Source organism: Grus americana, chromosome 20, assembly GCF_028858705.1.
Source record: "Grus americana isolate bGruAme1 chromosome 20, bGruAme1.mat, whole genome shotgun sequence".
Lineage (NCBI taxonomy): Eukaryota > Metazoa > Chordata > Aves > Gruiformes > Gruidae > Grus > Grus americana.
This window is the reverse complement of record NC_072871.1, coordinates 4,334,988-4,479,166: the sequence shown is the minus strand read 5'-3', so window position 1 is coordinate 4,479,166 and position 144,179 is coordinate 4,334,988. Positions and strand designations below refer to the sequence as shown.

The window sequence follows — 144,179 nt, the reverse complement described above, 5'->3', positions numbered from 1 at the left end:
AAACTGTTAATTTGCTATTAAATCTCTTGTTGAAAGACTAATAGCTTAATGAATGCATTAAACATGTGCAAATTAGGGTTTTTTTTACAGCATTACTTAGTTGAAGATTGAAAGGGTATGATACATCATCGTTTGCTCAGTAGGATTTAATGAGGCATTAGACCATCTTCTGTCTTGGAGGCCAGACTTATGAATGATCCCCAGAATTGCACAGGCAACACTTGTCCCAGGTCCCTCTCCTGCTAGCAACATATATTTTCCCTGTGCCTGTTTCTTCTCCCGTCGCCGCTGATGTACGTGAAATAAAAATGTAGTTTCCAGATCAGTTTTATAATGAAAAGTAGCCCATTGCTGATGACAAATGTTGTTTACAGTCACTAGAAAAGAGGGTGGAATGGTGAGTGAATATATTAGAGGAGGAGAGGATAGCTTTTATATTCATTATACTGCCATTTTGGGCCTGCGAAGACACATAACCTTTCCCTTTCTCCCTCCATCATACAGTCACTTTCAGATGTCTACATTAAAATAAAAAGCTGCAGGCGGTGTGCTTTGCATTAGCTACTATCAATGAAGAAGACATTTTCCACCAGTCAAACAGAGCTCCTTGTGGGAATACCATCCCTCTAAACACTTACGGAGGTTTTCCTGGATGCTTTCCCTACTACGCCGCTCCCCAGGCTCCTTCCCGCTCCGCACAAAAGAAAACCTGCATAAGACAACTAATAAAAGCCAGTGCAAGGTTCTGATCCTTATCAGCTAGAAAGGAGAGCGGTGTTGCCCCATCAGGATGATGTAGGACAGCAGCAGCTATCCGTGACTACTTGAGGAGAGGGCGAGCTCTTCAGAGGGGGTTATTTAGGAAGATTTTAGACCTCTGGGTTCTGAAGTGAAAGTCACAAGCCCCATCTGCTGAGGATAGGAAGGAAGTACCCTGAACTCCACCAAAAATTGCATTTGAATTGGGGGAAGCAAGGTGGATGGCCTCAGGTGGACGTGGTTTGCAGAAGCTTGCAGGCTTCCAGCATGGGACCAAGAAGACAGTGTTCCCGGAGAGGAAAATTTTGGGTGTGGAGATTGCAGATATGAACAGATTTGGAGGAAAAAATCTCTCCTGTGAGGTCTGGTAGACTTTTGCTGCTCAGGGAGAAGTGGAGACAAAAGGAGGAGAATGGGGTTTGTGGAAGAAAGAGTTATATCTTGGCAACGACAAAAAAGAAACTGTTTATTTTGAGAAAAGTTAGATAAATTCCAGGAGTGGGATGCATGGGTTTAATACTTCTGGGGTTGTGTCTGTCAATTAACAGAGGAAGAGGTCTGTGGAGAGGCAGCTGCAGGACAGCCATGAGCTGAGATGTTCTGGAACGAACCCAGAGTCAGACAGGCTGGCACCTATCCCACCCTCATGTCTTTACTTATAACTACTCTATGCTGTGATCAAAAGGCTGTCAGATACTAATAAAGTCTTAATGCATCATGTCTCATTCACACTGACTCATGTGAGACATCTTGGGCATCCAAGTTTAGTGGGTCATATGCCTAGGCTCCTTCTGTAGCCAGCAAAGAAGGATTAGCTCTTCCAGATTTGGAACAGATAAATCAGGATCCTGGCATGAATTACCATTTTTTCAAGTCTTTCTCTGCTGATTTTACAAGGAGCTTTAGGGGTTCCAGCCAGTTATCTCTGACACCCAAGTCAGATGTCTGAACTTAGACAGTGAATAGCTTTACAGCACTATGATTTCATTCATCTCTGCAAACCTAAGTATGTGAAAAGCAGCAGGGCTCCACTGCTGCAATTAATGGCTTGTGGTTAGACATTATGTAAGGGCCAAGAAGAGCCACGGGCCGCAGAATTACCGCTATACCTGTATGTTTTCATCTGAGCTGGTACCCTCCACTGGCCTGAAAAGAATCTCAGGGCACGTAAAGGAAGAGCAGAATGAAAACGAAGTTTTGATTGCATGGAAATCTGCAATAATGTGGCCACGGTATCATCCCTGGTGCTTTCCAGTTGTGTTTATATTGGGCGGAACCTCCTCCGGTTTGCATTGAAGCCAAAGCAGATAGAGTGAACTTGTCAGTCAGCTCCTTCCTGAGGGATCCAGCTTTTAGGGGAATATGCAAGAACAAGAAGAACTGATGTCTGTTCAGGAAACATTCATGTTCTACTGAGTACTAAGGTCATGCCTCATTTAGCCCCAGTCCACTGACACATTCATTAATTTGTTAATTAATTGGAGTGTAGCTTCTGAGCTACATTTAGCCAAGTAAAATTTAGGGGTTTAGTCTCACCGTCCCCTGAAGGTGCATCCAGAGGGTGACTGGCATCTGTAGAAGACAGATTATTCATCCTATCATCTACCTGGATATCAGCGTTGGTCTCAGAATAATCATTCTGTGAGATGTATAATGCTGTGCACAGACTTTAGAAAGATCCTGAACAACCAGCCTAGACCAGATATCTAACTCTCAGGTGGTTAATGAAATGAGATGGATCCCATCCCACTGACATTGGAGAACAGTTCCATTAGCGCTCTCTATTAATACACTGACAGTGTAGAATAATACCATCATAAGTTCAGCTAATCTTTTTGCACCTCATAAGTTATGAAAATGTTTTACAGGTTATCAACAGAACTCACTTCACCCATAATTAGGAAACATTGGATTTAAAAGCCTGCATGAATGCCGATTGTTATGCTTTAGAAATACAACTATTTCCGGGGGAGAGGAGGCAGTCCGTGTACCTTACAATAGAGGAATTGATGAAAGCACATATGCCCATACACAAAGAGTAGTGGAAGCTTGTATTTTTAAATATTTTAAACTAAAAGATTAATGCGTGGGAAGTTACAAACAACTTTTTTTTCCAGGACAGTTAGAAATCAGAGGTATTCATTCAAACCTTCAAGAACTGTGTATAATTGTACCTTATACACAGGCGAATACTGGCACATGCGCTATGAAAGAGGATGTGTCCCTGCTATTCAAACTAAACATTTCTGTGTTCCTGTTGCCTATAGTCTGGGCTCACATTGTTACCTGCATACAGCACAGCAATGATGTCCAAGGTCAGTGGGAGACTGCACTCCTATTGTTAGTGTTTGAAGAGGGAACATTTTATCCTTCACAACAAATCTACATATAGGCTATTGAATGAAATACAATAGCTTCGCTAAATTACTTCATCCATTAGCTAGATGCCTGTAAGAAAAATAAACCAGTGTTATTTTTATATGGTCCATTATGGATTGTGAGGTAAACAACTTGTATTCAGGGGAAAAAAAGTGGTATCTGGTCCCCAAAGCAGCGAAATTTTGGCATTCAAAGGGAGGTGGGACATTTCTTTCAGCATTATTTAGTAATACTTTGGGAAGCCAAGATGATCTAAAGTATGAGTGCTTATATACACAACGAGGGAGAGAGTCTCTGTTCCAAGGGGTCTGTGAGTTGAACTGATTGATCTAACATGCACTCCTCACCTTGAAAGAAGGTCTCGGAGTGCCAAGAGAGCTGGGGGCTGGCTGGAGAGTCAGGAGGGGGTCCCCCTGGGAGCTGGCAGGACAGAGTGTCGGAGCCTGGGACCTATCCCACCACCGCAGCAGGGGAGCAGGATGGCCATGGGGGCAGCCAGGGCAGACCAGCATCCTACAGCATCTCTGGGGCAGGGACTGATGGCCCCTGCCTGGGCTGGAATGGGGCTCTGAGTCCATGGGGCAGGCTGTTGTGTGTGGGATGGAGTCCCTGCATTTGGGGATACCAGTCTCGTACCTTAAAGGTTTCCCAGACTTTCCGTGAGCAAGAGTGATGAGAAGAACGGTAGCAGGTGAGCATCACCTCAGCGTTAGTCCAAGCAGCAATCACTGCATTGCGGACAGCGTACTACCAGGTCCTGAGGGTTACGTTGCAGTTCCTCCACCCCATTTCATCCCAGAGCAGGCAGTGATAATGCTCCTTTTCATTCTGACCCGGGGGCTCACAAGCACTTCTCACAACACTAGCAAATGTGCTCCATTAGGTAATAAGGCGAGAGCCTCACTCTTGAAGGGAAGAGGTTGAGACAGATAATTTCCTTTATCTTTCTCTTTTTTCCCATCTCAGACTCTGCTGATGAAGCTTCTCATTTCTTCCCCAGTATTCCCAGTCTCCCTCCGAGCTCAGGACTCAGCTAGCATTCTCAAAAACCTGATGTGCAGGTGATGCTTCAAGGGTGTAATCAGAAAATATCGTGGGGGATGGAGGAGCAAGAGATGCTGACACAGAAAAAACATTTTATTTTAAGCAGGGCAAGTGCATGCCTACTCCCGGCCTTCAAATTAGCTGCCTGCTCTGCGTGCCATGAATCATCCCAATCTGGCTGGGGGAGTAGGACTTCTTTCCCCAGCCTTTGCAACAGCGTGCTGAAGAGGGTGCAACAGATCCCCCTTTGGGGGTTCCGGCAGCGGGGTGGGTTTGCTGGCTCTGGCTGGAGCAGCGAGTGGACCCTCAGCATCATCAGGAGCTGTGGCACAAGCGCACGGGGTGTATCTGGCAAGTTGCTGGTAACTCGTGAATCTCTTGAAGATGTCCCTGAAGTGACAGTAACTGGCTAAGAGCTCTCATCCCTGCAGCAGGGTGCGGGGGGGAGAGGGACCAGGGCAGGGATGACGGGAAACCTTTGAGGGGAGGAATGAGTGCTGCGCTCCTGGCATAGGCCTTTCCTTGCGGCTGAACTCACATCCTCCAATCCTTTCCTGTTAATAATTTGGGCATTCTCCAGTGAGGAACATCACTGAGTCTTTGACCTGTGAGAAAGCACCACAGTACGGGCCAAGGAGAGCTGGGACTGGGCTAGCATCGTGGCTACCCCATCCGTGATCCTGCCGTGACCGAACTGGAGCAGAGCGTCCCGTATTTTGGAGCAGAGAGCAAATGAGTAAAACTCTATCTATCTTGCATGAGAACAAAGACAGATATTTGCATTATAAACATAATCTAGAGGTGGACAAAGATTCCACTGTTTCATATGCCCAGAGATTACATTAAACTGGAGCTGAGACTGGAAGAGAAGTTTTCTGTGACCTGTCAGTGCACACTGTCTTTACCCTAGTCTTCAGAGCACATAATCCTACAGAGCCACCACTTTTTTTTCTCTCTTTTATTCAGGATTCAGAAGGCATAGCAATGAGAAGGTGGTTGACCTCCCAAACACCGCACTCAAGCAACTCCTCAGTGTGGAGTCAGATCCGTGCCCAGTTAGGAATGCTAAAACTCTGGTGCACCGTGAAGGGCAAATTATTTGCTTCATGGCACTCATGCATTGTGTCACCATCTAGTGTTTGTCCCTCGAGGTCTTTGGGAACCAGTTCTAATTCCTAGAAAGAAAAATAAGGGATGTTCTTGGAGGAAGTATGGGATAGGTAGCAACCTGGGTTACTTACTGGTATTGTAATTATTTGCATGCTCTGGGCAAGGAGTCTGAGGAGAGTAAACAAACATGAAGCGAAGAAAAACAGAATTATCACAACAGAGCTTGTTTTGAGCCCCCCAGAATTTATGATTGCTTTTCTTATGGGTAGGAGACCAATGTGAACCAAATGTCACCAAGTCTGAAGCAGAAAACATTTGAATGATGTGCCCCATACCGAGACAGAAATTCCTGTGAATCAGGCACATTACATATTGCTGAGAGAGCTCAGCCCTTCGGTGTGTTTTTGAGCCTGACTCAATTAAAACACAAAGCAGGTAAAACAGGGAGGAAAACTCATTGTTTGTTTATCAGACGTAAAGAACATGTATAGTCTTCGGATTATAGCTTGGCACTGCAAGGGCTTCTGCCACTCAGGCCCTGCTATAACAGCAACCTGCTCTAATAACAGGCTGTTAGAAAACAATGCCACAGAGCGGACGGGCAAAGACGCATCCAGGTCACGAGGCAGGAGGCAGGGATCCCACAGGCTGATCTTGGCTTTGAAGGTAATGAATGCAGTAAATAGAGAGTCACTAGAGCATGAAAAGCACGCCTTCCAACTGCCGCTGAATTAACTTTCCTTCTACTGCCTGTGAGTCAAGCAAAGCCCGTTTGATGGTACCTGGGTTGACTAAATTCTCACTGACCACGAAACTGGTGGCTACCTGCATCCCTTCCCTTAGTGCCAAGAGCCCAAGGAAAGATGAACCTCACTGTCAACAAAACTCTGGTCATTGCAGTTGTGTTGACTAGCCTTTTAACCAAAACTTACACATAAATCATCATTGGACAGCCATACCATCCTATTCATGTACCCAGTTTCTGATTCATTAAGAGTTGCCTTCCGCTTACCACCTTCCCTCCAGAATGCTTCCACCTATCTGCTAAGAAATTCACTGGAAACATCCCCTAACTAAAATTGTCTAGCGTCTCTGATTTAAGCCATTGTTCAAAACTCCTCTCTAAATTAACACAAAGTTTTCTGCACTACCTTAGAGTCATGTTCTGGTCTACAGCTTGTTTCACCGTCCTCAGCCTACCTCTAGGTTCCATGAATCAAAGCAGCTTTCATGGCATCGTATTCCCCAGAGGCAGCTTGCCTCCTGAAGCTTTTTCCACTGCTCCAGCATCATCTCCCCTTCTGTCTCTTCAGATCTATTTCTTCTGCTGCAAATTCAATTAAAACCTCTCTGGGAGCCTCATGATCAAGTCAATACAGTGACCAACGGTAGGATGGGTTAAACTGAGGTTTAAGGCGAGTAGATATGTGAGGAACTGATAGGAAGGCAGGCTTTGTTATTAAGAAACTGGAGAGGCAGGATTCACCACTCATCGCTTAGGTACGTACAGTGTAGGTGGCTACTCTGAAGGTAGGTGTCTGTGCTCCCACTACAGTCATTACAGAGCCAGCCACTACACTCTCATCCGCAAATCTGCTGACCGTACTAGTAGATCTCCATCAGCGATAGCAGGAATTGATCAAGGAGATCAGGGGGCAATATCTCATACCCCCTCCAATTGGGTATGTGATTCTGGACGCACGAAATAAGCTCGTCTGTACGGTCTGTACAGTTTTCTCTCAATTACCCTGCAGCTGTATCTGTTCCAAAAATAACAGCTAGCTCCTTTGCATTTTGTGATTGTGCCATCATAATTAAAACAAATTCCAATCTCCAAACAGCAGTGGTAGGAGCCCATCAGTTTTATGGGGGAGAATGGACAAATGTTTTTTCCAAATTATTTTTACTCCAGCCTACCTGGTTTCAAATCTGTCTTTGATTCAATTCGGTTGCTGTGGAAACAGCCATGACATCAGACTTGGGAGTCGTGACATCGTTGAGTGAATAATCATATGCTGGAGAAGGCAGCAGGAAAAATGAAGTAAACAAATGTGTTTATCCACAAATGCTGCTACCATGAGGAACTGGAATCTCCAATGGTAATTTACCACACGTTGCTAATGTGTTTGTTATAATATATTTCTTAATTCTTTTTTCTTTTATTTTGGCTGAATATGAAAGTTCATCAGGGCTGGAACAAACAGGGGAAGCATATTGAAATGAGCATTACAGATCTGTCGTGCTCTAGTTTATGGTCTTTTCTCAGTGATACGCAGTAAGTAAAACAAGCACTGATTGAGTCAGCTGCCTCCTGGGTGTTCATTTGCTGTAGTGTGAGGAATATTAATGCTAAGTACATCCGCGTGCATCAGGAAAGGCAGGAGGAGGCAAGCAGATTACCCCGGCTTAGGGGTATTATACACGCGTCTGCAACTTCCAAAGACACAGAGAGGAAACATTTCTGGGGGTTTTTGTCTCTTATCTTCTTACAGTCTTATAGATTTTGGAGATGCACTGCCCTGGAGTTTTAATACTCAGAGTTTTCAGGGGGGATTGTGATTATTTTTTTTTTAAATCCTCCTTTTTACTGGGGAGGAAAAAAAAAAGAAAAAAGCAAGCACTGAATTTCATCAGGATAAAGAAAAAGCAGATTCCAAGAGAAGAAAGAGCAGATGAAAAAGAAAAGTTTGATTAAAATCCCCTCTTGTTCCATGTGTTTGATGTAAATATCTTCACACCTTTCTCTTTTCCTCTGCAACCTCAGCAGAGGGTTCAGCCCATCACCAGGGGATTGAGTTCCAAGCTTAGGGCTTTGTAGTTGCTGCTGCTCTTGCTGCTGTTGTCTAAAGGGATTATAAGCCTTTGTAAAGCTTGTGTTAATACCCTGGAGGGGAAAAATGAGTTTCCAAATAACCTTTTTTGTGTATCTCCTGTCTAAGGTACCCTAGGAAAGGAAAAATTAGGAAGTGTTTTGGCTTCAAGAGCAGGTCATTTAAAGTTCACAAGCGAGGTCTCCAGCCTTTCTGACCCGGCCTCTCCCAGTGCAGAGACGTCCCTCGTCGTGGTGCTGCTGACACCAGGACCGGTTAGGAGTAGCAGTGCACTTCACCAGGGAACACGTTCAGTCTTAGACTGGATTTTTAAAAAGCGCCTGAAGAAACTGAATTAGGTGCTTAGCTCCCACTACATCCCGTGGTAATGTTTGGGCACTTTATATTCTATACCTTCTTTGGAAAATCCTAGCTCAGGATCCAACTCCACAGCTTCAGACTGACTCTCTGTATCTTTTCAAACCTTTTTTTTTTTTTCCCTGCAGGAGGATTGGTTTTGAGCCACGGCCGCAACGTTTCCCTTCAGCTGCAGTTGCCGTTGCAAAGGTGCAGAGCTGCTTGGTATTCAGGGAGCGTTGGTGGCTGTGGGTCATGCAATATTCCAGCGCGAGGAGTGAATTGCTCGGTATTCCAGGTGTGTGCCAACCGCTCGGAGTCAGTCGGTACCCAGGACTGTACAGCTGTGGATTGCTCAGTATTCCTAGGGTGTGCTTCAGGTGCTTACAGGCTGTCACGGAGCGCTTGGGAGCTCGCCAGGATGAGAGTCGTTCAGTATTCACATCTGTCTCTCTAGGAAGGGGGTGAGGCACGCGGCCATCCAGTCGATTCTCTGCCCTACCAGGTTTTGAGAATAGAAATGAAAGCGACGGTCAAAGAGAAAATTATAATGGAGAGGAGAGGAGAAGTGGGGAGAGAAGGGAGAGATATGAAAGGGCAGCTCTTTAGAAAATGAGACCTTTGAGCCCCTCGCATGGGTACTTTGCAGGAGCCATAGTTTAGGTTTAAATTAAAAGGTGAAGGCAATGCATTCCATCTTTGTAAGACTGACTTAAGAATCCACGGCAGAGCCGTCCAGATACATTCATTATCACGCTTTTTGGTACTGGTCAGCGTTAGGTTATGTGATAAGGGCTCATCCACGCAAACACAAAGGATCACCACAGGAGGTGGAGGAAACCAAATCCTACGTAGAGAAATGCAGCCCCCTGAGCCGGCTCCCCGCAGGGCTGCCGCAGCGATCAGCCCCATCCTTGGGGGTGAAACCATCGCGATGAGTCAATGGGAGAGGCTGTTCAGACCGAGAGCAGCGGCATGGGGCTCACTGGCGCAGAGAAGAGCTTTTTGGGATTGTACAAAGCTTTGTAAAAATCTGTTTCTAAAATTTTCTTAAAGAAATTTGTAGCAGTTTGTCTGAAATAATGACAATTTCATTATAATATTGAAACACGACAATAACGATTGCCATAAAACTTTTTGTTTCACTCAAATAATTTTTTCTTGCAAATTGTCCACTAACAACTTTGCCTTTTCAGAATAACATTCAGATTTGGGACAGAGAAAAAAGAATCTGAGTTTTTGGATAGCAGAAAATGTTTCCAACACAGTTCTTTTCGTAAGACCATCTGCTCCTTTGTTACCAGGTATGAGTTTGTAGAGATAGATGCCAGCTCCTACGGATGACAAGCCAGCACTGTGCGCAGGTACTTCTGAGGATGCCTAGCACAGATCTGAACAAATGGGCTGGCTATGGAAGTGGGAGAAAAAGTTGCATTTTGGAAAACTGAGAATGAGAATAGAAGCTAACATCTGCTTTAAGGGATGTTATACTGCAGTGAGAGTGGAAGTGGCCTGCAGCTAGAACGGGCACCGGTTAAAGCTCACCCTGCCTTCAAAAGGTATTGATCTTTCTGGAATGAGTAACAGTGGGTCAGGGTCAAAACCATATTTCTTCATTGCTAATATTCTGCATTTTTACACAATTGACATTAAGTCTAATGGTTCTCCAGATCTCTCTCCTGCAAACCCGTGCCTCACAGTCTCCTCCTTCCCTTTTCTCCTTCCTGGGTATGCCCACTCATCTGGAAGGCTTCGCATGTATCTTTTCTTTCTCCATCAACCCTTGGCCTTAAAGCATTAAATCAGAGTTCTCTGGATCTGCTGCACCATGAAAATATTTAGTGGATATAACGTTTATTCGTGATTCTTGATTCACTCAACCCACTCTCTGAAAGAATCTCTCTCAACATGCCCCCCAGTACTGAGCTATGAAAATTACATTCCCTTCCCCACGACTTTGTCAGTGCAGGGAACATCACAGCCTGCTTCAAAATGCTGCACTGCACTTCTCAATGGTATTTTATGACACATTTTTCAAATCAAATTTAAAAGCATAACTGAGTGGAATTAAATTAATGCCGTCTGGTAATGTCAGCAGCACCAGAGCCGTGCATGGCTGGCTTAGCTTCTAAACCTCTGGCAGCTTCCTGGGACTTATTTCTGACTTCAGGGAAATAGTGAATGTGGTGATGGGATTTTTTTTTTAAACTAAATCTATGGAAGGGAGTGTGTGGGAGTAAATAGATGGCAGCTGAGGTCTTGGCAGAGTTTCCTAGGGAAGAGATCTTTAGGTTTAGATGTAGGTATGTTCCTTTCAAGGGGAAGGAGGGTATATGAATATAGAATAAGTATCCATGTAGGCTTTAGTGTGATGGATGGATAGCCAAGAGTGCTGAGAATATCCCTAAATTACCCAGGCAGACCTTACTGGGTCTGGTTTTGGTTTGGTGTGTGCCCCCCCCCCCCGCACCTGCTCACACAGTGTGATGAAATATATCCCAGAAATGAGCATATCACAGTACTGATTCTGATAATTAAGATGATGATGATGTAGAATGGCAAAATGTTGCATCACTGAGCAGAACACAGTTTGTGCCTGTGTATATTTTTGTCTGTGCATAGACAGACTGCTAGTAGCTTTTGAGGGGGGAAAAAAATCTTAACACAACAGCATTCATATAGGATAAGAGAAGTGTGTGCACGTGCTGTTGTGTGCAGGGTCACAGACATATGCAGGCTAATGCATTTGGTGTCCCTAGATGCTTTAATGCTTGTTCTACTAACATAGAGTCCACGTATATCTGTCTGATAGGGTGTCTGCATAAACACAATCCCACTTGTGTACATCCAACTTTTTCCTTTTTTCACGTTCTATGTTTTAAATGCACTAATTCCAGCTTTTTTTTTTTTTGCATTGTGAAAACATCCCATAATAATTTTAGCCAAGATAGATCCCGATTGCTGCAAGACTATATAGCACAGGATGCACTTCATCAGTGCCCAACTATTTTTTTATTCCTCAATGACTTTACATTTACTCATCCCATTCGAAGAGGTGTACTTGACTGCATCGATTGTCTGTACCTCTTTACCTTTCCACACAGGCAATACTTGAAATGTTCCCTCCATAGAAGAGGGAGAAATTTTCTCCCAGCAGTGCTAGATTAGAATTGCAGAGACCCAAGGTGGGTCCAAACAAGCTCTGCAATCTAGCTGAAGCGTGCAAGTCTCCTCTCATCCCCAACGAACACCCAAGGTGCCACCGAACTTGGGGTCCCGTTGCGGAGGGAGGATGAACCGTGTTTCTTCTGGGTTAAATTAACGCAGGTGCCAACTGCCGCTCAGTCCGCAGGACGAGACCAGCGCTTGTCTGAAGTAACCCTTCATGAAATGTCAATAAACTGACTTTGGTGCTTAGCTTCCGTTTTGTTTGCTTGCTTGCTTTTTGCCTTTTTGGCAAGTACCTTTTCTTTAAGGCTACAAAATGTATAGACGTCCCTTTATGGAAAATGTCATAAGCAAACACAAAAGCCCTCTCCCATAAAACACAGCATGTTTATAGCTGTAACCTCATCGCTTAACACCATGGTGACTGGTCCCGAGTCCTACACTTGTACTATGGGTATCTTCTGGATGCTTTTGTGACAAGAACACTTTGAGGTCAGGTAATGCATTTGTACTGGTATATAGAGCACCAGAGATATTTATGCTGCACTATAAATAATAAAGCTGTCTTGGATTTACTTGGAGATGCAGGAATACAGGAAGAGGGGAGTATAATAAGGGAGAGGAGAAAAAAAACCGAGCCAAAAACATCAATGAAAACCCATACTAAGCCTACCTAAGCATGACAGATAACGATGAAGCCAGAGGAATTCTGTACGTGAATGAGAGATCTGAGATTCAAATGGGGGGGGGGGGGGAACCCAAACCACATTTGTAAAGCTGCATTGCTTATTCTCTGTGGCCTGTAAAATAGTATTTCAGAAAGATTTTTTTTTTTCTGGGTGCCTTGTCCGAGTCTAGTTTGAGCATGGAATTTTGCTAGGATTTCCAAAGGAACTTGTGGGAGCTGGGATTACCCCAGAATTTCAAAGTTTTTAAAATGTTGAAGTAAAACGGCTGCACAAATATTCTCTTCCCCCCCTTTTGTTTCTCAAAGCTTGGACTCGATCAGTGCAACACAGGGTTGAAGTAAAGTTTCATAACCCATTCTTAATGCACAGGGATTCGCATCAGCTAAACTGCTGAAATTTTGTATGCTAGGCAGAGTAAGACTCATTTCCTTAATTTAAGCATCTAGGTGTTCAACATCTAAGTCTGATCTAGTCACGCCAGGCTTCCTCTACAGACAGCAGGGAGAAACGGGCTCCCCTGGAAGATGTCTCATTTCATTCTCAAGAACAGGGTCTAACCCGGGTCAGATGAATTGCCTCTGGAGGTACCTCAGCCCCAGACTACAGAGAGAGATTGGGGTGATTATCTCAGACCTCTCACTGTTAGTCTTCTAAAGAGAAGGGAGATGAATCCCAGCCTGAGCAGCTATTACGTTCCTGTGAGTTAGGGTGTTTAAAAATGTCTTGTCTTCTTTGTGAGCTTGAAAGACTCCATCTCTCTCACCAAGAGACAATTTCATGCTCTTAAACAAAGTACTAAGGCATGAAAGTACAATCCGAGTCTGTTCTTTCTGTAGGGCTGGTTAAAGAAAAGGGCCATATGATATGCTTTGGATTGAACCGAGGAGCTGACATTGGTATCTGGGAAATGTTCCAGTAGACTGAGCAAGAAGGCTGCGCTCAGTGCCAGCATAAAAAGATACAGTTTTCATGGAGATGCATCCATTTACACCTGGTCTGCATTTGGCATGGGGAGAAGAGAAATTGCCCCTTGATCAGGGCATATTTGACATATTGAGTTATCTCTCTCATGAGTAATGGAGTAAAGATGAGTACACGTTTGATATGTTATAGTGGCTTCCTATAAATATTAAAGCAAAAGGAAACTTCACAGACTTACAGGACGGAAGCACCTGCAATTCATCTGCACAGACCATACTGAGTTTGAGGTGACTGCCAGCAGCAGGCTTCCCTGAGGGGTCATTAATAGCTCTCTCCGGGCTTTTCCTGCTTGCTTTTCTGCTCTTCCAGGGTCTTCCTGGCTGGAGGGAAAACATTTCCTTGCTCAGCCTCAATTTTCAAGGTAGCTGAGCTCTCCGAGCTCTTTCTACTGTGCTTAGGGAGAATGAAATCACCATCACTGGAGGTTTTTAAAAACAGACGAGGCAAACTTGTGTCTTGAAAAACATTGATCTTCCTGACCCTACTGGAAAGCAAAAGGGTTGACTAGAGGTCATTCAATAATTTGTCCACTTCTGTTTACCACACATGTTCTCAAATGGTATGATCTCTAAAGAATGATTTCTCAGTCTGTGGTCTGCAAAGCACCTGAACACGATGCACGAAATGTTTGCAAAAAGCAATCGAACTGAGAAGTGAAAATGCATTTCCACATGCTATAAATGAGCAAAATGGTCAGGGAAAAAAACGATGAATTTTGTTCAAACTCAAAGGTTTAGCCCCATTTCTGTGTGCCTGTACATGAAAATTGTGACAGAGTTTTCATATTTTTGTTTTGCATTCAAAGAAATTTAACAATTCTCCCTTTGAAATCAGAAACAGCGTTCTAAAGGCTAGTCAACTGGATCAGTGCCACAAAGTCTGAGAGGTGGCCAGCCCCACCAGAAGCTCAGTGAGTTTCTTGTTATTAATCACTAATTCACTGGTAGAGCACCACGAGAGCCTGGTACCCCCCAGCCTCTCCTTTCCATAGTTTTCTTGTGTCTTTCTGCTGCAGGTTGCAGGGTAACGTATCACATAACCGCACCAGAGGAAGACTGTTCTCAGCAGGGTTTGCTGGTGTCATCTAAAGTCATCTTCCTCCTCTTCCTAACCCACTCTTGCTGATTTCTTTCGAGATTGTTTACACTCCGAAGATTTCTGCTGCACCCCTTAAGAAAGGAGCTGTAATTGCTGATCCAGCTGTTAGATGTTCCCCTCAGTACAATCTGGAAGTCAGTAAACAACCATCTGATGTTTATCACCATGTTGCAGAGGAACTGGATGGTGCTGCCCGATTCCTCCCTGGAACGGAGCGCAGGGAGCCCTGCACACCTCTGCGCTCTGTTCTCTGCTGCCTCAGCGTTTGCTTCCAAGTGCATTTCAAAGTCAGAGTCTGGGATTTTTCAAAGGTACTTGCTGAAAGGAGTGACTTTCTGACAGCCACAGGGTTGTTCGCTGAAAAGGCTGTTGTTGTAAAACTGGGAAAATGTTTCCTCTTGCTAGGAACAATACTTGTCTCTTGATTTCCCTGGATGGTTTTGCACTGCTACCTGTCCTAAGGCAGGGAGTTAACCAAAGGATGCAAAGAGGTCACTAAAGAGCTGAACAAGAGAAATAAAATAAGAACTTCACCTCAGTGGAGTTCGCTTCAAAATAGTTGGATCAGCAATGCCTCTAATTGCATCTACTATTTTGGTTTCTTTTTTATTTATTTATCGCGTTGCTGTGAAGAGTAGCTTGAAGAAAGGAGAGTCGAGACAAGTCAGACAGGCAACTGCATGTGTCAGAGAAATGTGTCAGGTTAGAACATATCTGACAGAGACAGTTGTGAAAGCCATAAAAGGCTTCCCCCTGCGTGGAGATGGGTAATTCACCAGGCCTTTCAATCGGAATTTAGCAAAAGAAAAATATATCTGTGAGTCTCCCCTCCCATGATTTTCTTCCTCAGCCTATATGCATTTTGTCCACCCTGGATGCCAGCATAAAGGATTAGTGTCAGAAGCTAATTCAGGACCTGAGGATTCTTGAAAGAAAACACTTGTAGGGCTCAACACCTGGCTGCCCTGAGCACGGAGTAGGCGTACTGCAGAATTACACCACGAGGGCCAGAAGTTGTGGGGAAGAAGGGGCTGAAACCAAGCCAAGAGTAAGACCCCTGCGAAGAAGGGTAACCATGCTAACCTGGATTTAAATGGTGCACGGTGTGCAACTCCTGAACATTTCTACCTGCAGCTTCCTAGGACTCCACTGACAACGGACGAGATGCATTTCAAGGCTCTGGAATGGAGATACACGTCTCTAGTGTCCCTTCTTTCTGTCATTGATTTCTCAGTGCTGATGTCAGCCAGGAGCCAATACGATGGAAACAAACCGACTGGTCCTCTCCAGTTCTGACCAGCATGAAGCCAAGGGTACTGCTCTTCAACTAGGAAGAACACGAGGACGTAGCTTCCATAACTCACCTGACAGCAGCTTTCCAAGATCTATGCTACCTCTCAAAAGCGTTCGCACCTCACCACAAGTACATATTCCGTGGCTGAGCTGCAGCCAGGGATCATTCCGTTTCGGAGGGCAGCCAGGCAGCTCAGCGTGCTCACACCCAGCGCGCCCATGAACAGAAACCCAGTAGAGCTGCAGCTCCTGGGTGGGTGCAAAGCCACGCACAGAGTCACTGCGCTGCGCGTTCTTTGCAGCGTGAATCTTTCTCCCCCCTTCCCACAATGTGATATCAATCTTTAGGTCTTGTTCTCACCTCAATAAAATTATAAGTGTTCTTTTATTACTGCCATATGTATTGTGAGACACAAACCTCTATCGGCTGCCACGAAAATCTGAAATCATGACAATCTGAAAATGGCTGGTGCAGGCTTGGCAACAACCAGCCGAAAGCCCGTCTCTGTTTAGACCAGGTATGAAGCTTAAGAAATCCCATTTGTTTCCTTACTCTTTTCCCAGATTTTCACCAGTAAGAAAGAAACAAACTCAGTTTCTTCATCAGTAAGGTGATTTCAGGTTTTAGTGCAAGACCTGGATGCAGTGGGTGGATTCTTGGCTGCTGTAAGTCACTGTGTCAATTTACATCCAGCTCAGGCACCAGTGTTTTGTTAAATCAAACCTCTGCATTTCATAAAATAGTTCTTTATGAAATTAAAATTAGATTTTAACATCTGTAGCAAACAGAGGGCGTGCTCACATGTCACATCTGCACCTGTGCAAATGCCAATTAACCCAGTATAATTAGTCACAATTTTTACTCATTACCACTAAGATCAAAATCAAAACCAGGATTTACTCCCTCATTTTTTTCATTCTTCTTTCTCTTCCAGATCATGATCTTTTTATCACTGCTAGTGGATTGGATTTTTTTATGTAGATGGCCACGTAGGGCCAATTTTTAAAAAATAAACAAAACCAGACACCCCCCCACACCAAAACCCAACCCTCAGAACCAAATTCCCAAGAGCTCAGCACCTGAAATGTAGACATGCTTTTCAGACGAGTTTGGGTTTTATTTAACCACCCAAAAGAAGGGGTAAATCTGTGGCCATTCTCTGCCTCTAGCGGTTTTTACCATGGCGCATGTCATCAAAAGAAATCAATGCACAGAAAATGCAGCATTTTTGTGAGAGTTTGGCTCCTACTGTGAGCCTTGAACCTTTCTGAAAACAGTGACAAAATGTGGCTATTTCATCACTGCACGAGGCTTTCCTGCCCCGCTTCAGATTCTGTAAGAAATACATGTTATAAGACAAGCAACAATGCTCCTCCTCCTCCCCATTATTTATCATCATTCATTAATCACACCCCAGCAATCATCTATATTATTTATCATTACTATTCATTACTTTTTGAATGAATAATAACCATAGCAGGGACTACCATTGTGAATAGCATGGGGAAAGACAGGATATTTTTGTAGGTCTTTTCACATGCAGAGTACTGGACTCCCATGGACTTTATTTATGAAGAAGCATGCTGTGGATATGAAGAGTAGGAACAATATTGCAGCTACTATGATTTAAGTGAGGAAAGGCTTGTGAGAAGTATTTTTTTTTATTTTTTGGGATAGTAAAAGTCAGAAAAGCTTTCAGACACTGAACTCTTCTTTAAAATTGAACTAGGAGCAACAAAATTTGCTTTTGGATGCTATTATTTTATCATTAGATTGAAAAGAATGGATTAACACCCATTGTTAACATCCTTGTATGTAGTCACAACTCCTGAGCACTATTTTTTTTTTAAATCTATTTCAGTATCGTATGGAGTTGCATCGATTTTGATGGAGCTTTTGGCAGAGAAATTTATCTCCAGGATGGCTTTCTGATCGCTTCCAAAGATAGAGATTGCGAGCCCAATTGAAATGGAAGTCACCCCTGAGCTTAAAGAAAAGTAACATCCCTGATCTAGATGTCCATCAACAGAAAGCTTGTTAAGGTATTCCTAAAAACAACCAGTAAAGGATAGTCCATGGCCGTCCTTGCTAGTTGATTTAAGAGCTAAGATTTCTTCATCTAACACAGATCTTCCTTCTGCTGGAAATTAAACCTCATACTCATTGTCTTATGTCCTCAGAGAGCAACAGATCCTCTGCTAAAGTGTCCTTTAGCACATTAGAAGGCTGCACTGTGTCCTCTTTCAGTCTTTTCTTATTAAGGATTAACTCCTTCAACTTCTCTCATAGGTCCTGTTTTCTGAAACTTTTCTCCTCCTTGATGGTATCTCCTTGAATCTCTCCAATTTGTCCCCATTATAAAACATGATACCCCAAAGACCTCATACTCCATCAGAAGCCTCCTCAGTGCCCAGCTAAGCAGAATGTACGATCTGCCTGGTGTTACTTTCCAGAGCGAGATTTGCCTTCTCACTGTTAATTCATATTCACCTTGTGCAGTATTATAACCCCTTGATCCTTTTCCACTGTACTCCCACCAAGGCAGTTATTCTCCGTTTCATGGACATAGCCATGATTTCTCCTTCCTAAGGAGTCATTTGCACCATTGTCCTATTGAATTTCATCTTGTTGATTTCCTACCATTCCTCCAACCTAACAGGATGATTTTAAATTCTAATCCTGTCTCCCAAACTGCTTGCAGTCCCTTCCAGCAAAGTGTCATTTGTAAATTTTATAGATGTGCACCTTACTACATCATCCACATGGATAATGAAAATATTGAAGAAGCGTGGGACTCCAATTCTAATGTCCTTCCAGTTTAAAGGAGAACTATTCATGTGTGACTTTTCAGCCAATTGTGGACCCATCCTGATCTGGAGGACTTCCTCTAGATCATATTTTCCTAGTTTGCTTATAAGAAAATGAAGCAGGATCACATTAAAAGCAAGATACATCATAACTACTGCATCCTTCTAAACCACTCTGGCAGGTGGCTCAGTTAAAGAAGAAAATTAGATTGATATGACAGGATTTGTTCTTCGCAATCCCATGTTGACTGCACCCTTTATCATTTTATTATCCTCCAGGTGCTTATAAATTTATTGTTTAATAATTTATTCTATTATTTTTCTGGGTTAAGATGACTAGTCTATAAATCCCTGGGTCCACCTTTCCCTCTTTCTGAATGTAGGAACTATGTTTGTCCTTCTCTGGTCCTCTGGGCCCTCCCCAGTATCAGCGAGTAGTTTGAGATAATTACTAATCATGCAGAGACTGCAGTAACAGTTTCCTTGAGAGTTTTGTGTGGTTAGTCTGACTCATATACAAGTCACTTACACGCTCTTTAACCCATTTGTCTCCTATTGTGGAAAGTTCTTGTGCTTCACAAGATCTCCGTTATTTTTTATTGGTCACCTACACACTTGTAAGTCTGTATTTCTCCATCTGCATCCCTCCCAAAGGCTTTCATTTGGAGGTTGAACATCTCCAGTTCTCTCCCTGCTTGTTTGCACTATTCTTCTGTATTCATCTCAGTCATATATCAAGGCATTTGCATTTGATTAAGACTTTATTTTAATTTGTCAAGTCTTTAAAGGCATCTTTGTGTGTCTGTATTGGACTCTTGCTTTTCTTCCTGCACTGCTATAATTTACTACCGTGCCTTTAACATGGTTGCTTTTAGCAGCTGCCAACTATCCTGCATCTCTTCCCTGTTGTGAAGTTCATTTATCAGATTCCTGCATTTGCTCCACTCTGCTCTCCCTATTTTTCTGCTTTTCTGCCTTCTCTTTGAGTTCTGAATCCAATAGGTTTGTGGTCACTATTTTCACAGAGGTTTATTTCCATCAGCTAATTCTGACCAAGTACTTCAGGTTAGGACTACATTAAATAGTCATTTGTAACGTACACAAACAATCCTGAGTGAAGACACCAGCTCTGTAAGTCTTTCTCTTCCCACGTGAGTCCTACCAACCATTATTCCCTATCAGGCCTTCAGGAACTGATTTTAATTGGATATGCCATAAAAAATAGGACTTGTATAATTAGATCCTTCAAGTCTGGCAGGTGAATAATTCAGCTCTTCCATGTTTTCATCCATCTGTGATATTTTACTCCATCTATGTCTGCAGCAGGATGTACTATAGGTTGCCATTCCCTATGGGGAGCCATTACTTTATGTAAGTTTCTTAAGAATCACATAAAGGAAAAAACCCCAAACCTTTGCAAAAAAACCAACCCACAGTCATATGGCTAACCACTCCAGGGTTTCTGGAAACCTTTCCCCGCTACACCTCAATTAATATGCTCAGGAAAATAATAGCAATAATAAAAGAGAAAAAGAGGAGAATTATAAGTTCAATAGAAAGAACCTGCCGGAGCCAGGCCAGGGACCCGTGCACCAGACTTCGGGCACGTCTGGTTGGGGGAGTTTGTTTGCAGGTTTGGGAGCCCAGAGAGTGTCCTTTGATATTCTCATACAAAATCCAAGCCCACTTTGGGTCATCTCTCAGGGAGCTGGCAGGAAGACTTTTCCCCATCCTGTCAGCACATGTTTTGCCTAGAAGGTAAATTACACTCAAGGAAAACATTTTCAATCTTCCTTACCCCATGTTTGGTGCTAACAAGCCGATGAGTGAAGTTTGCATCCGAAGATCTCAGTTTGCCAAGAAACCCCAATTTCTATTGCTGTCTGTGAATTGGCCTCTTCCCCGAGCAACCAAGCTGTAAGACAGGAAGGGCATCCTCTCTTTAACCCATAAATCATCCCTTTAATTGGTGATCAGGTGCTGTGTGAGAGACCTGGCAGGTGTCAGTTCATGGCTGCGTAACTGAATGCAGCTTGTTCTGCTGCATCCCTGCCCCTCCCCTCTGCAGGAGGGCGTTGGAGAATCAACGCAAGACTTAAGTCTGACTTAACGATGGCAAAGGGGAAAGAGAAACAGGAGAATGCAGAAGCTTATCTTCCTCCAGAGCAGTGTCTGGGTGACAGCTGAGGCAGCCCGAGTTGAAAGGCATCTCAGACGTGCATCAAGATGGTTATCTGACATCAGAGAAACTCCCAGTCGCTGGCTGTCCTATCTCATCACTGTCAGTGGCTGGAAGGAAACGGGTGTACGTAGGATTTCCACTACATGGACTGGAAAAACCAATGAAAGAAACTTCTGTGCCATGCACTCTTATCTCCCTCTGTTGCTCTAATGTCTCCTTTAGTTCATATGCTTGATCTTTTCTTTTTCTGTTTTCTGTTTTTCCCCTCTCACTCACACAGGCTGTAGGTACACCATCATGCACGTTCAAAAAACCAGTTTGGTGTAATCACTCTGTAAAATTGCTGAGAATTAGAAGGAACGTGCTTTCCTTCAGGATAGATATTTAGGCCTTAGATATTTTGCTTTCCTCAAGATATCAGTCATCTAACTCCTATTTAGGTGACTAACTCCTATTTTAATCAGCAAAAGCTAGGTACTTAAATATCTTTGAAGAGCTGATCCCCAGTGCCTTTCAGCTACAGGATCCAATCACTGATTCATCAGTCTCTGGATCCAATCAGCAGTGATTGATTTAATGATGTCAATATTCCTTTCCACTCCTCCATAATTTCCTGTCCCTGCCCTTTATGACTTACTATAGGAAGCAACTCATTATGATAATTCAGTATTCCTACTGCAGAAAACTACGCTGAAAATGAAAAACAAAATTCTGCACAGACCCAGGAAGCATCCGTAGCAGCAGCATCAGTGTCCAGGCTGCTATTTATTGAATTGTTTATCTAGAATGCAATGCCACAGTTTAAAAAATTAAATTAGTCTAATTATCCTATTTAAGGAGATAACTCTCCTGTTGCTACCACTCCCATAATTTTCTGCATTTCCATCTTCTAAATTATCCACTCCTAGGCTTTTTTTTTAGCCTGTATATATCTGAAAAAAATATCCTTCGAGGTATAATTAACTTTTTCATTCAGAATCCTAATTTCCTCTCCCAGACATTTTCTGCAGTGTTTAAACTATTTATTATGCAAACTTAGAGGAGTCAAACTATGAATTATGTACAAATCTACGTATTGGAGTTCTCGGCTAATCACTGCATCTCTGTGTCTTGTGGTTCAAGGTAACCAAAGTGCACAGAGTGGAAAATATCAGAGTCCAGCATTCAGCGTACGAATTTTTTTCCTCATGTTAAAGACATGCTTTCCCCCAAATTAAATTACTTAATGTCATCTTTTTAAGGATTTTTTTTTTTTAAAGTCTGTTTTCAGGTAATTTCTTATCACCCCCCACTATGTTTGCCTTCCTTCACATCATACTTCCTTCATCTCTTCTAGAGTGCTCTCAATAAACTGCAATCGGACATGTGAAGACTTGCAATGACTTCTTACGACTGGTGAATGTCTTTACACTTGGTGTTAGATTTTTCTCTTTTTCCTGATCTTGGTTCATTCACTTATTCTTTCCCCTTGCATTTCTTGGGTTTTACGTTGTGATTTTACATTGTAATCCTGAGGGTGGGAACTGTCTTGTGTGCATCTTGTCTTGTACTTATCAAAAGCATTTGTCTTTACATGTAATTTAGGCTTTGGCATCATCATAAAGGGAACTGTTGTTATTGTTATGATTACAGCTACATGGGGCTCCAAGCCTAGACTAAGGCTTAAAGACATCAAAGAAAAAGATATTTGCGGTCCCAAGGATTTTTCAATCTATGATTACCCTTTCTGCAAATTAATAGCACATCAGTGGCTATCTATCTGTCCTGTCAGCAGGAAGATGTTCAAAACCCCCTCTAGCTTTTCAGTGGCATATTTTCTTGCATATCTATTTTAACCAAAATGGAATTATATTGCTTGGAGAAACCTTTTCTCCCCCAGTGCATGCAACTTGAAGAAAACGAAAAGAAAAAAATATGCTTTTATTTATTTTTGCATATGGGATTGTTATGATTCATTAGCACAGAAAGTGGACAAGCGCTGTGGGGTTACGTTCAATGAGACAAGTAAAATAAGTGAATTGTCAGAGCTGGATCTTCTGATTGTATAAGGCTGCAATGCTTCATCAAAATCTGTTCTGTTGGGTTGATAGCTGGAGCTGGATTTTCTGAAATACAAAGAGTTCTCAAAGGGCTTTGTCCAAGAAAATGGGACTTACTTCCCCTAAATTTAGCAGCCTGAAGGTCAGGCATTCAGTCTAACCTACCAGCCCAAATTCAGTCATCCCAGCCTAAATAGTTATCAAAATAAGTGGGATAAAATATCATCTTGGAATTATTTTTTCTGTAATCTGCATATATATATAAAATAGACTAGACTATGTATGAACATAGACTAGGCACCTTGGACAACCTTTATTGTCCAAGGGTAATAGTTGGAGAGGGAGAGAAATACAGTCCTGATTCAAGGGGGAAAAAAAATCCCTTCTCTAGGAAAGTTCTTTGGCTAGGCTTTAATTTATCAAGGCCTTAAAAGTCAGTGGTTTTTAAGCACAGTCAATGTGTTGCTGACACTGTTTTCACGTTCGAGCCCAAAGACAAAGATGTATATGCTTCTGGAATGAAGCTTGACTAATAGATAAATACTACTAAATGTGTGCAGCTGAAGAAGGAAAGCTCCAGGTTGTTTTTTGGGAAGACTCTTTTAACCAGGAGTTTGAACTCTGTGCTTTAGCTCACGTTTGCAACCGTGTTGAAAGTACATTTTATTCCGTGCCTTCAGCCACCAGCCCAATGGATATGAGAAATAAGCTGGTAGGTGCAACTCATTAGGAAACAGAAGGTAGAACTTGTGAACACGGAAACCAAAATACTAAGGTTCTGTCTGTGACGTCAAAGACAGTTTTTAGGGGCTTTGGGATTTTACTCTGTGTTGGGTCATAGACCTTTCTCCAGATAGATTCCTCTAGAAACTGGGAAAGAGACCAAGCCTGTCTTTATTGTGACTCTGCTTCAGCATGACTTTGTGAGGAAGATGAGTCTTGCAGCCTCCCAAGAGCAGAAGAAAATGTATTGTTAAAGACTTTTATAGCAGCCTCTCCATTTCTTCGTAATCGGCTTTGCCTCATTACCAAAGCACCCTGCGTGCTCTTTTCACTCATGCACGTGTGAGTGTGCATGAGATAGAGGAACTTGTTTGGATTTTTGTTTTCTTCTCCACCCTTTTGGAGGTCAACAGCTCCAGAAGAGAAGGATGTTTGCAGCAGCCTAGCTGTAACCCCACTGAGCTTAATTTAACTCCTAAGTCTGGCCAGCTGGGACTCAAACCTGCAGTTTCAGAAAACCTGGTGAGAATTACAGACCTTGTGATTTGGTCCCTTAAGCCATCCCTTTAGTCTTGAAAGTTCAAACAAGCATGTACCGGGGGGGGAATAATTGCAGGAGAAATCCCAAGCTGGGGCATCAGATGGAGAGAGAAATAAATAAGTTAAAAATATCTTCTGCAAAGACAACTACAGGCCAGCAGTTCTGAAAAGCTGAATTCCTCATCAGGGATTCTCACTATCATTTTTATTTATTGCTTTTGACACCTGGTCTATCATGTCAGGAATTCTTTTGGCTGTTCAGCCTCCTGACAGATGCAGTGTGCAGCAAATGCCTTCCCGATGCATTTGCCTCTGTCCTAGCAACAGGCTCAGGATGCAACCAAATCCCACTGTGACCAGGGATGGACAAGTTGATGGATGGATCAGATGGATGCAGTGATGGCTGCTGAGAGGACGGGGCTGAAACCTGTGTCTAGGAGACTTAAAAGACTGGCTCTAGCAAATAAAATATGCACAGCAAGCGGATCAGATAATGTCAGTTCAAATCTTATTTATCTCATCAGTAGCAGCTCTGTGAGTTCGTTGCTTTCACTTTTTTTACTATTTTTTTGTTCGGGAAGTCTCTCATTAACCTGCTTTTCTCTGGTTTTGTTTGTGCCTCACTTTGGCAGCTGGCCAGTAGAAAACAGGGCTTTAATTCCACAGACTGTAGATTGTGTCCCAGTTATTAAACCATATTTATTTCTCTGTTTCTAGAGTTTTGTTTTAGGCTTGCGGGTTTTTTTCTTTTTTTTTTTTTTTTTTTTCCCATTTCCATGTTATTTTGCTTCTCTCATTCCCATCAAGGAAAAAAAAGTGTAGAGATTTTAACTCTTGAGGTGCCATAAACCAAACTGACTTCCCATGTGGCATGCGGGCCAGCCTCAAGCCCCTAATTCAAGGGCCAGATGCTGCTCTGGAAAGGGTCCTGGACAACGCAGTCCCTGACAGTGCTCGGGGCTATATGCAGCTATGCACTGACACTGTGAGAGATGCTGCCTTCGGCTGAGCGTGCCATTGAACCACTGTGCTGGTGAGCACACTAGCTGCGGTTTGACGTGACGTACCGGTCCGTGGGGTGAGCGGTCCTTTGATAATGCACTGCCCTCTGGATACGTTCTCAGTCAATGGGTAAGATTTTAAGACACGGAAAGGACATTAATACTGCTAAACTTCAGCTCTCTGACTTGGAGCGGTTAAGTTAGTTGCTCTGGCTTTATGTGTTGTATGTTCAGTGAAGAAAAAACCTCTTCCAGGAGACAGTTTCAGAGGAGACCTGAAGGCCCCCTGCACAAGCCTCTCTTCTTCTGAACGCTCAAGGAATACCTCGAAGACAAGCTACCTAAACTCCAGTGTTGTAAATCTTCCCCTCTCCTAAGCAGAAACCATTTTTGCAAATACAGACTCACAGTTCTGCATCTCGGAGTTTGAAAGAGGGTTTAGGCATCTGTGTCCTTATTTTAAATAGCCCTTGTGCCTGCTGAAGCATGGACCCGCAGATAGGAGCAGCAGAGCTGAATAATCCACATTCAAAGTTGGGCTCGGTCCAAGTTACCACTGTGAAAATTCTGGTTGCACAACTCAGGCAGAACATTTAAGCAGTGTTTGGGAAAGGGGCTTTCATTTTGTAAGCTTCACCAGTACCCAGTGATGCCCTTCCTCACCTAGAGCTTGGTATGGGACAGGTCTGAAACTAAAAGCAACACATGATGAAGGCAAAGAGTTCTGTCTTGTTATGAGCAAGATCCTCATGGAAATATAAGGAGACATGTTTTATCAGAGAATATAATCAGAATAATTTTTTTTAAATTGCCCATTTTTTCACTGAATATCATCCAAATTCCGTAATTACACAATATCTGAAAATTCTGAAAACCATCTTTCTCCCGCTACTAGCAAAAAAAATACATCAATCCACTGTGTTTCACCCAGTGACGTCTCTTCTCTCCATGGAGGTGCTAAGATGGCTCATTCAGTCAAGAGATATTACTCAGAGGTTCACAATCCATCAACCTGGCATAGAGAAGATGGATGGCAGATTCTTTTTAAAGACATGTTAGTTTACACAAGTACTGGGAGAACTGTATTTCAGATCAACCCATTCAAAAAAAGACAAGAATTGTAAGAGACAAAAGTACCCCTCCAATTTTCTCTATCACAAAGTGTAGCTAACATTTCTAGCACAGCTGCTATCCTAATTAAAGCCTAGGGTGTTCTAAAGCACAAGCAGAAAAATAGCATTATATGCTATTTCTAGTCTCCACTGAACACTTCCCAATCCTACAAGAAAGAAGAGACACAGAGAGATTTGGGCCCAGACATTTGATATGTTTAGGCTCTTAAGTCCCCATTGAAATGGTTTCAGTAAGGATCCATGATGGAGGAAATCAGAAGCTCCAGAAATGTCATTCATGGGCCAAAGGTTTCAGTCTAAGGCCTGTGGAGACACCTTATGAATTCCTTCTGTATTTTATGAAATATTTGTGCTTCCCTGCCTTTCATTTCCCGTTCATTCTGAAGTTCACTCCCAAAGTGGCACAAGCCAAGCCAAGGAATTATTGGTGTCCCTTCAACACAGCGGATGTGGGAACCAGATGGTGCATAGCTCTTGGGCTGGCAGGGTATACAAAGTTGAATTTCAATGTCAATGAGCAGCTAAATGACTGAGGGCTCATCCACACACACGGTTTATTCACTGGTCTGAAGATGTCTAAACTGAACTGTCACAAACACTTAGTGCAGAACTACTCCTGTGGCTTCGAGATAGCTGCACATTTTCCACTCGTACCTTGAGCAAACCTAAATGTAGACTGTCTTGAGTCTGGTACCTGCATGTGTTTACTAGGTCACATTTCACATAGCAAGTTATCAGTTGTCCTCTGAATATCAGGCTAGCCTTTCTTCAGCTATGTTTTTTGTTTGTTTCAGGTTTGTTTGGGTTTTTTAAATCTTTTTCCCTTGCCAGTACTAATAGTATTTTTGAAGCATATAAAATGTTGTCATAGAGTTCCTAGTTACTTACTTTTCCCCCTTTAAATCCCTTTACCCAAATGATTGGGTTCATAATAGCTTTCATCTTTGTGAAATCAGTCCAGCGTGTGCAAGTATCTGTGGACGTTATTCCATTTGCATGTAGCAAGTGTAATCGAGTCTATGTCACTTGCATCTAAACAAGTTTCTGACTTTTAATTCTGTGAATGAATTCTCTTTATCTGTCAAGATCATGAAGTCTAGCACCATTTTCCCTCCTGCTGGATAAAACACTTTTAAAGTTAGGAAATTGTCATCTTCATTTAAAAAAAAAAAATCAAGGATATTGTAGTTCTAGCAGCGTGAGATCTCCTTTATATGCCATTCAGATTAAAGTCTTTTTTTTCCTACCTATAATATAGAGGTGTTTAAAGAGCCAAACAAGAAATCAAGTCACTCTGGTCTGCCATGGATAGCAGTCAGGACCTGATTTGGTCTTTATTTGTGAGAACATTAGTTTCTCATTTGCTTCTGAGGTCTCAGAGACTCAGAAACATGCCATGCCATTTTTGACATAAGAATATAGCCCTCCCACTTTTTTTTACCCGGTTTTGCTTCCTAAGCAGATTGTAACCAGTGCTTTTAACATTCTAGTCATGCAAATCTTCCCACTAGGTTTCAGTAACACCAAAGTAGGTCGAATTTATACTCATATGTGAGCAGTTCCTATTCCTCCTTTACTACCCAGAATCTTCACATTGGTGTAGAGGCAATTAAAGATTTTCTATTCCTTCAACTCTCTTGGTACCTCAATTAATCTGGTTCTCAACATCTTGATTTTGTGCTAAATTAGCGCTCCCTGTCCCTTCTCTTCATCCTCCCCTTTGCTATTAGCGTAACGCTCTTCTCACCCTGCCTGCTCCGCGCAGCCCCTCCTCTTCGACCGGCTTCTCTTCCACTGAAACAGATTCTTCTGTCTGAAACAATTCTACTAGAATTTCATTTCTAGAATTTTCTGCCTTCTCTCTTTCTTTAAAGGGAAGAAGGCTGCCTGAGAAGGTTCCTTGGGCTTGCCTGTTCTTCAGCTGCCTCTTCTGACCTGACTGTGTGTCCAGGCTTGTCTATAACAAGTAAGGTTTTATATAAAACTGAGTTACTAAGACATTGCTCTTACCAAAAACAAACTTACCTAACGGGTTCAGGAATCTCATGAGGTCTTGTCTATTTTTCAGAGAATCTGAGAAAGGATCTCTTCTCTATGGCTGTTGGCTTTTTCTTCTCCCCCTCCCCCCCATTTTTTTTTTAATAGACATATACAATTTTCTTTTAATCTATGCTATGAGTACATTCTCAGTCTCATGTAGATCCCTATTCCCTTCTACTAATTGGATCATCAGAGATAATTTCCTACATAACAACCTAAGAGACTAGAAACAACTGAACATTTCCAGTTAAGTGAAAATTATTCTGTTTTCCTTCTGTTTAGGGCTGTCATTCTCATGACACTAGTCATGTAGTAGGTCACCAAGTCCTTCTGATGCTGGTGGTTACTGAATGTCTGATAGGGCAATACTGGTCTGAGCTCTTCTGCTGAGCTCAAGGGAGTTTGTGCAATATTACTATGATTCGCATTAGCAGAGCATCTGCCGTCCCACAGCACCCCCAGCACCGTATACAAGCTGCAGAGAAGGGAAACCGTTCCTGATGTTTGGCAGACCCCGTGTCATCACGTTCTCAGGACGTTCATCTAACCACCACCAAATCGCTCCCTCACTGCAGAGAGGTCCCTGGTCGCTCTGTTCCCTTTGAGGATGAGCACGTTGCCTTCATCCACGCAGAGGCAAGACACCAATGCCAAGTCCCAGCAAAAGGCAAGGTCCAGTCCTTAGCAAGGTGCTGACTCACCCAAGGGTTTCCAGTGACAGATGCTTTCCTTAAAAACCAGTACTTTTAAAAGCAGATAAATGATGAACTTTCAGCCACATTTCTGCAGCTCAATGGTGACATCCAGTGACTGGCTCGGTTATTCCCAGGTGTGCGTTCTGCAGGGGCAGGCCGTCCCTGTTTCTGGGCTCCAAGAGTGGCTCACACGTCTCTTGCAATCACATCATGTTCATACTGGAAAATACTTTAAAACAAAATCCCTGTTTAGATTTGCATAATCACTTAATTGCAGTGCCTCACATCTCTTTTCTTCCCATTGAGCAGCGCTCTGTGCAGTGAGCAATGTGTCCACAAGCCCGGCTCACGGTCCTAATACACCTGAAAAGGGTTTAGCTCCACTGCTGAAGGAATTCCAGCCTTTTAGCCTGAATTTCACAAACAGCAGCTGTTTACCTTCCTCGTGACCTAAAGTGATCTGAAATCTTTTATAACCCAGGTCTGGAGATTATTCTTCTGCAGTCGCACCATGCCTGCCTGAGGGTACGGGGTTCAGCGGTGCTCTCCCGGGATGTGTGGGCAGAGACACAGCGGGAGTAAAGGCAGAGAAGAGGGGTGACATGTTGGGGGAAAAAAAAATAGAAAAAAAAAAAAAGACACAAAAGGAAAATGGAGAGAATGATAGGGAACAGAAAATATGGAGGGAAAAAAGGAAAGAAAAACTTATGGAGGGAAAGGTAGAAAAAGCAGCAAAAAGCAGCTGAAGGGAGAGGCGGAGATGAGGCGGAAGGAAGAGCTGTCCCGGTCTCAGTGAGAAATCATGCCATTAAGGGATCTCAGTACAGTGGAGATGGCGTGTATTGAATATGCTCTGTCAGTGCAGCAGCACCCGGCTTTCCACGGTGATAAATGTCATATGTCTTTGCTGACACTTGATAAAGGTTCTGTCTATCAGCAGTGCCAGCCAGCGGGGCCAGCTGGCTCGAGCTTAACCTTCATCACCGCTCTTTCAAAGAGAAGTCCCAGAATTTTCCTCTATTTCACCGCTCCCTCTTCGGAGAGGCTTCCCAGCCCATTCACCCTGCTCACCTCAGTGCTTTCTGGCACTCAGCTTAAAAAAGACCACGAGCAGCAGAAATAAAACTGTCTGACTTAGCCAGGCAAAGAGAGACAGTCTGGGGCTGGACTCATCCAAGCAAGGCTCTCAAGCAGGATGGAAGACGTGGAAAAATCACGGGGATGTTAAAATGATGGGAAAAAAAAATACAAAAAAAATAAAATCCCACCCTTGAAAGTAGTCTTGCAGCTAATGAGTCATTGTGCCAGACAGTTCCTCAGCCAGTGGTGATTTACACCAAAAGGATTTGGCCCTGGTCTCATATATCCATGGAGAGGCACATGGTGCCAAAGGCACTGAAAGGCCAGATCAATGAAGTGTCGTTATATATTTAAATATACTTTGCATTTGGCTTTGAGAGCACCGGGAAGTAACTAGAAGCATAACATTTCTCATGGGAAAGCCAAAACATCCTTTAAAAACGCAAAAGGATTATAAGGCTTGTGCAGGCTGGCCACGTTGTTAGCTTTATTTTAGAGGTTAAACCAAAAAGGGAAAGTTCTTTGTCTAAGGTGAAAAATCAGCAAAATGCCCAAGTGCAAAAATAGTAAGCAGCTGGTCAAGCTGGAATAAAAACAGGCAGAAAACGTCTCAGTTGCACAACAAAATGAATGAACATAAACCACCTGAATCGCAGCTACTCAGGAAGTGAATTATTCAGAAAGACTGAAGGATAAGAATAAATCACACATTAGCACATCAGGTTAATATGGCAGCAAATAACAGGAGAACAGGGTTATTTAGGATATATATAAATTCTTGTCAAGAGAGGTCATTTTTTTTCCTCCCTGTGGGCTCAATGAGACAAACATTCAGTCAGTTCTGAGTATCTCAGCATCAACAACATATCGACAACTTGGAGGGAACTCAAAGAACATCTTCAGAGATGATTCAGGGACTGGAAAGATTGATTTACAAGGAAAGATTTTATGATCTAAGTGGAATAGGTTCATTTCTACTATAATTCCATGGATGTCAAAGGGCCAAATTTTGCCCTCAATTACAACAGCGTAGATGTGGTGAAACTTTACTGGAGTAAAAATATAAGGTCTTATTAGGGAAAAAAAAATAATCAAAAAGGAATATCTATTAGACTCTGGACATATCTCTGTGGAGAAATGATAGAAACTTCAGTGCTTGTGACATTCAAAATTAACCGAGATAGTAGTATTATTATAGAGAGACCTGCAGTGACAAGGGAAATAAAAATACGTAAGTGCTATTTTCCTGTATTTTTATTATTACGATGATTACTGTTATATGAAAGGAGGAATCCACATCTGAAATTAACATCCTATTGGCCCTTTTAAACAGAATATGCTTTAATACAGGCAAAAACCATCAGGGGAAAATCCATCTTTGGCATAGCGAAAGAAAATAAAGAGTTTTAAAAGTATGTTAGGGATAAAGGAAAACCTAACAATAGTATCAGCCTATTACAACATGCTACAGCTGGTGATGATAAAGCAGAGATGACAAACTGTTAATAACGGTGGAAAAAAGGCAATTCTATTCAATAACAGTTTATATACTGCAGCGTAAAGAGATGGCTCTGAGGAAAGATTTTAGAGGATGCCTGAAGTTTCAGGTTGATTTGTAATTTGAAGTATGAAGATGATATAGTCCTCACTACTGGAATCACGGAATTTTACCACTAGGTTGTATGCTGTAGTAGGGAAGAACTATTACCCCTTCACTTTTATCTCTAAGACAGAAATAATGTCCGTAACGGGGGAAAAAAAGCTGGTGATTTTGGAAGAAGGGAGAGGACCTGAACAGGTTGCAGAGTTTTTTATGTCTAGGTTTAGCAATAAATCAAGGCAGCTAATGTGCCCAGAGCGTGCGGAGGAAGTCAGGCATGAGAGCAGCCATGTCCATTGCAACACAGATCTGGGAGATAAGAGAGATCAAAACTCAAGGGAAAAAAGCACACTGCTTTAAAGCAGCTCTGTGGCTGAGTATCACATCTGACTGCAAGGGCAGGACCTCTTCCAGAGAGAGAAACCAGAAGCGCTAAATGCACAGTCCTGTAGATACGTGCAGCTGTTGTTCCTCCCTGCCCCACCAAATTATCCAGGAACGTCAAATGTAAAATTCTCCAGGAATGTAAAACGGTGCAATGAACGGTTACGGGGATCCCTGGCCCTGGCCAGGCGCTGATCAGCAGGATCGATAAAAAGCAGTTCTAAGGAAAATGTGTAATAACTGAAGAAGAAAATCTTTTAAGGAAGAGTGGAATGAAAAAGGAGTGGAAGGATGAGAAGACCATGGTTACAAGGCATGGAGATGTGAACAGAGCGAGGATATATCAGTTACAAGCCTTGCATAAATGCCCAGCTGGGAAGTTAATTTTACTGTGACCCCAGCCCTTGAACTGAAGGCTACTGATGGCAAGGAAGGTGAGGAGGGCTTTAAGTTCACCAGTAGTTGAACAACAACTATTATGGACCAGTCTAGATACTCTAAATCAAGAGATGGTTTGGACGATATCAATCCCACAAATCCCAATAAAAGTCAAATAATAAGAGAGTTGCAGGTAACATGATGCTCTGATAACAATGTCACATTTAAAAAAAAAAAACCCTATATGAGATTACTAGTTACTCTGGATTGATAATTTATCCTGACATAAATGCAGTGAAAATAATGGAAGAGCTAATAGAGGAACAAATTGATAAAGAATTAAGGGATAGGAATGGAATTAATGGCTGTCAACATGATTTTATGGAAAATAGGTTTTATCAAATAAACCTGATTTAATTATTTGGGAAGATTCCAACTTGGACTGATAATCACATTGATGGACTTGGCTTTATTAAAGCCTTTGACTCAGGATCGTACAATGTTTTGATTTTAAAAGTTAGACCTACGCTAATACAAAATACACTAAACAGATTAAAAACTGACAAACTTAGTGAGTTCAGCAAGTACTAATTAATGGGGCTTTATCAAAAGCATTTTTTCCTTGGGGAATTCCCATAGATAAGCGTATCTACAGTTGGTACTATGCAATACTTCTAGCAAAGAATCCCAAATTAATATACAATATACAATCACTGTTGCTAAAACGTGTCAACGGAACAAAGTTTGCCAGAGCAGTAAATGAAAGTACTTCTAGGTACTTCCAGAGAGCGCTCAGATTTGTCTGATGGGTAGGTCCATTCAAGAAAATACCCAGCCACGTATGGGGGCCGTGCAGTCCACGATGCTGTTCTGCTGTCCGTGTGCAGAGCTGACCTTGGCTGCCCTGCAAGGAGATACGGAAGGGTCTGGGCCACATAATCCAGATACTCCGGATCCCCTTTTCTTCATTTTCATGGATCCCACTGCAGTGTCCAGTGCTCTGTTGGAGGTGACTGCCTGAATCAAAATCGTCCGACACCTCCTCTTTTTTTTTCCAGTGTCATCGTCTACTGCCTACCCTTAGATCCTAAGGCCCTGGCTTAAATCCACGCCATCTGCAGACAGCCGCTGCTTTGCGGCCATCCTGCCAGCAATTGGGTTTAACTCATAACCTTACAGCTTTCGATACGGTATTAAAACCTGAAGCTTTCTCCTTATGTTCCTCGGCTGCATAGAGTTTCGGATCACATCCCGAACATCTCTCCACACACGAACAACTGAAACAGGTTGTTATTTTCCTGAACTCAGACAATCAGAGACCTCTGTGAGGGTGTTTTTTTCCCCCTCCCTTTTGTCATCCTGATAGATCTCTGTCAGATCCCATAAAAAAACGAAATCCCAAAGAAAAACAAGCACTTACATTTCTCCCTCCCCTCTCCGCTTCCCCACCCACAAATAAGTGGTATGCTTTTAGTGCACTTACTGTTCTCAGATTATGTTAAAATATACCAAACATACACTGTTCTCCTCTTTCATGAAAACTTTAAATTGCTATTTCTGGGCTCAATTCAACCCTTGCCTCATTCTGTGATAAAAGGACTTAAAAGCGCTGTTCTAGAATAGAACAGGGTTTGGGTTTTATATAGCGTCTTTCATGTTCACGGTATCCCAAAGGGCTTTACAAAGCACTGATGTAGATCCTGGAAGTACGGTAAGCGTAGGCAAACACAGCATCCATTATGTGCTCAGGGCCCGCTCACGCACCTAGCACCCAGCCTTACGTAACGGCAGCGGGCTCGAGGAGGGAATGGAGCGTTACTTGGACATCAACATCCCGTTAATGGGCCACCGGGATGTCTAGGAGTCTGAAATAGGAGGTGGAGAGAAACGGGGGAGATGGGCAAGCGTGGCACGTGTGCGTGAGCGCAGGTGCATCGCCTGATGCCGTGCCAGCAGGCACCGGCGCTGATTTGCTCCAGGAGATCGCACCTCCCCATTGCACACGGGGGGAATCTGGAGACGGATGTTTTATCCGGGATGGTGGAGGCATATGTCACCTGTGTCTGTGGATACGCTCACCGGATGAAGAGCGAGCAGCCAAGAGCGCGCGTAGGATAACGTGGTGATGGGGCTGAGCAGCTTCGCCTCTGGTCAGGGCTGGGAGCAAAGCGTGGGAGAGGCTGTAACGGGACGGCAAGGCTGCACGTAGTGCATGACTGCGGAAGGAGCCAGCGTGTAAAATCAGCAGGAAGGAGGCGACGCACGTTCATGGCTGAATTGTGTGCATTATCTGTGTAAGGAGTAAGAAATTGCTTATGCTTTGCGTGGAAGATGAAGGATTAACATGCACAGATGTTTATTCTTTGGAGAAGAAAAAGCTTCTTAAAAAAAAAAAAAAGAAAAAATGGACTATATGAAGGATGGTGAAAGGGTAGAGGTGTGTTGGGAAAAGGCTGTAGAGCAGGAAAGAAGAGTTGAGACTGTCCAGGGTCACAAACATCACGGAGCATCGGGACACCGCAGGAAGGGCAGGTTCTCCTCTGCCTCGGAGCAAGAGAGATGAAACCACTTCCAAGAGAGTACGTGGTGCGAAAAGGAAAGGTTTTGTTTGAAATTGGCTATGGGATTTCTTCACGTTTGCATCAGAGTGATTTGAAAAGAACACATATCACCTTACTTCCACTCAGTTATATGTTCCTTTCAAAAGCTGGCTTTTTAGGGACTCAGCATTAAAAATAAATGAGAATTTCTTGCTAAAGAATGATTTTTTCAATGCATCATAACACACGGATTTAAATACAGAATATTTTTAAAGATGTAAACACCTAAAGGAAATTACTTACTCTGGTAAGTAACTCACTGACTTTTCTTTTAATGGCAGTTTTGTCACTAGAAAAGGAGTTTAAGACAAACAGGGGAAAAAAGACCAAACCAAAACCACTCTGTAACCTTTCCTTAAATGAAAGGAAAAAAAATAAAAAAATAAAAAATTAAACACTCCCTTTTCTCTCTCTGTGCTGAAGAAATATGGTCCAAGTGATGTTACGAGGTGATGAGGACTAAGAAGTCTCGAGTAAGAGACTATAAATGACGACTTACTGTAATGACATGGAGGTTAGCGTGTAAGTCAGGAAGAGACTTGTGCAGGAGGCAGAGAGACCATTATAGCTTTTCATGGGGGAATAAAAAAAAAACTTATTTCAGATGGAAAGTTAGAGGGGCTGTTATACTTTAGCCCACTATAACTCAGCTGAGATAACCAGTAAAACTGTCCTATGTAGATACAGATATTAGCAATACCCATTACACAAATGCTTTAGAGAATATTACGCCACCCTTCCATTACACGTGCTGGTGTTGCTCCCTCCCTGACTCCCCAACAGCGCTCGCTTTCGGGCAGAACTCGGTGATAGCAGTTTGGGTTTGTGAGGCTCACAAAGCCTGTGCTTGTTCTCGCACGTAAAAACCGTCCAGATGTTCAGTTTGCAGCTCCTCCATGGGGCTACGCGGCGTTTTCTTTACCCTCGGTTATCCCATGAATTGTAAAGGAGCGTTTGCTGCAGGCCAGAGAGGACGCGTGTCTGCAGTGCTGCTGGAGCCCTGGCCTACGATGCCTCCCACGGCTGCTGGGGAGAGAAGCGACGCTCAGTCCCTTGCGAGAGAGAAGATGACCGAAAAGGAGAAGACAATGAGCAAATTCAGCCAGACATCTTTTCAAAGCGAGAATATTCAAATACACCATTAAAGGAGATCTCATAAAGTAAACCCACTGCCACTTGATCGCTTTGCATCAGCCAAGGATCGGAGCAGCATTTTGAATGTCACAAGGTACCGTCCCGCAGCAAAGCGCGACTTGCACAGCCTGCCTTTCCCAGCATCGGTTCTCTTTGCTGCCAGGTGTGCGGCACCGTCTTTTCTCCAGTGACCAGCTCCAGAGCAGGTGGGGTGCTCGTGCTTTGCATGCGTACGGGATGACAGCAAAGGAAACCGCTAAGCAAGAGAAAAAAATTAAACTGTAGGGAAACAGCAACGTTCCTGTCTAAAAGAACTGGTGGACAGAAAGTAGATGAGCCATAAAAGCAAAGAAATGTCTCCAGACTAAAGTAAATAGAAAGCTCTAAAAATCTACCTATAAGAGATTATGTAGGTGGAACTTTACAAAAGAAATCTCTGGGGTTTACCCCGGTGTGAGCCGTTGCTTTGAATCATTTGCCAGGCACTTGAGAGTTTAATATCAGCTTTTGATACAGTATTTTTCTAAAGTGATTTTGGAGATTACATAGATGGAAAAGGTAAAAATAAACCTGAATGGGAGGGTTTTGCTGCGATACCAGTTTCAAACCCTAATGGAAAGAGCCATGAATGTCTTGTTTAAGGATGAAGCCCTGGCAGTATAGGATATCATTTCTTAGCTTGCAAAGTTTTTAGTGAACTGTCTAAAATACCAATATTCCGATATCGAGACAGGCAGATGGGAAGGAGCTGATAAGCCATAGACAAAGGAAATATCTTCAAATATCCTTTCGAAGTGATGCCATTTTAATGAACAAAGCATAGAGATGGGTTTGGATCAAAGTACCGAACCGAGTATCTATTGGAAAATGCAAAAGGGTCTGTTTCACGAACTACATGAAGATGTTGATATTTGTTCAGATTTCCTAAAAATATTACACATGACAGACTGGGCAGGGTATGGAAAGACAGAAAAACAAAAACATGACAAAATAAATTCCAAGAGCGTCAGTAGCTGATGGAGATCTAATAACCCAGCTTTCCTGAACAAGTGGTTAGAAAGAAAAGATCTCTTTTCCTCACTTCTAGAACCAAAAAGAACACATCCTAACTGAGAATTTTCTCCCCAAGTTTTTAATGAATCAGCCTCCCCATAAAAAGTGAACAAAATCTGAAAAAAACACATTCTTGAAAATTTATGGACCTTCTGTAAACAGAGATCTCATTATGGAGCTAGGGGGGTTTTTTGTGGTTAAAATCAGTTCCCCCTTACATTTGGGCAAACCCAAGCCCTGCAGATTATATGTGCAACGAGAAGGAACTGATACAACCCCACTCAAATGATTTTAATGTCACTGATTAATGCCGGCTAAGAATTTGGATTTATTTCTATACTGTCCTCAGTTTATAGATTTCCCTATGTGCTTTAGATTTTTTCTATAGTCACAACAGCTGTAAGATGAAACTTAAGCAGACTCAGATTGAGATCTGGATAAAACATAAAATTTGTGGTATTTGCAAAGCACATGAAAGCCCATTTCCCCTCCAGGTGATCCCTTTGAAATGGGCTGCAGTCTCAGAAAAGAGACACTTTTCCTGGAAATACTCTAGTTTGACTGCTCAAACTAAGAAATACTCTTAATTCTGTAGTAAACTATGGTGGAAGAAACTATGCCAGAACCTGCAACGTACATACAGAGGAGATCTTCATACCCAGGACCAGGCTCATTTCCCTCCTGTGCCCTCCCTGCCTGTTCTGTGCTCCACTAGCTGCCCCTCAAAATAAAGTAATAAAAATTCAAATGAGTTTTTGGAAAAATATACCTGTGAAGGGGAGACATCTCCTGTCACTTTAATAACATACCAGGTTTATAATATTAAATCACCAAGGGCCAAGGAAATGTCACTGGAAATATTTAAGGCTCCCCACTCGAGAGTGATGAGACTTTCAAGTAGCTGTGAGAGAATCAGAACGGGATAGCAAGGACTGGCGAGGCCAACCCTGGCCCATAAGGAAAAGTCATTTTGCAGGGGTTGGCTTCTCCTTTGAGGAGCATATAATAGATTCACAAAATAAAAGTTTATCTGATCCTGGAAGTGAAGTTTATGCTGGTGAGAAGGGGCAGGACAGCTCTGCAGGCAGCACTCCCCAGTTTATCCACCAAACCAAGGGAAGGTAGGCAAGAGCGGGGCCGGTTTCCAACCTTTTGCTCCACCAAGAGATTAGCTCCTCAGCTGATGTCAGAAGTGAGAATTTTACCGAAATGAACATAAACACGTCCATGTGAACTGGTCATTACTTTCGCTTGGGTTTTGACCATACCTTGATCCAACTGGGCGTTTTACTGAAGCAGCCAGCCTTAAAACAAACCTACCAACCAAAAATACAGAAACCTCTCCTAAAGCCAGATGGACAGCATGAGTTTAAGGCTGACTGGGACTGCTAGAGTGATACAAGGCTTTTTGACAGAGCTGTGGGATTTATGTCATTTAAAAAAAAAATCATATTTCTTTTTGTTGATATACAGATATAACTGGACTGTGTGAAAGTGGCCAGATCAAAAAAAAAAATCTTCTTTGGAGTTGTTCTGATTTACACCAGCTAAAAGTAAAATACTTCTCAACTGGGGGATAATCCACATTTGTTTGGTTCTTGAGTTTGCCGGACAAACGATTCAGGAAGAAGAGGCAGTGAAGTGGTCTGTGATTTGAAGGACCCTTACAGCTCCTGCTGCTCACAGCTCTGCTTCCCTTTCCAGCAGAAGGAAGACTCGAGCACAAATATTACTTGTTCAGACTCTCAGTTGTCAGATAAAACGTAGGGCAGGCAAAACCTTATCCTTAAAAAGCACACAATCTCAATTTGCTCGTATCTCTGTAAATACAACTTTTGCCTGGTGCAGTGACAAGCCCCCATACTGGGGATTGAAAAGGTAGTCACTGCTCTCCCCATAACCTAAAGATGAGGACGAAGGGAAAGTAGATTGTGACAAATGTGAGGTTTCAAGGCCTGAAACAGAGAGCTTCCAGTCCATCTTGATCCTTCCTCAGTAGGCAGTCATGCAGAATCACGCCAGCCACCTTCTGAACCCGTTGGAAAGCGGTCTCCGCACAAGAAGGAAAACTTGGAAATACAACTCCAGCCTTAAAAATCACTCTCTGGAGCTGATGCCACAGTCCCCATCAACAGGTCTGATTGCTGCACCAGGCAAATTAGCCAAATTATTAGAAACGAAACCAAACAGAATTAGTGAATACACGGACACATCGTTCTTCAGGAAGAGTCAATACGGCTGTTGTAGAGGGAAGTCATGCCTCACAAATCATTCTGGGGTCTTCTAAGTAATTAAGAAATATATCAATAAGGATGATGTAGTCAATGTAGTGCTTGGGAATTAAAAAAAAAAAACCCAAACAAACCTCTCAAACATCCAAAAGCTCTTAAAGAAGCTACAGCCTAATGGAATGAGAGGAGAACTTTTCTTGTTAACTGCTTAAAAGGACAGGAAGCAAACATGTTCAACATATTCATAAATGGGCTGGAAAAGGGGATTCATAACGAGTAGATGAAGTTAGTGGAAGACACAAAATAACTGAGCATAGTCAAATTTGAAGCTGACTATAGAGAATCACAGAAGACTCTTGAGATACAGAATGATTCAGTGATAAAATGACAGATGAAATGCAGTGCTGATAAGTGCTAAGTAATGTGCATGGGGAAAATAAGCCTAACACTGTATCTCCTGTCAGGAATAGGATCTTGGAATCATTGTGAATAGTTCTGAAAAATGTTAGTTTAGTACTCAGAAATGCTCAAAAAGGCAAATAGAGTAGCAGGAACTGCTGGAATATCAGAGAAGAAAACATAAAGCATGGTTGTGCCACTGTATGAATCTAAAGTTCACCTGAATATCCAATTGTGCATGTGATTTTACTCTCCCCATTTCAGGAAAAGAAAGAAAGAAAGAAGAGATAACTAAAAATGGAAAACGTGCAGAGAAAGGGAACAAGGATCAAAGTAATGGCGTGCAAGGAGAGCCTTACTAACCAAGGGCTCAGGAAAGAGAAAAATCGAGAGTTTGGAAGAGAGGTCTTTAAAGATCTGGGTGGAAAAAAGTGCAGAATGGGTCCCCAGGCTGTCTTATATCAGAATAACTATGGGGCGCTCTACGTAGTCATTGTGCAAGTGGTTTCAAGTAAATTAAACAAGCCCCTTTTCAAGCCACAGGCATTTCAGTCCTTACCTCAGGATGCTATGGGAGGTCATCTAGCTTCAAAAAGGGAGCAAGGAGACTCAGAGAGGGTGTGCACATCTGTGGGTTTGGTGGGGGTTTTAAACACCCAGGCCCTCAGGAAGCCCTCCAACCACCAGCTGCCAGAACCTGGCAAGGTACTCCATGGACTGGAATGACACCTGCAAATCATTTTTGCACGGAGCACTTGGTCCTCTCCTTGTGCAGAGTTTTGATCTGACCAAGCTTGATGGCGGATGGGGCCAGCACTCTCTCCCTCAAAGAAGTTAGAAGGGCAAAGAGCTACTTTCAAACATCTTCCTACAAGGCAAAGCCCTCTCTCTCACACCGATATGTATTTAGCCCTCTTGGGAGCCATGAAGCTACCGTACAGTAAAGGAGAGACAGAGCACGCGGGTGAGATGGACCCATCAAGGATGGTCCCAGCAGTGCTGAGGAGCGGTGGCTCCGCGTCCCCCCCCTCTGCCACATGGCACAGCACATGCAGGACCAGGCAAGCTCGTAGGAGAGAGGGACTACAGTCCATTTAGCTCTCCACCATACTCTGCCTTCCAGGAAATGTTGCACCTTGCCACGAACCAAGCAATAAAGCGACATTTGTTTACGCAACCTAAACACTTCAAACGGCTTTTGTACCAACCGGTCCTTTCTGTGCACTGTGTGTCTGTCGCAGAAGCAACCTGCTTTCATCCTCCACGAGGTGCCACCAGCACCAATGTCACTTGTCATAATAATGGACCAGATTCTCTATGGGTGTAAATCAATCTCATTCCCTCTGGATCGATAGCGATAGGCCAGGTTATACCAGATCAGAAGCTAGTTAAATAACAGCAATGCTGGAGATTTCTTGAAAAGAGTAGTTTTTCCATTGCATCTGAGGATTGAAGAGCAGGATCAGGTGGGTTTCGTGTTCATCAAAACAGGGCAAATAAAGTTTTGTTCAGTGCAATACAGATGTTTCTTGCTGTGAAAGAAAAGAAAAAACTGTACTTGCTTTTGTTTATTTGATGTTTCCCCTCCCTACATTGCCCCAGAAGAGAAAATAAGCTGATAAATTCTATATTAGCACTAACACATGTATCAACAATACTGACATGTTTTCAGTTGAATTTTCAGTTCGTTCCATTTTCCATCTCACAATGAAATTCAGTTCAATTGAAAGATTCAATAGTAATTGGAAATAGGCTCTGGAAATTGCATAATCTAGTTCTCAAAGACCCAGAAATTAACAAACAAACAAACAGAACACACACAAAACTAAAGTAACCACATTCTGTAAAGATGTAGTAAGTCAATTAAATTCATGCACAATGTGATTCTTGGCTGACAGGAGAATACAAAGACAGGGGTCAGATCCTGTTTTCAAAAAGGAGCCTCATGAAAAGGGAAGCAAATGGAAATGTCATTATTGAACATTATGATGAGAGATGAAAGGAGTCTCATCCAAAAAAGCTCCAAGGGGGTGAAATGTAAATTGTTCAGAAAGGAAGAAAATGAAAGGGGATGTGATAAAGTCAGTGATGAGTAAATATGGGGGAGAGCTGCAACTCAGGTTCAGATGATAACAGTAATAAATACTTCAGGGCCTGATCCGTAGCAGGTGGAGATCAGCACAGTTTCATCATCTTCAGTGGGGCTGCACAGATTCACACCCACCGAGTCTTGTCCTACAATAGCACTCAGTATTTAGGTAGCTCTTTCATCCATTGATGGTGCGCACAAACTATTATCTTCACCCACGTATGGGGAAAGGGAGGGGGGTACAAAGAACTTGGGGGTTTTCTTTTTTTTTTTTTTTTCTAAGTGCAGTTGTGCATTTTGGTTGTTAACGGGATTCGAGGACCTTGTCGAAAGCCAGAGCCAAGTCAGCTCCAAACAAAACTGCATGCTTGAAACTTCTGAAGTTAAGACTACATCATTCACCCCAAATCAGATGCTTCCAAAATGCCTAAGGGAGTCAAAGGACTTATCCATACAACATCAACTCAGGGCTACATAACATCAGTTAAGTTCCCTCACCGAGATGGCTTGAATATAGAAAAAAAAAAGTACAGCATTCTTTCGGTCATCCATTGGGACTGCTTCACAGGTTTCAGTGACTGGCACTGAAAGGACAGTCTTTTATACGAAAACACCCGGGTTTGGAAATGTTTTTGCCTAAGAAAGGGTTGGATTAGATCAAAAGGGTCAATTCTGAGTTATCGTTACCTAAATCTAAGTTGACATATATACCTACGCTGCCTGCAGGAATTCTATACGTGGGCAACGGTGAAAAGGGATCCCTACCCCGGATTTCATGCCCGCTCTGTTACAGGGTTACTGGTGGCAGCTACATGTGTGAAATGAAAGCCCTGCAGAGACATCATTTTCTTAGACAAGTTAATCATTCCATAAAGGTACTCCTTACTCCCCGCCGTGAACTGTTGCGTAGCTCTGCTGCCTGCTGTTAAACTGTTGAGCGATTCGACTCAAAACTAGTTGCCACTCATTGATGAGGAGGTAATCCCTGTGCTTGGCATATGCAGGTTTGTTTAATATGCGAAGCTCCACGAGATCCACTGGGATGGAAGGTTCTCAATGGATGCTCGTCATCATCAAATGCAGGATGATAGTTAATTAGCTCGCATGTCTCTCGGTACCCCGTGAGAATAGCCATTCAAGCTTGACAGAGATAACTTGCCTGAGAAGTGAGTAATCCTGATAAACGTAACTCCAGGAAAGGACAGTAGAAATTAGAGAGGCAGAAGCAGTATCTCTCCACATAGGATTATGAATTTTGATCCTGCTTCTACCATTGTGTCAGTTAACCCTGACACGCTGGCTGGACTGAAGGGTAGGCAAGTGATATGCGGTGCTTACATCATCACCAACTATATGAACACTGACTTTAGATATTCATAGCTAACCCTGGTGTAACAAGGGGACAGCAAGAAGTACTTTGGTCCACTATGTTCCAACACAAATATAAGAAATAAGACATTTGGAAAAACCTGGTTTTTTTTTTAATAAAAGTTAGCTATAATTTCTCAGCACCTGCCACAGCCTGATCCTTTCCTTAGAGGTCTCTGAGTTAATGTAAATGCCGGCACCTTCAATTAAAAATTATGCCATCTGGCTGCTATATGGCAAACCCAGCAACAACAGCCTTTTAATTGTGTTACTAACGCAACATATAGATTTCCTATATGCGTTTATCACTGATGAGGAAATGCCACCAAAAAAACCTCCTTAAAAAGTGACATGCGTATCCAAGTCCAGCCGTGCACAAAGATGCTTTCCAAATCTGGGCTACAGTTTGCGAAACCTGCTGAGCGGAAAGGTGTTCTGTAAGATATTATTATTAGGAATTTTATAAAACTTTGAAGATTATTATTGCTCCAGATTAGGTTGAAATGTTTAATTATGAACAGAGAGAAGGTTTCTGGCCTTTTCAAAGGACAGGAGCCTTTATTGATTTTATTAGTCAAAGGAGGTGATAATTTTTATATTAATAACCAGAGAGCAATTCCTCTGTTAAACAGTGATTATAAAATACTAACCGAAATACCATTGGAAAAGTCCGAGGAAGGTCACTCTTTTTTCTTATTTCTTGTAATCAATCTTACTCTGTCAAAAGCTGCAGAAATATAGCAATAATCTAAGTTGAATCGCGGACACTTCTGAACTTGCGGGCAGATGTGGCAATGCCTTCCCTGTTAATTGAGGCTGGATCAAACGAAAGCCTTTGATTGAATGAACCATAATTGCTTGCTCGATAGCTGCAAACATGACTGGCTACCCGATGCGTGTGCTAAATGGCTGCGTCCCCTACGCACACACCTCTGTGGAAGGCCCTGGATAAACAGAGACGGAGACTGGACAGGAATGACTGCAAATCAGCTGAGCGACCAGGCTTTGTGGCTTTTTGGTTTGTTTTTTTCTATTTTCTTTTTTCTCCTGGGATTACACACAGGGAGGATGGGACAGGTTTCAGCACACCCTGTCGAGGTGCCTGGGACGTCCTGCCTTCCTAGCCAGCGCCAGCGCCTTGCACCAGGCGCTCGTGGTGCCGCTGAGACCTCCCCGCACAGCTGGGAAGTCAGAAACATTTGGATGCAATACCAAGAATCCCAGTTTTACCCTGCTACGGGCTACCAGGCCACCATGGCTCAGCCACAGTTGGCTTGGCTGGACCTGTGGTTTTCATTTCAATTGTTACCTTCAGGTGGGAGTTGCCTTGCTGCAGCAACCATCACAGGATGTCCTGCCCACAGGGACACATTTCTTTCCTAGCCCTCATCAATTAGCAGCTGCTTTATACCCTGAAGCATGAACTTCTCCATCCCTCATACATTTTTTATTTTCTCTAATAGAATTTCTCATTATTCATATGAATGTCTAATCCTTTTGTGAATCCTCCAAAGCTCTTGGCTTCCATAATGTCTGTGGCATTGAGTGCCACATGTTAATTACGTGCTATGTAAGAAAAGTATTTCTTACTATCAGCTTTAAATCATTTTCTTTAAGAAAATATTTTAATGGTTAAATAAACCATAATACAATATAGCATTGCATAGATATGCCCTATCTTGCCTTAAAAATTAATTGTATTTTTTTTTTGAACACTGGGAAACTGAGGCACGAAAGAACACAACTTACAATTGGTCATTTGCTGCTAGATATAAAGCTAGAACTTTGGAGTTTTACTTCTAATATTCTTTCTATAAATAAAAAATAATGTTTTCCCATATTCTGAAAGCTGATTTAGACATCTCAAGTTTTCATGTTCATTTTAAGGAACAATCTCATTGCCTTGCACTCATAAGGAAAAAAACAAAATCCTGGCATTCCTATCTGATACAGAGACTGTGTTCGAAGAAGTGTCAGGGACCACATTCTGCCAAATCAAGTTTACTGTGACCCCTGGGAACCAAAGATAAACTTCTGAAAAACAGAAGACTAACATGTTGAAGCTACTGGGAATTCTCTGTACTGGACAGGATTAAAGTCATTCTGATTCTTCTATTGCCAATAATCTCTGAGAAGAAATTTGATTTTCCCTCACCAGAAATAACTTTATATATTTTACTTGCCTAATATTATTGGGGTGGTGCGATGAACAAAGTCATGCAAAATATACCCTGCTTACCAATATGTAGAGAAAGACCCTGTGATAAAATAACCACCCCAAATACAGACCTCATCCACATACAAAAAATAGCTGAGGACAGGGAATTACTTTCCCACTCCTTCTGGCTTATGTGTTGTACATAATGGTTTCTGGAAAGATTTTTATCATGCAGGGATAAAGGAGATGGAAAATAATCATCCTTACTTATCTACGTATGGTATTTAGATGACCCTCATTACCACTGTATTTGAGTGCTTCCACACATTTAGTGTATTTATACTCTGAAAATCTCATGAAGCAAGAAGGTGTTGACAGCCCCATGTTACAGGGAAGAACTGAGACAGAGAGAAGAGGTGACTTATTCAAGATTACAGTGAAGATCTGTAGCAGCGCAGAAACTTTAACCCAGGTCATCTAAGTTTTAACTTCGTGCTCTATCTGCTGCTGTAGCCTGCCTTACTGAGCCAGGCTTAACAACCTGGCTTGTCTATCTATAAAGCAGGGATTTATTAGTAAAGAGAAACGTCTCCAAAAATGCCACACTCTACCCAAGAAACCCTTCCTGCTGGAAGTGGTATAGGTAGTATTGTGAAAATGGTCAGCTGCATTTTTTTCAGCCAAAATGGACTAATTTTAATCCCAGCACGCATTGCATGGGATAGGAGTGCCATCACCTCCCAGGCTCAGATGGTCAAATGCCCTGGTGAGAGCCAGCCACAGTCAGGAGAGATGGCTGATGGAGAAGAGAGTTAACAGAGGTTTCTGAAGACTCAGGTGACCACTGAACTATCTTCTCTTGCTGAAGAGGAAAGACTCTGAGAAGAGCTAAAAACAGGGCCCAAAATGGTTTTGATTCTCCTCATTTTAAAAGATGCACGTCCCATACAAATATAGGGAAAACATTACTCCAGTCAGATGTTCTGCAGTGCCTTCTCAATCCTTACTCATACAACATCTTTCCCTTGTTTACAGTTTAATTTAAATTAATGTTTTAATTTTTCAAACAAACAGTGACATTGTTTATGAATGCATTACTATTGAATAATCTCTCTTGAATATCAATTAACTTAAGCAGTTCTAAACTGCAAAGCCCTCTTAGTCAGAAGCATGTGCTCACAGAAACAGATTTGTTTAGAACAACCAAATTTCATCAAGTTTTCATCTGTCAAGAGAAATCAGCATTTGCAAAGAGCACTAGCTATATTCTAGAAAGGAGGACTCTGATGATGATATAGGGTCTAGGAGCAGGACTTCAGCAGGAGCCAGCATCATGTCTTACACCCACTCCAAACATGGCCAAGATGACAATTAGATGCTGTGGAGGTCTGTGACAAGGTGGGACCGGCTGCGGGGCAGTTATAAGATGCTCTGCAGTATGTCGGAGGCTGAGATGCTGCAGATCAGGAAAGCAGTGAGAAGTAGGGTCTGCCTCCTGCTAAACACAGTATCTGTCTGGTGGAAACCGGGGGAGACTGAGCCTGCCATCTTCCATTTCCTTGTCCCTGTGCAAGGAGAAGCGATGGCTTGGGGGTGAGAGCTCAAAACTCATGACTCCCAGACTGGGGAGACAACTAAACCAGAGATGCAACTATGAACTTTAACTTACTCTGAGAAAAGCTATACATGAAGTTCAACAGAAAAAGTTCACGGCTGAGCTATGTTCTTGGGCCTGACCCAACCACATGGAAGAAGCATGAGCTCTGATGAAGCTCTCTGACAGGCAGCTTGTTTGGCAGGAAGGGTGGGTTGCTGCTGGTGGTGGTGGTTTGGCTTTTTTTTTTTTTTTTTAATATATATTATTTTCCACCAAGATGGAAAGAAGACTTGGTTTCCACTGAATTCCTATAGGCCTGGATCATTCTCTACACAGAGCTGAGCACAGACACAGCTGGGGCAGCTCTGAGGACACGTGTGCCACACAACCCCTGTCCTTGAGGCTCCTCGTTGCTCTCAGCTTCATCTGCAGCTCTGGCAGCAGGAGCTGAGCCTGTTGAACTGGGATGGTGATCAGTCCTTGGACAGAGTCTTCCATCTGCTGCTTCTAAGCGTGCAAACACATTAGCAGAATTTCGGCTGCCAGGTTGCTCCTCAGAACCCCAAAAACTCAGACCTCAACCACAAAAGAGCATGAGCCAAGGAGATTACAAGCTGCAATCTGTGGTCAACACCTCCATGATCCCAAATTAGCTCAGCTCATGGGGAAGACATGTGCTGTGAGCGGATGGCTCAGCCTGCCTCACAGGGGCTGAGCTAACAAACGGAGGCTGCAATATTTCAATCAATAGGGAGGGGAAAAAATAAGAAACAAAGCAGTCAGAGAAGACAGAGACATTATTGATGCTTCTATTACCGTCTGAAATTGGTCACTGTGGAGAAAAACAAGTAGCCACAGAACAGACCTGGCCTGACCTTTTGCTCTTCAGCAGGCAGCAGATTGGTCATTCTAGTCACTGCCAGTGAAAAATGAGGCTGAAATCTTCTTCTTTTAGTGGATGAGGGACCAGTGCTCAATCCCCATAGAAGGGGAGAATTCACAGGTCAGGGGGGAAGCTGTAGCCCTCACTGCGGGCTCCAGAGAGATTCCTATACGACACATCAGGACAGGGAACGTGGGATTGATTTGCTGCTTGAGTGGTGTGTGTTCAAACGCGAAAGGACAGACTCCTGAGAAAGGGAGAGGAGCGTAAGAGTGATGGACAAACCAGAGCAGCAAGAGATGTGTGCCCAGCACTGCAGCAAGGCAGGGAAATTTCAAGCCAGCCAGGAAAATGGTGAAGAACAGGGCGGAAAAAAGCACAGAAGGGAAATTTTGACTACATGGGACTGAGACGTGGCAAAGTGAACCGGGGCAACTCCTACCAAGCCAGGTAGTTGTACAAATTCAAAAGGAAGGACAGCTTTGGGACTAATCCACAGGGCAGAGAGCCTGGAGTACCAGTTCTGTACCAGTCTCTTCTACAAACTTTCATACAGCCTTGACTAAGGTCCCATAGACTTTCTCAGTGCCATAGTTCCACAATAACTATAAAAATGCTCTCCTTGCCTACTGGGACAACACAATCTCTGAGGCACGTATCTAGAAGGAGTACTTGGTACCTTAACATAAGTCATAAATAAGAGAGATACGATTTTCCAGCAACAGAGCAAAAGCTGTGTGCTTCAGGCCAGTTGGAATCATTCAGGCACCTGCAGGAAGCTCCACCTCGGCGTGAGGGAGAGCTGAGGACAGCTATGGGGAATACGCCAACCTGGCACACCGTAGGAGAAGCTTTGCCAAGTGGGTTGCTGTTGGCCTGGAGAAAGGGGCACCCTCTTCTGTGAGACCAGAGTGGTCCAAGGAGAAAGGATGATTTACGCATCCGAAGGGATGCGCTGGCACGTGGCAGACTGGCCAAGGGAAAAAGAATAATAAAAAAACATAAATCAATGATACTAACCTACAAGTGGGCAAAAATCTCATGAGGTAGCACGCTCAATTTCTTGTTAGAGGGACAGAAACTCAATATGGGAGAAATTCAAATATTTTTTTCCTCAAGTGCTTTGTCTTAATCATACCTGCACATTCTGCAACCTAAATAAACACAGAGACCCCTAATATCAGCCCATCTTAACAGGCTTGGCTCCCACGACAAGCCTCAAGAAACAGCACTTACCTTCCCATTATCGCTCTGAACTGACTTGGGTGGCGAACTCTAATGAAGAACCGACATCAGAGAAGTGCTTTAGAAGAACAGGTCGCAAACACTCATAATAAATCTGTTTGGATGCACTTTGGGGAATGTAAATCACTTAAATTATTGAAGTGTCGAGCTGTTGGGACTCAGGCAGGTTGAGAGCTGTTGCAGTGAAAGCCACAGCAGCCCAAAGTGAGCAGGGCAGGAAAGGAAACAAGCACATTTTAAATTCAAGCTGCTCCACTTGTGCTGTAGCTTGTAACCATCAACTGCAGCTGTATGTCTTTACTTAATGAATTGACAGGGCTGAAACGGTCTGGGCTACAAGGTGGAGGAAGAGGAGGAAATAAGGATTGGATGGTAACAGCAGAGAAGTGGGGGAAGGCAGTAGAAACACTTGACTGTAGAGCAAAGATTGGAATAGGAGATATATATATATATAATGCAATGGTGACGTGATAGCTAGCTCCTCAATTTAAAATCCAGCCGTGATATATGTAGAAAGGCACTTTGAAGAAAGGAAGTTATCCTCTACATTTTCTTGGAAATGGAGTAAACTGAAGGAAATACTAAAATCAATTGACTTGCCCAAGCAAGGGAAAGATATGGAGTTGGACTCAGGTCCACTCCTCTGCCCGTGCCACTTGGCTGCAGTGTGCGAGTGGCTCCATCTTCAACCCGGGTGGGCTACTTCACCTGCCTATGCCTATTCCTGTCTACAGGCTCTCTGTAATCCAGCTCTTACGATATTTAAACATATTCTTCAAATTAATAGCCCAAATTTATTAATGGTCTGTTTATACCCATTTGTTCTTCTTTCAGCATTGACTCTCTGATTTAATAGCTCTTTTCCTTCCCCACTGTTATGCCCCAATCTACTTATGTGCAAGAATCGCTGCCTCTTTTTCAGCCTTCAGTCTTGCTTGGCTAGCAAAGCTAAGCTCCTTAGTTGTCTCTTGTAAGAAAGGATCTTCATTCCCAGACCATAATTTAGTATTCTATTGTTTGAAAAACGCCTGTCAAAAGTTCATTATTTCCTCCTCCTTCTCCCTTGGCAAAAATTCAGAATTTTGAGCAAAAACAAATGTAGTACTTTTTCTGTCTACTGCTACCACCAGCAGCGGCACAAAGACTGACTCGAGTCACTATAAGGAACAGCACAGGCAAACTGCGCAAGCAATTCAGTCATCAAGGGAGTTTAATTCTACCAATCCACCTGAAACCTTTTTAGTTTGCTTTTCCAACAGATTTTTAAGAAGCAAATCCTGCCTGTGACAAAAACACACAGGTATTATTTGCAAGAAATAGTGTTTATTCATCAAAGTCATTAGGAATTTTTATGGTTTATATAGATCAGGTCCTATTCGTTTACAGATGGTGCAGTTCAGAGAATATCCAGCCACAGATCAACGCTGGACTTTGTTGATACGATATCTTGTGTCTCTCTGTACTTAAGGGCTTTAGAAATTGATTAACTGAAAACCCTTATCGGGAAGGTAACTATTATAATACTCATTTTACTGACGAGGAAAATGGAGCACGAAAAGCTTAGTGACAGACACAAGGTTACACAGTGAATTAAAGGCAGGAATACTGACTCCATCTCCCTGGTTTGACCATTAGATACACTCCCTTAATCAGAATCTTCCCCCAAGCCCTCTGCCTAATTTTACTTGCTTTTTAAAAAAAATACCTTTTCCCATGTCGTTCAACATTTTCTAGTCTGGCTGGAAGCTATGGGAAAAACACTGCCTATAGACAAAAAGTTGGCCTCAGCAATATTTTAAGTATAACAAGAAAAAAACCAACCCACAACCCCTCACAGAAAGAGCATATCCTCATAAGATTTTCAGCCTGAATTTGCAGCTTCAGAGAATTGAGCTAGGCCACCGAATGGCTGGGTGCTTTATATGAAGGAAACCTCTTAATGCTTTGCATTCATGCATTATTAGTAGCTTCATTCTATATCTAAGTTACTTATACGGCTCCTAATTACCACAGTATCTTAATGCCTCATCTTAATGTATTTATCCTTCCTGCAGCCCAGTGGCGCAAGACAGTATTGAGTCTCCTGCTCCATGGACAATTTTTATCTTGCAGAAGACTCCAAAAAATGCAGTTTTCGGAGTGATTATAAGCTGAGTCTTCCTTTTCTTCCCATGCTAAAGGCAGACTTCAGGTTACACCTGGTAATGCCACCACGAGCTTGGCCTTTAGCGATCTCTATGCTCTGGCCACATAGAGATCAGCCAGGCTGGTGTGGAGAGGTCCCTACAACTTGCAGATTAGATATATCCAGGTGTCTACGTACATTTTTGAGAGTTCAGGATTAAGTGACTTGCCCGAGGTCGCTCAAGAAGTGTGTGGCAGAGAGAATTTCAGCACGGTCCTGTGAACGCTTTCCTAGTTTAGTGACAGTGACAGATTCTGACTGAAATGAGAATTAAATATGCAGGAAGAGGTGAAAACACCAGGACTCCATTTCAGGCCTGTGATTCAGGAAAACTTAAACCAAAAATTGTAAGATAACAACCAATATCTGTTTTTTCATCAGCCAAAAAAATGTTTCTGTTTGCTCTCGTCTCCTAACCCCAGTGTAATGATGAAAATCGAGGTATGAGCAATTGGTGTTCTGGATTGATCACCTGTACAAGGAGGCCAATGCAGTGTAAGTCTGGAGATTGCGCCCCTGTGCCAAGCAGCATCCTCCAGGGCTTTTGGATACCTAAAATGTTGCTAAAATCTTGATCTAGCCCTTTTGCCCGTGGGCAAATTCTACCTGTAATTATTAGGACCAGGAATGCTCACCTAGTCCAGGAGTCTGACTACTTGAACATTTATCTCCATAAGCTTTACACTTTAATAAATAATTTACCCCCAAAATGCACTTAAATTAGATCTATAATTCCACCATGAGGCTCTGGTGGTGTGAAGAGACCTCCTGACTTTGCTCCGATCATTTATAATGCCACCATAAGCCATCAGTGGAATTGCAGCATTATTATTTATAGCACCGCTTATATTGTTCCTTATATCGTTTATTATACTCAATTGGAACGGCCCCAGCTAGTCAGTATGAAAAGATGCTGCACAGTTACCAGCTTAGGCTATTTCTTAGCACAGAAATGCTACCTGCTTAAGGAAGCAGAGATGCTATCGGTGTGAGGATGGATATAAATTGCCTGGACATCCTGTCCTCATTTCTGCTAGTCCTTCCATTCAATTTGGGTAGTATTAAGGTGGATGGCAGAGAGGCTGAATCTTTTGGTGGTTGCTTCTACTTTCCATCTTGAGGAGGGCAGACTGCACCCCTGACATGGCATGAATCTGTGCAGAAACCTGTACAGGAAAGGGGACAAGAAGTGGTCACATATAACCACGCACCTTTCCCCCATCTCCTCTCCTGCACTTACACGCTCTTCAGATCAGAGCCAGACCTCTGCAAATACAAATCACGTCCTCATTACTGTTAGAAGCAGGTTAAAATTACTAAATCAGGGATTAAAAAAAAAATAAAAGTGTCAGATTTAAGATCACCTAGGTATCCCCAATGGTTTTTCTTTCCAGATGCATTATGATAATTTTTAATGACATCACCTCATGCTATTTTTATCACAGATTTTTTTTTTTTTTTTAATGGATAGAACATGAAAATGATCACCAAGGTGGCGGTGGCTGCTTCACTTTATCTAAAACTGCTTTTGCAAAATCTAACTTGCAACAGATGTTCAGCATGACAAACCAGAGCCCCGATAATTACAAGCAGTTAAAAGCAGAGTATTTCAATGGGAGAAGCTGCAAGCATAAGCCATAACAAGCTGTTGCCTTGCCACTGTCCTGCCTTGCCCAGGGTAGTCCTAAATGGGTAAGATAAACTCTTAAATGCTTAGAAAAATTCTGCTTCTTTCCCCCCCCTCCTTAAGCTTGCCTGAATTTATTCCAGTGACCCATTCGTTTCCCTCCATCTCTATCTCAGTGCTGACAGGTTTCACGCTCCCCAATTTAGCCATTAGCTGTAGGGTTTGGCTTCGACAATTCGTTCCCATAAAATACAGCGCTGACAGTCGTGAGGGTACGGAGCTGCCTCTGCAGACACTCCTCGCCGGAGCTGGTGCCAACCGTGCGGCCCCGTGCCCGGCTCTCGTGGGCTGTTTTTTGGAGGCTGCTGCGTGTGCCGCAGCACCACCCGCCCCCCGGGACACGCTGCCGGAGGGAGCAGCCACATCGCCCCTGGGGTGCCCAAGGGACCCGTCCTACCTGTGATGTTTGCTGGCCCCGTGGGACAGGCACAAGCACCCGCTGCTCTCCCATCTTTGCAATCAAATCTACAAAAAAAATACAAAGCAGAAAGGAGGGAAGAGAGAAGCAAGTAAAGGATCAGGACAGCTAAAAGTGGGAATAAAGAAAATGAGGAGGAAGATTTCATATACCTGTAGTTTATACTCCTGCACAGCCAAGCAAGGCAGTGATAATGCAGCACATTAGTTGGCGAATTTGTTATGAACATCAGTATGGATTTTAGGACATAGCAGAATCCCACCAGGAAAGAGGGTTTAAATCTTGCAGCAGGAACAGAGGAATTAAGTCCTTTTGTAACTCCCTCCCTTAAGAAAACGTATCAACACGTTGGAATCAGAAAGGCCTTTCCAGGTTAACTTAATTTTTTTCTGGAGTTTTAGAACATCGGAGTTCAACTGAGCAGAGCAACCACCCACCCCCCTGAAAGCAGCAGGCAGGCAGACAGACTTTGGGGATTTCATTTTTCTTGTAGAAATGAAAAAAAGCCAAGGAAGGAGGGGGATATGACTGCGCTGCCACGTGGAATCATTCATTTTACACTGATCCCCGTCAGCCATCCGAAGCTTTGCTTAAATAAATGTAGAGATGGAGGCTTTCAGAGGCACTTCCCGCTTGTCTTCCCGTGCAGGCAGACCCCGGCAGCAGGACGCAGGGAGCACACGGAGGGCTTGGCACGGGGTGGTGGAGAATCAGCCCCTCTGTGTCTCTCAGGTTCACTCGTTAATTGGCTCTTTTGGTTTTCTTCTGTATATTTCTGGAGGATTAGAAGTCAAACCAGGGAAGTTAGGTAATGAGCCAGGCTCAGGGGAAAGATCGACTGTCAGAGCCCCCAAATTTCTTTCTGAGCCCTCGTAACAACCTGGCACAAATCTGCAACACTTCAAGGTGGCTGGGATGCGTGTGCTGCTCGGCAAAGCGGGATGGAGAAGCTTAAGAGGCAAAAATTTACTTTTCTTCATTATGAAAGAACTGCAAGAAAATAAATGGTAGTGCTGGTGTCTCCATTTTATAGCTGGAGGAACTAAAGCTTGGAAAGATGGTTGTACCCAAGGTCACAGAGAAAGGTTAGTGTCACAGTCAACCAAATGACCGAGGGGTCTCAACTCCGTCATGCTGGCTGCTGAGCTAGGGAGAAGGTTTTGCATTCTTCCTTTTTCCAGCCACCCCTGGGGAGGTCTGCACAGGCAGCTTAAAGCAGGACAGACCACAGACACCAGTGCCAGATAAATTGTGCCCTGCCTCCATCCCTGGCTCAGTTTCCTCTGACCAGCGCGATTATTTCCCAGCTGCTCAGTATACTCATGCTAACAGGGCCGTCTGCAGGTCCGACTTGCTTTTAACGGGGCAAAACCTTTCTGGGCAAATATTGCATTATCGGAAATGTCACAGCAGTCAGCTCGTGGCGTGACGTGGGTTGGCACAGCAGACCAAGCTCAGGACTGTTTTCTTGAGCAGGGGGGGCAGAGAGGGGCTCTGCTTTGCCCGGGGGACACACACCGGTGTCTGGAGAGCTGAGGCAATGAGGCCAGAGCGAGCTTCAGATGACGGGGGTTTGGGGTTGGGGAGGCTTTTTTTTCCCCTCTGTATTTGTCGTGCTGAATATTGTAAATTTAGCAGACTGAGCAAGTGACCAACTGGGATTTCTATGTAAAGATATATGTCATTAAAGAGTTATTCGATTCAGCCCTAAAGTTAGCTGTATGTCATACTTTTGATATTTTTTCTTCCATCTCTAAAAAGTAGTTATATTAAGAATAAAAGACCTTGAAAATGAAGAAAAAAAAAATAATGCTAAAATAGTAAAATATAATCCCCTTCAGTCTCCTGTATAACAAAGAGTTTGTTTTGGCCACTTACCTTGGCATTTTGTCATTTGGTGTGTCTTGTTTGGAGCATGGCAGACAGAGAGGGACGTGCAAGTTCTACTAGAAGCCATGAAAGTCTGTGAAACTGGCCAATTGGCTACGCAGACATCCCTTAGAAGTATTTCTAGCACTTTTGGTTCCTGGCTGGGGACTGAAAATGGGGATGGAAGAAAGAAAATCTCTCTATATATGTATCAGAGCTTTGAAAAAAAAGAAAAAAAAAAAGGCATTGAATGTGGGACATGGAAACATGAAACTTTCAATTTCTGACAGACTCTGTTAAGTCTTTGTCCTCTCTCTTCTTCTCACCATTCAGAAGCCCAAGTAATTTTCCAGGCACGGCTCATCCTACACCCCCCAGCACATGCACCGTATGAAACGGGGACATGAGGCACTTAATGGAAAGTCAGCCACCCGCATCTACAAACCTGAATTAATTCACCCTCGGTAGACTTGGATTTAGGTAGTCCTGCCTACTCCTACTTAACTAAGCTGCTAATGAAGTTTCACATGTTGTTGGCATCAGGCGTAAGGACATTTTTTACACGGAACTGTAAAAACAACGTTTCCATACATCCTTCTTTCCTCAAAACTGAGAAAGCTTATTCCGTTTTATGAATGATCCCTGTTTGAAAAGACAAAAAAAGGAAAAGTAGTTATTACTTTGCTCCTTTGCTGTCACTGAACCTTCCTTGAATTTCCGTCTTTTCCTCCTGTGATGTATTGCTCCTCTTCAGATTTCAGCCCAGCCCAGGAAGGGACTGTTTGTACAATCCGCATCCTCTCTATATAAAAGGAATGGACTAGATTCATCAGCACTTCAGTGCTTTTACTCCATAGCCCTGTTCACTTCAGTGTTTTTCGGATTATGCTGTAGCTGTTTAGACTCTGTCCTTGCTTCGCAGGTGAACTTTGCTGTCAGGTAGATAGAAATGATTGAAAAGTCCTGCTTTTTTTCTCAAGAATTGCAGGCTCTTTTTGTCTATTCATCTGTCGATAGGTACATTTTCTCTCTTGCTAACATGGTATATTTAGACAGGATGACATTTTTTTTCCCCTGAAACATTACCCAGCCAAATCCTGCAATAAATGGCTATATCTTCAGAAGATTTTGAGATACTGATTGTAGGACTCTTGAAAAATCTCTCTGGAAGGAGCAAAGGCTTTGAAATCAACACTGAGATTAAGCAACCGACATCCTGCTCTCTGGTTTGGGGTACAAAGGTGCATGAAAAAAAGTACCATACCTTCTAATAAGAGCTGTTCAGTGACCAGACTTCGGCAGGCTTTTTAAAATTACCTGAATTTAAATACAAATTCATTAAACTTCCCCCACGAGATCAGACAGTAAAGGGGTGCGTGCTGCACAAGGAGGCCATATGATGGGCATGGACGCAAATACAGCTGCATGATACGCCCGTCAGGCCAGCATGATGAATTTGGGGCAGAAGGCTACAGACCAGAGCACGTGGTTTCTGGTGGAATCACGACCAAGGCGCTTGAAAAGGCTTCCCTGCAAGTACCGAGCCATCTCGGAGATCCTTCCCAGCAACAGGAGCCTAGTGGCAAACTTTTCTGCCCATGGGACATGTACTTCCAGCCTCACTTTCTCATTCTGCAAACCCTTGAAATAGCATTTGCCATCCCTTCTCTCCCCAGGTGTTTGGGTTTTTCTGTCACACATCTCCCTTGGTTGAAGCGGGGTCTGATTTCACTCAAACCGTTGCCTATTCTGGAGTGAAATTTCAGGTGACAAGAGGGTACATTTTCCCTGGAATGTCTGTATTACCCTTCAGTCAGCAGGAATGAAATTGTGTGACTATGGCCTCCCCTTGGGGACCTTGCTGAAAATGAGATGTATCTCTCACGAGGACCTCCCAGCAAGCACAACTGAAATATCTTTGTGACTGCAGTAGCTCTGTAATGAATGAATTAATTGATTTCACCCTCAGCTGCTTCTTCATCGACCCCGCTGACCCCACAATGGGGAAGGAGCTTTGTTCCAGTTCCAGTTTCCTTCAAAGCCCTGTTCTATTTAAAGGCAGATGAAATGGCCTTGGGTGGGAATCCCAAAACCTCAGCTGGGGATGGCAGCTGGATGGGCCATCAAGCTCCACACTGAGTTTGGAGGGAAGGATGAGAACTTGCACCTTTCAGCCAAGCCCAGGGTCTCCATTAGAGATGGCAAGTGGGTCTGCAAAGTCTGATGTCCCAACAGTGCATCTACCTCGACCTGCATATTGTCTGCATGACTGCTTCAGGAGCTTGTGTGGACATCTCTGGGTCTCCAGGCAGCCCCAGTTCTCCCCTCACTTCTTAATCCAAACTATTTCCTGGGAAAATGGTCTAGGACTCATGTATCTACCAGATTCCTTTCCATCTTTAAAACCGTGATGTGTCCGGCTCTTCCAATCCCTGTGACCAGCAAGGCGACCATAGACACCACACGGACAGGGCAGACTTCTACACCTAACCTGTTTAAATGGCAGGACTGTATATAACGAGTCAGGAAAAAAGGTGAAATGATTCATCAGTGCCTGAAAAAAAGGTGGGTCCTGTTCTCATTTACAGGCAAACAGCTCCCCCTCCAGTCAATGCTGGAGGGTATCATCTCAGGGTACTTTGCACAGGCTGCTCAGCCTGGGATAACCAAGCAATTAAATAGCTACAGAAAAGCCTGTGGGACTCAGGTCACTGCGGAGCTGTTAAAAACCCGAGATTATTCTCATACCCTGGAAAGCAAGTCACGCAGTGCTGAAGGTCTTGCATAGGGCATCAGATACGACAGCTTCTGCTTGGTGTGTTCCAGTCAACAGAGAGCAGCTCTAGAAGTTATGTCCTCATGAATTTTAACCGTGGCTCTGAAGTGACTCTTCTATGTCTTTGAGCAACTCATGTGGCTTCTGCTGTGCCTCAGTTTCCCTGTTGTGCTGTCCAGTTCTAATCAGATTCTCTGCCCATTGCAAAATACATGGTTTCAAATATTGCCCCTCTTCTGGAAAATACTGCATCTCCATTTTAAATTTAAAAATGGAATATTTTTAAATAGTTTTTCAAGGGAATGTTTCAAACATTTGAATGTTCAAAATGCTGTTGTTCTACCTTTAATGAAAGGATTGAGTTCTTGATTTTGTCAAGTGGACATGGACATTTTGCAGAGTTTCATATTTTGTGGAAGTTAAAATATTTCTTCTCAATTTGGGGATGAAAACAGATAAGTCTGCCTTATGGCCATCTGAAATATTAATTTCTGAGCAGCCATAAATGTCACCAGCAGCAGCACGAAAGGGTTAAGTATGATTGCACAGGATCCTGAATCCCTCTTTAGCAATGCCCCTATTATGTAGGACTTCTGGGTGAGCCAGTAACAAAGGATCAAATCCATCTCTTATTAGTAGATGCCACCTGCCTCAGGACACAATGTTTAAAGCACACGGCTGTATTGTAATCGCTGTTATTGCGGTAACATCTGAGAACCGCAGGTGTGGATGAGATTTCACTGGTATCGCTCATTGTGAAAAGAAAAAGCAAAAAGTCAAAGCGCTTGTAGTGTAAATAGAGGGGGGATGAGAGGACACAAGGATGGATTTACATGGGTCAGGGAAGGACACAGCAAAGTATCCTTGGTCCAGCTCATGCGTTCACCCTCAGCCTCCTCCTTTGGCTTGGGGATCCAACGAGCAGCAGATGCTACGAGCAAGAGGCTGAACGGGGCACCTGGGAGCGAGGGGTTTAGGTGGAGGAAGACGTCCCATCTGCAAACGTGTTCTGGATGCAGAAGAGGAATCCAGCCCCAGACTCCATTGCCAGGGGAGGAATGGATGAATCTTAGGGAGAACGTCGTAAGGAAGCTTCAGCTGTCTTTGCACAGCTGCTCGCTACGTCTCAGGCCTGTCTTCACTCACAGTTTTCCCTTGTCCTGTTTCTACTCTAAGCCACCTGGATGGGCTGCATTGGAAGGCATGTCATGATAGCTGCTACAGAGGAAAAAGGCTTTGTCCCAGCGTTAGATATGAACTATGAAAACAGTGAATGGGATGTCCTCGTGAAGGAGGGGAGGGGATGCCAGAACCACCGCTACCCTGCCTGCGTCCCTTCTGAACCACCTTTCCTGATCCATTTCCAGCTGTGCCATCCTCAGGAATGGTTCGGATTCAGCATCCGGAACCGAGCGCCTGGCCGCCGGCAGACATCTACCTCCAAACAGGAACGAGTGCTCCTCAGCGCAACTGAAATACTGCCCGGTCTCCTCTCACTCTTTCTCCTCACTTCTTTTTCTGCTGTGTTTCACTTTGGTAGAAGAGAATTGGTTTGACTGTATCTTCCTTGTAGACGTTAAATACCTTTCAAAGCAAGGTCGTAGTCCCTGGAGCTATGACAGCACACATGAAGATAACAGTTCGGGCTGGGTTTGCTGCCCTTGTTGCAGGCAGGGAGCTGCTACTCTGTCGCGGAGGTTTCTCTCCAGACAGCATCACAACTCGGCATCCTGAGTTTCCACGGGGAGGACCAGATCTCCTGAGCCCTCTGTTCCTTCCATTGCCCGTGGTAAAAGACGTGTTAGACCTCCCAGGTAATCTAGGAGCTGGGCATCTGCACAATTCCTTGGGATTTTTAGTATGAATCATAGACTACCATAAATTATCATTTCCAAGGAGAAATAACACATCCGCGGCATTGAGATAGCACGGAGAGGTACAGCCTTGAAAGAGGAACGACTAATGATCTGTGGCAGACAAGCAGGGCCCGGACAAACCGCTGCACAGCATCGTACATGCCAAGCGGGCTCCTGGCAGCTGGTTCATCTTCCCATGTCACATCTGATGTTTGAATAGAGGAAAAACACACGAGTTTATTTCCAGCACCTCTCCCTGTTAGACGGGTGACCTTTTCATAGCTCTGGAGGGCAACGGAGAAGGCAGCCTACGAAGTGTTCAGATGAGGCTTGACAAATGAAGATATGTAAACGAGGTGAGGGACGGTGGTGCCGAGCTAGGGAGAGCCAGGCATCGTCAGGTGCTGGGAAGCCCGTCTCGTTAGCGGGGAGAAGTGTTTGCTTTGGATCCCATGTTGAGGAACGGCAGCAGGGTCGAATAGCGGGGATCGGACCGTGCACGGGTTTGGATGGAGCGCTGGGAATGGTTTATACCATCTGGGGAAAGGGAGCCAACCTGGCAGCTCTCCCTCTCACTGGAGCCCAGCTCTGCACACAAAGCACGCAGGAGAGTGCAGAGGGTCTTGCGTTGCTTTGCGCTGCCCCCACCAAGTGAGGAGCGATTTCCACAGACCCCCATCCAGTGCATGGCGCGTTCCCACCTCTTCTCACCCATGCGTGATACCCACCACAGACACACCTGAGAGCCAGGTCCCAGAGCTGATGTCATGCTGACATTCGGTGTTGTGGAGCTCTTACAGAGCCTGTGGTGGTCACAGTTGCCTGGGCGGGTATCTTCCAGCCCCTTCGGTCATCACTTTAGAAAAGGCCGTTAAACCTGGAAGGGCAGAATGGTTTCCCTTGATGTTAGTCAATGCCCATTTTGTGCTGGTGTACACAACCCATGTGATTACCTAAATCCCTGCTTCAGAGCATCTCAGTCTCCACCTCCCTTAGAGCCTCCTTTGTCCAGAGCAAGCAGAAGATCCCAGATGGCCCCTTTCAGACTTTCCCTGTTGGCTTCTCATAGGCACCAGACTCCTCAGCCAGCTTCGACACTGTTCCCACTGCGCCTCGTTGCTGCTGATACAGGAATCTGGGCTAGGAAAAGGCTTCCTGAAGCCAGCGAGAACTGTCTAACCCCTGCCTAACTCCAAGAGGGAACCGTTCCGTTCTGGAGCCCATCTCATCTGATCCATCAGAAAGCAGAAAGAGTTTGTAATCTGACTGATCCTGACTATACCCCCTCAGCAAGGCTTGAACGTGGTAGATGCAAACATGACTTTCCGCTGGGTGAGCTAAAAGAGCTGGAAGCAACGACTGCTTGGATTACAGCACACAACAGCTTTGTGATTTGTACACAATGAGAAAATTGGACTGGGTTTGGATTTGCAGCTATAGGTAGCTCAGATTCTTCTGCATCACTCACTTCTGGGAATGGTCAGACAAGATGAGTTTTGGTTGAGTAGCTTATGTTTTCTAAAGGCTTTCTTGATAGAAAATGTGAATCATCGGTTGTGGATTTTCTGACTAGATAAAAAGTTTGCAAACGGATCTGTTCTCCTAGAAATCTCTTCCTGGATTGCAGCAGTTCTAAAATAAAAATCAATACAATGTTCAACCCAAGCTGCAAGGCATTTTTTCATCAGAACTCCCCCCCCTGCCCCAAGTGCTCTTGATGAGACATGCAGGATTATTTTTTTTCTTGAAATTAAAAAAAAACCAAACACCCAAACAGCAGTTTCTATGTTGGTTTTCCACGGAAAATGGGAAACCAAAAAGTTTTTCTCACTGGCTCTAAATAAAATGCCTTTTCATTTCCACACGTGAACAAGGTGGGTAGATACCGTCCTTTACATGCACTCCCCATACTGGATTCAAACTTGAGGACCCACAGGTTCTTAACTCAACAGTGAAAACATTCAGTGGATTTCCTCCTCCTATCCCTTTCATTGTCTCTCTGCCTTTTGGGGTATAGCCAGCACCAGAAGGAGAATGAAATAGAGTGAAAAAAGCTATTTTGTCTCTTGCCAGCTCAGTTGGAAACAGGAAGTACTGGAAATCTCCCAACTAAGCCCAGCTTTGGAAGACCTCCAGCCCACTTAGTTGAGGCCTGAGGCTCCAGGGGTTCTGCAAAGTGGCTGAACTTCTGGGAAATGCCACATACAACCCAAAGACTTCAGCTGTGTGAGCAAAGCAGGGTTGATGGGAACCAGGGGAGAGGGTACATCTGCCTGGAAAAAAATTTCATCCAGAAGGTCTGCGTTTTATACGTTCTCCTAAGTTCATGCTCAAGTTCATTTACATGAATGCTGAAAAACTTGATTGCGGGTTTGCTCATGAATGGTTTTGGGGAAGTCATGGTTGTCTCTCTGCTCTGAATTTACTGGTGAGGATGAGGAGCAACAGAATGCAGGAGGATTGATAGACCGACCTATGCACCATCACAGAAATACAATGCATTGGACATTTATGCATCCTCAATCTAGAAAGCCACAAATCTTCAGACACAGAACTACAATTAGCTCAAGACGTTATTAGACCACGAAGGCTTTTATGGACACCAGGCTCCGAGCTCTAACCTACTGCCGTTCCAAATAACAAACCACTTTCTGACAGAAAGCTCTCGGCAGCCAGACTTTGCGCTGGTGCCAGGTGCACAGAGACACAGCACACACAGACCCTTGAGAGAAACTGAAAAGGCTGCAGCTAGTTTTATTCTCTGGCACTGCGAGCTAGATCAGGGAGTTAACAGAAGTTTGGTTTTTTTGGCATTTTTTGCTGCTGGCACCTCCTGCTGTCTTTTTAATCATGGTCCGAATCCTTGCCCAGCCCAGCCAGGAAGGCTCTGAAGCTGCCTCCAGTTTGCAGCCCGACAGGACTCGAGCACACGGCCGCTGCTGGGATTCAGAGCCTGGAGGTGACAAGGCACGGACGGCACCTGCACCTGATGGGAGTTTTCCATCCTGGTGCGGTGTCAGCAGGAAGCGAGGTCATACTCCCGTCTCAGCCTCTGCAGATGAACTGTCTTTTGATGCCAGGATAACTCATTATGGCGATGATTGCACGCGGCATTATCTCAGCGTGACAAATGCAGGCCATGTGTGCAATGCCTCTGAAGCCCTGGCCTGCAGTCCCTGATGCAGTTAACACTTTGATGCAATCAGGATAACCATTTGCCAAGGCTGGCTCAGCAGAGACGCGTGGCTCCAAGCTCCTGCCCTTCCCTCCCGTGGAAGACTTGCTCCCAGTCCGTACCTGTGGCCATGGTAACAAACAAAAGTCCTCCTCGCCAGGCACTCTCCATCGTATCGATTCCTTGGGAGATTTATGGCAGAGACCTGATCTCAGTGAAGGAGCTAAATCCAATTCACTAAGGAATTACAAGCCTGTCCGATCAATAATCTATTTATCTCCTTCACTTTGCCATCTTTAAACACTCCAGCCCTGTCAAAAGAAATTGAAAGCTTTTTAAAAATGAAATTATTGAACTCTGGAATGGCTCTGCTAAGGCTTCTGGAAAGGATCTTGAGACCAGGATGGATCCAGTTCAGACCCAGCACTTCGGAGAGGTCTGTCCCAGCTCCAGTAACTCGACAGCAATCCAGCACGCAGGCTGGGACGGCGGGGGATGCTGGCACTCGACACGCAAAAAGAATCCAGCCCAGGAGATCACAGGCGGTGCGGACACACGGTTTGCAGGAGATAGATACCGCTTTGACATTAGTGCCCAGAAGGAACATGCATGTGGGGGGAACGCAGCAGGGTGACTTCTGCTGCATTCCCTTTGGCCAAGCTGAAGCAGGAGGAAGGAACCGTGAGTCCTCTGCTGCCCTGGCAGAGCCTAGCAAAGGCTCAAGTACCTACATACAGGTGCTAGGAGCTAAGAGGAAACTGAGGTGTGAAGTGTTAACTCCACCTGAAAATGCATTACTGAGGTCCCTGGAAGCTGCAAGCTGCATTCGTTCATGACTTGAGCAGACCATGAAGTTCAATTTAACCGGCACATGACTTCAGAAGCAGTCATTATGTCTCCCAAGGGCAGAGGTGTGCTGCATCCCAGAAATAATGTTATTTTTCAGCTCTCATGCAGCACTGCTAATTAATAGATTGTAAAGTAGTTTGCATGGAAGAAAACCCAGGCACAGAGAGGAAGCGGGGCTAGCTGAAAGCCAGCCAGTGTCAGAACCAGGAGCAGAACTGTAGCTTCTCTGAGGAAGAACAGTTTCCATCCCTTTCCAAGCTTCAGAGCTATTTTTATCTAACAGATGCAGGCCTTTACAAACGCAGGGGGGACTGCAGGATCAGTTCACACAGGTGAACTGCCTTCATAGTAAAGGTCCTTGTCAAAGAAATATTTACACACGTGCTTAAGCCTATCTTTCTTCAGACCAACTCTTAAACAGAGTATTATTTGCAGTCCCAGTGGGACTGAACAATATATTCTGCTGGCCAAAAAAGCAGGGTATTTTCTTGGTTGTATAGAACTGGGGAATCACAACCACAATTGCTCTATGGGAACAACTGTGCTGGAGAGCAAGCGTGACGGTCGGTCCTGAAGTCATAGATGCTTGGGTAAGTCAAGTCAGACGTCCTGCTGACATTAATGATGTTGCACTGGGGCCCGTGTGAGGTTCCAGCCCTGTGTATGACCTTGCCTGTGGGATATTTGCACCCCAGATTGCCCCATTTTTAACAGGTTCCTGTACCTAGTTTTCCGCACCTGGAACTCCAGCACTGAAGCTGGAAGGGGCTAAATTTCTCTGGAGATGGAGAGGGGCCAGTTCCTCTCACTTCAGAGGTTAATGAAAGGAGTCATTAGGATAATTAATGTTTTACTGATGAATTAATCACCCTCTCAAGCAGTTTGTGCCTTTCGCTGTGCAGAGAGGCAGGGCCCTCTTGAGCTCTAACACATCCCTTGCTAAGGTAGCTACCTTGTCCTGACAGCCGCCTGGTTTTGGAACAGGTTACCGTGCATCTGCCTTTTCAGCAGGGGAGTTGCTTTCCTGCGGGAGGGAAAACCTCAAAGCCAAGAGCTGTGCTGGAGTTTGAGAGACCCCAGGCTGCCAGCTGCTAGCACTAAGCTTTTTTCCAAATTGTACTAACGCTTCCAGTTCTGACTTGGGGCCACCTTGGCTGTCCCCATCCTGAGCCCATTTCACTCGCCACCCATCCAGCCCACGCGGCTCTGCCAATAAGCCTCACTTTTCCTCTAAAGAACCATCTATCCTTGTCCTTCAATTCCTTCTCCTTGATGCTTTTCCTGCCTTCTCCATCCCCCAGTGTTACTCCAGCCCTGACCCCAGGTCTGCATATTGATCCCAAGCCTGACTTGAATCACACTCTTTTTTTCATGTCCTCTTCTAAAGAGCATTACTGAGGCACTTCACTAAAGAGCAAATGCCCTTCTTGTTTTCTTGTTATTGGAAGTGTGAGAAAGTGCGTGGTGACCATGCCAAAAAAATCACTAACCTTTCTGTGGCAGTTTATACAGCGCAAGGAAACACTGAAAAGAGCTGCCGTCACACAAGAACTTTCTCCCTTGGCTGCAGGCACATTTGAGCTGTGATTTCCAGGGGATAGAAAGCTGAGAGTGATTTCACAACACTGTTCCTGAAATAATCCCAGTGAAGTCAAGAGGGCTCCTTGAACAGAGCCCTCAGAGTCACAGCAACATCTCCAGGCAGGGTCCCACGGACAGGTTAAGGTAAAGAAAAGGCACCCCTCCTCTTTGGGGTGAATAGGGCACCCTTCACGATCACAGACTGCCATTCTGTTTTAACACAAGGTAAGGAACTCCATCACTGATCGTTTTTGGCAAAGAGTATTTTCAACAAAGGATTTTGTATAGGCACCTCAGGATGAAGATATCCTGTAGAAAGTATGTAAGGTCCTGGGTCTTCTGGTCAGTTCTTACCAGAAGGAGAAAGTAGAATAGAAAACTTGACCTTTTTAGTGAAAAATGAAAACTACAACATTTACGTTTTTCCCTTTGTGAGACAGCAAAAAGTAATTTAGAAATCTTGAAGTGTGGCAAAACAGAATTGCCATCCCATGGCCCGTACTTCTCAAAACCCAAGCCTTTCCAGGTCACCTTCTCCTCCGACTTAGCCTGCGAGCGTTCGGCTCTGCCCTCAGTGCTCAGACTTCAATCCTCAAATCCTATCTCCCCCTCCCGCTCCAGCTGCCTCGTCTCCTGACTTGTTTATGATTGCCCCTCGGACAGTCCCCTCATTGGACATCCATCCATCTCTATGTGGCCTTTCTTCTTGTCGGTTTAAATGCTGCCTGTGATTTATGGCCCAGCAGCTCCCCAAACACATCTCCGGCATGTTATATAGCACTGGCGTAATGCTAACTCTCTTAAACCACAGAGGAAGCAAACACTGCTAATTTATGCCTGGCTTTTTTTATTCCCCAGCATAATTCTGATTTTAATGTTCCATCTACACCGCATCAATATCCTTACACTGCTAGCAAGTAAAAACAAAAAGTAAATATTTCATTTCCCATTCTTTCCCTCTTAAAAGGTTTTGCCTAAACCATCTCACCCGGCATGCCCTGAGGTTAGACAAATAGGAAGCGACTGTGGTCTGCCACAGGGATGCTTTATGGGAAGGGCACTGCCCACAAGTGTCAGCTTTCTGGGATAGTTGCTATCTGCTGGTGCATGAATATAACAAATGCAAGCATCTCCGGCATCAGGTTAAATTACTAGCCTGAGCTAATACAAGGCTCTAATACATCGCTAATTTATCAGTCTGGTATTACCATTTACTTCATGTAGCTATATTCAGAAAGCACATCAAAGCGCTCCGGGAAAAGAAGAATAAAAAAAAAGGAGAGAGAAGGAGATAGGGAGGTAGAGAGGAAGAATGGTAACAAAACATTATGCAGAAAATATTAAATGGCTAAGATAAATCTTTGGCCAGGGGCACCAATAAAGGACTTGGCTGCTGGAGGGATTCGTTTCCTTGCTGGATCCAGGACATCTGCCACAAGGCTTTGCCTGACTGAGGAGCATCTCAATTCTCACTGGTGTTCCAGCAGCCCCACAGTGTTCTCCACCCTAAAATACCAGCCCTGTAGTCCTGGGTGCTCTTCACGTCTCCCTAAAATTGTGCATCAGGAAAAAACTTGTTTGCTCCAGCCTGTCTTCTAGATGGCCACCATACAGACTCCCAGTGGCAACGTGGCCCAGTCAGGGGGCACAGGAGGGAGAAGAGGTGCAGGGTCCTCCCTCCAGCATTGCCCGAATGCAGTCACACTTACCGTGTGCGTGGAAAACAGGCCTAACGCGGGTGTTCAGTACCCTGCAATACCTTCGCCTCACTTTGCTCTTCCTGGCGACGTCCAGTGTCACTGCACTGGGCTTGTATCAGGGCAAGAGAGTTCCCACATCCCAGTGTGTCACCACGGTGCTGAGCAAAGCTGAAGGGGTTCCCAGCCAGGAAAGGCCTTGAGATTCCTCCCTTCCCTGCTGAACACAGAGCAACTGCCAGAGTCCCCCTCAGAAATCAGGTTCCTACCCTGGAGCTACCTGAGTTTGTTTTCCTCCAAAAAGAACTGCTGCAAGACAAATACCTCTCTCAAGACGATTGAAGTAGGTCACATTCAGCAGTGCTCTGGAGAGTCTGTCTGACACTTTCCCATCAGCAGCAAGCACTGCCCTGCTCCTTTCTTTTCTTTTCCTCCCTCTCTCCCCCATCCCTCCTCTCCTTCCATGCTAAAAGTCCATGAAGAGGGAACTCTGTGAAGGGGAAACATCTCAAGCTAACTCTGTGTTCTGCTGTGGCAGCTGGAAGAATCAATGCTAACATGGCCCATGACTGCAGACAGCGGCTTACAGTGGCGAAGAAGCATCAGATGGGCAAAATCATGATGGGGTTGAACAGAGTGAGTCAGCGCTGTGCAGGGATAGACCCCTGTGGGCCCAGCAGAACCATAGGATAAGGACTATAGTACAGGACAAACATCACTTAGATGACAGGCATCAGGCACTGGGATGACCTGAGGGGTTTTATTTGCTGTTCTCCAGAGCTGCTGGACAGACGTGAAGGGTCCTCTGCTGCCCACGCCAAGGTGGGGGGCAGGAACATCCCGGCTGGGCAGCTGCCTTCCCTCATGCTTGAAGGGTGGTCCCATCTCCTCCCTGAGAGCACCCCGTAGACTCCCAGCCCCAGCATCACCTCCCCACTGTCTGCCCCTGCTCTCCCCCAGTGCGACTGCTGCCAGCTAACGAGATGCCTAACCCAGGACCCCCAGACTCCGCCGTTGTTTTCCAACTGGAAGCGATTAGGACAGTGGCATCTTCAGGCAGCTTAAGGCTGTAGCACTGCAGGGATATTGCACCCCACCAGCTAGCCCAGAGGGACAGAATGAGCGTTAGTTAAATTTAGTTACTCGTTTCAGTTTATAAATTAGCAGCAGGCACCCCTCAGCCCACGTTCTGGTCAGATAAAGCAAAGTTCATGTGATCAGATAATAAAATATAAGCATCAGATAGTAAATTGGCCCAGACATCAAGTTGTAATTGGCAAAAGCCGTTTGGCTGGAAAAAGGCAACAGGAGATTTTTTTTTTTTTCCCTCTTCATTGGGTACTCGCAGAGCTCATGCGATAAAGCCACTCTCTCCTCCCTGCCAAGGCGCTGTGGCACGATGGAGCCCTACTGCGTCCCTCCAATCCAGCTCCCCCAATAAACAGAGGGTCACCACAAACACATGTAAAGGGCTTAAACAGAGCAACAGGAGAAAGCGATCCCAGAGCCGGCAAATACCCTGCTACCAGCTCCCTCGCCTCTGCAGCCAGCCTCTGCGGTGGAAAAACGAGACGAGGACCTCAGGACCTTCTGCCTCTGCGAGAGGGACCGCGGCCATGGTGGCGTGGCGTGCTTGCAACGATCAGCTGAAATCCCGTTTGAGACTGTCTGGTCATGAACAGGGCTCTGCGGTTCAAACTCGCAAGGAAATGCAACTGGGATTATACTAACAAAGAACAAAATGAATGCACTGGTTTAATGCTGTGTGAATTTTGGAAGAATTTCATGCTGGATGTTTAGAAAGCTTCTGTCTCTCACAGATGAGCTGTATGGATTGCCAAATGTATGTCCTCTCAGAGGAAAAATGAGTTTTATTTCTGTTACAAACCTACAGGACTTGTTTCAGTTTTACAAATTTCCTTTCTAAATTGAAGCATTTTAGAGGAAAAGAAATTGCTTCGAAAAATCCTTACCCAAAAAAAAAAAAAAAATCCTTCTGAAAATGTTTTGATCTGATTGATCCATCAAGCAGTGGCTCAGGGTAAGGAAAAGATGACAGCTGCTCCTTTTGTTGTGTGCTGTTCTGATTAGCTTCAAATAAGACGCTCCCTGTCACCCGTGGCCCTCCACGTAGTGAATGCACAGAGCTCTGTGGGCTCTGCTGAAGACACCTGATGCCAGCGCAAACCTCCTTCTGCTAGAAGGAAAAGATCTTTTTTTTTTTTTTATCCCCCCAGGACTGTTTGAAAAACCATGATTGGACTTAAATTCCGAATAGGAATAATAAAACCATAGAGAAGCTTTAAGGAGTCTTTCCAAAAGGGGTCAAAGTTAGCTTTACTCTGGAGTTGTGATCAACACTGGCTTTTCTGGGAGCAGAGTCAGGAGCATCCACACAGGGAGGAACTGTGGAGTTTCTGGTTTCCCAGCATCCACATTCCCTCAACCCCGTATCTGCTGCGGGGTGACTGACTAACCTGCCATTGTTACTGAGGGTATTATTTATATTCCTTTCCCATAGAAAAAAATTTGTGCCACAGCAGAGAGCCACAACCACTGAAATCCAGCAGCATCCTCACTTGAATTAATGATACAGGGCAGACTCTCTGCGAAAGGGAAGAAAGTTTTTTCTAAGACTATAGCTAAGAATAAGTTTGCACACACATTTGATGTTCCTATATGACATGAACTGTAGATTCACCTGAATCTTTGGGATTCATATATTTGGAAGGATTTTTCTGTCACTGGGGGAACATAAAATCCTCTCCTAGCCGTTTCCAGGCAGTGCAAACTTCTTCTCTGAGCTCCCTTTTCTAGGCAGATGAGGCCACGGATGGGAATTATAGACGGCTTTCTGGTGCCAGGGGGTCTGAACAAAGGCCAGAATGGAAGAACTCAGCCACAGCCCCAAATGAGAAATAAGTTTGGCTCCAGCTCAAAACTCTGCTGCTCAGGTCTATCCATGTCACCGAGGATAATCAGACAAGTAGCTTGTTGGAATCCTAATCCAGAAAAAGCGAGAGCCTGAGCTAATGGCTAAATAATCCCCATATTAAAACCTTCCACAAAGCTGAACGAGAGAACTGAGTTTCCAAATGCTTCCAATTAAATGAAACATTAAGGTCAGCACGCGGGGTGAAGGCGGCGAGGAAAGCAGGCTGGGTGTCTCCGAGGGCAGCTGGGACGAGCAGCATTTCCAAGGCAGCATTTCTGACTCTCACCCTCATCCCTGGCAGTGTTAACCACTGCCACAGCATTAGTGAAACGTGGTCTTTATTGCTTCATTTTCATCTCTCTGCATCTGTTTTCATTAAGACAGGGGCAGCTATTTGACGACAACCCCGGATGGATGGAAAGGATTTTTCTTTGCTTCTTTTCCTTCTTTGTACACCTCCTCCATCCCCGCCCACCCCCCCGCCTTCTCCCACCTAAGACCGGGGGGTAATTTGTGCACTGGCTGAAATAAAACCCACTTAACAATGAAGTCCATGGCTAAAGCCTGTGGACATCAGTGCAGCCTTAATGAAATTTCTGTGCCTGAAACACATTAGTAGGCGAGAGCTGAGACTGGAAATAGATTAGGCTGCTGAATAGCTGGCAGAGCTGGGATGTCACAGTGAAAGTCAGCAGAGAGAGCAAGGGAGAAAAAGAAGACAGACACACGCGGGGCTGCTCTGGCTGAGCTAACCTCCTGCCTGAGCCACAAACCTTCCCCCAAGCCCACGCCTGGCCTCTCCCCAAATCCCTTCTGATCTCCAGCCCTCCCTGCAGGCCTGCAGAGCTCTTACATGCTCCCATAAACCTCCCCATCCTCGCTGGCCTGCACCCACAACAACCAGAAAGGATGAGCTCCCGCGATTATAAAGGCAATAACCTGCTGGTTACTTTGTCAGGCAGATGATCCAAGGGCTCTCCAAGCTCTGCAGAGATTTAGATTCACTTGAAGGGGAGGCTTGCATACTTTTGCTTGATTTCCATTCCAATTTTATTCTGGAATTTGGTCCATTTTACACTTCGGCAGCAGAGAGATGCCCAAAGGGCATGTTTATGTGCAGAGAGGAGAAAGGGGGGTCAGATGCAGGGAAGCCCTCAGGCTGTTTTAATTTCTCCCTGAAGACAGGCCGACTAAGTAGATGGCATCTCAGAGCTGAGAAATGTGCTCACATCAGCAGGTTTTATGACCATGCATCATTCAGTCGGTGACATCATTCAAGTCACCTCTCAAATTTACACAGGGCAACAAGGGGACAGGGGAAGAGCGCACGGCTGGGAAATCCCTGCGGCGGAATTACAACTTCGCTGTTTTGAGACCCCGTCGGCTTTTCCACTCATTTTCCCAAGATCTTCAAAGCTGAGGCTGTGCACACTGAAAAGAAAGAGCTAGCTGGGGCTAGAAATGGTATGCCTTCCTTCTTGGAGACCTCTGTCCAGGTGGCTCCAGAAACGCTTGGTACATTCAGGTGTGGATCTGGGGGGAGATTCGCTGGGGCTTTGGAGGAGCCCAGCTGCACCCAGCCCTGCCCGGTGCCACGCAAGGAGATGTATCCCCATCCCGGCCATGAAGCCCTGCTGGTGCAGCTGGCTTTGCCCGAATCGCAGAGGGACCCCGACACCCCTGGGATTTGACACAGCTGCACTCCAGTAGCAGTGTCCCCTGAGCCCTTACCCCAAGCATTTACACCTTTCTGTGCCTTGAAATGGTCGTGGCCATCAGACTCTTAACATACACCACCCCTCCACCCCCCCAAACCTTTAAGATCTATCACTTTTTTAAAAAAGCAATGAATAATTATCAATACTATTGCAGGACTGGCCCTTTGGTTGCTATATTTTTCTGTAATTCCAGCATAATTTTGCTCTGTCTCCCAGAAGACGAGCGTTTGACTTTTCTGCTGTGCCCTTTCAGATGCGTTACAGACTGTGATCTTGTCTGTGCTCTTAATGGCTTTGTCAAGAGATCATTTCTGTTCAAACCTTGTTAGTCTTAATAAAGATAAAATAAAGTCATAAATACTTTTGTGGTTTCCTTTTTGCTGTGTTGTAATTTGACTAACAAATTCAATTACTTTAATTTGGAAACTAATAATTATTTGGTTAGAAGTAGATTGAAGGAAGTTTAGTTGAAAATGGACTTCTCATGGAAAGAAAAGAGATACCAGTTCTTGGAAATACAAACTAAATGTGGGCAACTGGATGAGTGACATTTTGAAAGTCCTTTCTCATTAACCGGCTTTGGCTTTCAGTATATGTCATTTTTATTCCCATTTGTAAAGCTAATACTTCTTTCCGTCACATCTGTTGGGCAGACAAATCCACGAGGCTAGAAAACCTTGGTGATGGAGCTATAAAAGCAGAGAGATCTCATCATAAAGATAACAGCCCACTTTCAAAGTTTGAATCCCAGACTGTGTTACTTTCTCCCGTCATCTCCAAAGCCACATCCAGGAAAACAGCGCTCACGCCACGCTGCTAACAGGGTTTTGCTGATGTGTAGTGATCTAAACGGAGAGAGTGTTTTGGTACTCTGTTTTCATTTGTTAATTGACTCCTCTCTTAAGTAAGGGAGGAACTGGAGTAGTTTGTGATAAATGGATTACACCGTCCTCTTTGTTTCAGTGCAGCTTCTGTGCAATAATTGCAAATTCCTTCTGACACCAACAGTAGGGTTGCACCAGGTAAAGGGGGGCCGAGGGTGGAATGTGGGGCTCCTTTGCTCTCCATCAGTGGAAAGAGATGGTTTTTAACTCAATATTTATCTAACAAAATGAATAAGTAACAAACAGGGCACAGCCCAGACTCTACCACTCCCTTTTCCTGCATGATTTACAGTAATTCAGCCCTCCTTGCGAGGGCTCGCTCAAGTCCCCAGCTCCTGCATACTTTGCACAACAGGTCTGGTCTCAGCAGGAGGGATGGAGAACCTCCACCCACTTTCTGCACAGTGGGTAGGACCCTGCCTGGAAGGGAGAAGGTACTGGTGTGACACCGCTCCACCCTGATGAACAGGACTGAAGGTCTTCCTTTTCCTAGGGGAACATTTCCACCAGGGAGGTGGTCTCATGCACACTACAGCAATAGATTTTTCAAACAAAAAGAGGGAACCCTGTGCAGGTCTTCAGAAGAAAGAAGAGGTCTTTGGACTCTTAGCTTGATCAGAAAATCACATTCTTTAGTATTCCTCACATGTTTCCTGTTTTAGCACTGAGATTTTTAGATCCACCTTCTAAAACATGTAGTTCACTTCAGGTGCTTAAAAAGAAAGCAAAACTGTGCCTAACTATGTCCTTTATTGGATCTGGCCCTCAAAAAAAACCCAAAACCCAGAAGGTGTTGGCAAACTCTGCTGCAACTCCATATGGTTGCTTTGTGGCTCCCTCTGCTCTTTAAAGGGGAAAGAGAACGTGTTCTCACTCTCATCCAGACAGGCTCTGCTGCCAGGCTCTGATCTTCCAAATTATCACCTCTACAAAGAGGCAGAGACCTTTAACAAGGGCTGGCTTGTCCCCTCTGCTGCTTCTCCAGCCAGCATTTCTTCAACGTCAGAGCTGTAACTGCGTCCTTCTACCTCTTCATGTATGAGCTTTCTGCTTCTTCCTTGGTCCCACCATCCCTCTCCCATGTTTCAACTTACTCCATCGCCAACACATTTTCAACGAGGAGGATCTCTCCTGTGCTTCTTACTGCCAGCCCATGTTGTCCTGACACAAAAAGGTAATTAAGAAGGGAGACAACTATTTCCTCAGTGGGGGTTGAAGACTGCAGCCATGTTCTCAGCTTCATGGGGGATCAGAAATTGCCAGAAAAACAGAGGTTAGAAGAACTATAGCTGGCTTGCAGCAGACAGAGCCTACAGTTTCTGGCACAATGGGAATAAATTTTAACTTGGATTGTACTGAATGAGAACCCTTCTCACTGATCCCGACAGACGCTAATCACACTGGGTAGTGAGAACCGTTCTTGGAGGTGGACTGACAGACGTGGGTGGCAAGAAAAGGGCTGAGAACAGGCTCCACTTCCGCTTACAACCTATTTACTTCTCAGAGGGACGGATGTCTCTAGCTCATCCATGTATGGCAACACGATGAACGTACATGTATGCACACACAATCCATACATACTTACACACGTACACAGCCCCTTGCCGAGCCGGAGGGGCTGTTCTCCACTCACCTGGGTGGGGAGGGGGAAGCAGCAATGCACAGGCACAAAACTCCATCCGCTCTCAGAGCTGCGGCTCCGAGGCCCATGGCACAGACGTTTTGCTCCATTCCTCCCTCACCATTCAGGTCTTGACATATCCTAAATATTCAGACATTTTCTGCTTTTGATTTTACTACTCATTGTCTTAATTCCACCAAAGGCTGAGTGCTTGGGAAATGAAATTTCCCCCTTGCTGTGCATGTTTCCAACTCTAACTTTCTTCAATATGTCTTTTTAAAACAACAACAAATCCATCTCCAAAAAACTTTGCAGAACAAACAAACAAGGAAAATCCTTGTTGCTTCCAGCAACAACTGCATAGCACCGACGTGGAGAGATGAGACAGTACTTTAACTCCCCAAGGGATGTCTGATGTGAGGGCACAAGCAAGACAGAAGGAAGCATAAGCAGTGCTGAGAAAAGGACAGAGGTTTCTGCATGTAGGAGGGAGCCTCATGTCAATATTCAGACTTGCTTTTGCCAACAGAGGAGGAGATGTTAGAGCCCTGGAGCTCAGAGCATGCTCTGCTCTCAGCTCACACCAGCATAAACCTGCAGGCAGGGCTGTGAAATCACTGAGGAAAGAAGGAAGAGACACTTGCCTGTAAACACCTTCACTGCATCCCTTGAAGCCTGGATGAAGGTGGAAGAGCTTCAGAAGGTGCCATCTGGCTAGGAAGCGATCTGGCACCGGGCAGAGCCTTGGCTTCAGCTTGAGTCGGCATTTAAATTCAGAGGAAACTTGGCCAAAGTCTCAGGCACCACCTTCTCCCTCCTCCTCCGTGAGATGACACACTGCAGCTGAGCTTGGTGTAACGACCCCTGAGCTCTGCTAACTCCCCCAGCTCCTCCTGGCAGGTGGTCCTGGGCAAGCCAGCAAAGTGGTTTGGCCCTAAAATGGATTCTACCTCCAATCTCCAAAGCCATGAGAAGCTGTAACCTGTCATTCGCCACAGCCGCTTGCTGCAGACACACAGCCTGGCCCACAGGCTGCTCCTGGGCTGAGAGCCTTCTCCCCTTCTTGTGGGATCTCGCCATCCCTTTCCTCTCTCTAGTACTTGAAGAAAAAATGGTAGGAGCAAACACTGGGGAAAAATACCTCTAGTCAGATCAATGGATTTTATTTTTATGTCAGTCTTAAAAGTTCCCTTTCGCTTTTACACAATTTGTTTTGATTTTCTTTTGTTTTTCATCACAATAAAGTTACAACCTGAAACAAGGGGAAAAACCCCCAACTTTCAAGCAGGGCTTTTCTTGGTTTCTTTTTTCACTTAAAGCTGCCGCAATATTTAGAGTTGCTAAAATGAGGAAAAATTGCCCTTTTATTCTCGCAGAAAGCCTGTTTCAAAGAATCAGCATTTTCTGATGAAAAATGGTTTGTTGAAAATTTCCCGACCAGCGTTTTTACTAAGTGCACTAAGCACAGTCCTACTAATACTTCCCTTCCCTGTGGAGGGTGCAGATCCCCCCTCAGACTCCACGGGAGCTGTGCTGTTGTGGGTCTCACCTGAGCTCAATGCTGCATTTGGAGCTGGGTGATGAGAGCAGACACTCATCTGGGGCTTCCCATTTTACAGAGACTTCTGCAGATGTAGACCTATTACAACATTTTCAACTCTTCCCCCTGTCCCAACCATTATTTTTAATCTACGCATCATGAACAGCTCTACCGGTGGAGGTAGTCCTGTGTCCAAAGTCCCAGCAGCCACGCAGCGCTGTGCCTCCAGCAGTACGTTCTGCCTGTAGACAGGCGTAATTCTCTTGGTTGTAGGACAGAGCAAACGTCACCCTTTCCTCCAGTTCCAGAAGGAGTATGGGCATGATCAGGCTTCTCTGAAACCAAGTCCAGACCTGTCCTCAGGGTGATGAGGGCCACTCTACCACTTGGCAGCAAGGTACAGATATGCCACAGAAGCTTGTAGCCCAGGCTAAAATTCTCCTCTTTTGAGGTCTCGGCTAACCATGGGAGGTTAGAGAGGCTCAAAACACATGCTTTCTGCCGGAGAACCAGATGCCACTGTCCATTTTGAAGTGCTATCATGTTCAAAAGAACAGCGCTGAATCCTTGAAACAGCCTCGCTTCCCTGCCCAGGCCCCTGCCTTCTGCCTCCACGCGATGCGGCTGCTGGCAGAATATGGAGCCAATCTGCAAAATGAGCATCTCCATGGAGATAAGCTAAGAGTGCGAGAAGGTCAGAGCCAACGCGTCAGGAGCAGCAAAGGAGTTCTTCAAACTTCATTTCCTTCCACAGCAATCACTTGATGGAGATTTGTTGAACGTGACACCTGGCTGCCTCGCGTTGCCGACTCAAATGAGGAGACAAAAGAGGAAGCTAATTGTTTCCAATGCATTCAAGTTTAATACAGCGCATTTTTAATTAGGGCTCTAAAGGGGAAGGGAATCAATTACCTCTTGCAGAGGCAGACGCCACTGGCAGGTGATGCCGTGCGGAGAAAAGGAATTGCAGCAGGATGCTAAGGCTCCCTGATGAGGAGAGGGGCCAGTGTGCTCTTTGGGGAGCCCTATGCAGCCGATACTCTTGGTGGTTCCAAGGAAGCTTACCACGAAGTGGCACTGTGACGCCATCCAAGAGGACAAAATGAGGGGAAAATGCTGTTGAACCACCTGCTTTGAGGTGCCCTTGCGCCTGGGAGTCTTTATAACCCCCAGGGAGCATCTGCTGTCCAGGACCTGAGGAGGAGATAAAGACATCTGACAGAGCGCACTGTGAACATCTTTTACCACAACTGTGGTGAGATCTAGTTCCCTTTAAGACACCTTATTCCTTATTTGAGCAGGACTGGGAAAGCCCAAAAACTATTGCTCAATAGGTGCTTGGTGACCTGTGCTGGGGGAGAGGGAAACAAAGGCACTCTTATGGTTGGGATCCAGATCCCTGGAGAAATCTGTGCTGGAAAAGCCATCCCAGTGAGCGGGCGTTGAAGAGACTCCAGTGAACAAACACAGCAAGCCCAAGGACTCACTCTAAGAAGCAAATCCCTGTAGCATACTGTTGAGACACAACCACATAGAGCGAGAAGCTGGTATTGCTGAAAACTTATGTTCGGATTGTTCAGCAGACCGAAGCTTAGGTCTCCAAGGAGCTCAATTTCATGCCTTTAATGAGAATTATATTTCCTAAAGGAAGCAGCCAAAATCCTTCAATTCAGTGTAATATATCGCAACAGCAGACAGGTCTCAGGATCCTGCGTTCTCAGCACCCTCGTATTCAGTCTTTGCCGGGCAAAAATCACTGCCTCTTTCATGTCTTTCAACAGGACACTTTGGGATGTGTTGAATTTATTCTCTTTGGTTATGAGTAACTTCAGTGTCTAGTGCTGAAGTCTATACCACAGACATTTCTTTGCAATGCCTAAGGGGACCAATTCAGCTGGCTAAAAGCAAGATTAGTAGCATCACCTGAGGGACCCTACAGCAGCCTAAACACCCGCATTGGGCTGGCAGAAACAGCACAGGACCAAGAGCAGACTGGCATCCTGGCAGCTAGCTGGGATACTTGATGGTTTCTCAAAATGTACTAGACACCTCTTTTCAGCCAGTCTTTGGCCAATTTAGCAGGTGTTCGATGCAAGAACTAGTTCAGTTGTAACACAGGACAAGGCCTTCAAGCTGTGCAATGCTACTCTGGCAGCAAGGCTGAGGACAGAAATTAGCTCCTAAAAATAATTTGGGACATTTTGATTGTGAAGCTGGAGCTAACTTAGTATATTGCATTGTAAAGCCAGAAAGAGTAAAACAAGAACAGTATGCATTAAAATAAAATGGTGAGTACAGACTGAGCGCTAAAGAAATAAATCCAATGGTGAAATTCACCTTACACATGTAAGATTGAGATCAGGACTTCATTGCCAGGAAGAATGTGGGGTTTTTTTCACTTTGTGTCTTTTCTATTACTTCATATTTTCTCAATGAATCTCTGGAAGATGCTGTTTATGGACAAAATGGAGCATGCTTCATGAAAGATTTATTAATCAGAACTGCCAAATTCATAATTACTTTCTGGGCACTGAAATTGTTTGGCCTTATCAAATAAATGAGAATAACCACTGATTATTGTTTTTGGAGAAAGGAGTAGCTGGTAATAAGGAAAAAACATGCACATATGAGAAAGAGAAAGATAATATAAATGGACATAGATGTGTTCATATAGATGTCTGAGTGGTCAAACGACTCATCTGTTCTAAAAGAGAAACATAATTTTCATATTACGAGGCACTCAAGCAAGTCAGTAGTACTTTCGCTCCAACCCAATAGATGGCCTTCATTTGTTTCCCCGATCCTCTTCTGCCACTGCCGTTTTATGGTTTAGAGGCGGTTGGATTTTCCCTCTGTTGATTTGAGTTCAAATATAGGAATCTCTCTTCAATAGAAATTAGTGGCGTTTAATGCCAGCAAGAAACTCGTAAAGACCTCAAGCTTTTGCAGTTTTTCCACATCCAGCCATAGACTCCATGGCAGATCAGCCACGTGATATACAGGTGCAACCCTACAGCAATTTCTTCAGAAGTGTTCAGGAGCTTTTCACACAGGCCCTGAAGTTTCTAAACATTATAAAACATGTCAGCTTCCGATTAGAAAACCGTCCCCATACCCATATACTTTTGAAAATCCAGCCAGCTGCCCTAGGAAACCTTGTCGGTAGGTATGGGACACCCAGCCTGGAGCGCAAAAAACTTCAAAAAAAGAAGACGCTTGTGCCCACCTGCTTTTTAAGCGTGGAAAAAGACATCTGTCTTTATCGACATGACTTCAGGTGCTCTCGATGATTTTTCTTGGACTTGCCTGAAGTTGCACTGTGGGCAACAACCAAAGGCTCTCCCCAGCCGCTGGCCCCGAGGCTGTCCTGCCCGGCCCCTCGCGAGCCCTTGGCTCCTCGGGCTGATGCTGGAGCCCTGCAACGCTTGAGTGAGACAGCAGCAGCAGCGGTAAACTCTCTTTTGGGCTGCTAACTTGGGGATTCCTCTCTTGCCCTCTGCCCAGCTTTTGCAGATTTTTTTCCCCTCCTCTCCTTGCATAATGATTTATGGGGGAAAAAAGTATAATTCTAAAATGAATAATTGATATTCTTTCGAAGCTATCTCCTTTACTCTACTTGTTCTCTTAATTTACTTGGTTTATACCAACTGATGACAGAAGCCTATTGTTTTGCTGAAACATTAACTTCACAAAGTCATTCCGCTCCCATCTGCAGCACTAAAATTAATGATTCCCTCTGCAACATCTGTTTAATTAACTATCGGCACCATAGAAGAGGCATCCAAATACCCCAGCGACTAAATCAGCCTCAAATTAGGGAAATACGATGTTAAATTGTATCAGAGAGAAGCAGAGATTATCCTTTTGAGCACTGACATTCATTAGCTACCAGCCACCCCATGTATCTTCATAATGAAAAAGTGTCAGCAGCTCTTCGCCGTAAAGTTTTCATTTAAGGGCTGCTGCTCCTTTAGCCACGGCGATTGGAAAGAGGAGGGGGTGGAGGGACGTGAGCAAGCTTCAGCCAGCGCTCCGTCATCCTTCCTGATGGATCCTTTGCTGGGATGAAAGATAAAGGTAAAGCAGTGCCGCCGTTGAGCGCTGCCTACGGTGCTGTCATGCCTGTTGGAGGCTGGTGCCAGCCCAGCGAGTGCCTGGCCGTTCCCTGCAAAGACAGCAGGGCTCGTTGCTAAAGCCGCCTCTCAGACAGGGTACGTCTGGGGATGCTGCTGAAGGCACCCGCCTCTTGGGTACCCAGCAAGAGAGAGATGGGAGAAGGCAGCTCTGAGGGGGGAAGAGGGGAAGGCAAGCGGTTTGGACCCCTGTGAGGTCCCCAAAGCGCCTGGGGTATTAAAAAGGTTCCTTACAGACTCCGCTCCTGACGAACCTGTGTGTCCAACTTTGCACGGGCAATGCACAAAATAAGGGGCTGATTCAAGAGTTTTGGGGTTATTTTTTTTAACTTTTTTCCCCTACTTTGAACTCCCCCCCCTTATGTTGCCGTAGCAACAAATGCAGCGTGAAATTGCAAGTTTGCAAAAATGCACTAAGTCAGCAGCATCCTCAAAGCAGGGCTCGAGCAAAGGAAAGGGAGGCAGGGAGCAAGGCGGGCAGAGCGGCGGGGAAGCAGCCCGGCTCACCCCGCTGCCTGCAGAGAGGAGAGGGCCGGGCAGGCTGCGCTGCGGAGGAGCAAGGCAGGACATCAGTCAAAGGAAGGTGTTGCAGCTTGGGTTCCCACTACGTGGTTATGTATGTAGTTATACCCCTTCCAATACACATCTCCATCCAGACAGTCTGCTGTCTATCCAGACTTGCCACCTGATATGAACTTTCTCTGAAAAGGAAACTCTCTGGGGATTTTCGCCACTTCTTGGAGAACTAGGAGAGCGTTAGGTTGTTCACTTTAAAGAATGAGCCTGAACTCCTGGAAGTACTGAAATAACTCTAAGGTTCTTCTCTAATGCATGAGCTCAGGTCAGAAAAGTGCATCCACTGAGTCCTCTGGGGTGAGATTTTTCAAAAGCATACCGAGCCCGAGGCTCAGTGCCCACAAGGGCCAGACTTTCATCAGAGCTCAGTTCCCATTTAGGCAGCTAATTAATCTTTGCAAACACCTCAAAGTATCTAAATTGCATCTGCAGCTGTGCTGTTGCCCTGAAGAAGGGCTGTGGCTAAACAAAAACTTCTCAGTTTAAAAATCCATTTCCTCTCTCATTGGAATAGTAGCTGCTGGCTTTCTTGGCAAGCGATTTCTGATTGTTGTTTCTTGGCTTAAAGAACCAATGCACGTCTGCAAGACTGCTCTGAAATCTAGCCTTTACCTCGTCTTCAAATCAAATATATACTTAAGTACCAGGGAGGAGTTGAATTTGGCTCCTTTATACCTGTGCAACCAACGTAGAGGCAGCGTGTTGGCACATTGGGCACACTTATAAATGGTGACTGAGTTCCAAAGGGACTATAGGAAGACAGAATAAATGAGGCTGCTGTTAGACAACAGGCAGAAATACCGCCCTTTACTCAGGAGTGGCTGAAGGTCAATATACACCGTTACTCTCCTACCAGATCTGTGCTACCCTCACCTTCCGCTGAGAATAAGTGCTTTTTAGCACTTGCCTTCCCACCTTTTCCCAAAGATCCTAGCTGTTTTCTGTGTTCTGCCATTGGTCTCAGTGGTCGACTCCAACTCCATCATTAATTCAGGTTTTTCAACAGCTGGTTTCCACAGTCACACATTCTCTTGTTTCCTAGCAAAGATACGATAGTTAAGATTTGGCTTGGTTTAAGGACAGCCAGGGGTTTTGTGTCTCTGTGGAAAAAACTCCTGAACATTCCTCCGAATGAACTTTCAAAGTGGATTTGTCAAACCTTGTTCAAGTTCAAGATAATTTTATCAAATTCATCGTGAGAATGTTTAAGACCATTACAAGAAGCTTTGACTCATTTGCTTTAAAAATTAATTCAAACTAACATACTCAAGCATCCCTTTGTAGGCACGTCCTATCATTACTTGTGGCTCAAGACAGAACTGCAGATGAGTGGCCCAGTTAAAAAAAAAAAACAGCCTTGTTGAGAAGAGGCTCCTGTGTGGCTCCAGCAGCAGGAAGACAGCTCCTTCCCATGCAGAACATATCTACATTTGTGACATCCACACACTTCCGCACGCAAGGAAGCAGAATCAGTAGTTGCTTCCCTAGCGCTCGTGTGCTGAGGTTTATTGGCAGAACTCTACTGACAGAGCATGTAGAGAATGTACCAAACCACATTTAAAAGTGTGACATGAAATTCAAAAGCAGCCAGGGGAATTACAACACTCTGCAGCAGGATAAGATGCTAAAGGAGCATGAAACACATGCTATGCTTAATGTGATTTTTTTTTTTTTTTTATAAGACCGTCTCCTTTCCAAGCTTGCCAAGGAATACATTGCACTGTCAGAGAACAACCTCAGACATGAACAGCCGTGGCAATAGTGGTGAGATGGATACAGAGCCAGAGACAGCACGGTTTATGCTTCTGCCTAGATAAGGGAGTCAGATGAACACCGGCTATAGCGCAGCACGCAGAAACTTCTCAACACGCGGAAAGATGAAGAACGGAAGTGTTATTCTAGGTGCAGAGGATCTCAAACCCTGGATGTTACTGATAACGTAAGGAGAAGGAAGATAAGGAGGTTGAAGGCTTTAGGTGAGAGTGTCCCTTGAACAGCTAGCACTGGGAAATGAGGTATCAGTATTTACTTGGCAAAGTGGCACATGGCTCTGCAAACCAGTAGGTGGGGAATTAGAGATTGCTTGGACGGTGCACAGAGAAGCCAGCTGGGACTGGATTGCCAGTAAGATAGGGACCGCACACACACAAAGAGGATCGCAAAGCCACTGCCACATTGTGCTTATAATTTTCAACAGATATGATGAAAAAATAGTGGGAGAAGATACAAGGGGAAAAGATGGCCCAGGACTACGTAGCAGATCAGTGCCAGAGCTGGGAAATGATTCCTGAGACTCGCAGTCCTTAGCCCATCATAACAAAAAACACTGAACATGAGGAACAGCTACGAGTCTCTGTCTTTCCTATTATCCTCAAGGTTTGGGTTTATGTATTTATTTATTTACCAAACACAGAGGGATGACAAACAGAATGAGAAACACGGAGTGCATAAGAAGGCTCATAAAATCCTTTTCATATCTTTAATCAATCATGACTAGTGTATCTCCCATACATTTTTCCCATTTAAAATAGAATAAAGATGTCCCCTCACATCATAATCTTTCTCCAGGCAGCTGTGCTCCTTACATCAGCACAATGACCCAAACAGTATAGCTGTATTAACAGATATGATCTAGTCTTTAATGGAGCTCAGCAACTGGGATTAGCTACCTGTAATGTAGTTTGGGCTGTCAGGCACCGTACAAAACTGCTAACACATTACAAGTTATAGGCATCAATTCTTTCTAAGTGAAAAGGCATTTCAAATTCAAAACACTTCAGGCCTAATAACAGGAAATTATCTTGATGGATCCCCTTCAACACGTAAAAAAATAAAGAGATGAGGAGAGAGGGTCAGGCGTCCGATCAAAACAAAATTATATCAATGCTTTTTTTCTCTCTAGTTCAGAGCAAAGCAGAAACGTGGATTCGGATGTCGGGGAGGGAATGAATTGTAGAAATGTAAGGCAGAATGGGAAAGAAACTTTGCAAACTACATTATAGCAGGAGAAAGGGAAAGCTTGCCTGCCTGTTTGGGTCCATGTGTACACCAGAAGCATCGGTCTGACCCAGCAGGGACTTGTCCTCTAAGACAACTGTTTGAAAAGTCCCTTGCAAGCTCCTTAGGGTGGTTTTCCAAAGGAAGCTGAGGCAGGAGTTAGGGGGTTTTTTCTTAGCTTTCGTATTTTGAAGATGCCCAATATGGACAACCTTAATGAGACCTGATTTTTCAGATGAAGAGACACTCGGTGCTTCCTGAAAAGCAGGTCTTTTCTAAAAGCACCTTTGTTAAAGTTCACACTTGGAATGCACGCTCCAAAAGTGTGCACAGTGTCTGGAAATACTGTCCGTTTGCCCCTTTAATCCTTGGCAATGATCCAGGGCTAGAAGACCTCTGGCAGGCTTGGGAGGAGAGGAGGAAGGGTCGGAGTTCAAGTGATGAACGCTGACAAGCTGAGTCATTGACGAGTTGCACGCTATAATCTATCATTTTTAAACCTCGCTTGTCTGAAAGCTTTCTCTGTTGTCAAGCTGAGTCATTTCTGCCCATGAAAGAGAGGGCTAGGGAGGAGAACCTGATTTCATCTCGCAGCACTGCAGCCATGCACCAATCCTGCCGCTGTCCGATTTTCTCCACATCTGTCTGTCCTGGCATGTGAATTGGCCAAGCCGCCCTCTGACATCCCAGAAAGAACAAAGCTTCCCCGAGCTGGCGAAAAGAGTCCCCTAAGGAAAAGAAAAGGGGCTGAACACAAATTGAAAGCAAGACAGACAAACCAAAAGGCAGATTTTCCTTTTAGCACATTTTTGGGAGAGGAGGGGAGAGAAGTCCCTTATGGCCAGAAACCCGCGCTGCCGTTGGATTTCCAGCTCGAGTCAGAAGCCCAGGGGAAACACAGCTCCTCACCACCTGTCAGGAGGGATTGCAAACACAACGAAGTATCTTGTAGAAAAACAGCACGGGATAGTCATTTGAGACTGCCTCATTAGTCACACAGCATTTGCACATGCTGATGGCTGAAGGCAAAATATGACCTTAAGTTACATTATCACACCAAACACAACGTCTGTCTTTGCAAGGGGAGAACAAGAGAGAGCGAATGTACCGCATGAGATGCGGCTTTGATGGCGACAAGATGTTACAGCAGCCAGAAAGGTAGATGTCCTTGATTATCATCTCTGTTGGGGTGGTAGCTCAGACCTGGGACTGCACCAGGTGCTGGATGAAGGCACTCTGGAGTAAACGTGCTCTGCTCCAAAGAGCTTTCACCCTAAATATCTAAAGTCTCCCCGTGGGTGTATATTATCAACAGACAAGACAGTCCAAGGCAGCAGTGTGATGACATTAAGGTTGTTGGAAACCTAATTCTTCCTGAAAAAGTCAAAGCAGAAACTAGCCCTGACTATGGAGGGAGGGGAGTGTTTTACAAGGCGTGCCCACGGCTTTCCATGAGATGACCCAAAACCTTTTCTTTTTGGCTGAGGAAAACAAAGACACTTTTCATATTTGAAACCAGACCTAGACTAAGATTTTTCAATGTACTTTGCGACTAAGGTTGCTACATCAGATCAGCTTTTGGTCTGTTGACCAGATTAGCAGAGCTCTGTTTGAGTGCTTCCAGGGCTGCAGATGTGAAGTTCTCTAACACACGTTCAGTCCCTCCATCTTCTTACCGAAGACTACCTGCATTGGATACAATAAAGAGTGTAAAGGAAGCTATAAATACAGGTTTAACCTAACAAAGTGAATCCCAAAGTGCTAAGGAGGGATTTGTAAAGACTTCTTTAAAGTTTTCTCGTCAGTAACATTTGTGCGTCTCTTCTTCTGGGTCTTGACATATTTTACATCTATTTTGAGGGCTCGGAACATAGGAAGAATGGGTTTAATGGGAGCCACTGGCCCCCCGCTTCTGGCCAGATATTGTTAGGGTTGGCTCAAATGAAGAAGGATCATCAGCAAGTTCTCAGAGCTTCTTGCTTTGGCACTGAGGAAGATTTAGCACATTCCGATATCCATTTCCTCCACAGCTCTAATCTTAACACCCACCTACTGCATGCTAAATGAACATCCCAGCACTTCATAATGGAGACAGGAAATTAATTCCTCATAAAGGTGTTTTTTTTTTCTAGCCCTCTTATTAAGACTCCTCAGCCCTGTCAACAGCCAACTGAGCTTTCACAAGTCATAAAGGTGCATTTCTGCAGTCTCATTTCCTCAAGTCTCTTACTTGATGGATCATGCCCATTAATAACGTTCACAGTGGAGAAGAACAGCTGCTGGGGATTCAAGGTACCTTGTGGGGTGGTGTAACCCTGGCCCTTTAAGCAAGGCACTCCGGGAAATGGAGACATGAAACAGGGGGTCTGCCGATACGTGTCTACTTGGCTCAGTCTCTCCTAGAGGCAGCAGCTATAGAAAGACGACCCTCCCTGGTCTTGCTGACCGAGGATTCCCATGGGAACCAGCAGAACTGGACCACTGCCCTGAGGAGGACATCATCTGAAACAACGCCCTCGGTCGTCGTGGCTGAGGCAACTTTGAGCATTTCGACATCTTCAGCCCCCACTAAGTGCATGATCCATCTTGTCAGGATACAGCATGTCCAGAACAAGATTTTAAAAGGACAAAGCCCGTGGAGGTGTCTAATAATAATCTCCTTCCTTGACAGATAAATTAGCCAGGAAGTGTAAAATCTCTAAATTTTGTATTAAATTTTTCTCTCCAACTCATAGTCTGTTGGGAAATTTCTTTTCTTTGGTAGATGTGACTAATCTTTAATTCTAAAAAAACCAAACAGTTTAATGTGAGCATTAAAATGGACCAAGTTGCATCAAAATGACAGATCGGGTTTAAAATTGTGCCATTTCACCCGGTCTTGAGCTCAGCAGCATGATACAAGCAGAGATGATGTTTAGAGAGATGGATCCTAAAACAGCAGGCAAAATTCTTGTGAAATGAAAATGGATCATATCCATATGATATGGATTTGGAAGCAGCAGAGTGAGAATTTGAAGCTGGTATCAAAAGCTGGAGGGCAGTGTAAAATAAACACACAGATTGCATCCCTAATTTTGGTAGAAACCTTTTAAAAAAATTTTCATGCAGCGATCAAAAATAAAAGCACGAGACCAGTTCAATGATCTCAAAACTGGAGAAAATATCCCGGGAACATGACGTTTGGATCTTTCCTTGGTTCCCTTTTCAAAACGTTATGTAACATTTAATTTTGATTTTCACATACCTACGCCATGTAAACTATGGAACAGCAGCATGATGCGACTCTTCACAGGATTTTAAAGTTTTTCAACCAGGCCTAGCACAAATGTTCTGTAGAAAAGGACAGTTATGCTGTTGTTGCCTAGCAAACATCCATGAGAAAGTGATTCTGTTTGAGCAGAGAAACAAATTAAGTATAAACCTTCTGCAAGGGCATGCTCCCCCGGGACAGTAGATTTCTGTAAGACTCAGAGGGCAAAACTGTCAGAATCTCTTGTTAAAATATGGGCAGCACATCACAGCCACAGAGACCAGAGATATTAAAACGAAAAACCCTGGTAGTTCTGGCTCAAAGTCAGAAATAGATGAGTACACTTGTAGATCTCTTGACCCCCAGGAGTTATTAGTAACAGTTTTTTAAGTCATCTTTAACATTTTGTGTCTTTTGTTTTTAATATATTAAGAAATTACATCCCAAAGGGGAATGGACTCCTGAGTTTTGTGTCAGTCCCTGAAACAGTAAGTTGACGTCTCTAACTCCGCGGCCAAGTCTGTGTGTCCGTGCCGGGAAATACACCCTGTGTCTACCTCCCAACGGGTGTTAAACTGTCTTTGGGAAGGGATTAATGGGCTGGTTTGGCTTTTCAAGCTCTTTCTTCTTTTGCTGAGATGTTTCTTTAAAATCCTTCCAACTGTCCCCTGCCCCTCCAAAATCTTTTCCCACGTAATACTAAAACCGATCAGTCGGCAAAGCGGGGGCTCTGTGATGATGTGGCTTCTGCCTCCGACTCAGGGGCGGCCAGATTAGAGCCATAAAAGTCTACTAGGGATTGTATTTTAGGACAGGAACACAGAATTACTTGTAGATGGATGTTCAAAACCATGACTCTCGGTGCCATGGAGCGGGAGCTGGAGAAAAACACAGGACTTGTGTTAGTTTAGCTTCCTCCAGCTCCTCTGTGCTCAACACAGGGCACACCTGAATGCACCTGAGTGCGGAGTCCCCAGTTAAGATAGGGTTAAACCTGATTGCCCACCCAATAGCAATATATCCCTTAAACAATTTTGCCAGAAGTCCAAAGACAGACATTTCCTGAGTACTCGGTGAGAGGCTTTGACCTGTTAACTACCTGCAAGCCCCGTCCAGTACAGATTAAATCCAAGGACTATTTATCATTTAGCAGGGAACTCATTTATCTACCTGGGAACTCAGTTCCGAGCTCAAATCGTGAAGATGCTGTCTGTCGAGGGCTATGGCACACATTTCATCCGTTCCTTCAGATGCAGGGGATAATTTTTTGACCTGGGTTTCTGAGAGGTTGGGACAAGAGTGAGAATAAATATTCTCATTCCTGATTGTTCCAGGAGAATTTTAATTTATACACTCTACAGCTGGGAGTCTTTCCAATCCATATGAAGTTTGTTGAAAGGAAAGAGTATCATTTAAGCCAAGGGAGCCAGGCTAAAGCTCTAAGAAGGACACTCCACATATCTTCCCCTATGAGCTGTGAACTGCATTATAACAAAAGTTCTGCAATACCTCTTGGGAGAAAAATCCTGAAGATGTGAAAGAAAGAAAGTGGTATGGACATCCCACAGGGACGCATATGATCAAGCCGGTTTCATAGATGCTCGCAGGACAGATACGAACACAACAAAGTAAAAGGTTACTTAGAGCAGGAGACTCCTGCTCCTCCATCTGTGCTGACCCCTCACACCTACAACGGCCGGCAAGTCCCTGCTCTGCTGCGGCTTCTGGGTCTCGCGATGGGCTGGAGGAGGCACCAAGCCAGGAGGAAGGAGACACCAAGGAACGGGGGGCAGCCCCCTCAAACGCACACTTGGTTGGGCTGCATATCCCTCTTCAAATCCATCTCCCTCACGCTTCCCCTGGCATCCAGTATGTCCTGCAGGCAAGACTCGTGGTGGAGACCTGGTTTGACAGCTGTGCCTGTGAAAAGGGCTCTCCAGACAGATTTCTGGATAAAGACAGGACCAAGTTGTCTCCGGCCCCATGGCTGAGGCAGGTGGCACTAGCAGGCCTTTCTGAAACCCAGAGGCGGCAATTATCAAACGGATCATTACTGCACAATGGCCTCACTGGTTGGGTGGACATGCTGGATGCTCCTTGCATAAAGAATACAGTAGCAAGAAAAATAATTATCTTATTGTAAATACCTATTTCCAACCTGGAAAATTGTTCATCAGTCTTGTCTGAAGTTTCTGATCTCAATTCTCAAGCTCTCCTGGCTTCCAGTGGTGGCAAGACGGAGCGTGCAGCACGTAGTAAAAGCGACTACATGTTTGTCTCCTTCTCAGCTATTTGCAGAAATGTTTAGATGTAGGGTGAGTTCGATTTATGTGCCTTATCTTCCTCAAACCAGATAGAACACTTCCCTTCCGTTGCAAACACCGCTTAATGGATCTCTAACAGCCTTGCTTTCACAACATCAAATATACAAGAAAATAAGGGGGAGAGGGATGAACCAAACAAACAACTCTTTATTGTTTCCAGGTGTCCCTGATGACGGTAGGAGGAAGAAGTGAAGAAGAAAGAAGGGGGAGAGATAAAAAAATCGTAATTGGGTCCTTGGCATAAGCTCGTCATATATAAACATAGCAGACAAAAAAAAATTAATGTTAAAAGAAGAAGTTCTTAACTTCTCAAGTTCCCAAGCATTCAAAGAATCTCTGAAAACAGACTTGCAGTTTCTTGACAGGCCTGTTTGCCTTCTCAAAGCTCCGCAGCTGAGTAGCGAATATCCCAGGTGGTGTCACCCCCCACCACGGAAGGCTGCTCCCCACCATTCAGCAAACCAGTTCGGAGAGGGGACACACTGGAGGAGTGTATACCAGCCGGTGAAATTCCCTCCCCTTCACCCGCAGTACCCAGACTATACAAAGAGTAAAAGTCCTCTAATATTCTCTCTTTTGGGGTAATGCACTTGTTCTGCTAGCTCAGGTGATGGAGGTTCCTCATTACACACATTTTTATTGATCTTGTGCTCATTTCTGCACAAAGTTATGCTGAAAACAGGTATAAAGAGTATAATTTCGTTCACTCTAGCAGCGTGTTATCTATCTCCTATGAACTGGACTGGTACAAAAATCAAAGCAATCCCAACCTCCACACACCCACGCATATAGGAAATGGGCTGGCCCAAATGAGTTGAAAACATTCATTATATTATAACAAAATCTTCTGCTATATTTTTTTCTGTCTCTTGCCTCCTATACAGTCCCATGTTTTACTTCTGCTTTTCTTATTTTATAATGGTCTCCATTCTTATTTTCCTTTATGATCTTTCTCTTCACTGACAGACTGTAAAAACCACTCAATTTGACAGCATTCAGTTTTGAAAATCAAGGAGTCCATAAATAAGGCTCAAGACAGACCCAGGATAGTCTCTAACAAAATGGATAACTTTTACAGGGCTGGACAGCAACTTTTCAATAACACTTTTTTTATAGGCAAATACCACTATATGGGATGGGATTACAGAGAATGATATTTTTAAAAATGAAAAGTTCAGGTGGTTTTGCTCAAAAGCATCACATTTCTCTTGAAATGTAGGGGAAAAGTAGGGAAAGAAAATAGAACAAAACGTGAAAAGGTGCAAAGAGACCATTTGATCTGATCCAGATCCTTCTGTCCATTTCCCTTGCACTCCAATTTATTTTTAACTTTACCTGTTATCCTGATTCTGGATAGCAAAAGATATTGACAACTCTAGCGCTGCAGAGGGGAGAAGATGGAGAGAAGATGGGAAGACTTTAAAGCAGCTGGTGCAGCCCAGGGCCCAGTTCCCTTAGAACATAAATGACAATTAAACGCTTAATTCCTGCTGGTGGTGCTTGAAGTCCATCGTGGCTTCTTGCTGGGATGCAGAGGAGGAAAGATTGCGATGGGCCTGTGCTGCGGCCGTTTCTCTTGAGTACAGAAGTGGAGATTATCCGAATGTTTCCTTAATGGGCATCCTTAGCTCTGAGCGCTTCAGGGACACCTATGTCATCCGAGTAGTCCCACAGCAGTGGAAGTGATGACAACTGGGTTTTGGGGTTTGTTTTTTTTTCCTCTCTTTTCTATGGCTTCTCTGGATCTGAGCTCTGTCTCAGCCTCTCCATCAATAGATTCCCTCATTTACTTAGATCTCTCTGCTACTCAGTTGTTTCTTTTTAGAAAATGTGTACAAAATCAATAGCTTTTAGGACTCCATCTTCCTATCTTTTTTTTTTTTTAAATGGGGCACTTTCAAATGATAATCAGAACACCACGGCCACACGATGCTCTCAAGTAAACTTGATTTTCTTAGAGAAAACAAGCTTTTAAAAGTCCTGTTTTATTATGTTTTTTCTACAATGTAGGAATTAAAATCGTTATGTTTTGCTCATCCAGCTCTGTTTTCAATGAGGAGGTCAGTCTCAGTCCCTTCTCACTGATTCCCAGGATGAATTTACAGTCAGAAACGTTGAGCCGTGACTGTTTCCTAACTGTAGTCTGCAATGCCACCCTCACCCTTCCTCTTTGGTCTACTGTGCACCTACAATTCACCACTACCTTTGCTCCTTGTCCCATGACTTTGGTCCCACCACAGACAACAAGGGATGAGCAGCGCCCGCTTCACAGCAGCGACCCTCTCTGAAACACTCCTGAATGGGCGCAGAAGAGAGACATCATAACCAAAAGCAATCAGAAAATCCCTTCTAATGAGTGTTTGAAGATATTGTCAACTCGTACAGGAAAGCAGCATCTGGCAAAGAATTTTCGACTTGGCAGCCCGATGCCAGCTTCAGGCAATGTGAGGAGTCACCTGTGCGCACGTCTGGGTCTGCTGCTGCTTGGAAGGGTTCACTTTCTAACTATCAGAAATTACACAATATTATACTGTGTGAGATATATTATACTGTATAATATACCGTATACAGTATTGGGCTGGTATCATGTCCCCTGTGAGATACTGAGCATTGCCTGGGGTTTGTCCTTCCCTCTGTCAGCAAGTCCTTCAGATGACATGAAAATGTCGTCCCAGATGTGTGGAGACTGTGGTACTGACAGAGCAGAGGGCAGTTCTCTGACGTACCCAGGACCGGCCATTGCTCATGGCAGGTTAGTGTTCCAGCAATATCCAAGGAGTAGCAGGTTGGTACTTTTCCTGCAAAGTGCACCTGCATGGTTCTCAATTCATGCGGAAGAGATCCACATATCCATTCATTTGTCCTTGATGGTTTAATTAATACCTGAACCATTCAACACTCATCTCTTCGCTTGTCCTTTTCATCTAAATGTCACCTCCCAAGCCAGTATCTCCTAAGGAGTTAGAGAAAGGGGGAGAAATATCAAATGAAGAAAACCTCCCTTGTCTTCTGGATTAACCACCCCTTTTAAATAATGTTTGCTTACCAGATACTGGAAGGGGAAGGAACAACCCTATTATGAGACGTAAAAAGGCTGAGAGAGAGATGGGACGTAGCAAAGGAAGAAAGCGCTTGAATGATGTGCAGCACAGAGACAGGGAATCTAGTGCAATGCGAGACCTCGGGATCCTGGGAGATTTTTACTAATGGCCTCTGCAAATCTTATTATTTCATACATATTCTCATATCTCTGACAAAGATGCTGCATAAATCACTTCCCCTTGTCTCAGGCTGACCCCTTAACCTCTGAGAGATAATGAGGCACTGTACCTAGCATCTTCTAATGCTGCCAAGATCTATATCAAAGAACATTAATTCTCCACGATAACATCTCTATTTATTAATGCAAATGCCTTTAATCCTTCCCCAGCCTCTGCTCAGCAAGCCACCTTTACTTTTATTACTGAAATTTCATTGGAATTAGGTAAATTGGCTTAGTGTCCCCAGAAGGTGGATGTCACGAGGAACTGAAGTCGAATGTGTCCCTCTTGGCATTGACACTCACCTCCTGGACAGATTAGCTCCCAGACTCATTACGGTTGGCAGGGACTACGTGTTGGGGCTTTCTGGAGGTGCTGGAATGTTTGGGTTTTTTCTATAGAGGACAGGAAATAATTCATAATGAATAATTTTGCAACTTTTGCCTGGTTTTTTGGTAATATTTACCAGCTGACCGTGAGCAGATTGTGATTTCCTCCTTCCCCACCTCTCTCCTCCCAATATCATGTGCTGCTCAAAGTTATTTTCCAGGTTGTTTCTGGGGAAAAACCTTGTGGTGCAGGTCAGCTCTTCCTGCTAGCTATCAGATGTACCGGGCCATTTACTTTTCTTAGGGCTGAATCAGGGAACTATGCTGATGTATGCTAAATAATAATCTTTTCCAATCACAGGTTCCCAGGGAACTAGGAAAAAAGCCTTAAGCTCTCACAGACAGGCCAACAGAGAAAGGCAACTCCTACTATTTAAGAAAATACAGTAGGAGATAAAAATCATGGACATATATTTCTGCCTTTGGAGGATTGTGATCTGATAGCTGAGCTACAGAGGATCAGGAGAGAGAAGCTATCACCTTCTGGACTACTACTAATCACTGGCCCTTGCCTAAATTACATTAAATGACCAGTCTTTAATTAGCACGTCTGTACGTACAGCCTCTCCCTAGCCCACCTCTGCCATACCAGCAACCACCCCCAGCAAAGTTTCCTTCGGGCACCCCAGAGAGGGACCTGTTCCGTTCCCCGGAGCAGCAGACACGACATGGTACTTCAGCACGGGATTTCTGCACCACAACCTCACACACACACACGCTTTGGGAGATGGGACCTATAACGAAAGACGATGGGGCTCTTGAAACCCCATCCTACCATATTCAAGTGTGAAACTATTCCAGCGGTAGCACCTTGTGGTGGGAAGTTGAGAAAAAGCATTTACAGTAAGGGAAGGGAACTCAGCAGAGCAGCAGTCTGGGGTGGATGCTCAAGAGCTTCACAGGAGGCCAAAGAGACAGGCAAGAGACCAGGAACCTCCAAAGCACAAAGTGTTTGCACGCTGCTGCACCAAAGCATAACTCTTTGCTCCAAGTAGTGAGGGAAACGGCCCTGGAGAACACGGTGGCGTGGAACTGCTCGATCAACGCTATGCCTTTTCCTCCAGCGGTTCTGGCTGTACCCTGAGGCACAGGGGGACGGGGGTTTAGGCTCTATTACTGCCACATGACCCGCGCATAGCGTGAAAAAACACTTTGCCTTTCTTCCTCAGTTCCCTATCCATAAGGGAATTTTATAAAACTGCCCTTCCTGCATTCTTTGGCTGGTACGTTTGCCAGGGCAGGCACCTCTACTATTATGTTTCTGTACAGAGGGCAGCGCTGCAAGGTTTGGATCCCAAATTTACGCTCTGTATGCAACATCGCTATTACTTACTAATAAGTATTAGACATCAGCCTATAAGCAGAGAAGAACAAATGCTTCCTTCTTATGAACTGGTATTATTGTCCCATAAAGCAACGACAGACGAAAGTGGAAAATCGATGTAAGAAACTGAATATCTAGACTGAACTCCAATTTGTCCTATGGTCCGATCTGGCACCTATTCTCCTCTTGCTATTCAAGCTCAAGTCCTGTCGACATCAGTGGAAGTTCTTTGCAATTATGGAAGGAGGAAAAAAAAATAACACACTCTGTAAGGCTGCAGTTCTATCACCTTTTCCTTTCTTGGCCATCAAATACTGAAAGTATGACCTTGTTTTCATTAAGAGGAACACCTTGTGAATGAATACAGGATGTCAGATGGAAACAGAGGCAGACAAGGCAAAGAATTCATTAGACAAAGTTTCAATACTGCAGAGTGAGACATTCATTATTTTACAACTAGTCCCTCTGAGTTTTAATTGAAGAGACCAAGCGGTTTGTATATGATATAAACTGCCTAATATTGTGCCTTAAAATCACACTAAATATGGAGCCAAAGTTTTCCTAGTTTAAACAACTATTTTTTTTTTTTTTCGCTGCACTCCACCGCATGGCCAAGTCCACCTTGGAAGCTGGGAGACCGAGCAGTTTGGAGGGTGCACGACCACGAGAAGACCTGTTCTTGGGAGAATCCTGGCCCAGTTTTGCAGCCTCTGGAGATTTACATAACTGGGAACAACCACCAGAGTTTCACAGTGTGTGGATGTACAGAATTGAATCTGCAAACACTTCAGGCTCTCTGACATCGTGAGTTGAGAAAACCACGATGAATAAAGCAGCTCTCTGGAGCACTGAATTGGATTGCGACACAGATGGCAATTTCTGAAGCGTTTGGATTGATCCTCCTCCCAGACCCACCAGGAAACTCCATCTCCTGCAGGGAGAAGTCCATTGACCAGGAACGAGCTCCTCTGAAGCTAGGACGCTTGCATTTGGGAAGCGCCGGGGATATTTTAAACACCTAGGACCATAAATGATGTTATATAAAGTTCTTATTATGGGATCCAAGAACAGGATTTGTCCCCGTGGAAGGCAAACTTGCAGCAAAACATCTGCAGAGTGGGCTCACCTGCGCTGAGCACTGCAACCCACGCACTCGTCACACTGTTGACGGGAAAAGCTTGGACCGGTGATGGGGCTCCATATTCAGGCAGCATCGCCTTCCCCGAGGCCTTGGCGTACCAGCACCTTTGCAGAGGCGTTGGGATTTGCACGGCAAGGGATCAGGGAGTCTGGTCCGTTAAAACAGGCTCAGGCTCACACTTAACCCACACAATTAACTTCAACAGTCACAAGTCCCTGCTGCACGTGGAAAAGGCGGAAAACTCCCCGAGCGCACAAGCCATTTTCAAAAAGTAAATTCAAAACTTCTGGATTAAATAATATGAGTTTCCTCAACCTGAATTAACTGAAGAAGCATTCCATTAATTTTACACATACGTGACCTAACCACTAGTCAGAGCTGTTTGCGGTTAGCAAGGATTTTTTTTTTTTTTTTTTTTTTTGTCCTGGTGACAAATTATGGCAGGCACCCCGCAGCCTAGGAAGTGGTATTTACTCATGGGTAGCTGCTCGGTGAGGGAGGGACACACAGGCAGGGAATCCAGGAACATTTTGTCAAAGAAACGCATAAAGGAAGGATCATTTTAGGCTGACTCACCTCCGTGTATGTGTGTGTGGGGAGTATCTAAATCTGTGTATGCATATGTGTGTGTCTGTGTGTTTGACTTGACTGAATGAATCACCCTACCTGTTATAGTGTAAAACAGCAAACATTAGTAAAACTGATAATAAGCCTAGTGGTGGTGATTCAACCAAAGCTAGCACATCTGTCACTGAGCAACAGACTGCCAGGTTTTTCATCAAGGGAAATACAATTGAATAATAATGTAGTAAAGGTAAAGCAGCTTCAACGGAGCTTTCTGCCAAATTAAATACAAGGTACGCTAAAGAAAAAAAAAAGCAATACAAATACATAACCTAACCTCTCTGGAATACAAATCCCTTAGTAATGGGTACTCGATAGCTAAAGACACATCACATCTGTAGTCTGAGCAGCTTGTTCAGGGGCTGGGGGGGTGGATGTGGGTGGATGGGTGAGCGGCGAGGATGCTGACAAGCGTCCAGCTCCGGGAACATGAAATCTTCTCTGTGCCAACAGCCAAATAAGGAATTGAAGGGGAGGAGGAGATGGGCTTTTTGACTAATATTTTGAGGCCTGATTCTCTAGTGCCATCTGGTCACTTGGCAACGCTCTTGGCAACGCAGAGGAGCCGTAACCCCATCCAAAGTGGTCTCAGAGGGATTTCCCTATGGTGGAAAATCCTTTGATGGCAAAGGGCTTCTGCAGTGCTCGTAGCAGACTCTAACCTAGAGAGAAAAGACAACATTGCTTGGGGTTGCTCCACTCACCACAGGCCCTGGCTACCAGGCTACCCTCCTGTGGCCACCGGCAGCCGGTCAAGACTCAGCGGCCCCGATCACAGCCCAACCCGGTCAGCGCCTGCTGCTGCCGTGACCAAATATCCACGTGCAAAAACTGCCCTGAGATATTCGATGGCACTCCTCCTTCCCTCAGCTCACACCCAGCACAGCTCAGATGCGCGAGCAATTTGCCCCACAGCGTTTTGCAATAGCCCTGCGGCAGAAATTACGTTCATAGAGAGCATCGGAGAGGCCATTTGTAGCCTGCACGGTGATGGGAAATAGGTGCCTCAAGGGTACGATAGCTCCATACGGAGCTTCTCAACTCCGGAGGTGGAATCTAGGGGAATTTTTCTGTTAATTTGTGTGGACAGGTCGTGGGTCCATTCCTGGTCCTGCGCATAACAACTGCCTGAAGGGACGCCAGGAAACCCGGCCAAGTCTGCCTACGAGGTAACGCCAGCACATAGCACTGCGAACCGAGCGCCTTGTCTCAGCACAGAAACCAAAGGACGGGGTGAGACGTCTGGTGATGTTATTCCCTTTGGGCTTGCTTGGCCAGGTGGGAAGAACCCCACAGACCCCCGGGACAGGGACGATGAAGCCAGGACCTGTGGAGCCAGAGGTGGGCGACCCTTCTCCCGCTCACAGCGGAGGGCTTCGGGACCCAAAGCACACTCGAATCGATAAATCTCAAAGGCTGCAACGGCTATTGGAAGCAGCAGCGTTAACTTGCAGGAGCGAGCCATCGAAGAGGCCTGCCAGACATTTTAGGAGAGTGTTCCGGTGGTGATGCTGCTTCTCATAGATAGGGGCTGCGAACCAGCCTGCTTTCTGGACCACCACATCCTTTCAATGCTGCTCCGGCCGCATAACGAGCCTTTAATGGGGGTTTCGTTGTAAGTGACCCTGACTCGCTTCTGCCAGAGTGTAAATAAGTATAATGGACCATCAATCTGTCGGCTACAAACTAAGCATCTTCATAAAGAAAAGAAAAAAGAGAAAGAGAAGAAGAGAGGCTTATGGTGGAGGCACTTTTCTGTCTGCAGAGGAGCTGTTTTGGGGCATTTCATTTTCAACATCCTATTTCTTTACATTTTCTCTTTCCCTTGTACACGGAGCAGTTTTCTTCTATTCTGTTTTTGCTCCCATTTACCTTTTTCTTTTTTAACCAGAGGGGCTTTACAAAAACCCAACATCTTTCAAGCATTTATGTTTAGCATTTGCTCGGCTTTTGAAACCGCTGCAGGGCTGGAGATAAAAACACGCGCGCGCACGCACAAATATTCAGACCCCTTCTGGCTGGAGCAGGAGGTGAAATAAACCTTTCGGACTATTTCGAGACGAGACAGATTTGCAAAAGCTACAACACAAAACCCACGACAATCAACACAGCGACAGTTCTGCCAGGCTGAAAGGAAGCCCTCCTGCAAATTTCATTTTAAAACATGCTTTGCAATTGCCTCTCCCGAGCACGTAAAGAGCCCTGCCAAGCAGTTCCAGCTGAGTCACCGTTGCAGGCCAGTCGATGCCTCTTCCCTCCCCGGCTTCTCCCCCCTTCCCACTGCCTCCTAGCAGAAAGCAAAAAGATCAATGCGTTCTGCCCAGGCTACCAAACCCGCTGCAAATATTCAGGCTAATGAATAGCATTAGATGGAAGTGGGAGCCAATAAAGCTCACAACGTTAGTGCAGCGCAGGGGTGGGTTGGTTTTTCTCGTTCCCTTCCAAAATTGGATGATAAATAGCAAGGAGTCACACAGAGGCAATGGGGCAGCGAAAGGTGCAATGGCATTTTGCTCGGGGTGGGCAGGATGGCGAAGGACCCCTAGACCAGCCCTATCCAAAGGGCAAACTCACTGAAAGGCGAGGAAAAGGATAACAAAAACCAGCACCAACACTTTTCAGCAGCATCACAGCACCAGGTACACCTGTGAGGGGCTCGCCAGTCGTATTTACACATTACCATGCGCTAACATTTCATACACACAGAAATTACCCTTTAGTGCCGGTGCTGAGCCCGCCTGCAGCAAACCACTCGGCTGGGCTGGACGGGAAGGGGCTGCGCCCTCCTCCTGCCAGACCCCTGCCCACTCCTTCCCTTCCCCGGCTGCAGCCCCTCCATTTATTGCCCCGGAGTGCCCGGTCCTAACACACCTACCTTGTGTTCATCTAAACCCAATAATAATAAAGGAGAAGGTTTGCAGCAATTCAATACGACTCCTGAGCCAGAAAACAGCAGCGCGTCCGGCTCGCAGGGTTTTCAGCGCTGGGTAAGGTCATCGGTACACGGCATCTGGTTTTCTGCCTCGGGCAATAGCCTACATCTGACACTTCAGAGGAAAGTGAAAATAAACCCATAATGCACTTAAGTCAGCTGTGTGATGCTGTACTCGGGTTGGGAAGATTTGTCTCTGGTAATATCCCTGCAAGAACCACAGCCATGGGAAAGCAAACCTGAGGCAAAAGCAGCCAGTATCTCTTTGCTGAGACCGTGCTCCAAAATGCATCATCCACCTGCACGAGTCACTGAGAAGCCCATCGGCAGAAGTTTGCACAGAATGACTTCCCCCCCACACCACCACGGAGATTAAAAATTGTTTAAGCAATGTTTTCTTAAAATCTTTCTGATGTTCGTCGGTGTGTCTGTATATAAAAAGACTTTACAGAAGAAAATGTCATTGCTACTGCTTTTTCTCCTTCCAATCCTCTTAGCTGAATAATTTTCCAAAGGAAATATTTCAAAATAAGATGGATTATTGAAGAGAAATAAAAAAGCCTACAGGTGTTTTCAGAAGCAGCAGCTGAAACAATACTTTTATTATAAAAAATTTTGAAAAAAGACCACATTGGAAGAAGGAGAAAAGGAAGGAAAATCAGTGACAATATTTGTGGCTCCCCTCCCCATCCTAAATTGAATTGTTCTCAGGAAATTCCTAGTTTGAAAATATTGGACCGTTTTCATCCCACGCCATCCAACCGCATGGCTGTTCCTACAGCAATCGGGCCTGCCGCCCTGTGCGTCGCAGATCTCCGACGTGCCTTCGAGCATCAGCTCTGAGACCATACCTACCCATTGAGAGGCTGTTTGGGATTCAAAACCCCACGGTTTTTGCTCTTCTCTACCATCAGTGACTTTCCATTGACTTTCCATCGAGCAAGTGAACTGGTACAGACTGGCTCCTGCTACCAAGACTAAAAAAAAAAAAAAAAAAAAAATCACTTTCCCAAACCAGCTGAGTAGAGCCACCAAGCCCTAGGCTGGGTTTGAAGCAGGTTTCTGGGAGAGAAAGGTAAGAAAAGTAGAAGACAGATGCAGTTAGAGAAAAATGGCAGCATCTCGTCTGTTTTAGAGCAAGATGATTTGCCATGAAATATTACTGCTTTAAGACACATCATTGCATCATTCAGCAGTGCTTTCAGACTACTGGCCTCACCCATTTATTTTCAGAGACCAGATTGTAAACCTGTTGGGGGAATAAAAAAATTTTTAAAAAGTCTGTTTTCCTATCAATTTTTGCAGATAGATTTTACCTTTTTTTTTTCCTCAAAAAAAATCCACTTGAGCAAACCCCTTACTTGTACAGACAGACTTGGGTACATCTAGGTGCAAATGTGAGCAAAAGACAACCCTGAAAGATGTTATTGTGCCACACATTTTGTAATAACCTGGTATTTTTAAGTCAAAGTTTTAAAGGATTTTTCTGACTATCTCTTTTGCAAAAATAATTAAGAGCAAAATTCTAACCCTCCTTGCTTCAATAAGAGGAGGGGGAAAGGCTTAAAAATGCAGCTCCTTAATTTTCAAAAGCGAGTGTGCCAAATAAAAGAAATCTTCCATATGCTGTTATTTTCTTTGGTACATTTCATGATTTTGATGTTTTACACCACAATTTTCGTATGCTTCGGACTGGCAGTGTGCAGCAGGGATGCGTCATTGCCAGCCCAGACAAGCAGCCCTGCTTTGGGCCATATTCTGGCCCTTTCCTGACTCCAGTGGGATCCAAAACTTCACCATCCATCCCACCCAGACAGCTCCTAGGCTACTGCTGAGCTGGTACTAGAACTCGGGGATCTGACCCCTTCTGCAAATTGAGCTGCTGGGGTTCTTCCAGAGCGTCACGGCAACAGGATTTGAGCAGCACACGGGCTCTGCTACTGCGCCTTACATGCCCTTAGTGCATTTTAAATATTAAGTAATAAAAATATGTATAAGTAAAGAGTACATCTATAAATAAAGCAAATGTATAACTCAGTGAATTAATTATTATTTCATTACTAGCAGCCACATTCTCTAACAAAATAACTAAGAGCAGAATTTTCTCCTGACTTTGCTTCTTGTTATTAAAATACTACCAACAATTACTTGCAGGACATGCATTCTTGAGCTAATCATTTGAGGATTCATTTTATGTATGCATAAATAACTCATGTTTTGACTCAGGGTCTTTCAAGCAATGTACTTGACAAAACACACTTGTGTTTGAACAACATGGGCTCAGCCAGCATATACACACACAGAGCCTGTGCTTGTACAAAGGCACAGGAGTACCAACGTCCTTTTTCTTTCCGAGGAAACCTTTGTACTCCGCTGTGTGCTGGGGTTATTCTTTGAAAAGGGCTTGCAACTTTCTTTTTATGGCAGGATGGTGACAAAAATCAGAACATTTTAAAAACGTGCAGTCTTCAGAAGGTTTTGAAATCAACCCAGAGGTCCCGTTTCATTTTAAAGAGCAGCAGCCTCCCACCGCGTGTGCACGGGGGTGGCGTGGCAGAGATACACACCGAGGATGCGGGTGATGCGAGGACAATTTCTGCTCTGCTGCAAAGCTGATGAGACTGCAGGCCACCACAGTGCTCTACACATCGCTATTACCCGTTCAAAGGGAAAAGCAAACGCATCCCTAGCGCCTCCAAGAAATTCTTTTTTTTTTTTCCAATGCCAGTACATTGGCCAAACCCAAAGCTTTCATATCTTTACTGCTGCTGTCTGATCGCCAGCCCATGCTAGCAAAGGTGGCTTAAAACATGTCCCACCCCCAACTGCATTCCGCTGTGCAGCTATATCTTTCCTTTGCCTCATCTACTGAGATTATAAGTTGCAGGAATGTGCAATATTTAGCACAGAATGGGTCTGATCCCAATGCCAAATACTGTAAGTGATACTATACACATTCATTCCCATATTCACATGCACATATGTGGCCTTACCCTATCACTTAATTTTGCAGAAGAACAAGTTCCATCAGTTTCTAATCTGTTGAATAAGTTATTTCAGAATTGTCAAGTAGGTTATTTCTCACCTCTTTCTCTGAATCAAAATTACTTGGGTGGGAGAATGAATTATATAGAAAATTGTCTGTCGTCTTATCTGACTTGGGGAAAAAAGTTGAGATTTTTATATTTCTCATTGAATTAAAATTTGAGAGATGATTTGTTACTTAATGTTTTATTTCAATTGTGTTGCAACACTACATTTTAATAGGAAAATGGTCCATTTTGGTTACATCAAAGTAGTATAATATATTACAAAACACTGGCCATAGACATTTGTATTTATTATAGTGTGAACTGTCATAATAAATGCAGTTGGCACTTTTTATTTTATCAAAATACTGAAGTGGTATCAAAACAAAATCTAAATGATTTGTTTCAACTGTTCCCAGCTGGAACTATCATTGAAACAGAATCCTTTCAGCAAAATATTTTGTTTTTGACAAAATCACAATTTTTGGAACACATACTATTTTCTCAAGATGTTTTTGGTGTCTATCACTATCTCTAATATTGGCCACTGTCTGAGCTCTGATTAAAAGACAATGGGGATAAATCCATAGTTTTATCCACTGCAATTACAGTGAGACTGCTATAATTGCAGGCTGGCAGTATCAACACCTCCATGAGCTTCTGCTCCATGGGATGGTGACCCTTGAGGAACTCCCCCATGACTTAATTCTTGCAGACCTTATTGGTTTTCCCCATTGGAAACCTTTCCGGTTCATGAAATTAAGGGTGGGACTTCTAGAGTCAGAAACAGCCTGGTAGACTAATCGGTCATCTGAAACATGTGAGGTGCAACCAGCATCAGTAATGCTAATCCACACGGCTGCAGGCATGGTTCACCACTGGGCAGTAAACAGGCAACGTTCACATCCCTCCACAAAGCAATTCATCATCCCACTGCATCAGAAGGAGAACAGAGCTCCAAACCTTGATATTTTGGCTGTGGGGAGGGGCAACAGAAAGCCTTTTTCTTTTTCCACCAGCCTTATTGCAAACCAAAGCCCTCCTTGTTCTGCACGGGTGCCTGCAGTGTCTCACGTAGAGATGTCTTATCACCATGCTCCAGGGAATCAACCACCAAGAAGAAGATTAAGTTCTCAGAGGACGTTTCACAAGTCACCTCTCGCCACCACAGCCATGTAGCGCCTGTAAGGCCACTGGACTCTGCAGCCCTGCTTGATGTGCAGACATCTAGACTGAATCTTAGGTATGAGTCAAGACAGGTATATATGCTTGACTCCCAACAGACACATTCACGGTGTTTCTTTCGTATGCCCGAACAGTCCCACTTGCACAGAAGCGGGCTACAAAGGTGTAAGATCAGGATGCAAGAGATGGTGCCTAGAGAAGCTTCTCTCAGACAAGCACCCCTGGCTTGCCTGGAGCAGCCACGTGCCACACTAAGTGCAACCGCTGGGTCACACTGCAGTTACACGACATTAGCAGGTTGCTGCAGCCTGGCACTGCAGGACCAGGTCTGCGCCAGTCCCGTTTTACACCCGATCAATTAATGCTTATGTAGCATCCAGAGGAGCCAAGCACGATACCTCTGCTAAGCAGAGAAGGAACCACTAAAATTCACACCTTCTCTAAGTAATTCACTGTGACTTGCTGTCCTACCGATGTCTGCTGTTTGGTTTGGTTACACATGACAAAAACAGAGGGACTGTTCACTTCCCATCCCCTCCTCAGCGTCTGCATTAAACACAGGGACACCAGCAGAATCCAGAATGCAGAAAACCAAGTAGTAGCCACACACCTTAAAGGCTACAGGCTGCTGCTGCTGGCCTTCCAAGCAGTCTGTCTCCACGCCCCTCGTACTGTTTGTTTGGAGCAAGGGCGAGCTATCAGGAGAAAATAGCCTTTGTAGTAAAACCTTCTCAGTAGCTGCTATTAAAGCCTCATCTGCAGACCTGAAGCGAGGGAGCTGTGGATAAAGGGAGCGAGCGCACACCTCCATTTTGCCCATACCTGCTAAAGGGTCAGCAGCGTGAAGGCCGTTAAAGCTGCTTTTCACCTCTGTTACAGACCTGCTGCTGCCGGGTACTGCCCTGCGCGCAGAGCGAGCCCCATCTGGGTGCAGCCCACGCTGCAGAGACAGTAACCCCGGGGCTTTCGGCTCCAGCTGCTGCATCCAACACAGGACCCCTCATCCCGGTGCCTGCCTCCGCACCTCACCTCCCGTTGTCCTCAGGAGCACTTTCTTCCCGCCCTTCTCCTCCCTCCCGGTCTCTGCCGTGCCCCACGGGATGCACGGCGTGCAGGACCGACCACGGGCGATGCAGCAGGGCAGAGCCCCCCACATCTCCCCCAGGCTGCTCCGAGGGGAGAGCCAACGCCGCCCTCCCTGCCGAAGGGAGGGGGCCACCGAGTGTTTTATGGCTCTCCTGCAACCTCCATCTCGCAGAAGTGGCCTTTTACCTCAGGCTGTAGCAGCTCTTGGATTTAGACCGAGAGGTCTGCGAGTTCAGTCCCCAGCGCTGATGACTCACACAGCACCATCACGTTATAAATCCTGGTGAACTTTTGAACACAGAGCTGTTTGTAAACTGCAAAGCAGCTCAGCCAGCCTGGGGCTCTCACCAGCAAACGCAGGCAGCTCGCTAGGAGCCGGGACTGGAGAAGTCCTCAGAAACTGGACATCTCTCCCATATTTCTGCTGCAGCAACACCAGCCGATGCTTTCCCTGCACATGAAACAGCCAATTCCTTTGCTTGCCTACTGCTAACCTGCACCATCGCCCCTGAGATGGTGCCTACGACAAAACCACAGCAAATAGAAACATTACATGTGAATTCAGGGCAGCCAAGACACCACGGAAGAGTATCAGAGAGTGAGGCAGAGTCAAAAAAAGGAGGAGAAAGAGAGAAGACTGGAAATGAATGCTTCTCTTGTCTCAGTGTCCCCATGGTGATGTGAAAAGTCATTAAACACCTCAACAGACTTGCACGGTAGAGTAAACAGGACCAGCTAATAGGACAAAGGCACTGGCACTTTATCTCTTGCCTCTTTGGATTCAGAGCAATGAAGGTTACACATTCTCATGGCATCCTCCTGTGTTTTTAATATTCTATCAGCAAGATAAAATGCTCCTCACTCCTTTCCTCAAAAATTTCTTATTGGAAGAAAAATTAAAAAAAAAAAGCCTTGCTCTCAGTGCATGGGGAATTTCAAAGCCAGAGTTGATGGGTTTTCTTCTCCCTGCCTCCCCATGGCTTGAGAAGACCAGCTGCAAACTGTTTCACTACGTGTCCTTGGCCTGGACTCCCTGCAAAAAAGCCAACAGAAGAGGAGCAAGGCTGAACAGGAGAAAAACTCTGAAAACCTGCAAAGTGATTCTCTCCAGGACCTTCTGTGAGCAACAGCAGGGGACAGGACCAGAGGAACAGGGAGTGGAATTAGAAAAGGCTTCACCATAGAATGTTTTTGTTGTAAATAATGACAATAATGATTATTTTTTTTTTATTAGAAGTCACTAAGAGCAATCACATGTGAACCTCCACTGTGCTGCATCCTGTGCAAAATCCACTCAGCATCTAAACGGAACAAAAGCCCACTTAGAAAAATAAACAAGTAAATACCCGCTGAGAGGGAAAGGCCTCCCGTTGGGAGCTCGGCAGAAGGGACTGGAGGACCCGAGTCCAGCAGCACAGACCTCTAACGCCAGGGTATACGCACTTCTTTCTGAGACAGAATGGATATAAACCTTCCCCCAAATCCTTCAGAAAGGGAATATAATGTCACTTCCCCTGCAATACTCCAGAGAAGACATACACCCAGTTCCATATGCCCTTACTTTTTGTTTACAAATCTCTTATTTAAGCTACTATTCTATTTTAATGTAGATTTTTGGACAGTTCCTTCTTACTGTCTCCCTTCATAACAGTAGAAAGCCACCTCTAACACCCCTCCTGGTGAGTGGACCTTTGAATTACAGGGGAAATGTTTTGATTGCTGTACTACATGAACCAGGACAGATTAGAGCAAGTTGTGAAAGGCTTGTTCAGATGATTAAGTTGGCACACACAACTTCTTTTCGCCTTGAAAGCGGGGCTCATCCTAAGTATAGAACCATGAATATCCTACCCCAAAGTTCAAGCGCTGGTGGAAACACTTCATCATTCATTTCTCTCCATGTCCTTGCGTATGGAAATGATTGCCCAGCTGGGATGGCTGGCACCAGTGTGCAAGGTCCAAGGACAGCCCTGCTCGAGCGCTGCACCCGCTCATCTGCCTATTCCGCAACACCCCTGCCTTCGGGGAATAGCAGACACCCACCAAGTGGATATTTCAAACTTCACTCTTTCTCACTTCTTGTTATAATGCTGCTTTTTAAGCCAATTTTGTCAGCAGAGAAATAATTTTATCTCCAAGGATGTATATCGGCTCTGTCTTCAACACAACTGTCCCTCAGCTGCCCAGAAAGCTGACTCCGAGTGAGTTCTGCTTCCATTCCCTACCAAGGACAACGGAGGTTTAGAAGACGCTGATGGTCCTTGACCAGCAGTATTAAGACACTAAATTACGCTGACATGGCCCATAAATCGCTAAATGAGGGACTCCCAGACAGCGATGTGGCGTGAGCCGAATGACTACAAGGGCTGCCCGTTTGCTGGGACACGGGCTGGAAAACTCAGCAGACGACGGATGCACCGAGCCATCCTTGTGCCAGGAAAAGAAAACACTTTACCACAGGGCTTTGTCACTGGAAGTGTCCCAGATGTGCAGGACTTAAGAGGCTTCATTCTATTTTTGCAGTAATGCCGGCTGTTATTTACATATGTTGGGTAAAGGACAACTCTCTGGGTAGATAAAGACAGTCTCCACCTCTAAAAATAGAATGAAATGACTATTCCTAAAGAGGGGGGAAAAGCCTTTAATCTCCTTAAGGTTGTGGCACCTGCCTGCTAGTAGGCAGGAAAACATTATTTGGATATTTCTATTTTATTTGGATTTATACATAAGTTGATAAAAGACCTGCGGCAGCATGGGTAACATTTCCCAGTGGGAAAGGGAACATGGTCTTAATTTCCAGGAGGATGTCATCTAGGTCTTGCACATGAAAATGAGACAGAACCCACCTTAGTAAAATCCCAGGGACTGAACTAAAAGCAATCGAGTTCAAAGCCCAAACAGCTATGATGTGAGCTAAGCAGCAAGCTGCTCTAGCTGGGAGTTACCCATCATTTCATAACTTCTGGGGCTGCGCAAATAACAGGCCACTAACTGATCTTTATGAATTTCCTCCTTAATTGATATCAGCAAAGTAACAGCTAAAAGCTACGGTGACATGGACAACCGGGCTCTGCTTGCTATAAAGGCACGCTGTGCTCCGAGAATGGCGTGCTCGAGAACCCTTTCTCTACAAGGAAAGCAAATTTTTCTAAAGTTACTTTCAAATAAAGCGTAGCGTCTTTTCTCCTTTCAGTAAAATATCAGGGTCTTATCTTTTGCTGCTGGAATGAGGCAATACCGAGGGTTTCTGCTGCCCCTGGGGTTTAAGGCATCTAGAGCTGATCAGATGGCTAGGAGTTTCAGTGACGGTACTAGGTGAACATAAATCCCTATTTACACCCAATAGTTCAGTAATACTTCACCCTCTACTTCTGTCTGCTAAGAAATCAAGTGAGTTAAACTTTATTTTTTAGGATCTCTTATTTGCTCTGTCATGGCTAGAGAATACCCTGGAGAGATAAAAGACAAATTTTGCTTTCTATGACCTGTCCAATTGGCTTCTCATTACTACTTATAGTAGTCACACCTCCCAGGCCCCGCTCAGGATTGAGTCGAGACTTTTTTTTTTTTAATAAAACCGGCCACTATAAACAGTCCCATTGTCAGGATCTCACAGAGACATAAAGAAGGGGGACTGGGGAAGACCCTAAGACATGAGCAAAGCAATCATGCCTGCTTCTTCCCTGCCAGGCTTTCCAATGAAGTTCCTATGCTTTACCTGCATTTTGGGCTGGTAAATGATCTTTTGACAATAAACATAGCATGAAGGGAGAACAAGCAATCTCAAGGACAGCAAAGTTATGCTTCCTCCACCCAAGGTATATAAAATTCAGATGATCTCTACTGCCTTCTTGTAGGGAATGGTTTTGTTTCATAGTGTTTAAACTGAAACAGATAACTTCTCCTTCCTCTTCCCCCCCAGCCAAGATTGAAAATGGTATGGGAAAGATGTCCAGATAGCTGATAGAGTCTGGCATCATTTACTCTGGATACAGAGTGTGAGGAGGAATAAAAATGCAGACTCAACAGTTTCAGAAAAGTACCAGCACAGCAAGAAAGGCAGGCGGACAGATTGCTTGGATAGACTCCTTTTTAGTAACAAGATCTATAGCAGCACAGGTTTTCTGTTTGTTAAGAAGGATGTATTTTTGCTACGGGATTAAATAAAAAGGAATATTTTGCTTTCCCTAATTCTCCATTCCCCTCTATCCGCAGAGGTTTGTGTTCAGCTTGAGTAGAAGGAGAAAGATTATTTTTATGCTCCAATTTCAGAAAGCAGCTTTCAGCTTGGAAACAGCTGCTAATAACTTCGAGACCTGTGTGGGAAGAAGATTTTTTGCTGTGGGAGGAAGGAGCTGATCTGAGTCTCAAACTGCTGGCTCCGTTGCACCCTGCCATGCATGCACTATGCAACCTCAAATAAGTCTGAATTTGAGCATTTACATTCCTCCACCCAGATAATCAGGTTACCTATTTTCTCTGCTGTTTGGTCATAAGGACACAAATTGCCAAGCTGGATCGCAGACACCGTCTAACCTGGCTTCACACTTCTCGGCAGCGAGAACCCCAAACTTCTGAAACGCCAAGATTCTCATCCAGAGCACGCGGCAAAAAGTCCTGCTCGAGGTGGATGTGTCCTGGACCAGGCTGTATCACCTACAGAAAATTTACATCTCATTTTTCAGCCTATGAAATGCACTGCTGAGCCTTTCCTTTATTCACAGGAATATCTAGCCTTGCTACAGATCCAAACATCCAGACACCATGGTGATCTTTCTTTCCTACCCTTTTGTTGACGTATTCCAGGATTTCACCTGGAAGCATGGAGGCTAGAACCATCTCATAAATCCTCAGCTTTAAAGGCCACTTGACACAGCAGTACCCAGCTCCACTTCCACTATAAACCCCACAAAATTCTCTTCTATTCCCCTATTTCAGTTGCACCCCACAACCTAGTGTGGCAAGCAATTCAGCACTGCTTGTTGATGGGGTAGGAAGAGGGAAAGAAAAAGGCAACAGCATAATCAGTTACATGTTAGTGTGTGTGTGACTGGGTACAAAAGTAGAACAAACTTTTCCCGAGTTGCTAGCGAGAACGCCTGCAGTCATGGCATTGTCTGTCCTTCAAGTACTACACACCAGAGCAAAATATTTCATCTTTCAAGACCATGGACAACACACAGGATCTCAAATAGGAACTGTCCTTCCTTTTACACATCCCTCAATCTGATTTATCCCAGACAGCTTCTTCCATAGGAGGTATCTCGTGCTGACTCTCACATTCTCTTTTGAAGGCAAAAAATCATATTGCACCTGTTACGAAATATTCCTTTGATCTAAGGGAAATCATGAGCAATTTGTGTGTGACATTTACTAACTAATGTGCTGAGAGACTATTACTCCTAGAAAAACACTATTTTCTGGTAGTTTCAATATACTGAATAATGCTATGCCAGTGATGATTCATCTGGAAAAGGTAACTATTTCAGCATGATGAGCAATATTAATAAAAACACATTATACATAGTGCTTCTCAAGCAGACCGATCCTAAAGCCCACTGCAAACCTTTTATATGAGGACCACTTCAGTCATTCAGCAAATTGCAGGCACCTGTGAGTAAAACAGGAACCCCATTTCTGTACCAACCGCAATACAGAGCACAAACAGGAAAAGGGAAGTGTGATTTGAGTTGAAACTCTAGTAGAAGTGGGAGAAATGAATAAAACGAATGGCCCAAGCTGAAATCTGACATTGAGTATGATGCTCCCACAGCCTTAAAAAAGCGTATTGGATCATTAATCGTCCAAAGTGGTCAGCATAGGGTCTGTCAAGGCAAAAGAAACAGGGCTGAGCAGTGATTAATGCAAAAAGCATTTTCTGTTGAAGTTGGACATGGACAGTCCTTGCTCTCCTGGCTCCCAGGATGGTACCACAACCTGCTGTGCATGAGTCACGAGATGTTCCCCAAGCCCTGGCTTGGATCCCGCAGCCATAGAACAGGCTCAAACCCACCTTACACCAGTCAGCATCTCACCTGCAAGATGTCAACTCCTACCATGCAGTCACACAGTCAATAAGTACCACCCCAACAGGAGAAAAAAAACCCCCAAAATATCTATTTTCCTCTCCTCTGCCCACAGTCCCCCTTGGGGTCCTCTCCTAAACAATGACCTGGCTCACCCTTGCTCTGACAGCTGACAACAGAACGGTCTGTGGGCTCTGCAGGCAATAGCAATGTAGTGTAATTTTTAATTATCACTTGCTTAAATTTTAAGTTGTATATATATTCCATAATGACATCATTACTGGCATACAAAACATTTCAAGACGCCTAGCAACTACACTATAATACCAAAACAGCCAATAAAATTCTATTGAAATTTGAGAGAACACGTGAATATATTCATCTATTGTGTAGAGATAAAAATATGGACACAATCCTTGCCTACAGTAATGATTTAAGCTTTGATTCAGCAAAATGCTTAATTATACACTTAACATTCAGACAAGCACTGATGCACTTCCTTTGGGGTTGGCTACAGAACAGAAATTCTTCAACCTTTTCCTTTCCCCTTGGACTTCGCAAAGCCAAACATCCTGTGTTGCCATGCTTGTAATCCTTCTGAATTCAGCAGCTTTTTCACTAATTGGATGAACCACCCCAGAGGTGGATTGTTTGGTTTGGAATAAGGTGGTGCAGACAGCCAAATTCACACCAAGATGACACCAATACCACAGACATCCCACGTTTAGGCATCATCCAAAGTCCTCTCCTTTCCCGAGAGCCCTCTATAGCCCCGGGGCTATGTCAAGTAGATGCAACCTCTGCACTTTATAGGCATGGTCATAGCCAACGCCACCATGTCTTCTGATGGAATACACCCAGAACCAGAGATCTTTCTTGCTTTGATAGGGTTGCAGAAGAACGCAATATTCCTGCTTTGTGGTAAGACATCCGTTTAGATGAGTGACAGCTAATTCAGGACTGGGGAGAGGTGAGCTGAAGCCTGTGCTCTGGGCAAGTCACTTCATTTGCCTTACTCTGCACAACAGGGCAACGGTAACATCTCCTTTTTCACGCTGGCTTTTAGAAAATATATAAAAATTCAAGTCCATTAGTCGCTCAGTACAAGAGTAGTATCTTTGAAGAGGTACAACACCTAGCATAATGGGATCCACACTCAGCTATGATCTTCAGCTGCTAACATGGTCCCAGTAACAACCCCAGACATCCGATACCGCGTCCTGCTTATCCAACCCAAAGCAATCCAAAGGAGAGCTCTTTTTCAGGCACAGGATAGTTTCAAAAGCCTATTAGGCTGGTTTTGCCCCTCACCTACAAAGTTCACTCTAAAATCTTGTTTGCTTTTGGTTCTCTAATAGGAACCCTGAGTTTATTTTCCCATTCCTTACCCCCCCGAGGAGCCGTTCACTTTGCATGCTTAGTGTTGTTTCCCTTCTATGAGCTGCTGTACCCTCTGAGGAGTTGTTAAGCTGAACATGTGTTGTAGTTCTACTTTTGTATGTTAATTGATACACTTTTTAATTTTACTTTTGCATATTATTTGAATTTGTTTCATTGTAAATTAGGTTCTAAAGAGCCCCTCTAAACAATTGCTGCTTGCCAGCAGATCTCTCAAACAAGCAAAACCTCCTTCGGAGGAAATGCTGATGAAATTCAGTCTTGCTTCTGAATCACTGATGCAATGCAAAAACCCTACCTTTAAGAATGAAGAGGGGAGGGGGGAGCCTCCATTAATATAAATGCCTAATTTCCACTGACATTTACAGGGGTTACGATAGCTTCATGGAAGCAAAATACAACTCAAAGGATTATACTTAAAATATCTGCACAACCCCACCTGATGTTTTCTAGTGCTTAAACATTTATAAAAGGCAGTTTTCTTAATACTAAAAATGAACTCAGGGGAAAGTGGGAAACGATTCAAAAAATTTGATTTCAAACTTATTTCAAACACACTGGCTCATAAAAGGAATGCTAAAATACACAGGATTAATTGTTCTATGCCAACTAGTCTCTTACATTATCACCTGCCAGCCTCCAATTTTTTTTCCCAAATATTTTAAACTTGGAATTTGTTAAAATTAATACAGGATTGGTTGAAATGAAAATTCCACATTCTGTTAATTGTAACCTCAACAAAAAAAGGTAAAATTAACTGTTTCAAGAGCTATCATTCCTATAAAATAGTCTCAGACCGAAGCCCATGCTGCCAGGCCTACGGTACAGCATAGGCTGTGTGCCAGGCTGGAATACAAAGCCAGGCTTTTGAGGTAGGCTAAAGCTGGTGCCTAGCCACAATTCACCTCTGCTAAAACTCTGAAAAACATAAAGCATGCACACTCGAGATGTGCCAAAGCCACAGCTGGTAGTGGGCCACGGTCTGGGTGACAGACCCAGCTGAATAAAGGAACAGGAGAGAAGATTGTTCAAAGAGGAACACAAGCAGCAAGATTTCCAATTCAGCTTTCCTATCAGACCCGCAACAACATTAAACACATAGAAGGATGAAGCTTCCCTCAAAACATGTCCTTCGCTTCCTTAATGGATGCTGTGCGCTCTGCAGGGAGCAGCAGTAGAGGCAAGCTCTAGCCAAGAGGGCTGCCTTCCAGCAGACCTAGCAAAGGCACTGATTGACCCTGACAAGTACTAAAATAAAAACAGGGAAAGAACAAACTTTGCGATTAACGGTTATTTTCCTTCCCTTCTCCGCTGTACCTTCCTCTCCCATTGTGTATTCAAGCTCTCAGACAACGGAGATGGGGAAATTGTCCTCAGTGATAGTCCTCACCCTTAGTTTTCTGCTGTAATTTTATTTTAAAGTTCAGTGGAAATCGAAGTCAGTGGAGCTTGAAGGAGATGAGGTTAAACTAGAAAACATTTTGAAATCTAAGAAAGAAAACACTTTGGTACCCAGAGAAGTTCTTATCAGCCTCACATACCAAGTCCTCCATGAAGCCAGCTGAACTGTGTCCCTCGCTTTATTCTAGCTTAAGATCTACCATACAGTCCAATGCTTTGGCTCCCACTAAGACAGAAGCTAGAGAGAAGCTCTTAAAATATTCTCTATGTGTACTAGATGCAGTAAATTCAAGAAAAGGACAATTGGTTGAGCAATTATTGAACTCAATTTGTGTCTGAAAGCAGATTTTCCAATAAGCCAGAAGGTTTGGCTTGCTGCTCTGCAGTGAGCCACAGTAAATCTGAACCTGGGAGCACTCTGTGGTGGCAGGTCAGGCTCAGCTTCGGTCTGGGAGTGAAGAACTTGGGACCTCTCAGTGCTCATTGATGGGCTACGTTGTTTGCAGATGCAATTAGACTTTACTCCATGGCAGTCTGTTGGCAGCCAGCGTAGCCCTATAAATTTGACTTAAGTCTTTAGCTCCCTGTACTATTTTCAGGTCTTGTTCTCTCTCAGATGGAAGAGTAACTTGAACTATTTCCAGCACCCATATCATTAAGAGATAACTGGCTTTTCATCAGCCATTTTTCCTTGATCTCATTTTTCCTTTACTCCATTTGTAAAAATAGTATGGCTGGACAGACTCGGATTTACAACATCTAAAACTAGCTGCAAAGGACAAAGTGAGTGAAGATCTCATACTGCGGGACCATGTTTTCTGTGTATAAATATTGGATTATCACAGTAAAAAGGCTCCCTGGGATACTGACTACAGCTGAGGACAGAAAAAGGGATGACAAAGCAGACAGGAGTGGAAATTCTTCCAGAGGCATGCTTACTAACCAAACCTCCTTCCTCTCACAGGCAGCTGATGCAATAGATTTCTTTTGCTTTTCACCTCCAAGATTGATAGCCAAGCTTAACTAGGTCGCAAATGAGATACCTGGAAAAGAAAACTGCTTTCTAAGGAATATTTTCTCCTCAGCAAATAATTGGCAATTTCTTTGCAAGAGAACCTAAAAAGGACGAGAAACAGCATCACAGGTTGATCAGTCATTTTGAATGGGTATGGAATGGAAAACTTAAGGTTCTTCCTTTTAATTACACTTTTCCCTAAATCCATTTTTAGGTGACCATTGGAGACAGATCCCAAATAATTCTTTTCATCCAGCTGAACTTCAAATCAGACACTACTTCCTCTTCAAGAGACTTACACGGCAGCAACAAAAGCGGTCCTCTGAGGTGTCTAGGCAAAGATTTTTGCCAGCATCATTAGGTCATCCAGAGCACACGATCATTTCCACACTCCTTCTCTGTTCTTCTAATTACCAATTGAGGAAGACAGACTACTGAGTTTCTCCAGGTGTTCATACATAAATAGAAAAAGAACCTTCTATCAGGCAGAGCGCTAGCTGCAATTGTGGAGAGATACAAGAGTTTCTCTCTCCCCAGGTAACATTTTCAGTGCTGGTTTTCCCTCCATTTGTCCATGTAAAAGATAACCTGCCACAATTTCTGCTATTTGATAAACACTTTCTCTAATATGTTTCATGTCTATGCTTTTTTTATATGATCAATACATCACAAATCAATTCTTCCCCATGGATGCCACAAATACCCTAATTATGCCATTATTGCCTAGCCCTTCATTAAATTCTCAACTGTCTCCAGACAAAACTACTGAAACTGCAGACACAGCTTCCACTGCAAACTTCTCAGTTATATGAAGTGATGAATACAAAATGACCTAAGGAAAAAAAAAAAAGCCTTTTTGCTTTCACTCTACCACATACGATACAGCCCAACATGGTGACGCCACATCAGTTCCAAACACCAGAGGCTGACCCTGAAGCACACTCATCTTGTGATGGATCTGAACATGCTGCTCCTTGCTGAATCCCACCTCTCTCTTCCAACCATGCTGGGTTGCGGGATACTTCCATCTGGATGAGGCAGTAAGTAGAAGCCCCTTCCATTAATTTTGAATGATGCATTTCTATCTTCAGCTATGAATAAAACAGATCAATGACACCAGCATGTTTTATTGGGCCTCCTGTGCAATGAATTGGTAGCGAGACAGCCAGGGAGATGGAGTCGACATGCAGATGAGATTTGTAAGTGAGGACATATTGATTATTTCCATCTCGGTTCAGGCAGTAATTCCACACAACGCCTCTTCCCCTGTTTCAGCTCATTATTTATGCCATAAAAACACTATCTCAATGATAATAACAAGCTTCATTTACAAGCCAGAGCATAAAGCATCGATGCTTAAGATTTCGGGAAGTGGGTTAAAGGAAGTGAGATAGATTTAACAAGTCCTGGAGATGCACAAAACTGCTGAGGCTGATCTTGTGGCTTTTTATGCCCTCAGAAAGGAAGATTCAGAGCAGGTATTGGATTACCAGGCTTTTTATTAATAACTCAAGGCGTGTATGAGGGTTGATTGATAGCACAGTCAGCGCTCTCCCAGTGAATAAAGCTCTCCTCACTTTGTGCCATCGGTAGACCGTCTCTTCTCAAAAAGAGAGCATCAGGCATGCTCCTGATCTCCCAAGGCAGATTCAGTGCCAAGAGCAGACTCCCCAGGAAAAAATCCCATGTGATCTCCGCAACACAGCTAGGGTTTATGGCTGTGTTTTATCCTCAGAGGGTTTCTTCATTCATTAGAACCATCACCACGAGCTACTAACCGGAATGACTTATCCAGCAACAGCCTCATCCTCCAGACCATCCTAGGAAATTCCTCCACCACATCCATGGTAACACCTATGCTTCAGCCTACATAGAACATCACTCCATACTTCCACACATGGACTAAACACACTTTTGGAGATACAAGTATTGATTGTAATTGTTTTAGCATGTCTGTTCTTTGCAGCTGTGTTAAAATAGCCAAGGCATCAACCTCAGCCTGCTTCCCAAATAGCCAAAGGGCAGCTGTGGCTAACAGCTATAGGAAAAGGCTCATTCCCTCAGTTCTTCTCCCTTACTTGCTACGAAATGGTCCTTGAGCATTAAAACATGTCTGATACTTCTATGTTTAAACCTCCATAGAGCTATCATGTGCAGAAAAAGAATAGAGCTTGGTACCCAGATAGCCCAAAAGCCTTTGTTAAGCTGTAGCTAAGGTTGCGCATGTCAGATAAGTCAAGAGAAAAGGAACAGCAGAAAATCCTCTTAAGGCAGCAGAAATTGTTCACTAAAGCAAGATCTATTAAAACACAGAAATAGAGTTAAGATGTTCTAAACACTCCTCAACCACTGCCATCTCCACACCCAGGCAAAACATTTTATAAATGCTGTAGTGCAGCACAGAAGTTCAGTGCTCTGTAGAGCATGGGGGTCTGCTTCCATCTCTGCTGCTTCAGTTATGAGCCTTTAAGTGCTTAATGAACCTAGGTAAAAAGTAACAGGGCTAAAATATTTATAGATACAGGACTGAGTAAGCTGAACGCACATGAGCGATTAGAACAATACTAGAAGACATTATTTGCAGAAAGTCACTGCCCAAGTTCTCCCACATTCCAAGACAAAGCATAATATCTAGCAGCATCAGCATATTACTGGAGAGTATGTGTATGTATTTCAATTCTTAATGGATTTCTGTTTCTGATGGGACTTTATGAAGTCTTCTTCCACAATACATCAACCTTTTAACCTGGTGGTTTCTGCTTAGGAGAGCCAAGGGAGTCCCTGGATGCTCTAGGACCTCTAACTTGTCCTTGTTAGAACTAAGATTCAGCTCAGATGTTCTTGAAACTTTAGTAGTTTCCTCAGTAGTCCCAGCACAACCTAGGACACTGCAGCAGGGGAGGAAGGCTTTATTTAAAAAAATTTGGAGCAACATGGGAGAAAAGCATCCCCTAACATAAGCTGGTGATTTACCCAGGGCAAACTCTGACTGCAGAGGCCAGGCATAGCAAAAGGGATGGCTTTGTCACTCTCCGGGCATGAATGACAACCCTTGTAACAAAGGAAGGATAAAAGTTGTCCCAGAACTTGTTTAGGAACCAGAAATGAGTCCAATCTCAAATATTCAAGAGGCAAATCTCACATTTCCCCTAAGTCAGGAAAATAGGTAGAAATATATTATTGATGAAGCCATGCAGAAACTGCAGCAGGTTATAAATGCAAGTGGTCTTATTTAAAACCTTTGTGAAGATAAGGGATATGAGGACGGAAACTGAGAAAAGCTAGGGTTTATTGTACCTGTGCTAGTCACCTGGGGACACAACCTTGCCTCTTCTGAGTCCACAAAGTTAATAGGAAACAAAGGCTCACAGCATCTTTGCCCTTCCCTGGTCTCTAAAACATCTCGGGTCAGCAAGGCTCTTCAGGACACATCACCAAACATACTGCTAGGCAGGATGCTATAATTATTCAGCTTCTGCGAATTTTTAAATATGAAACCTGTGCGCATGTTATTACAGCGCATCAGCTGGAAATCTGCCATCCACAAAGGCCAAGCACAGCTATGAGCTGAATTATGAGAATAAGAGCAGCAGAAAGGAACACCTCCCTGTCAGCTTCTTCACTTACTGCAGGCTTATGCAAATTGACCAAATAAAAGCCAGCAGTACTGACCCCAGTCACAGAATAAATCCATCTCCTATAAGGAAGGAGGGGGAGGTGAGGGAAGGATCTGGACTAGGAAGGTGTGCAGTTCATAAAGAAGCATATATAAATAGTGTAGCATGCCCTGAGAATCCTTCCTCTGTCCACACCAAGCTTTTCTGATTCATTACACCTCCCAATCTGCATCATGTTTAACTTTTGCAAACTTCACCACAATCAGTGGCGAGAGGGAAAACATCTCTGGGGAAAGGCAGAGTCAGCAGAAAGGATAAAGCTTTTACAGCTCTACCAACCGATACTCCCTTCTCCAAGGGAAGGGCCAGGAGAGATTGACTCACAGAAGGGAAATGAGAGGAAAAAGGAGAAGAGGGAAATGGAGGCATAACAACGACTATTTACCCTTCTGAGCCACCACCATCCCCTAGACCACACTGCTCTGCCCTGCTGTCCCCACTCCCTGCTCGTCCACAGAGGCAGCACCACAACCTTCCCTGATCCTCCCTTTCTCCTCGTCTGTGCACAGACCTGGGGAATGAAGGATGATGTTCAAAAAGGCTCCAGGGGAGAAAAGTGGCAATTGTGATTTTGATGTGGTTTATAACATCTTTGCTACCTTTCAGCAGCTGCCAAGGTGCAAATTCTTCAGTAATTACTGGAGTCTGCTTTTTTGATTAGGCTATATTTAACAGTTTGTCAAGGACACGCAGGCCTTGGGATGGGTGGCTTTGTGTGCTGCAGTATACAGTTGATTATGATTAATACACACCTACTAAATACAGGAGCAATACAAGGACAAGCAAGGGGTCTTTGGCTTCTTCTGTTCCATACCGTAAGAGTTGCCACCTCCTTTAAGGAACAAAGTTGTACTGTTCTTTTCACCTTTTCAAACGCTTGCGTAGCAGCTCCTTCCCCTTCCTCTTACCTCTGTCTTCCCTTTTGAAAATAAAACTGAACCAGTCTTATACAAGAGCTACAGAAATGGAATTATTGGGCTCTCCTCTGGCCTCTGATCTCAGCCAAATCATTGAATTAAAGTTAAATACACAGTTTGCAAAGCAGGTAGCCAAACCACAGCACTCCTCAATTCATAAAGGGATTCTGCAGTGACAGCTAGCATAATATTTGTAAGTCGGCTTTGTTGTTACCCACTGGCACATCCAGCCTCAATTAGACAAGTACGAGTCAGCACATTAGCTGCAACAGTGCTTCTTTTATTTTGGTTCTCTCATGTCTGCAATCGCAGCGCAACACCGTAAACTTCTGGGTGCAAATTTATCCTGCAGCAGTCCCACTGGATTCAGTCAGTTTGGACCTGCTCTAATTAACCTGTGTGCAATCATCTACGTTTCCACACCATCTAGAAGAGACAGAGGTCACTCAGCACCGGGCTTTGCTTTCCCACATTTTAAGCGACAGATGATTAACTTCTTCATTGCTGCATAATATTTGCTTTGCATATTGCTTTACAAGTGCCTCGTGAGTATTTCTACCTGTAATCCCCCTCACACACCACACTGAGTGGGCACGCTACTTGAAATGAAAGCCCTGTGCACACACACTGCTTCTCCACATAATGACAGGGTTTGGTTTTTTTTTTAAGAACAAAGAACTCCTAGCCCACCTCCTACTTGCACACAAGTCTCCAAGGTGTCTCTGGGGTTAACAATGCTCCAAGAGGCTTGGGCTCCTATGCAGTAACTCAGAATATTTTGGTAGAGGACAGTAAATTTTTACTCCCCAGACTCCCTCGATGCTTGCTAATTCCTCTTTTTTTTTTTTTTTACAAAAACTACTGAGTCTGCCCCTTATCACCACAGAAAAAAGGGGAAGCCTGCTACCTGCTAGGCTTCGTATACCTCCTCTCCTGAAAGCAGAGCAAACTTTTCTTCACCTTATTTCTATGCAGTGATGTCAAAGGGGCTTCTGCTCAGAATGACAAACCAGTCCACAAATCACTTGGGAATCTTCTACACTCAATTTGCTCCAGCCCTGCCTGGCAAACAAGAGACAGGAGGCACATATACATTACTGCTGATTAGTCCATGTCTCCAGTATCAGCAGCCATGCGCACAGGCTGACCGTAACTTTAAATATTGATAACCAAACTCATATATCATAGGCCTCGGAGAGTGACAGTTTCAGTGCATAACAGCAAAGGCTTTCTACAATAATCAAATACTCAATAATTCATGAAAATATATCCCCCCAAATCAAATTGGAAGCTATTGTGTAATATATTATTTAAAATTCAATATTATAATGCACACAACTTCTGCTCCTACCACAGAGGACCATTTCAAAATGTGATTATGTGCGGACTCTATTTAAAAGTGACAATTTTGCTTTTCATTTGCTTAACAGCTTAAGTGGAAGAGCTCAACTGGAACTAAGTCGTCTGACAATGAAACCAAAGCCGACATAAGCAACTTTGCAAACTTCATGACAACTAAAAAGTATGAATTTTCCTCATTGGTAACACAGATGAATTCCCCACTCCGATGCTCACCTTTACAATTTTTTCAATGCTCAGTGAAAGGAAATAGTCTGCAAAACTGTCTGACAAATGTTTTTACAGCTCTGCTAGCCTGTCACCCCAGGCTGGTCAAATAGCAAGAGAAAAAAAATATATTTACTTGCATTCCAGGGACTCTTGCATAGAAAACAACTCTGGCTTTGCATTTGTTTATTCCTGTTGGAAAAACCCATTTGTGTAAGGGAAGGTTGCCTGGTGTAAAGTGCCAGGAGGAGAGGGTTTTGCCCTTGTAAACAGAACGCACTGGAGCATAAAATACAATCAAGATTTGTGACAAAATTCATCCCAGGCAGACGTCACTCCTCAGCGGCGGCGGGGAGCGGGGTGAAATGGCACCGTGTGATTGAGGGGACCAATCTTGCAAAGTGATCGCAGAGGGGAGCGTGGCAGCGAGGAGCCCGGGCAGCCGTGGCTGAAGAGAGCCGACTCCAAGCGCACGGACCAGCTTTGAAGGATAAAACTATTTTGTGGAGAGGAAAATCTCAGCCTGTTTATGAAGTGTTCACAAGCAGAGGCTGCAAAAGTTAGGTGTCAAACAGTTGCCAACTCTTCCATCAGTTCAAATGCCAATCTCTTCCTGTACATCTACTGCAGATTAAATCTTTATTTTGTTGTCTCGCAAACAGTGGTTTCTAATGAAAGCAAAGCTGAGGGAACAAACACTCAACTCTCAAGTTATTAACCTCTAGGCAAAAAGATGCTGTCTTGAATTTTCTTTTCCCATCTGTTGCTTTTTACTGACTCCTTTCCAGTTGTTTAGCCACCTTTGATATTTGATAGCCTTTTTTGTCCATTTTATTCCTTTTGCTCTGCAGTCCCAAATCAGAAGACAAGGTCCAAGTCTAAGTACTGTCTCCTCTTCCCAGCTGCAACAAGGTGGCTGAGCAGGACTGTGCCTCCCACAGGTGACAACAAAAGCAAACATGGCAAGGTCCTTTCACTGCGGCTCAGGAAAAGGGACTGAAGTCCTGGGGCAAAGCTGGTGCCTGTGAGGACAGAAGCCGCTGTTCCAGATGCGTGCCTTGGTTCAGATTCTGCTCCCATACCTCACTTTTTCAAGTTTCTGAATTAATGTGTAGCATTACCTCAACTGAGGGCACTGCTCATGCACAGCACACAAGGAGTCCATCAAACTGGTGTCCTAGGACCAGTCCCGCCAGATACCACAGGAATTTTAAGTGTTCACTTGCACCAAAAACGCTTCTGCTTCACTCTAGTTAGCAGTTTCCTATATTCCATGCGTCATCAGAAATCAAGAATTTAAAATGCATTGGCTTAGCCTTTTGTTTCTGTTCACCCCTGCCCTCATCAGAGGTTCAACCTTGTATCACAGATGCCTGATGCTTTGCCACTGATAGATGCTGGCATCATGTTAATGCCCAGCAGGAAATGGAGAAGGCACAGAGGGGTCACAGTGCTTACTCTTAAAGGACTATTTTCAGAGCAGCTAAAGACACTTAATATGTTAAGCCAAAAGATTAAGAGGTGATGCCATGGCAGTGAATGAAGATTCATAATAGGAAAATATCAGGTATGAAGGAACTTCTCTGGCAGAGAAGGGCAAAACAGAAATAGCGACTTGAAGTTAAAACCTCAAATTCCCAACAAAAATAAGTCATTTTTAAAGAAGATATGAATCACCACCTGTTTCAGAAAAGAGATGAGCTATTCAGTACTCAGATCTCCCTGCAGATGCTTTGACAGCAGCAGCAACTTAATAGGGGGGGAAGGCAGAGAGGAAATATCAAGAAAACACTCCTGTGAAAAGATATTACAAATTTGAGTCATATTTTGGAGGTTAGAGTGGTTCACATGAACATGCAGGCGGTGTGATTTTTACCAATGAACCTCCAGAGTTCCCATGCTCTGATCAACAGCTGCCTCTGGGTTTGTTGCCACATGAATTCCCTACCATCACACTAAATGACTCAACGTATGGCAAATCCATACCTCAAGCGCCATTACCACAAGCATGTTTCATGCAATTGTCCATTGCAACAAGATTTTGCAGAGGCATGCATGTGGTTAGAAAGGAGATAATGAGCGACTTTTCCTCTGCAGAGTTCCTAAGACCCAGGAAATGGCAATAGATAAAAATGAAAATGAATTCAGAATCTTGGTCTTTATAGCAAAGTCCACAAACCACAGATATAAAGAAAGGGCTGTAGACATGGCAACAGGCTTGCAGATCTCCTGTGCCCAGCCAAGCTGAAACGACTGGGAAGAGACAGTTCATTTGGGTACCAGTATCACCCTAGATGATACAGTCAGCGTGGGTGAGTGAAGAGCCTGGTCTCTGAAGGCCTGACCACAAATACCTCCCCAAACCTGAAACAGGTTTCTTTCAGAAAAAAACAGAATCCGCAGCAAAGTCACCATGTGGGATGCTGAAATTCTTCATGTGATATGGCACTTCAGTATATATGCAGGCATTCACACATGGCTGCATCTCACTTTTAAATGTCTCTCAAGAGTTGTATATTAAACAGAAGAAGGATTTTTCCAGGAACTAACACAGTTGGCAGCCTTTTGTCTCTATTTTTTAAAGTAATTTATGAAAGAAGAAAAGTAGCAGAGTCAATTTACAAAAGGCTGCAGTCTGGACTTTGATAGATGAACAGATCTACTAACAAAACCTCTCACTTTTCATGAGCACTCCATCTTCTTATCTGTTAATCCTGGTGAGGAAAGAATAAGGAAGGCAGGCAACTGAATAGAGGAAAGACCTAGCCAATGTTTAAACCAGTGAATAATCAGCCAAGAGATCAACCTCCCTGCTTTTTTCCAGATCCAAACGGATAATCAGCTAAGCATTTCCTCTTGCATTTTGCTCCTCTTTCAGGAGGGGCCGAGTAAGATGACAGTGATTCACACTACAACCCATTGAAGAGTCCTATATAATTCCTTGAAGAACAGCCTTAGAGCTCCAGAGGAGTGCTCCCTCCAACAATCTAGGACATTGTACTGGGGAGTAATAACAGTTCCAGCAGTAATATCACAGAGATGATAGCAAATAACAGCACTTTTCCCAGCTGGTCATGTAGACCATGTTGCTCTCAGGCAACATGTAGGTTTGCTTCTAGGATGTTACTTGAGTAGAGTTACATCTGTGCTGATTCCTGATGAAAGAGTCTCAGCCATGAGCACACTAAGCTAGAACTTAAAAGCATCAGAATTAATTAGGGAAACCGCCCTTTCCTTTCCAGAAACACACTGAGGAAGGCTAGGCACTTCCACTGAAAACTTTGTGGAGTATTTCAGGTGCAGGCTGGGATTTCTGGGATGGGTCGACATCTAATTGGACACGTGGAAAGATAACAGTCCTTTCAGTGCTACGTATTCACCCGCCGCTCTGGAAGCGACGCCCACAGTCCCAGCTCCATCAGCAGTTCTTGTCCTTCTGCATCCTCAGTGGAGCTCCTACCCACCACACAAGATATCCTCATGCTGATCTCTCATGCGATATTTTTTAAACAGTTCTCATTTCTAAGTTTAAGACAAAAAGTAACTTCCAAGCCTCAGCATTTTTTGTTCAGTGAATTTCTTGATTTGTGACAAGTGCTACAGGAGGAAGCAACACTCTTTTGTGCTTCATCTGTTGCCGTCCCTCAAATACAGCCTTCCTCTCCTAAACTAGGATTTGTAACCCATTAGGCTTTAATACAGAAAAAAACAGAGAGACTTGAAAGGAAACAGAAACCAAGTGAAAAAGAATAATTACATTCTCCTGACTTCAAGTAGGTTTACTGCAAGTTCTGCTGGAGTTCCTCACAAGCGTTATTAGCACCAACAGACACATATAACAAGCAAAACATACATATTAAATTGGAAAAATAATCTGCTTGCTAAGGGCCTCATTTATTTCTGCAGCAAAACTGTGGACATTTGCTTGTCCAGTAAATCCATTATATCACCACACTAAGACAGAAGAATCTTACACAAGACTGGGTGAAAGCAATTTTAAGCAAAAAAGAGTTCCTTGAGCAAAACATGCAATGCAAGTGAAAACTGAGATTAAAAGAAAGCAATCACTCCAGTATCAAATAAGCACAGTTCTGCTCCTGCTGTCACTGTGACTCTGCTGCTTAAGCTCAGATCTGCAGAACCCATCACTCATCTTTTTCCAAAAGCCCCAGCTCCTGGAGTCATATGATGACACAAGAATCACCTGTCAAATCAAATTCCACCCTCTCAGGGAAGAAAAAATGCTTGAAAAAAGGAATCATTAAAAGACTCAAAAATAAAAACTAGTTTAGAAAATGAACAATTTTTGACCCTGCCCTAAAATAGGCTGCCTCCCTCCTGCTCTGAATGGCAGAGGCAAGTGAATGCCCAGAGCTGTTGTGCTACTACATTACAGCAGCCAGACAGTCCTTGGTCCTTCCCCAAATCCTACCTGAGCTCTAGGATCTGCAGCACAGCTTTCCCTCTTCCTTGCTCTGCACTGCATCATTACACCAAGCTCCCTGCATTCCCTCCCCCGTCTCTGCACAACTCCTCTGCACTGCAGCATTACCAGAAACCAGCATTACCAGAAACCCCTTTTTCCCAGCTCTTTTCCCTGCTCCCCCCTACACTGCAACCCTGGGGCTGGAGCATTGCAGCCTGCACTGCTCTGCCCTGTGCTGCAGCAGCTCCAGAGCCTCCCTGGTCTCCCACAGCCCTGCTCCAGGGTTCAGCTTTTTTACTGCAGCACTGCAGAAATCCTCGGGCTCTGCCACCTCTCTCCAGCGCTCTGTGGCACAGCCCAGCTCTGGAGCATCAACCCTCTCATTTTCTTCTCTTTCCATTCAGCACCAAGCTGCAACACTGCTGAAGCATCCCCCAGCTTTTTTTTTTTTGACCATCTTTTACACTTTTTAATCCATACCTGTAGCATTACAAGAATTTCCCTCCTACCACAACATGCCCCTCATCCTTCACCAGATTCTGCTTTGCAGTCCCATAATAAGGTTCACCCTTCCCTCCACCAGTTGAGCACAGTTTTATAATCTCTATATTTGTGCAGAAGTCTACATTCATTGCTCAGGGACAATTTGGGAGCACACTTGGCAAGTACAGGTTGTTTAGAGAGTCATCCTGGATTTGCTAAAGGGAGGTCATGCCTAACAAACTTGATTAATTTCTTTGAGGAGGTGACAATGACAAGGGACAGGGTGAAGAAGTAAAGCATAATTCAGTCGGACTTCAAGAGCTTTTTGATACAGTACCACATAAAAGGCTAATTTGTGAGGTTAATGTGTATGGTATTGATAGCAAAATACTTAGTCAAGTAAACATTTTTTTTAATTACTCTGCAATGAAAGTAGGAGGCAAAGAAAACAGTGGCTGATCACAGGAAAGGGAAAAGGAAATTATCACAGAAACTTCAGGTATTTGTGCTCTCACACCCCTGTTTTGTAGGCATTTTTCTTCCAGTACCTTCTAAGAAGCTGTACCAGATTCACTGTAGAAGCTACTCATTTTGGTGAGCAAACAGGCTACACACGGTGAAGGGTCAAAGTAACATCCTTACCATGCCTCTAAAGGACATCCAGCATAACACAATTTATAGCTGCATACTGCTTAAACACACCGTACCATGTGAGATGAACTGGTGGTGTTACAAGCACACAAGGCTAGCTGGGTATGCAGGGAATGTTAAACAGAAAGCCAAGACAGAAGACAAAGCAAGACTCAAAATTCAGAATACAACCTTAGGTCTACCAAGGCACCCATACCTTTTTTGTTGCTCTACCAGAGACAGGTTGCTGCTGCCATCAGCTGTCTTGCTCCAAGTGTTACCAGAGGTTGATGATCACAACAGCAGAGCAATGTATTTGCCTTCATCTGCAGTCCATGTTCTTCTTGGACATTAAATGATCATCTGACAAAATAAGATTATCATTCATATTCAGGAACTACCATAGAACACGAAGGTACTTCTCCCTGTTGACATGGTTTAGCTAGAGGTGCAAGTAGTTACAAGACATCCAGAAAGGTCCTTCTGTGGAGCCCTGCACCACCTTCCAGCTTCTTCATAAACTGGAGACTACAACCTGACCGCTGCTCTCTACTGCCAGCACAGTCAGTGTTTCCCTCTTTTTCCCAGAAAAAGCACATCTGTTTTCAGTAAATGCTGTAAATTAGTTAATGTTTGTAAAGTGCTCTGATCATGTGAAGTGCTATATAATTACTACATATTATCAATATAATTTGACGAGATTGTGCCACAGCCGCCTCCCTCTCTTCATTACAGTTTTGAGTGAGTTTTCTTAAACACCAGCTCGTTGGGGCAGGGACATCATATGCCATCCATCTCAAAATAATCTTGACCTTTCTTGAAGGGCCCCAGAAAATAAACAAACCACAGCACTGAAGCACATCTCTGGAGTCATGCACCTTCCCACATTTCCATCTGGAAGCAGACTGATAGATGCCTTCAAAGGAGGAGGAGCTGCTCTTTAAGAGGTCATCACCTCCCAAAGCCAGTGTTTGCAGTCCACAGCTTACTGACCCAATGAACACATAACAGATACTAAAAGTATCCCAAGTCCCAGGAAATCAGCAGCCTCTACTAGTGATGGGCTCAGAACAAGGACTAGTAAAATCCCTAGTCTAGCATAACTGTTCACAGGAGTTGCCTATTAAGGCACTAAAGCCTCTCTGCTCATCTGAATATATCCCCTAGACTGTCCACCTAGAGTAAAAAAAAAAGACAAACATGAAATGCTTTTCCCAATTACCTGCTCCCTAGTACCTTCTTCCAGGGAACCCCAGATTTTTTTATGGCCTTGAAAAAGTCTATATAAAATACTTAGTAGTTCCAACAATTCTTTAGTATAAGAGAAACAAACTTGATAACAGGCAGCCTAACCCTCCTTAAAAAGTATAAAAAGAACTTCTTAAAATTTATCATCCACAGAAAACAGAACCCTAAAAACAATAAAAAACCCCAAAGGGACCAGGAAAGGGACCAGGAAAAGGACCCAGCCACTCCCCACTCCTCCAACATAAAGACTACAGAGGGGGTTCCTGCCCTCCCCACCTGAATTTAAGGGGCTGAGGATCAGAAAGGTGCCTGCTGGGAAAGGCTGCTCCCAATAAAAGCGTGAACCAGGAGCAGCTGCCCCCCTTGGTGGGACCAGGGCATGGCTGGTGGTGGGTGAGGTTTGCTCTTTGCAGCTGAGCACGATGGAAATAGTTATGCTTCCTAAAAATAGCTGAGCTCTTCTGTAGGCAGTCTATACAGGCTATTATTAGCGCTTTTTAGTGGAAATCTCTATAGTAGGATTGTAGGCAGGTTATTATTTGAAAACTAGGTTAGTAATTCTTGTAGTCTAGGGCATAAGTAATGCTGCCTAGAAATACAATGGTAAACTTGTGTTAGCTGTTATCTGGAGTCTTTGGACAGCATTAACATGGGCTGAGGCTAGTCTTAAAGGACGCTAAGATGCATGGTTAGAATGGCAGCTTTGAGCTCTTTGGTATAGTGAACTTTCATGAACCAGGAAGAAAAAGTTAACTTTGTGCCGCGGTTCAGCCCCAGCCGAGCACCATGTGCCCCCCCCCGCTCACCCCTGCCCGGCGGGACGGGGAGGAGAATGGGAGAACGAAGGCAAAGCCCGTGGGCCGGGATGAGGACAGGTTACCGGGACGGCACGGGAGAGCGGAACAGTCCACAACAGCGCTGATAAGAGTCACGATGGGTGATAGCAGAAAGCGATTTACCGATCCGATGACCGACCGGATGCTCAGCCTGTCCCGGAGCCCCGCCGAACCCGCCCCTCCCCGACTACCCCCCCTTTATCGTGAGCATGACGTCACATGGTATGCAACTGCCCCGGCCAGCCTGGCTCCTGGTGAAAATTAACTCTATCCTGGCCAGAACCAGGACATTATCCACCGGGTATTCTGTACCATCTATGTCATGCCCCGATCATTCACAGGTCTCGTTCCCTTACTCTACGGGCCATGGCTCTACAATGTCCGTCAAGTTCATTTAGTCCATGGCTTTGGGTTCCACCTGCCATGACGGTGTCTCAGGGCAGGAGCAATGGTGCGTGCTGCTGGATTGGTGCACGCTGCATCTGGAGTTTCACAGCTGGTGTATCTGGCATGGTCCATGCTTGCAGTCTGTGTGTGTCAAAGATGTGACTTTCAATGAAGTTCCTGGGCATCAGTTCTAGTTCCGTTATTGTGATACTTTGCTCAGTTTCAAAGTCCATCCCTCATTAGTTTTGGGGTGATTCTTATGGTCATACCATTGATACAGCAATTAACATCACACAATTTAATTAATTGGCTATTTGCACCCAAAATCAAATCCCCTTTGAGGTACACACAGGACTTCCCCATCCTTTCTCATCACCCACCAAGTGCACCCTGGTCCCTGAGCAAAAGCAATCCTGCAGCAGGGATAACCCAAACTGTCTTCCCCAACATATTTTTCATGCGCACTACAGGAACTTTATCCCCTTCTACAGGGAGTGGAAATTTTGATTGGGCAGGGCCAGCTCGATTGGCAGATCCCCTAGTGTTAACTAACCAGGGGGCTTTTGCTAAATGTGTGTCCCAGTGTTTGAGGGTCCCACCACCCATTGCTCTCAGGGCAGTCTTTAGCAGTCCATTGTATCATTTGATTTTCCCAGAGGCTGGTGCATGGTAGGGGGTGTGATACACCCACTCAATGCCATGCTCTTTGGCCCAGGGGTCTATGAGGTTGTTCCAAAAATGAGTCCTGTTGTCTGACTCAATTCTCTCTGGGGTGCCATGTCGCCACAGGACTTGCTTTTCAAGACCCAGAATAGTGTTCTGGGTGGTGGCATGGGGCACAGGGCATGTTTCCAGCCATCCAGTGGTTGCTTCCACCATTGTAAGTACATAGTGCTTACCTTGGGTTTGTGGGAGCGTGATGCAGTCGATTTGCCATGCTTCCCCATATTTATATTTCAACCATCATCCTCCATACCACAGAGGCTTTACCCGCTTGGCTTGCTTGATTACAGCGCATGTTTCACATTGATGGATGACCTGTGAGATGGTGTCCATGGTCAAGTCCACCTCTCGATCATGGGCCCATCTATATGTCGCATCTCTTCCTTGATGGCCTGAGGTGTCATGGGCCCACCGAGCTATAAATAATTCACCCTTACACTGCCAGTCCAAATCCACCTGAACCACTTCGATCTTGGCAGCCTGATCCACCTGCTGGTTGTTCTGATGTTCCTCAGCGGCCCGACTCTTGGGTACATGGGCATCTACGTGACGTACCTTTACAACTAGCTTCTCTAGCCGGGCAGCAATATCTTGCCGCAATGGGGCAACCGAGATGGGTTTGTCTCTGCGCTGCCAGTTGCTCTGCTTCCACTGCTGTAACCACCCCCACGGGGCATTGGCCACCATCCATGAGTCAGTATAGAGGTAAAGGTGTTTTCTAGTTCTCTTTCTCACTCCTAGGACAAATAATTCAACTTGAGGGCAAAATTCCCCGCAGATCTGTCAAATTATTGAAGAAGTAGAATGAGGAAAATATTTGGCCTGTGACAAGATGTATTTAAAATTGCTGAAGTGAGGAAAAGGAAAAAAAAAAAGTTACTAGAATATCAGATCTTTTAAAAAGTGAAAACTATCAGACTATGAAAAAGGTGTGATTAGGAAACTGAAAGACTTCTGGAATACATAAAATACTTTCCGAAGCACTAAAAATGCTTGCTTACACTTCCTTAAGTCAGTGCTTCCTAGAAGTGTTATCGGAGAAAAATATTTTATAACAGGTTCTGTGTTTGTATGTAATAGGAAACTGTTCTACATGCAGACTCTCCCAAAGAGAGAAGAGATAATAATTTACAGGTAAGCATCCACACTGGTCTAATTCATCCAATGTTGCCTGGGAAGCCTATGTTCAGAAAGAAATGTCTGAACTAAACCATTGAAAATCATGGAGAAGCTTATTTCCAATCCATGGTTCACATGCTCTGGATTTGTCCCTTAGGAATTTTCTATTCCAGAGGCTTTTACCTTTGAACTCTCAGTTTCTGAGAGCCTTCTAATGGGATGGATGGGAAGCCTGGATTCACTCCTGATGTCAAAATGAAGTAAATCAACTCATAGCTGGTTCTTCTGGTTAAATCTGCAGCTAATTACAGACCAACATTAGAACATTCAGCAAATGTAAATACAATATTTAAACAGTTTCTTGAATAAGCATCAGAATCTGCCAGTGTACATGAAGCACATGCCACACTAGGACCTGGAAGGTCTGTGTCTCTTTCTGGCATTACCAGGGATTTTTTTTGTAACCCGCATCTCTTCACTTTCTGTCCCTGTTCTTAGTGTCAGATATGTAAACTGGAGGATGGCTGGTGCTCTCAAATCTTTCGGAGATACACTAGGACACTAAAATATTTTTGGCATGGGTGTGATTGTAAAGCAATTGAGGGGGAAAAATGAGTATATAAAACAGTGGACCAGATCATCTGCAAGTGCAAATGGTTTTAGCTCTGCTGAAGTCAATGGAGCAATGTCAATTTACAGCTTCCGAGGCTCCTGCTTAGTCTGCAGACCTGGGCCAGAAATCAAGGCGCTGGCATTGAAACAACTGGCTTGCAAATCCTGCAGGAATTGGTTTTGTTGTAAGTTCTTGCGTGTTAGGGCTGAGAAAGAAGGAAAGGTATCTTCTTGACCAAGCTTGACGTGGTTGGAGGGAGAAGGAGTGGCGTTCGGTTTGTATTCAGAAGCCAGGAGCGCTGGGTGGAGGCAGACCTGTTGGAGGTGGTTTGCACCAGACCCTTTCCTGGTCTCTTGCGTGTTGTCCAACATTGGCTGTCAGCTGCTGGTTAAGGTTGTTCCTCTTTCAAATATATTCCTTGCTCCTCATCTTGCCAAGTGAGAGGGATTGCTTTAAGAAAGAAGAAAACAAGAAGTTCCAGTAGTTAAGATTATAAATATATCCTATTAGGGTTTCTTTTTCTTTCCTTCCAGACAAAAGCATTTCTGCTTCCAAGCTTGATAGACCTCCTGACCCTGCTGATGTGGGTGGATGGCTCTGCATGTTCTGAATCATTTGCTTCCTTTTCAAGTGTTACTTTCTCCTTATTTCAATTACCCTTCCTTTATAATTACATGGGCCGCTCCAGTGAACGGGAGTGCTCTGGAGCTGACAGACCGTCTAACGACGGGGCATGCTGGAGGCAAAATCTACATCCTTATCTACCTTGGGCAGTAGGGAAGGCTTGTGTTTAATAGGAGAAGTTGTTTGAGGATATTCAGACCCAAGCACTTTGTAGTGGGTTCACTGCCCAGGTTTGCACCAGGCTGGACTGTGTGTAATTGCTCTCCGTGTCCCTTGGAGAGTTATAAACCCTACGTACAAGCATCGCCTCCCTCCATTCCTGCTGAGTGATTGCCTCTGTGACAGCAGGAGTCAATGAAGCTTGATCTGATACCTATTTGAACACAATGGGAGTCTTTTAAGTAAACTTCAAAGGGATTACTTTAGCCCCAAAAGGTGCAGCCAGCACTGCTGTAGGTAGGACGGGAAGGGAAGGTGGAGACACCGACTGCCTGGGATGAGCTGAGTTTTGTTCGGTGTGGTTTCTCTAAGAAAAACTTGATAACTTTTTTGTTCTTTCGGCCTCTTTGCAACCCAAATGACCCGGTCGCTTTCCCCAGGTGCGGCCGCGCACCCCCGGCTCCGGGCCCCCGGGGCCGCTCGCTGCCCCCGCCCCGCCCGGGCTGGGGAGGAGACTCGGAAGGCAAAGGGAAAACTCCCGGGCTGGGATCGGGGCAGTTTCCTGGGCCAGCAAAGGCAGAGGAAATACCAAGGGCAGGATTAGCACGGCCCCTGCCAAGCGGGTGATACCGCGCAACGGGCTCAGCCCACGGCCGGACGCTCGGCCCGGCCCGGAGCCGCCCCCAGCCCCGTTCTGTGCTGGGCATGACGTCATGTGGCACGGAATAGCCCTTTGGCTACGTGGGGTCACCTGTCCTGGCTGGGTCCCCTCCCAGCTTCCTGTGGAAAGGAGCCCCGTCCTAGCCGGAGCCCGGGACAATAGGCATCTTGCAAAGTGGCGCATTTTTGCAAAAGATTAAGCTTTATTTAAGAGAGACAGAGACTTAACTTCTGTTCCAAGTCAAGCTTCCAGTGAAGCTCTGCCCTACCTATCCTAAGAAAATGCTTTATTAGGTAATTTCCCAAAAGTTTATATTCTTTCCAAAGCTGCTTTGTGACTGCTGTCCCTGTAAAAGCCAGTTTCATTGAATGTCCCATCCCAACAGTGTGCTATTAATGTGACGCTTATTATTAGCACATCGGGATATTGGAAAAGTATCTATTCAAAAGGTCCTACAACTTACCCCAAAATAAAGGGGGAAGAGCTGCTGCAGCAGTTACAGAAAAGGTGCACCCAGCCAGGGCCTGCAGCCGACTGCTGTTTATTGTACAGGAAGGGATTTTTTAGCCAATTAATTACACATTGCAAATTTAATCTCAAATTGAAATTCTAGGAGGCATATGTGTGGGAACAGACCGGGGAGAGGGTGTCAAAAGCTTTCTGTAGCAGCAGTTCAGTTCCTGCCGTGAGCCATGAAGAAGGGACCATAATTGCTGCCATTGTTTTGTGTGCTCGGCGCAGCTACCTGTGGGTTAGTCATGAACACAACATTATCACTTGCATTATTTGGGCTCCGTATGAAAGATATTAAGCTGCTGGGGTTGAGTGGCTGAGCAGTACCGTGGTACCACAGGATAAGAACACAGGGCTATTTTTTTTTTCTGTTGATTCATCTAGGAATTAAAGGTGTAACAAATAACATGCGGATTGTACCACAAAGAGTGATTTTTTTTTTTTTTACCACCTGCATGCACAACTTTCTGCTCCATGTGCATTTCCCTTGTTCTGTGCTCGGCCAACAGGTAAAAGGAGAGGCACAGACGCTTGCTTTCTTTTGGAGCCAAGGCTGCTGCGTTGTGACGGGGCAGGGAGGCAGGAGGAACACAGTCTTCCCTTACGGTCAACAGGAATCAGAAAGATATTAGTGCATACGAGCATGTCAGTGCTATTGCCGAGCGGGTAAATGTCTAGTCTGCAATCACGCCTACCTCTGCAGGGCTTTTAGCTGAAGTTCCGAGCTGTTTGGGGTGATTCCCATCTCCCTTCATTCACCCAAAGTCCAGCAGGTCCAGAAGTACCTGGTGCTGCTCCGCTGACGGCAGGCTGGCTGCTGAAATCCTCCTTCGCAGCCCAAGCTCGTGGGAGGGAGAGGAGAGAAAAGAGGAAAAAGGAGCAGGGCAACTGAGAAGAAAAACACAAGAGTGGCCAGATAAGTTTGGTTTTTTTCTTTTCAGACATGCGAACATTTCTAAGTAAAACGAGGAATGCTGAGGAAGAGTGTTCCACTCCACAGTGGGGGAGGCTCATTTTTATTTGACTTTTATTGGAGCTGCCTTAAGGGTAAAAGATCAGCCCTGTCTTAGACATCTGTACTCAGCAAAACGAGCTTCCCTGCCCTCACAGTAAATAATACAGTATGCTGTCTTTGGGACATGAGCAAATATTTTTAACTAGGGGCTGTTTTGTATTTTTATTCATATTTTTATTTTTGGTATGCAGCAACAGAGGCAAGGGACTGCTTAAAATTTCCTTCGACCTTTCAAAGCGTTCCTGGGAGCCAAAGGTGTTCACAGGAATGAAACATTAAATTACAACATCGATGTCATGATTCAGACCTCTAAAAGGGTCTGGCAGCTGCAGGAAGCAATGGCAAATAATACCCAGGCCTCTCAGAAATGGCCCTGGATTTCAAGACCTTTCTGAAAGCTGAAATACTCCTCTTAATTCAATATAAACAGATTATATCCAAGTAAGTCCACCACCATGTGGAAAGCTGAAGTAAAAGACTGATTTGTCTTAAAATGCTTCCATCTTTCTCAATCATCTTTCAAAACCTGAAGGGTCATTTATTGACGGAGTGTTGTACCTGCACGGGAATCGAATGATATATCAGATGAGGGAAAATAAACTAGTATTTCCCTTAATCAAGGGAACTTCAAGTTATGGCAGGAGTGAAATCTCACGTAGCGCAGGCTCTGTAAATACCGGAGTTTAGTTCTCCGTGATGCGATGGGAAGGGAAAGTGCCTGCAGGATTTTCTGAGAACGGAGGGTCACTTATCTGAGACTCACTGAGGGAGGGTAGGAGAAGGCTGTTGCCTTGGGAAGGGTCAGTGGTCTCAGGTCTGCAAAATTTTGGCTCACTTAAGGGATTTCAGAAAAACCCAGCTCCTCGGCTCCCTTGCTGAGTGACGAGGACAAAGGCTTAACAGCATACTGTATTTCTGCCATAGAGGAACTGCTTGTATCAAACCTTATTTCTTCTCTTATCACCTGTGTCCGAGCACAGGGTTGGTATTACAAGCACAAAATAATGAAACAATTTAGAGCTGTCTCTATATCTTAGTTTCTACTGCCACATGGGCTTTTTTCTCAGAGCCGTCGTACTTTGCCCTGACTCAGTCCCACCCTGAGGAGTTTCCAGCTTCACCTGACCCTGGGAAACAGAAAATGGGCTACAAGAAAGATGTGGTTGCTCTTTCTGGGCATTCGCTGATTCCTGCTGCTCAGTTCTGCCCTTCCATGCCTTTTCAGCCTCATTCTTTAGCTTTCTTTGGCTTTTTGCAGTTCTCGTTCTTCAAAATCCAAGACAGGATTGAACTAAAACCTTGAGCTAACAGCGGAGTGCCCGACTCGCATACATTTTTCTCCCAATTAGAATGGATGGAAAGCTCAGTGAGAATATTTATTGGGTCTGTATCGCTTGTATTTACACCGTGGAATCTCTGTGCAGGTCTTCACCCCACGAATTGCCTTGGCTTTGGCTCACCTTTGCTCAAACATCAGAAACTCATGAAATGCAAAGTCAGACAGCTTTGAATGCTAAACCACATGGAATATTTGTTCTTCAACTGGACAAAACTTTTTTATAATCAGGGTTCAGATGCAGGTGTTTGCTAGATTATATTCTCTTTGCTGTGTACACTGTGTTCTCTGCTCCCAGGGCCTGGCAGTTCAGAAAGCTGCCTGGCTGGACGATTCACAGAAAGCTGCCTAAACCAAATCAGAATTAAGCAACAAATTGCTTTACTAAAATCTTCTAAACTTATTCTGTAGTGCAGTATTACCAACAAAAGCAAAATATAAATAGAAGACAGACGAAGAACATCTTCATCACAACAAAATTGCATTCCTTTCTGGAAGTAAAAACTTCCCCTATGCGTGCACACACTTGCACCTATTTGCAGATTATCTGCTACACGTGCTGGGGGTTTCTACTCATTCCTTTGCCTTCCTGCCCCAAGGCTGGGTCTTCCCGTGCAGTAGGAACTGGTGGGCACCAGATTTACCTCTTCACTGGCAAGTGCGTGGCTCCTAGGAGTCCCTGGGATGAGAGGGTACCCGAGACCTCAGGGGCACTGCTGGTCTGCAACCAGGCTCCGTCTTTGCGCTCAGGATGAGGAGTCTGCAGTTCCACCACGGCGTTCACGCAGGGGGTGGCATGCACTGTTACAGTGCACCTGTAACACATTCTCGTGCAGACTCTGAGATATAGAAAGATAATACAATAAAAATAACCCTGAGAGCTGCCAAAAGATATTTTTTCATTCTGGAAGGCTTTGCCCCAGCAAATCAGTTCACCGTGTACCAAAGATAATTAGGGCATCTTATTTAAAACTTATGATCTAATTAGTGGCTTTAATGGTAGTTAATTACACAGAGAGCAACAAAGCAGTTATATTTCCACCAGGCTTCTTCCAAGTCAAGGTGCAGGTACTTATCTAGGGCCATAAAGGAGAGTGGCTACCACACTTAACATCTAATTACACAAAATTGTCCACAGTAATTATGAGCAATGTGATTTTATTTATCCGGCTTAATTACTGGGGCTATGCACAGTCTCTGACCTGGCACGGTGACAGGGAGGACAGAGGGAAGACAAAGTGCCACCCCCTGCGTGAACGCCGTGGTGGAACTGCAGACTCCTCATCCTGAGCGCAAAGACGGAGCCTGGTCGCAGACCAGCAGTGCCCCTGAGGTCTCGGGTACCCTCTCATCCCAGGGACTCCTAGGAGCCATGCATGCACATGGTATGGGCAAAGGAGGGTGTTCAGAGAGCCCCAGGAGATACTCGAGATGGATGGCCCATTCCGTAAGGAACCCACTCTTAACGGTGGGTATAGAAAGGACAATTCATCTTTTTATTCAGCAGAAGGGACACTCTATCCCCACCATCAACATCTTAAACCCTTCCCAGACACCATCCACTACTGAAACTTTGTAGAAACTTTCGGGTCAGCTCGAAAGTCAGTGTCTTGTAAAGGACCACTTTTCACTCTCAGGGGGGAAGCACAACAAGTTTTTTGTCTGACTCTGGATTCTTCTTGCTCATCTCCTTAACTTTTAACATCTGTATGCGTGGACACAAACCTAGGTGCAACTTAAACCTTTTAAGTGCCTGTCATGAAAGAGATCTGCCCTATTTTCAGATCAACCTCTGTTATTTGCAAATCCCAATAGAATGAATAACTACAGTGGGTTAGTCCTTGAATCATTAAAAATAGTACGAGTGAAACGTGGTTCTCTGTCTTTTACACCATCGAACCAGTGGCCATCTGTTAGTGAGAGATGTATGAGTGCTGTCCTTAGAAGAGACCAAAGTCCATCCAGCCTGTTACGCTTCTTGTGACAATCAAAGTAACGTGTTTAAGCCCGAGTATAAGAATAAGAGATTCTTCAGTTTATATCAGTATCTTCTGTTGTTGCCCCGTCTCTCATTAATTAATTATCCCCTGATGGGAGGGATACCTTTGAGTTGTAAAGTTTAAAGAGATATATCATTTACATGCCAGAAAAATAGCTGGCCTTACGCCCACAGCCTTGAAAGACAGCATTTTCAAACACTTCCACGTTATAAAATTGCAGGCAACGGCATGTATAGTTCTGCTTCTCAACTCATACCCCCAGGACATTTCCGTGTTATAGCAAATCACTTGTTCAGTGGCTCACTAAGATTTTGAATTGCTAGTAAATACATTTTGACCTTATTTTTCTCCTGATAATTGCTCTATTTATAGAGGAGTCACTGATTGTCATGCTAATTTCTTCCATTCAAGGATTAGACTGGCTCCATCAGAAATAATCTGTGGTATATCCCCTTTAAAAAAAAAAAAAAAGGGCAAAAAAAGAAAGCTGTCTCCTTTAAGAGTGGATTTGCTTTTGTTCCTTTTTTTTAATGAAAGCTAGAAAAAATACTCATTGGTGAAAAAACAATAACTTTCACTGGCAAGTTAGGTCATTCTCCTGTAGATATCAGTTAGCTGTATCTTATGCCTTTGTTTTCTAGAAAGTATTTGAGCATCAGCTTGGAGTAGAATGGCCTATCATAATAAGTTGTTTTATAGTCTTCACATAACTTATCAAAATATCTGTGGCCAGATTTAGGGAAAAAAAAAAAAAAAAAAGGTCTGATTTCTCAGTATTCAGGGCCAGAGTTCAGATCTGGGCAAGGGCAAGACTTTTTTGTTGTTGTTCTTTCCTTTTCAGAAATCCAACCACCAGTGCTACTTTCTTTCCTTTGCTCCATCCCTGAGCTCATACGGACACCATCATTTTGAGATGCCCGAGCAAGGAGTTCTCAAAGCATCCGACCTTTCCTTTTTACTCACGCGGCACCACGAATGCGCCCTGTACTTGCAGCACCTTTGCTCCCTGCCGCAGGGTATCACGGCGCGGGTTGGTGGCCGCTGGCTGGGAGGTCCGGCTCTGTTGGTGACAACCTGGTGGCTGCAGATCTAGTTCCTATTGACGCAGCAGCTGGGCCAGTTGTAAATCTGGGAGGTTTTGTTCTGAGAGCGATCAACTGGCCCGCAGTCTGAAGAGTGATGGAGGGACCTTGATCTCACTATGGCGAGTCACCGCCGCCTGCATCGCTGGTTGCTCAGGCTTGAGTCACTGCAGGTTTTATGGTTCAGTACCACAAAGCAATTAACAGCGAGTGAGTGAGCATTCCCAACCTTTGCTAAAAATCGCAGCTGTTTATCAATGTGTCAGGCTGTTGGCAGATTCAAGAAATCTAAATTTAACAGGTGACTGGTTCCTCCATGCCTGGCTGCAGCCAATGGATCCTCAGGATACGGTGTCCCAACTGGGCAGCCGGAGCAAGCTGGGGAGAAGTGAATGAATGGGGCCAGCTCCAGAGTTCAGTGCAGGGGAAGCTTTTTTTACACCACAGCTGCTTAATGACTTTTTCAATTGATTTCAGCAGTGCTGCTTTTCGATTACTGATTCCATCCCGGCCATTGGGCAGAAAAATGGGCTTAGGAAAATAATAGGAAGGAAAGAGGAAAAAAAAAAAAAAGTACTCAAAAGCTCAACACCTACCATAACGCAGTGACATTTGCCCAGATATTTTATGCTGAATTGGAAAAAAAGAGAGAGAGAAATGGCAATTTCTCCCATCGTTCAGCCCATGTCGGGGAGGCGAATGCGCATATACTTCCTTGCTTTCAAGCCCCAGTTCATCCATGCTCATTGACCTGCTCCTTGGTTTGGAACCAGCTGCAGAAAGCAGCTGTCATCCTCTGTTACTCTGCCAGCCCTATTCTTAAGGCAGCCATCAAAGTCTGGCACTGACTGAAGGCAATTCAATTAGCTGTGACGGTCAAACAGAAACCGAGGGTCAATTGAAATCTCTTTTTTCCTCCCCCCTCCCACCTTGCTCTCTCTATTTTCATCTTGACGCCTGGAGACACAGAAGTCCACCCCCATCCTGAGAAGTTGTGCAGAACAAGGATGGGAGGAGGACGGTGCCTACACAGGAGAAGCTTACTACAGTGAGGAAAAAAGGACAAAAGAAGGGGAATACACACCAGGGAGAGGGGTGTATCTTTCCTCAGTCCTGCTCAGCTCTTGTGCTGCCTCCTTAAGATGCAACGAGCTTGGGAAGTGGTGCCTTGTTGGATGGCTTGTGATGTGCTTTGGCTAAATCGGATAGTAGTAATGAAATCTCCCTTTGCTTTACCGCTGCCATCTGCTTCATGCCAACCACAGTGGCCATTTCAGGCTTTTATCAGCCCTGTGGGCTTATTCCCAGCATGCCCAGAAGAAGGAGGGAAGGTGAGAGGAGGAGGAGGAGGGGGGGCAGGAAGGAAGATGGGAAGGCAGAAAGCAAGAGCCAGGATGTGGCACCAGGCACAGCTGCTTTCGCAGCCCCCTCTTTGCAGCCAGCCTCCACAGCTCCTTGCTAGCGTGCAAATAGTTGTAAAAATAAAGGTCAAACAGATAATCTTGATAAATATTTAATAGTTACTGTTTTTACGTCTCCCTTATTGTTATAGATTGAATGTCTAACACTGGTGACATCTGGCACACGCTGAGCTGGAAGGGAGCACGTACAGGCTCTCCTGGTGCGGGGGGAGCAGGCACCAGGGCATGGAGGGGACAGCCTTTGTGGAGCCTGCTGCCACCGGGCCACCACCTCGGCCACCTCCATCGGCTCACCAGAGCCTGTCTGGTGTTCAACAACTGCTTCCACCGGCAGCACAGACCCATCTTTTTTGATTCATTGAGGCCTCACGTGGGGTTCAGTAAATCACAGCATCGGGACTCTGGGTTCCCTCATCCCTCTCTGAGTTAATTCTCATTAAGAACCATCTGCACGCAGGTAAATTGAATGTGCCGTGGTCATGACGAACGGCTTCAGGGTCACTGTGGGCCTTCATTCTCTGGAGGTGCAGGTACTATTTGGCTCAGTGGGTTTATCACAGGGCTGGAGACAGATTTCTGCCCCGGTGGGTTCTTGCTGGACTATTTCCAGGCTGAAGCAAGTCATAGGGAGATTAAACGGGACTTGTGGTTGAACCTCAGAGTCCTATCAACCAGCCAAGTGGTTATGGCAGAGCAAATGCAAGCTGTGCTTTTCAGGGATTGCTTGGCAATTAAGTGAACTGTATGTTTCCTTGTAGTAGCTGGTAAGAAATCATCCATCTTTGCAGAGCAGATGAATACTGAATATATTGTGGGAGTTTTTCTGGTGTCCCTGCATTAATTCATTGTGATCAATAGAAAACTCAGGGTGCCCTGAGAAAGAGGAACATGTTTTAGACACTTTCAACTCTGTAAGACTGTGCCGCACAAGGTCTCGATATCATTTTCACTTTATGGAGATGCTGTATGAGGCATTTCACTGGGCTTTGGAAATTGCTGGCAGTAATGGATCTCCATATGGAAGAACTAATGACCCTAGATAACAAATGAATCAATGTGACAAAAGGAAGAGAATCCAGCTCCACACTCACTGCTTTGCATGACCTGAGTCTTTGTACAGCAGATGAGAAATGCCAACGTAGTGGCTTGGCTATACATCACAACCACTTCTGCACTGGAGCGATCAGTCCTGCTTTGGACAGGATAGCCCAGGGATTTAGATCCCCGTTTCAGCAGCCTAAAGACCCTTCAGGATGCTATTTTTGTCCTGAGTAGAAACTGGTCTTGGAACAAATAATTTCCTGTATTCTTTCAGCTGGAACATGAGATTTTTTCACTTTTTTCCCTTTCAACCTGTGCCTCTCAAAATTCAGCTGTACTCAGAGCTGTGTTCACCTCCCTCCTCTCCCCTGCCCCAACCCAATCTTCATCTCATTCACATTGCAAGAAACATGTCATTAACATTTGACAGTAACTTCTTTCCTCCTCCATTGCAGCATTTTTTTTTTCCTTTTGTTGAAGTTTTGCCACCGTATTTTACAGGCTACATGATGTGGAAGCTGGCAGAAAACCAGGTTCAGACAGAATTCAGAACTGACTCTACATATGAATTTAAGAGGTGCCAGCATTGGGGTAGCATCTCATGCTCCCAAACAGCCTAATGCAAATAGGGTAAGCATCAATGGCAGTTGACGATTCACTCAAATACTGTTTAAAGTCCTTAAAAAAAAAAAAAAAAAAAAAAAAGAAGCAGGCTGATGGTTCTAACTTCGATGGGAAATAGTCTTCTGTCAATATTTCAACAGGCTGCTAAGAAGACATGCACTAGTACTGCTACCTTGCATTACTCCAGAAAGGCAGCGTGTTCCCTGTTCAGCAGCTAATGAACCAACACAGTATCAGGGCAGGAACCTCAGGGAGGTTCAAGGCGGTTGCTGTAGCCATCAAAATAGCATAAAGCAGTAAAACCTATATCTGGAGTTTACACATGAAATTATGACTAGTATTGTATTTTGTGGAAGGGGACAGGAACTCTTTGGGATTGGCCTATAAATGGGCATCAGCAGTGTCTCTCGTCAAAACATTGTTCGCTGAACAATTTAGGAGCGTAAGTTTGAATAGTAACTCCTAGGTCAGCATGCAAATCTCGTTTTCCAGCCTGTTTGCAAATGCCTTTCTGTATCCAGTTACGGAATAGTTACTCCTGGCAGAGTATCACTGGCCATTTCAGTTGTCGGGTGTTGTTTCTGCTCTGACAGGATGGTCAAAAATTTTACAATTAGAAGAAAGTCAATCAAATATTAAGGTATCCTTAAAAAGAAAAAGAGGGAAAAGCCCTTTTGCCTGTGAACCTGTGCACAAATAGTCACTGAAGTGCTTGTGGTATTTTTACTTTCTCGGAATATTCTTGAAACAAAGGCAAAAACTATCACTCAATAAGTGTTCACAGAATAACGGTAAAATAGGTCAGAAACGCAACTGGAACAAATGTGTTTGAATAAAAGAAAGCCAAGCAAACACTGCAGATACTAGAACTGTGCAAACACAGCAAATAACATAAAGCTTCCCCTTAGGAGAAGAACAATACGCAGAAATCTTGATGCTTTGGTTCTCTTAGTGCAGGACCCAACAGAGAATGAAAATGGTTGTGTCCTTCTATTATGCACCTTTTAAATCCTGAGGGGATCAGTTAACGTGTTTTTGTGAGCAGGCTGTAAGGCACGTGTGGGAGTCAGTGGTGGCATTTGACTTGGACGGGTTAGAGCAGCCTCGTGGCAGCTCTGAATTGGGCTGTAATAAGAATTTCACCAAAGAGCCAGGGATTGTTGAAGTGTATGGTGTGATAGCTGGGGCTACGGTGTCACCATCTGCTGAAACCCCAGAAAATCCCATGTACTACTTCAAGGGAGTGACTCCTAACAAGTGCCTAGCTTCTGTCCCTGGTGGTATTTCAGGCTCCAAAGGCCACATCCCAGGTAGATCTCCCACAATGGTCAAAACAACCTTGTGTCCACAAAAATGTGCGTGCTGACACAAGGTGAGCCCACGGCCTTTGAAGCGGTGTGCTTTTGTGTCCTGTATTGAGGACCTAACAAAACTTCCCTTGTCCAGGCGTTCAGGATTGCTTCTTTTGTCCCGATGGAGGCACCATCTGCCCTTCCCATGCCGTATCCTCAGTTCAAGAGTTTTGAAGGCTCAGTCATCACACTGATCTGCGTATGCACCTTCTGATTCTACATCGCCTGAAGATATTAAAAAAACCCTATCCAAACTCTGTATTTCCTTCTCCTTTTGTCCCCGTGGCTTCCCGCGGTGGATGGCACGGTGCAGCAGCCGCTTGCCCTGCCTGGGAGGAGGAGAGCGGCTGAGGGGCTCACACTGAATCCTTGTCTGCGACTCCCTCCGAGCTTGCTGGCTTTCGCTTATTGAATTAGGATAAATTGGAACTTTCATAAAGGGTGATATAAATCATTATCTCAAGTTAGCAGATGCGGACTCACCAGGGTAGAGCTCTGTTAATAACTCCTTCGGATTAGGGCTGATTGGTACAATTTGAAACTTGTTTCTCTCAGCTTGATCAGTCTAGTTGTAACTGTGGCAATTATCCCATTTCACTTTCAATAGCTCAGCACAGAGGAGCTGCTGCCTCCAATCCATCCCTCTCTAATGAATCCAGTGTGATATGTTCGGTCCCGTGGACAAATACACCCTGTCTCCCCCCTACTCCAAAATCAGCATTTAAAAAAAATAAATCCTGTGTCCAACCGACACATAGGAATGTGTCTTTTAGGGAGTGAGATGCTAAGTGTCCGTGTAAACATCATTTAGGTATTTGGCCGCTGAAAAGCCTCTCTTCATTCTTACAGCATCATTTGCACTTTTTGGCAGTCTTCCTGCCTGGGAAATTAGATGAAAAAACAGGGTTTTGTCCAAGCATTGAAACTGCTTGAATAGATTCTGATGAATGTGTTACATGCTGAATTTGTGGGGTTTTGTTAAATAACTTATCTGGTGATTTTTTTCTTTTTTTTTTTTTTTTTTTTTTTTCTCCAGGAGTCATTAATAAATGATTTAATGAGTGAACACAGAATTCTCATAATAATATATTTGACAAGTATTTTCTTTCACTCGTCTATTTGACTCCAACAACAAGTCTGTGTCTCAATTTAACAGACCCTTGAAGAACACACTTACCTTTGACAATAGTTTTAAATTAATCTCTTTTTAGAAAGACATTTGAACAAGTGTTTGCTTTAAGCCCACGCTTAGATCTTACCTCAGATATCTTGCTGGACAATGCATGCGCTTTAGCAGTAAGGTTGACCTTGTGCTTAAATCGTTGCAGTAGTGGTTTGCCTGCAGTTACCAGCTCTGCTGTTGACTCTTTATGACCTTTCCAGTAGCACGTATATATTAGAAGCACAAGTTGCATACCATCTCCGTGTTTCCTGTGATTAGGAGCCGCACAAGCGTCTTTGAACCCTCCCCAGCGTAGCTCAGCTCTCAAGCTATAAAATGAATATTCCCTTTCCTTCCAACCATTGTCTTATCTCTCTGGTTGTAAATTCTTTAAGCCAAGACTGTTGCTCACTTCTTGTTCATACAGCACCTCATACCGTGTTTTATGAAGCCAATAAAATGTTAGAGATTAAAATACACGGACTGATTTGTCTCCCACTTACAGCACCAAAGCTGTACATCTAAAGGAGCATTGCTGATGCCCACGGAAACGTGCCAGTGAAAGCAACAGCATGATCCCACCCAAGCTTTGATTTCTAACAGTGGGAATACGGGAGCTTTCCCATTTTGAATTT

The 144,179-nt window shown here is 44.4% G+C and overlaps 1 long non-coding RNA gene across 5 annotated transcripts; it reads right to left on the bottom strand.

Moving 5' to 3' along the window:
• Positions 1-24,101: 24,101 nt before the first annotated feature.
• On the bottom strand, positions 24,102-124,603 carry LOC129215564 (uncharacterized). 5 transcript variants are annotated; one of them, XR_008580027.1, is made up of 6 exons: positions 124,522-124,603; positions 55,888-60,716; positions 55,217-55,424; positions 53,491-54,113; positions 53,318-53,385; positions 24,102-29,078 (listed from the first exon to the last, which is right to left on the bottom strand). It is a non-coding gene; the product is annotated as an uncharacterized LOC129215564 (long non-coding RNA). The 5 variants fall into 5 exon arrangements; XR_008580025.1 differs by lacking the exon at positions 124,522-124,603 and having other exon boundaries at positions 55,888-61,446; XR_008580026.1 differs by lacking the exon at positions 124,522-124,603 and having other exon boundaries at positions 53,491-53,664; positions 55,888-61,446.
• Between the last annotated feature and the right edge of the window lie 19,576 nt (positions 124,604-144,179).